Source organism: Notolepis coatsorum (genome assembly GCF_963971535.1).
Source record: "Notolepis coatsorum genome assembly, chromosome: 18".
NCBI lineage: Eukaryota > Metazoa > Chordata > Actinopteri > Aulopiformes > Paralepididae > Notolepis > Notolepis coatsorum.
The window spans coordinates 6725043-6860085 of NC_140182.1; the positions used below are offsets into that span (position 1 = coordinate 6725043).

At 42.9% G+C, this 135043-nt stretch overlaps 1 protein-coding gene across 6 annotated transcripts; it reads left to right on the forward strand.

Annotated features, from left to right (window-relative positions):
- Positions 1-25239: 25239 nt before the first annotated feature.
- On the forward strand, positions 25240-96780 carry LOC311244917 (uncharacterized protein). Of its 6 annotated transcripts, none has more exons than XR_014620722.1 (16): positions 25240-25266; positions 63994-64252; positions 64543-64596; positions 65449-65502; positions 65630-65726; positions 77072-77245; positions 78512-78685; positions 79462-79635; positions 80411-80584; positions 81186-81359; positions 82136-82309; positions 83044-83214; positions 86042-86194; positions 91617-91811; positions 95387-95425; positions 95588-96780. XR_014620722.1 is itself a non-coding variant. In XM_084334612.1 (15 exons), exons 2-14 carry the CDS (start codon positions 64003-64005, stop codon positions 95394-95396), a joined length of 1833 nt encoding a protein of 610 aa, XP_084190738.1. In that variant the 5' UTR covers positions 25240-25266; positions 63994-64002; the 3' UTR covers positions 95397-95425; positions 95588-96780. The 6 variants fall into 6 exon arrangements, 1 of the variants encoding a protein (XP_084190738.1); XR_014620725.1 differs by having other exon boundaries at positions 64546-64596; XR_014620726.1 differs by lacking the exon at positions 25240-25266 and adding an exon at positions 41537-41656.
- Positions 96781-135043: the final 38263 nt, after the last annotated feature.

Here is a 135043-nt window from a genome sequence, read left to right on the forward strand (position 1 = left end):
CGTTTCAGACCAGAATGGAGCTAATCATTACGTAAGTCGAACACTGAATGTATACTAATGTGCAAACATATATTGAAACTTTTAATATTTCTCATATGAAGCACATGAATGTAATAACAAGAGCCGCCGCGCTCGCGCCCCGGACTATAGGCAACAGAGGGGCTTCTTGCTCCGCCAGTTTCTGACACAAATGCGTCAAAATTGATTACTAATGTGAAAGATCGGATTGGGAACGATCGGAATCGGTAGATATTTAAAATCACATGATCGGGATCGGATCGGGAGCAAAAATAGGCGATCGGGACATCCCTAGTTTTAATCAATAAAAAAATGGCCAGCGCGCTCGCATTCACTGGGGGCCTACAAATACATTCGTTCATGGGGCCCAGAATCTGGAGCTACACCCCTGGGTGTGTGTGTGTGTGTGCGTGCGTGTGTGCGTGTGCGTGCGTGTGTGTGTGCGCGCGTGTGTGTGTGTGTGTGTGTGTGTCCAATCACCCTCCCATTGCTGTACCTTTGAGCTTCCCTATAGGATCATGACGTCACTGTGTAGTGCGTGAACGCACATCGGTGCCAAGTGTGGAAACCTTTCACAAACTTATGACCTCTCGCCTTGACTAATTGTAATGTAACTATTTTACGTTGGCGTCAGTCAGGCCTCCCTCTCTCGTTTTGCCGCTAGTTCAGAACGCCGCTGCCCGTCTCCTAACGGGAGCACGTATAAGAAGCGGGAGCACATTTCCCCTCCACTGGCTTCCTGTGCGTTTTAGAATTGATTTGAAGGTTTTACTGTTTGCTTTTAAATGTTTGACCGGCTTGGCACCGGGTTACCTCTCGGACCTGCTGGAACCTTATGTTCCCCCCAAGGTCCCTCAGGTCCTCTGACCAGGTCCTCTGACCAGCTCCTCCTGGCCGATCCAGAGTCCAGGCTGAAGCTTAGGGGGGGATCGTGCTTTCGCTGTGGCCGCCCCAACGCTCTGCAATGAGCTGCCACTCTGCATGTCAGGCAGGCCCCCCACTCTGCAGGTGTTTAAATTACGCCTCGAAACACATTTATTTGCTCCGGCTTTCGGTGTTTAATCCGTTTTTTTAAGAGACCTGCCTTTTTTATGTGACATAATTGTATTTGTTTTTATTGTGTGCTTTTATTCTAGTTGTGACGTGTTTATCTTATGTTGTGGGACTTGTACAGCACTTTGGTCAACTTTGTTGTTGTTAAATGTGCTTTATAAATAAAGTGGATTGGAATTGGATTTCAGTTCGTTCCGACATCGAGTGGAATGGGATCAGCCGCCTCCTCGTCATTTAAACAGGTTATTTATTACCTCGGATGTCAGAATCACCTGCAATGTGTTTCTTTGTTAACTAGCCCGCTGCTGGCGGGACAAAACCTCATAACTCCATTTTTAAATATATATTTTTTTTATATAAATCAACTCCGTAGATCATCCTCCATATGTGTGTGTGGGTTTTACAAAGTTTAAACAATGGGAACGCATTAAACCGATCATCTGTCTAAACCTCCTAACTCTATTCACCCTCAAATCTGTGTTCATTTTTTTCATCTGCTGAAAAGTTGGGTTTTTGGAGTTATGAGGTTTTGTCCCGCCAGCATTATTGGTTGATGTATATTTTCCTCAGATAGCTTGTATATTTGGATATTTTAATACAGGCCTCAATAGAACTGGCACCAAGGTCTGGCACCGAGCAGAGCATAGAACGCTGGCATTCTGACGTGACGTGACGACCCTTCCTTCTTTTATAGGTTCCTTGGTATAGAACGCTGATATTCTGACGTGATGACCCTTCCTTCTTTTATAGGTTCCTTGTTTAAAACCAGGAAGGAGATATGGACTCACACACGAGGACCTCTCACGACAACCACGCAATCCCCTGCGGTCCTTCAGCTCTTCAGCCTCTTTACAACCAGCTACTTCCAGCCCAACTACGCAGATTCATCTTGAAGCCTTGGCTTGGGAACCAACTCAACTGTATCTCCCCGTCCAGCTTTGATTTGCCTTGACCTGTGACATCACCCTATCAAAGATGGAGGCAGTAGCATACAATAAGCTCTGTAGCATTATTGGAGTGATTTCGCCAAGTCATCCTTGTTGAAGGGTGTTCTGAGCGTGAAGTATAGATTTGATTCAGGACAATGTGATGAGATCATTCTGCCCTCTGTATAGCCTATTTGTTCTCCTGGTTATGACTTTCAAATGATATTACATTTCTTCAAAATCTATAATCTTAGTGGGACAATAATTTGACATTTCCCATTTGGCAACACTCTCTCCCTCTCTCACTCTTTTTGTTTTGCTGTGCAGTAGATTATCCAGATAATTCAGGGCTTTAGGCATATGCAACCTTGTTTCCAGTGGTTAGTTGTTCCCTTGGTTAGCATCATCATTGACCTCGCGCCCCGGTCTGAGAAGAAGAGACTTCCTGAGTTCATGCCACACACGTGTAGCAGTTCAAATGGCTTTGTTGAATGTGGTGGGAGTCAGTGTTCCAGGTTTTAATGTCTCATATTCCTTGCCAAACTTTTAAGATTCAGTACAATAAAAATTGTGTTTTTCAGTTTCATTGCTTTTTTTTTGTACAGAATGGATGTCAAAAATGTTCGACTTGTTGTTGTTGTTGTTGTGAAAAGGATGACTAAAGCCCTTTGATCTCCATCCCCCTGTAAATCAACTAAATCGAAACCATTTCAGATATTCAGTCTGCTTCCCTGAAAACATTGCATAATCTGCTCATTTACATTTAGTCGTTGCCAAAGCGACTTACAAATGTTGTACAACAGGAGTGATTCACTCTGAGTGCATAGTAGTATAGACATATTAGCATTGTAGATTGTAGTATAGGCATAGTACTAGAGCTGTCCCCAAAAGCCTGTTTTTGGGATTCGAACCATTGTTTATTTTTTTTAATAATTATTTTTGCATTTTATTGCTTTATTGGACACAGACCGGCAGAGAGGAAGGATGGGAGAAGATATGGGGGGAGGAGACATGCAGCAAAGGTCGCCGGATCCGGGAGTCGAACCCAGGTCGGCCGTGTTGCACTGCAGTGCGTTACGTGGTGCGCCCCCAAAATGTGCTCCTAAATAGGTTTTCTGGTTCAGTACTGTCGAGTCTTGACCTTAGGCACATAGCGCACATTTACGCATTTTAACATAGCGTATATGCGCATATTGCTGCCGTTATTAACGTTACACAGGTCACGCTATGCACGTTTAGCTTGCTATCGTTAAAGGGGAACTATCTTATAAATGGCCTTTTTGAGTGTTTAGCATTGTTTCCTAGCTATGTGAACTTATATTAATATGATCTATGTCTCAAAATTCTCATATTGGTGCATTCTTCCAATTCACCTCTCACAATATTCACCCTCACTGAACTGAGTCGTTTGAAAATGTGCCTATATGTGATGTCATAAAGTCACTGCTGCATGATAATGTGGCTCCTCAGGCACCAGCACCTGCACCCCAGTCCACATCAGCTCAAAACGGCTCGAGATCTTGAGGTAGAAAAATGCTGTTTTTGAGGACTTGATTAGAAATACAAAACAATGAATAAAAAAAAATATATATATTACAGAGGTGTTCCATAGACTCACAGGAATTGTGTAAAAGTGCCCAAATAGTGAAAGAAATAGTCAAATAGTTCCCCTTTAAGATAGCAGGAGCCAGGTTAAGCCAGGAGCCAGCCCTAGCTCCCAAGATCTCGTTGTGACAAGAAATTGCAGAACACATTGCAGAACCCTCTGGCGCGAGGCAGAGATTAGGCCATGTCCACACTAAAACGATTTGTGGTCGTTTTAGGCAAAGTATTTGATCGTTTGCATCATTGTGCCACACGGAACTGCGTTCTGGCAGCCTGAAGACGGTCCTCTTTGATACCACCCTCCAGAGTGCGCAACTGGAGACGCCCCAGGCCATCAGGATGCTCAACGAACAATAACACTATGTAACAACCATCAAATGCACTCACAGCAGCACACACATCCACACGCACACACTCACTTTAAACAAACAACTCACTGCATCACCCACTTTACACACTTTAGAGCACCTAAACACACTTCATATTTATTGGTAAAGAATTTGCACTACAACCCATACCTCATTACACCTTACTGTAAATTGTACCTCATCCAATTTCTGCTTTGCACTATATAGTGTATATTAGTATATTGTATGGTAACTCAGTTACTTCTACTCTGCATTGAACATTGTACATATGTATAAATATATCTATTTTTGTCTAGCACAGTCTCTGGAGCGTAATAGAAAGAAGCATTTTGTATAAAGGTATTCTGTTCTTCTGTATGACAACTAATAAAGAAACTTGAACTTGAAACTTGCGTCACCATATTTACAAGCGATATGCGGCTTCTCCTGAACCGATGATGCGTTGGCCCACCTCTCCCTTACCCCGCATGCGCAAACTCTCAGCCAACATCACAACCACCGTCGACAACAGAGTGACATCTCCCTTAACAGTGTTACAGAGCTTGATCTGGCTTTTACAGCTAAATGTGCTTTTTATGAAAACCCAAGTAGTAGCCAAGCATACTGTTCCATAGCATACCCCTTCAGTTGATCATGACAAATCCTCTCTTACCTTGACGATTAAAAAGCCTCCATAATTTATTAAATAGTATCCCCATGGCATAGTGTTGAGCTGTAGCCAGCTAGCGTTGATGCTATTCAATGCTAACAACATTAGCAAAATAGCTAACCAACTGAGGTAAACGTTAAATACAGACAACGTTTGCTAGTCGAAAGGACTGGACACACACACGGACAAGTTAAACATCAATCAATTAATTTATTACAACACAGGTAGTTTGAGCTGCCTCCGACCGCACCACGGGGCTATTATATTATATACGGCTTTGAGCTCTCTCTCTCTCCTGCCGATTAAAATCCACAGCTCTTCCTCCTCCTCATCACTCATCACAGCCTGTGAAGTTGCACTCGCGCCGCGGTGTGTGTGTGTGTGTCTCTCCTATCCTTGAAAACTAGCATCGGCTCAAAACAAAAGCACAGAACCGGACACACACGTTATCGAAAACAACGATCGACAACACTTCCTCTCGGTTTTCAAAATAAAAGAGCGAAAAACAGGAAAGACATTTATTTTGTAAATTTGTGGCACGCACTTATTATCTTGAGACGTTTTCGTTTTTACGGAAACCTTTTTTTAAATGAAAACGAAACGAAAGCGAAACAGACCAAAATGTTTTTAGTGTGGAAGTTTGTTTTGCCCGCCTTTTGTTTAGCTTGTGCTATCGCCGACAGTCTATTGATAAGGTAAGTAAGTAAGTAACGTTTATTTGTATAGCACTTTTCACAGAGAGAACTCACAAAGTGCTTTACATACAGCAGAAATAAAATATAAAATATAAAAATAAAAAGCAAGAACCATTCAAGTGATAAGAAACAGAACAAAAGCACAATGCATCAAAGAGAAAAAACAATAGACATATTTTATACCTGGAGGAGAAGCTCAAACATTACCCAAAGGCCTGTTTAAACAGTAAGGTTTGTAGCTGATTAAAAAAAAATTCAACAGCCAGCAAGCATGCCCGGTCTTCTGAGAGAATGCACCAAACAGGGGGTGGGGGGGGGGGTCAGATTGTTTAGAGAACATGGCAATCCAAATTGTGGGATTCATAAAGATTCTAAAGGCCTTTGGGGGTGAAGCTCTTATATCATTCTCAACCTGGAGATTATTATGATTGGATAAGGTGATTTCGACACAAACAAAACCACGCTCACTGAAGAGCAGGTCCCCCGCGGGAGAGAGAAGATTATAATGAGAAATTAATGTGAACACATAATGCAAGATACAACTAAACATTGGATTTATGAAAATACTAATTTTCCACAGATTGTTGCACCAGTAAAGAGGGCTTTGCTGACTCCGACGGTTCGCCACTGCATAGTGGAATACCAATTAAGTGCTCAAGTATATTGTATATATATTTCACCTGTACCCTAATGTAGATTACATTGATTTGTATTATTTGATAGGAAGAGAGTTGTCGAAGCAGTCTTGGACTATGGCGATGTAATTTATAGGCATGCTGCCGCCTCCACCCTTTCTGGTCCTGATGGCTGGACGTTAAAAGTATAAGGGGACAAAATAAATCGCGGGGGTTTCCCTCATTTACAGTCACGTTAAAGGATAACTCCACTATTTTGGGAAATTAGCTTATTTAACATCTTCCCTGGAGTTAGACAAGAAGATGCATACCTTTTTTGTCTCTGTGCGTGCATTTTAGCTTTGGGAATAGATGCTCCGTTAGCATAGCTTAGCTTCATCACTGGAAGTGGGGGAGGACAGTAGCCTTACAGTGCCTTACAGTGTATTGCAAGGTCTGACATTGACCAAACTTGATATGCATGACCTTGGTGGGCTCTAGGTCAACTCCTGAAAAGGGGGTCAATGTCAGACTTTGCAATCAAAAGTTAGGGGCGCACTGAAATTATGGCAAGGGTTATTAGCCCCCTAACTTTTGATTGCAAAGTCTGACATTGACCCCCTTTTCAGGAGTTGACCTAGAGCCCACCAAGGTCATGCATATCAAGTTTGGTCAATGTCAGACCTTGCAATACACTGTAAGGCACTGTAAGGCTACTGTCCTGCCTCACTTCCAGTGATGAAGCTAAGCTATGCTAACGGAGCATCTATTCCCAAAGCTAAAATGCACGCACAGAGACAAAAAAGGTATGTATCTTCTTGTCTAACTCCAGGGAAGATGTTAAATAAGCTAATTTCCCAAAATAGTGGAGTTATCCTTTAAGTGTAAATCTCTGTCGTGTGGTAGTGAAAGGGTTAAAAGCCGTTTCCATGGGGTCGTCGGCTTTCTGTTCTACAGGTTTCCAGGAGTGGGCTTTTATCGAGAACCGTCTCGTTTACATCAGGAGCATGCAGGGCCTAATTTACATACAAAATATCCGCCCACTTGGTGCTATCTGGGATCCATCTCTCTTCCAACACTTCCAATCGTCTCCCCCGTGGGAACACCGTGCACTGCACTGCACTTTGCTTTTAGCTAGATTGAGAATTCAAAGTACATGGTTTGAAAGCTACTGTGTTAAGATAAACAGACTGGGGTACACTACCCAGATTGCTGTTCTGGCCAATACCGATATTTACCGATGTCGATATCTCTGTATAGAAAACACTTTTTTATGATAATCAAATAAAGAGCTATTTTCCAAAACGCATTTTTTTTTTTTTTTTTTACTTTTGTAACTTCTTTTCAGAAATTACTGATATTTTTTTTAACTATTTAAGACCAAAACATGTAAATATATATATATCTGCCCTATCTTGATATCGGACCGATACCGATGTGTAGCCAGAATCTCCCATTTTTTTTAGATCAGTCAGCGATGAAAATACTTGCCGGAGCACTTATATACAGTGTCATTATGACTATGTGTGTGGATCCTGGTTCAACAGCGCCCCCAAAAGTTAGAAAATAAAACTACAGACATCACAAAACAAGCTAGTCAGGTTAATACTAAGGCTACCCGCCCAAACCCACCTTGACCCATCACACTTTAGTCAACCAAATAGGGATGTGCCTAGTTCACAGAATCGTGCACAGGGTAGTGCCAGTGTACTTCAACGACTACTTCAACCATATCAGGGACACCCATGCATACCCAACTAGGCGTAGCTGACTTCGTGCCGGTCAGATTCAGGAGTTGTATGGGGAACGAGTCATTTTTATATTCCGCAGCTGTCTTCTGGACCAGTCTGCCCAGTGACCTGAACATTGTAAACAGTGCTGTTAGATTCAAGTCCAGCCTAAAGACATGGCTCAAAAGGGACTATAATTAACCCAGATACTCAGCTAAAAGGCACCCTTACATGTTTTTATGTGTCTCTATTATGTATATGTGATGTTGTGATGTTGTGATGTCATGTCTGTATGATGCATGTCTAAGCATCTCATTCCCCTACCCCCCCCCCCTACAAGGACCACAATGGAAATAAGCTCTGAGCTTTTTTGTGTCCATCCTTGGCAGTATTTTCCTGACTGTGCTTCTGCCAAATTCATTCATTCATTCATTCATTCATTCATTCATTCATTCATTCATTCATTCATTCATTCATTCATTCATTCATTCATTCATTCATTCATTCATTCATTCATTCATTCATTCAACTATGACAAGTCATACTGGCCAGCAGTGTAAGAGTAGGTAAGGGAAATGTACAGATATAGTATCTATAGATATGTAAAAATTATTATATGTACAGACAGATGTGGATATACACGGTAAGAATATACGGTATATACAGCGTTATTGTACATGCTATCATACAGTTTTATGGGTTATATGCAGGTGTATAAGTAGGTATATAGAAGGATTATAATATGCAGGTGTGTGGTATATTCAGACAGATATGGATATATATGCAGTAAATATAAATATATAAATGTACAGTATATACAGCATTATTGTACATCATACAGTTATATGGGTAGGTAGGTGTGACCGATCGTATGTTACTCCTCTGCGTTGTTTTAAATGTCGATTCCCCCGAGTCGAACCCGGGTCGGCCGCGGGCAACAGCATACCAAGAGGTGAATTCACTTCTTGGTAACGTGTCTATGTGTCTTTAAGGGGAAGTGGGTTTAACTCGCAGTACCGCTTACTGCCACAGTCACTTCACAACACGTCCATCGTAACTGGGGTTATTACTCACGGCCCTCCATTACATAGGCTACAGTAGGAGTGTATCTCGAAATACACTGTACATAAAGTGCTGTGTTTTTTTTAAACGTTGCATGAGTTCTTCCCAACGTCCTAGTTAAACTTGATTCCCTCCCCCTCCCCCCCCCCCCCCCACTATTCTGTTCATTCCGGCACCACTGGTAATTAGCACATCATATTTTATTGAGCGGTCGTCTGGTAATCGGAAGGTTTCGATTCCGGCCCGTCCCGGCCAGCGTGTCGAAGTGTCCTTGAGCAAGACACTTAACTGCCTCTTTGAACTGCTGCGGTCAGGCAAGCGATACCGGAGTCTCAAGGCGAGCACAGAAAGACTCAGAAGAAGCTTCTATCCCCAGGCCATCAGGCTGCTAAACGAACAATGAACACCACACAACAACAACCATCAAACGCACATAGCACACACATCCACACGCACACACTCACTTTAAACAAACACACTGTAGCACCCACTCCACACACTTTATAGCACACACCCACTTTAAACAAACACACTGTAGCACCCACTCCCCACACTTTATATTTATTGATGAAGGATTGCACTACAACTCGTACACCTTACTGTAAATTGTACCTAAATTGTACCTCATCCCATGTCTGCTTTGCACTATATAGTATTGTACATTAGTACACTGCATAGTATTGTATATTATATGGTAACTCAGTTACGTCTATTCTGCATCGAACATTGTACATATGTCTATACTGAACACTGTGACCTCATTTTCTACTTCTAAATTACATGCTATACTATGTTATTTGATACTATCTTGTCTAGCACAGTCTCTGGAGCGTAACAGTAAGAAGCATTTTGTATGAAAGTATTCTGTACTTCTGTATGACAACTATTAAAGAAACTTGAAACACAGGTGGTGAAGCAGTTTGGATGAAAGCGCTATGTAAATGCGGTCCATTCGCATTTCCATGATTGCCACATTCCTTTCAAATTAGGGAGAAACAGCCATTACCAAAACACATCACTATAATGACTTTGTAAGGTGTCAAACCAAGTAATGTTTCTTCTTTTATTTTAATTTTTTTTTTGCAATACACACCACACAATCTCAGCATGTTTATGCAAATTGCCTTCATTTTACTTGTAAATTGACCGGTCTCGACCACTTCCTTGGCAGCGGTCGTTCACCGGACTCATAGGAGTAGTAATCACAGGAGGAAATGTATTCTAAGAGGCATGGTCGAGTGCCGCCATTGTTATAATTTTACCGTTACCATTGACACACACACACACACGTCAATCCTAGTGTATTCCATTTAGCGTATGCATTATTTTTTTTTGGTACGCCTTTATGACGCAACTCTGTTTTATGCTTTGCAGCCCTGAGGGAAGCCTTGAAGGATTCTGCCTTCCTCCCCCCCCCCCTCTCTCTTGCGAGCACGGCTCTCTTCGCAAACAACATGCCACCATCGGACGGACCGCCGTAAATAAAAAAAGAAAACCTATGTAGGCAGAATGAATGTTTATTTATTTCTCTCCCTGCGCTAATTACTTATTAGTGGGACACGTACGTTTTCCCTTAAGTGGTTTATACACCCCCCCCCCCCCCCCCTCTCTAAATTAATCACACCAGAGGTTCAAAGCGTTAGAGGAAGTGCTAATGGGACCCACTAACTAACACCACCACTAGTGGTGGGGAGCAGGAGGGATCCAGGGCAGAGAGGAGAGCGGGTCCTCCAGGCTGCTGCAGCTCCAGCCAGGATCAGAGGAGGAGATCGGTTCTCAATTTTATATGTGTACAAGACAATGTGAAAATAAGCCTGTTCAGAGCATATTGTACTCCATTTTATGCTGCTCACCTCTGGTGTAATTATAGCACAGCTAAACATTTTCAAACTGCAGGTAGCATATAATGATGCATTTATAGGATCCTCCTTAATAAGCTCCCAAGACGGACTAGTGCAACAAGCCATTTGTTTGTGACTAGAAATGTCCCCACCTCCCACGCTCTGCTGAGGAACGTGATGTTTAAATGTACGTGTCGACTATTAGAGTCAAAAAACAAGATAATAGGTGCCATTAGTGATTTAAAACGAAGTGATACAAGGTACTCCTCTGATTTGTGGAAACATTGGAACCGATACCTTTATGTATTTTAAAGGGGAACTATCTTATAAATGGCCTTTTTGAGTGTTTAGCATTGTTTCCTAGCTATGTGAACTTACATTAATATGATCTATGTCTCAAAATTCTCATATTGGCGCATTCTTCCAATTCTCCTCTCACAATATTCACCCTCACTGAACTGAGTCATCTGAAAATGTGATGATATGTGATGTCAGAGAGACACCGCTGCATGTTAATGTTGAGATACAAGATGAGCTCCACACAGTGGCTGGACCTGGACCTGGAGCCCAGGCTCAAAACGGCTCCAGATCTTGAGGTAGAAAAATGCTGTTTTTGAGGACTTGATTAGAAATACAAAACAATGAATAAAAAAAATATATATATTACAGAGGTGTTCCATAGACTCACCGGAATTGTGTAAAAGTGCCCAAATAGTGAAAGAAATAGTAAAATAGTTCCCCTTTAATGTATTTGAATCTATGTTGTTGGCCTTGTTTATCTTGTTATTGTATCCTTGTTGTTGTTTTGTATATATGTGTAATATCGCTGCTGGCGGGACAAAACCTCATAACTCCAAAAAAACCCAACTTTTCAGCAGATGAAAAAAAAACCTGAACACAGATTTGAGGGCGAATAGAGTTTACGAGGTTTAGACAGATGATTTGTTTAATGCTTTCCCCATGGTGTGGACTTTGTAAAACCACACACACATGGAGGATGATCTACTGAGTTGATAAAAAAAAATTTTTTTAAATATGGAGTTAGGAGGTTTTGTCCCGCCAGCAGCGATATGGACCTTGAGTCTGAAATAAAGTCTTCATCATCTAGGCAGCTCCAGCCAGGATCAGAGGAGGAGAGGGTCTCCAGGATCAGAGGAGGAGAGGGTCTCCAGGGTCAGAGGAGGGGAGGGTCTCCAGGATCAGAGGAGGGGAGGGTCTGCCGGATCAGAGGAGGAGAGGGTCTCCAGGGTCAGAGGAGGGGAGGGTCTCCAGGATCAGAGGAGGAGAGGGTCTGCCGGATCAGAGGAGGAGAGGGTCTCCAGGGTCAGAGGAGGGGAGGGTCTCCAGGATCAGAGGAGGAGAGGGTCTCCAGGGTCAGAGGAGGAGAGGGTCTCCAGGATCAGAGGAGGGGAGGGTCTCCAGGATCAGAGGAGGAGAGGGTCTGCCGGATCAGAGGAGGGGAGGGTCTCCAGGGTCAGAGGAGGAGAGGGTCTCCAGGGTCAGAGGAGGAGAGGGTCTCCAGGATCAGAGGAGGAGAGGGTCTGCAGGGTCAGAGGAGGAGAGGGTCTCCAGGGTCAGAGGAGGAGAGGGTCTCCAGGGTCAGAGAAGGAGAGGGTCTCCAGGATCAGAGGAGGGGAGGGTCTCCAGGGTCAGAAGAGGAGAGGGTCTCCAGGATCAGAGGAGGAGAGGGTCTCCAGGGTCAGAGGAGGAGAGGGTCTCCAGGGTCAGAGGAGGAGAGGGTCTCCAGGGTCAGAGGAGGAGAGGGTCTCCAGGATCAGAGGAGGAGAGGGTCTGCAGGGTCAGAGGAGGAGAGGGTCTCCAGGGTCAGAGGAGGAGAGGGTCTCCAGGATCAGAGGAGGAGAGGGTCTCCAGGGTCAGAGGAGGGGAGGGTCTCCAGGATCAGAGGAGGAGAGGGTCTCCAGGATCAGAGGAGGAGAGGGTCTGCAGGGTCAGAGGAGGAGAGGGTCTGCAGGGTCAGAGGAGGGGAGGGTCTCCAGGATCAGAGGAGGAGAGGGTCTCCAGGGTCAGAGGAGGGGAGGGTCTCCAGGATCAGAGGAGGAGAGGGTCTGCAGGGTCAGAGGAGGGGAGGGTCTCCAGGGTCAGAGGAGGGGAGGGTCTCCAGGATCAGAGGAGGGGAGGGTCTCCAGGATCAGAGGAGGAGAGGGTCTCCAGGATCAGAGGAGGAGAGGGTCTCCAGGATCAGAGGAGGGGAGGGTCTCCAGGATCAGAGGAGGAGAGGGTCTCCAGGATCAGAGGAGGAGAGGGTCTCCAGGGTCAGAGGAGGAGAGGGTCTCCAGGATCAGAGGAGGGGAGGGTCTCCAGGGTCAGAGGAGGGGAGGGTCTCCAGGGTCAGAGGAGGGGAGGGTCTCCAGGGTCAGAGGAGGGGAGGGTCTCCAGGGTCAGAGGAGGAGAGGGTCTCCAGGGTCAGAGGAGGGGAGGGTCTCCAGGATCAGAGGAGGAGAGGGTCTGCCGGATCAGAGGAGGGGAGGGTCTGCCGGATCAGAGGAGGAGAGGGTCTGCAGGGTCAGAGGAGGGGAGGGTCTCCAGGATCAGAGGAGGAGAGGGTCTCCAGGATCAGAGGAGGGGAGGGTCTCCAGGATCAGAGGAGGAGAGGGTCTCCAGGATCAGAGGAGGAGAGGGTCTGCAGGGTCAGAGGAGGAGAGGGTCTCCAGGATCAGAGGAGGGGAGGGTCTCCAGGGTCAGAGGAGGAGAGGGTCTCCAGGATCAGAGGAGGAGAGGGTCTCCAGGATCAGAGGAGGGGAGGGTCTCCAGGATCAGAGGAGGAGAGGGTCTCCAAAATCAGAGGAGGGGAGGGTCTCCAGGATCAGAGGAGGAGAGGGTCTCCAGGATCAGAGGAGGAGAGGGTCTCCAGGATCAGAGGAGGAGAGGGTCTCCAGGATCAGAGGAGGAGAGGGTCTCCAGGATCAGAGGAGGAGAGGGTCTCCAGGGTCAGAGGAGGAGAGGGTCTCCAGGATCAGAGGAGGAGAGGGTCTGCAGGGTCAGAGGAGGGGAGGGTCTCCAGGATCAGAGGAGGGGAGGGTCTCCAGGATCAGAGGAGGAGAGGGTCTCCAGGGTCAGAGGAGGAGAGGGTCTCCAGGGTCAGAGGAGGAGAGGGTCTGCAGGGTCAGAGGAGGGGAGGGTCTCCAGGGTCAGAGGAGGGGAGGGTCTGCAGGGTCAGAGGAGGGGAGGGTCTCCAGGGTCAGAGGAGGAGAGGGTCTCCAGGATCAGAGGAGGAGAGGGTCTCCAGGATCAGAGGAGGAGAGGGTCTCCAGGATCAGAGGAGGAGAGGGTCTCCAGGGTCAGAGGAGGAGAGGGTCTGCAGGGTCAGAGGAGGGGAGGGTCTCCAGGATCAGAGAAGGGGAGGGTCTCCAGGGTCAGAGGAGGGGAGGGTCTCCAGGGTCAGAGGAGGAGAGGGTCTCCAGGATCAGAGGAGGAGAGGGTCTCCAGGGTCAGAGGAGGAGAGGGTCTCCAGGGTCAGAGGAGGAGAGGGTCTCCAGGGTCAGAGGAGGGGAGGGTCTCCAGGATCAGAGGAGGAGAGGGTCTCCAGGGTCAGAGGAGGAGAGGGTCTCCAGGGTCAGAGGAGGGGAGGGTCTCCAGGATCAGAGGAGGAGAGGGTCTCCAGGGTCAGAGGAGGAGAGGGTCTCCAGGATCAGAGGAGGAGAGGGTCTGCAGGGTCAGAGGAGGAGAGGGTCTCCAGGGTCAGAGGAGGAGAGGGTCTCCAGGATCAGAGGAGGAGAGGGTCTGCCGGATCAGAGGAGGGGAGGGTCTCCAGGATCAGAGGAGGAGAGGGTCTCCAGGATCAGAGGAGGAGAGGGTCTCCAGGATCAGAGGAGGAGAGGGTCTCCAGGGTCAGAGGAGGAGAGGGTCTCCAGGATCAGAGGAGGAGAGGGTCTCCAGGATCAGAGGAGGAGAGGGTCTCCAGGGTCAGAGGAGGAGAGGGTCTCCAGGATCAGAGGAGGGGAGGGTCTCCAGGATCAGAGGAGGAGAGGGTCTCCAGGATCAGAGGAGGAGAGGGTCTCCAGGATCAGAGGAGGAGAGGGTCTGCCGGGTCAGAGGAGGGGAGGGTCTCCAGGATCAGAGGAGGGGAGGGTCTCCAGGGTCAGAGGAGGGGAGGGTCTCCAGGATCAGAGGAGGGGAGGGTCTCCAGGGTCAGAGGAGGGGAGGGTCTCCAGGATCAGAGGAGGGGAGGGTCTCCAGGATCAGAGGAGGGGAGGGTCTCCAGGGTCAGAGGAGGAGAGGGTCTCCAGGGTCAGAGGAGGAGAGGGTCTCCAGGATCAGAGGAGGAGAGGGTCTCCAGGATCAGAGGAGGAGAGGGTCTCCAGGATCAGAGGAGGAGAGGGTCTCCAGGGTCAGAGGAGGGGAGGGTCTGTCGGATCAGAGGAGGAGAGGGTCTCCAGGGTCAGAGGAGGAGAGGGTCTGCAGGGTCAGAGGAGGGGAGGGTCTCCAGGGTCAGAGGAGGGGAGGGTCTCCAGGATCAGAGGAGGAGAGGGTCTCCAGGATCAGAGGAGGAGAGGGTCTCCAGGGTCAGAGGAGGAGAGGGTCTCCAGGATCAGAGGAGGGGAGGGTCTCCAGGGTCAGAGGAGGAGAGGGTCTCCAGGATCAGAGGAGGGGAGGGTCTCCAGGATCAGAGGAGGAGAGGGTCTCCAGGATCAGAGGAGGGGAGGGTCTGCCGGGTCAGAGGAGGGGAGGGTCTCCAGGGTCAGAGGAGGGGAGGGTCTGCCGGGTCAGAGGAGGGGAGGGTCTCCAGGGTCAGAGGAGGGGAGGGTCTCCAGGGAGCTCCAGGATCAGTTTCAAGTTTCAAGTTTCTTTATTAGTTGTCAAACAGAAATACAGAATACTTTGTATGAAATGATTCTTTCTGTTTTGCTCCTGAGAGTGTGCTAGGTCAAATAAAGGTAGTATAAAACAAGTATAATATAAGTATAAAATATAAAGTCAAGTACGTAAGCAAGTGTAAACAAAACAAAAGTGTTCAATATATATATATTAGGGATGTCCGATATTATCGGCCGACCGATATTATCGGCCGATATCGGCAGTAAAATGTGATATCGGAAAATATCGGTATCGGTAAAAAAAAAAAAAAAAACAATAACAATTTTTTTTTTTTTTTTTTTTTTTTTTTAACATTTATTTAACCTTTATTTACCCAGGCAAGCAAGTAAGAACCAATTCTTATTTTATTTATTGTCAAAAGTATGCATGTTGGTTTAAAATGTTCATTTTTACTTTTTTAATGATCATATTTTGCACAGATAATGCTTACATTTAGAAAGCCTTTTGAATGCATCCAGTGAAATTATTAGTTACCTGAAATTATTCCGTTTTTTGGGGGGGAAACCCTGCATATATCGGTATCGGTTGATATCGGTATCGGTATCGGTATCGGAAATTGGAGTTGGACAATATCGGAATATCGGTATCGGTAAAAAAGCCAATATCGAGCATCCCTAATATATATATATACAATGCAGTAGAGAAGGTAATTGAGTTACAACAATATACAATACCGTAAATCCTCAAATATAGGACGGGTCTTCTATTTACCTCAGCTGCAAAGAGCACCAGGCCTTTATTAGAGAGAGCCTTATATAAGAGGCAGGCCTTAATTTAAAAAAATGACACTCATGGACATAATCCCTTCATTTGCAGACTTTTATTGCATTATTATTATTATTATTATTATTATTATTATTATTATTATTATTATTATTATTATTATTATTATTATTATTATTATTATTATTATTATTATTATTATTATTACTCATTCTCATTCTCATTCTCATTCTCATTCTCATTCTCATTATCATTATCATTATTATCATTATCATTATCATTATCATTATTATTATTATTATTATTATTATTATTATTATTATTATTATTATTATTATTATTATTATTATTATTATTATTATTATTATTATTATTATTATTATTATTTTTTTTTTTTTTTTTTTTTTTTTTTTTTCTTTTTTTTTAATACGTACATTGTCTGTCTACATTTATTTAGACTAGCATTGGTATTTAAATATTGAATGCAGTTGAGTAATTGTGGGATTAACGTAATTCACACACTGAAGTTGGAACTGTCTATACTAGGTTGTGCTAACGGTTTAGCGTGTGGTACCTTCTCGACCTCCTCCGTCGAATCGAGTTGTTTACATGCAGTAGCTTTAGCTACTAACGCTGTCATAGCATCATGATCTCTAAAGTGTCAACTGGACAACGCCAGCCTCTCCTGCCAACTGCCATATAGATAGCGAACGTTAACGTTTGCAAACGAAGTCAACGTCATCCAGCTGACACCACATACCTGTATCTAGATATTATGACAACGTTAGCTAGCGGCTAGAGCTAAAGCTAACCAGAGGGAAACGTTAATGTACGGTAGTCAGTGTAGCGGGAGGCAGCACTTGATTTCCATTGGAAAGAGTTTATCTCATTCTATATCACGGCACGAACATTTTTTAAAATACTTTTTTTTTCGACCTTATATTAGAGCCCGGCCTGTGTTTGTCTAAATGCATCAACCCCCCCGCCATTATATGAGGCCCCTCCTTTATCGGAGGTCCCTCCTCTATTTGAGGATTTACGGTATACAATAGCTTAGCTTGTGGTGCTTGTGAGGAGAGAGGTTCTGGATGAATGAATGAATGAAGTTTATTTTTCGGTGTTGTTACAGACAAATCAAACACACCCGTGTGGACTTACCAAAAATTAAAATAATAATAGTAGATAATTGTACATATTCAAGGCAAGCTCACACACAAAATCCAAAATCAAAGGAATAGGCTGAAGCACATGCTTATTTTTGCCTATCCTTTACAAATTCTTAAAAACTAAATATATTTTAATATAAGAAAGAAACACTTAAAATATGATGCAAGATATTTTGAAAGAAAAAACAAATGTTTGATGTTTTACTCAAAACTGTACTCCTGAATTATTTTATCCTTCAATAAGGCTTTTTTAAATCTCCCCTGAGAAGTACACAACTTCAACCCGTCACTATAAGGCTATGCCATAATTCAACTCCCAAAATTGAAACACATCTAGCTTTTACATTAGTTCTTACCTCTTTACATGTTTTAAGAATACACAACTTTCTTAAATTATACTTTCCTTCTCTTGGTTGAAAGAGACATTGAATACAAACTGGTAGGCTTTTACTCTTAGCACGTAAATTTTTTTTCCAAGGGTTTTATGTACACCATATCTACAAATGTGAATGTGCAGGACAACTCCAGCCAGGATCAGAGGAGGATGGGTTCTCCAGGAAGCTCCAGCCAGGATCCACAGGAGATCTTCCTGCCGGTCCAGGAGGAGGAGGTGGTCGGAGATCAAACTACATGCTAATGCGAGGCCAGATGTTTTGACATCATTAGCTCCTAACGTGTTGCCGCCTTTTGACGAGACTTGAAAAATCGAGACAAATTGCCCTCATTACCTACCGTTTCTAATGGTCTATATTGGGGATTACTTCTAAGCTAAGGATTTCAGTGCATTGTGACGGTACATTAATATCATGTGAGGCACATTACTACATATTATAATGAAATTAAAGCCGCATTAACTTCAGATTTTCCTTCAGGCTCCGATGGGACAGGGGGGGACCGTGTATACTCTAAACGCTAAATTATTTGCTTATTCTGTGTAATTGTTCGTGGTTAAGTCCACACAGGCTTATTTCAAATAATAGAGGGGGGGGGGTATCTTTAGTTAATTCAATTTGACTGTATCTCAGGACAACAAAACACAGAAATACATAAACGTATGTTTATGTCGGCCTTGCCGTTTTCAGCCTGCGTGGATAAGATAAGATATTCCTTTACTACTTTTTCCTTTCATGCTTCTAACACCAGTAATGCCTTTCAACTGATGCTATTGCTGACGCTCAAGGTGCTTCCATCTTTTGCTGCATTTAATAAAAAAGTATGATCTCCGACCACCACTATGTGTCGATTAGTCTTAGCTGATAAAAAAAAAGTGTATCCTCATTTATTGTATCTGTATGACATTTCTGATAAACGATGTCTTGTTTTGTTAGCTTTTCATTGCCGTAAATGAGGGTACGCTCAGTGTCTTACGAGTTGAAATGAAGGTTGAATAATAATAATAATGCAGGACCTCTTTAGAGAGAGGTCTTTATTCGGCATGCAACGACAGGAACACACACACACACACACACACACACACACACACACACACACGTCTCTCATGGTCGCCGATGCGATTGAGCTCTGCTCTTAACCCATCCCGTCGTCCTTCCCCCCCCAAGGGCTGCCGGGAGCAGACAGGGCGTCGGCGAGGGTCGCGCCCCCCCGCGACCAATCCAAGTGCTCCTGCCCGTCTTCGTCTAGGACCCGACAGCATGTTTCTCTTATCGGGGCGGGGGGGGGGGGGACCTTGCAACCACGGGGAGAGAACATGCAAACTCCACACAGAAAGGCCGGGGAGATACCCCACCTGGGTTCTTGGCAACGTGGAAAACTGGTCCCCAAGCGGGAATCGAACCCTGGACCTCCTTGCTGTGAGGCGACAGTGTTAACCACCACACCACCGTGCACCGTGCACAAATGCACGTGTCACAGCAGCATGGGGGAGGGGAGGTACTGTACAGGTATGGGCAGGGTAATAGTAGAAAGACATACATATAGGCAATCAAATTTGATCTGAATATAAGGCTGGGAAAAATACCTTTCAGTATTCAGCAGCTTTACAATGGAACCAGCTACCATCTCAGATCAAAGAAATCGTCACGATTAGGCATTTTAAAAGAGCAGTGAAGGGATGCTTGCCTAGCCGGCCAACAATTTTAAACTGAAGCAGTTTATTTTGTATATGTGTTGTTTTATATTGTAGTGTAGGAGTTTTATGTATTTTTTTTTATCTTAAGTGTTTATTGGAATGAAATGTTGTTTGAATGTGTTTTCTGCACCTTGCTGAGCCCTACCTGTGCCGACTATCGCTGTGACAGACGAGGCCCCAATTGGGTTTTAAATCCTGTGTGTATTTTTAACATCTGTTTAAATTAGTTCATTCATTCGTAAAAATATGAGAAAAGAGAAGAAAAAAGAAAGCGTCCCACTTCCTGAGATCATCGAGTCGCGGCTCGACACTCAAAAGACTGCCGATATGCAGCTGTCAAAGACTGACCGTGCTTCAGCACAGCGATGCATTAATCACACATCGTGTGCCACATCGGTGACAGAGAAACAGTGACGTGGCTGAGGCAAGGCCCCCGGCGGGGCAACAGGCCAATGGGCTCATCCCTCCAAATGGCAGGCGATGATAACCCTCTTGTCTTCCGCTCAGAGATCCGCACCCATGGAGGGGGCTGCGGTCGCACGGCTGGATGGGTGTGCTGTGGTTTGTGTGCTTACTGTAGATCGTAGGGGGGGCACACAGGGTCAAAAAGCTATCCAAACAAGCAGATGACACTGGGAGGTTGCTGTGCTTGTGCTGGGATGGATGGATGGATGGGGGGCCGGGGAAATGCACTTGGATTCATGATTAATCCCAACACAGTATCGTCAAAACGCGTAAATGAAGTACTAATTGGCGAAAAGGTACAGACTGTACGTTATGTTATAGCAATATAGTTATTATGTTAAAGTATATATTTACATTTTCTATCTACGCAAGTCCAAAACAAACGACCGGGAGTCAAACTATAACTAATGATTGTCGTCACCCTCCCACCCTGATACAAACACAGCTCTCACCACTAGACCAAGACACCCACCCTGATACAAACACAGCTCTCATCACTAGACTAGGACACCCACCCACCCTGATACAAACACAGCTCTCACCACTAGACTAGGACACCAACCCTGATACAAACAGAGCTCTCACCACTAGACTAGGACACCAACCCTGATACAAACACAGCTCTCACCACTAGACTAAGACACCCACCCTGATACAAACACAGCTCTCACCACTAGACTAAGACACCCACCCTGATACAAACACAGCTCTCACCACTAGACTAAGACACCCACCCTGATACAAACACAGCTCTCACCACTAGACTATACAGTAGGACACCCACCCTGGTACAAACACAGCTCTCACCACTAGACTAGGACACCCACCCACCCTGATACAAACAGAGCTCTCACTACTAGACTAAGACACCCACCCACCCTGATACAAACACAGTTCTCACCACTAGACTAAGACACCCACCCTGATACAAACACAGCTCTCACCACTAGACTAAGACACCCACCCTGATACAAACACAGCTCTCACCACTAGACTAAGACACCCACCCTGGTACAAACACAGCTCTCACCACTAGACCAAGACACCCACCCTGATACAAACACAGTTCTCACCACTAGACTAAGACACCCACCCTGATACAAACACAGTTCTCACCACTAGACTAAGACACCCACCCACCCTGATACAAAAACAGCTCTCACCACTAGACTAAGACACCCACCCTGATAAAAACACAGCTCTCACCACTAGACTTGACACCCACCCACCCTGATACAAACACAGCTCTCACCACTAGACTAAGACACCCACCCTGACACAAACACGGCAATACTACTACTTTAGCCACTGTTTCCACAAGCATAACCAACACTGCTGTCAGGACAACCGGTCTCCCCACACCCAACCTCGCTAAACAATATGGCCATTGCACGTGAAGTAACAATTTATGTTCATATGGCCAATAGATTTGATATTATAGTGTATTTTTGAATAGTTGTTTCGACAGTATTATAGCATTATTCAGAATGGCTAGTTGACCACAGTTTGGCTTGACCTTTGCAGACCTGATTAAGTTGACACACACACACACACCCACACACTGTCTCACCATAGCTGTCAACATTGGGATTTCAAAATACGTACAGGTTTTAGCCACGCCCCTTCTTCTGGCCCCGCCCCCTCAGCCCGCCCCCTCCCACCCGGCCCCGCCCCCTCCCAATGGAGCTGCCTCGTCGCTGCCATCTGCTGGTCAAAACAGGTATTATTTTGTTTTCCTATGTAGAGTGTAAATGCTATAAAAATACAGTAAATTACCTTTTATCAAAATAACCATTAAATAAAGGTTGTAATCTGTAAATGCATTTGATTTTACTGTAATTTGACAGTATTTGGAAACCATAGATGCCAGACATTTAGTTTTCTTGCAGCTTTTTTTCTTACAGTCTACAGTCAGTGAATCCTAAATCTCCACTAGGCAACCACTTATCACTCAGTCCAACAAGGACTGGGTGAACTAGTTGCTACATTAAATTAATCAGATACCTGGTTGAAAGTGAAATGCTGTGAACATCCCTGCATTAAGTGTAAGACAAATTCAGTATAAATTCAGTTTTAGTAGTAGCATTAACATGTTCATATTTATTGAAATCTTACAATTCATACATAAATGTTATGAATTGAAAATGGGGGAAGAAGTCCTCTGGTCTGCATCCCCTTAACAATTGTGTATTGCACATCACTGTAGGCTACATATTAATACGACAACTCAAGAAGAATCAAGAGGTTTATTTGTCACATAGTGAAATGCAGGTGGTCACGCCCGCATTGATTGTGCAAAATGCAAAAAATATAGCTAGCAGGATATGCATGATAAAAAAAGACATGCCATGTTCATGAAAAACTGGATCCCATGTACACTACAATATACAATTGTAACTCTGTATCGAAACTATACAATACCTTCTTCCTTTTAAAGTGACATTTTGTGCACATTACAATAAAAATAGGTAACAAAAGATATGCATGATAAAAAAAGACATGCCATGTTCATGAAAAACTGGATCCTATGTACACTACAATATACAATTGTAACTGTATCTAAACTATACAATACCTCCTTCCTTTAAAGTGATCTGTACTGTACATACATCTGATGTATTGTATATTACTATTGCACTTTACTGTTACATTTGCACTCTGGTTGGATGCCAAATGTCTTCGTTGTACTGTATAATGACAATACATTTTAATCTAATCTAATTAGACTGATACTTCATGCGCGGGGGGCTCTTGCTTCGGCCAGGGACCTGTTGTAGATATACGTTGCAGACTTCGCATTTTTCAACACCTTCTGAGAAGGAGTGTATTTGTCAGCTGGACCAGTGTGATTGATCTTGCATGACAGTAGAGCACAAACAGTACTGTTGTCCAATGCCAGTCTGTTTTCTGTGACAATCTTCTTCACCATACTGAATACCCTTTCAGAGCTGGCATTGCTGTGTGGAATGCATAACAGAGCCTTCATAAGTCTCGCCAGCTCACTGAACTTCAAGTCCTTGCCTAGAAGGCCCCAAAATCTGTCGATTCTGTCTTCTTGGGGGAGCTGCTCGGTCTGGTATAGGGCGAGTTCCTGTGACAGCAGATTCAGATCGAAACTCAACTGAGGGAACAGGGCTCCTAGCCTTTTCACTGTAAAACAAAACCATACAATACATTATACAATACAGTCAAAGTATCTTGCTGTCTTCAACTGGAAATTATAATTCTATTCTAACTGGAAACTGTTGCTAATATCTACCCGTCTTTAAAAAAGGGTTATTACATGGCGTTTTCACATTCGCCAAAATGCTTGATTGTGATTGGTCAATAGCGCTCGGTTGCCCATAGCAGCGGCCAATTATTTCTCGATAACTGACCGCTGGCATGGGCAACGCGCAATAATGACAGCTGATACGGGTAACGGAGCGCTATTGACCAATCACAATCAAGCATTTTGATCGCCACTAGATGGCACCATCTACCAGGCTATGCACAGCTCAATGCATGTTGTGAGGAGCCACAGAAGTTATCTTAAACTATTTCTATACCTGTCATTTGAGTTATGTCAAGCCGCAATGCAGGGTCTAGCACTGCCAGGTCCTTCAGGAGTTGGGAGTCGATTGGAAAGCAGGTGATCATCTTTCGTATAGTTGCTTCATAGAAGGCTCTTACAGTTCTAAAACAAATCATATTCATTAGTGTCATTTCAGGGCACACAACAGACTTCTCAAGTTGAGATCATAACTACAATAATAATATACTCACTGAAAGATTTTCTTCCTGGCTGAGACAGGGATGTCTGCCTGTTTTACATATGGTTGTAACGTCGTCATCACACTCCACAGCTATGGCACCTGTTGAGCAAAAGAGTCCATTGATTAGATTTGATTGTCCTTTATATTAGCAAACAGTATTATTTATAGATCCTTTTCACAGCAGCCATTTAACAGAAGGCAGGGTAAACCTAGGCTAGTAGTATATTGTCTATTCATTAGTAACGTTAGCTGCTAGCTAGTCTGTGGCTAGCAATGAAAGCCACAAAATGGGGGAGGGGAGGGGACCCTCATGTAAACAAGACGAGTCTCTCTGGCCTGCATCCCCTTAACAATTGTGTGTTGAGCTGTACTGTATTGTACCCATTCTGCAATCTGTTAATACAATTATCTGTTAAATAAAGTTTTTCATTCATTATCTTACCTTTGATGAGTTGTGTCATTTTCGTTTTCCCAGCCGAGTACTTCTGAGGAATGTCATAACCTTTGGGAAACATATCTGATATGCTCCGGTTGAACACGTCGCAGAAAGTGAAGGAACTGTTCGTTTGTGCAATAATCATGGCCATTTTAACTTCAGCTCTGGTGACTAGATCAGCCTCTGTTGTATTTCTCGTCACGAACGTAGTCATAACACGGGCATTTGTCATACCTTCTATGCCTCGCTTGTGTTTCGCTGATTTGTCATGCTGACTGACGTCGTGTTTTCCTCCGGTAAAACCGTGAGTGTTGACAGCTATGTGTCTCACCCCCACCTTGGAACCCGTTTTGTTGCAAACCTGATGAACGAAAGAGGCACACAATAGATGCATGTGACACACACACACACACACACACCCACACACTGTCTCTGTCAGAATGCAGGTAGGTGAATTCCAATGGGTGAAGGCAATCACAGAGACAGAGAGTGTTTACTCATGAACAGGTTCGACTTTAATAGTAAGAACACAGAGTAAATTCTAAGAGAGAACAAGTGCTAATAGCACAAGTGGAAAATAAGGTAAATGGGAGCTTATTGGAGGTCCAGAGTAGAACCGTCCGCGTTATCCCCGAACGCAATTAGTGAAGACCTGACAATGGACAAGCAGAAGAGAGGTATGTTACATAGACACCAAATACCAACATTCCACACACACACCCGTGACAGCCAATCAGGAACCACCCCTAAGTGACAGCACTAATTGACAGGGAAATGACAGGTGACAAGCCCAGTGACATATGCCAGGAATGTGGGTGGTCACCGACCGAGGTCGGTGTCCAGAACGTAACAGTCTCACCCCCACCCAGGAACCCTGTTTTGTTGTAGACCTGATGGACGAGAGAGACACACAATAGATGCATGTGACACCCACACACACACACACCCACACACTATCTCACCCCCACCCAGGAGCCAGAATGAATAAATTACCATGTTAATGTCTAGAACGAAAGTCAGCCTTTGTGATCAAATACATGTATTGTCATTATGCTATGTGGACCAGTCGACTCCAGTAGGGGAGAGTGAGGTAAGGAGTGCCAAGGGGGCGGGGCATGTAGTTCCACCCCTGTTATCTATAAAACCATAGAAGAAGTTGGTAATGTGACAACATATTTTTGAAGAGGCATCCATTTCACTCAACCTGCAGAGAAGGGAGACACCTGGCTTGAGAGGTAAGCACATTTATGTTCAAAAAACTGTTTTTTGCCCTCCAAAGTAAAATTTGTATGATCAAGGTTTTTTTATTGCTGTGTTTGAACAATTATAGACAACTTTTAAAACAGTTCACACATGTTTTAGTGCTTTAGTAAGCTACACCATGAGTCTATACAGTTAGCATGATGCTAGCTCAAAACAGCTGGGAGGTGATTTGTGCCAAAGGGCCTGGGTTAAGTTGTGCCAGGTGTTCTGTTTGTTAAGGTTTAGGTTTAGGTTAGGTTTACTTTATTTGTTCAAGGGGGACAGTGTACATTAATAAAACATTTTACAAATGTAAATGCACCCAATTTTAGCCAAAAGGCTCATTTCCATTGGCAGTCCCCCTGCCAGAAGGTACAGGCTAAAATCCTGTGTAAAAAAAGGGTTAGCAATAAAAACAGAATAAAATCAAGATAAATACATTAGAATAAAAACACAACAAAAGCACATAGACATAGTAGGGATACAGGTCACAATACAGTCATGGACACAAGGACAGAGCACATCATGACATATTAAGAGACCCAGACATAGACAGACGCACCATATCCACACACACATATACACATACAGACACCTCAGTGTTGACAGTTCTGATTTTCAATGAGCCATTCCCTAACCCTGCACTTGAATGAATGGTATGATGTGGACACTCTAATTGTTTGAGGAATTGAGTTCCATTGGTGGGATGCTCTGTATGAGAAGACGGCCTGGCCAAATACACTTTTTTTGAAAGGGATTGTACAGTCCCCCCTTGCCGCACCTCTAGTGTTCCTGGTTGAGGCAGACTTGAGGTAAAAAGTGGCACTACTCACCCCCACTCTCCCCTACCAGGTACGGGGGTCGAGAAAGTGTTTAAATACTGAGCAGTCTCGACATTAGGACACACACGACAGAACCAAACTGTCCGTGTCACTGAAAGATTATTTTGTATCCTGTGAATTTGCTGTATTGGGCTGAATGCCCTGCTGAATAAATCAACTGAGAACCTCAAGCCATTGACTTTCAAACCTGTATCCAGCATCTGCTTTCTTGCCTTGAAATTGGTCATTTCATAATTGTTGTTTACAAAGTCACAGCTGATTTGTAACCTCACACGCATTGTGACCTCAATGGAAACACCCACTCAATCACCACCTTACCCTACTGCCCTCCGGGTGCAGCAGGTACAGAGCTCTGGGGAGCCTGTACCTGATCCCACACAGCCATAGCCACCTTGAACAATAGGCCTCACTGAACAGGGCTGAATGTATACCGTTATCCGTCATTGTATGTTGTTACTGGGTGTTGTGGGGTGTAGCTCCAGATTCTGGGCCCCATGAAAGAATGTATTTGTCGGCCCCCAGTGAATGCGAGCACGTGCGCGAGCGGAATTTTTTTTGGCCATTTTTTTATTGATGAAAACGCATAATATGGTTTTTACCTATACATTCGGATCAGCAGTTCAGCACCTGCACTGTTGGTGGGTGAGCCTAGTAAAGGATGTCGCATTGCGTTCATCTTCAATGAATGGACCAATGCAATAGTCTACCAAAGCCCCCCCTCTCTCTCTATATATCTCACACACACACACACACACACACACACACACACACACACACACACACACACACACACACACACACACACACACACACACACACACACACACACACACACACACACTTCAGAAACAAACATAGTATCAATGAGAGCATCAATAATACACCTGAGTGATGTCTAGTAAAAAAAAAAAAAAAAAAAATGGGCCCCCCCCCCAGTGCTGGGCCCTTGGAATCATCCTAAGCTACCCCCCCCCCCCCCCCAGCTACGCCCCTGGACTGTTTGCTACTGATGTATGTACTGTTGTCTGATGAGTACATATCCCCCCCTGGGGATGATAAAGTCTAAGTACAGTTTATTTATACGGATAAACAGAGTTCCTTATTATCAACAATGGCACGCGGCGTAGCCTGTAAGCAGTTTAAAACATGCATAACTTATAATTATAATGTGTATACATCATTAGCGGAGAAACTGGCACATACACATGCATTTTGCATCCGAAGGCACAAGGACACACACAAACAACGCACATCACACACGCCGTCACCGTACACAAAGCCTAATCTAATCATCCAGAAAATGCACATTTTTGCAAACTAAGACACAAAAACGTACAATCCAGTGCACACTGCGCAGGTTATCACCGCGTGAGTCATGCGCGTCAAGGAGAAATGCGAGCGCGTGTCTGATTTTGCCTTTTGTTCGCGGAACAATGTTCTGTAACACGGATGCGCGTGTAGCCATGTTCTCATTTACACTGACGATTATTTTTTTTATCATATTTTTTTTATTATTTTCTCTTTATTTGTTTCTTCTTCATAGAATATTAACCCATTTAGACCTAAAACGCATTTTAATAATGCATTATACAGCCTGCATATAGACACACACATGTGTTTCCCGGTTTCAATGGGTAAAGCATGACACCACAATATACAGTAATAATAATAATAATAATAATAATAATAATAATAATAATAATAATAATAATAATAATAATAATAATAATAATAATAATAATAATAATAATAATAATAATAATAATAATAATAATAATAATAATAATAATAATAATAATAATAATAATAATAATAATAATAATAATAATAATAATAATAATGGGGCGCCAGAGTGGCGCACCACGTAACGCACTGCGGTGCAACACGGCCGTCCTGGGTTTGACTCCCGGACCTGGCGACCTTTGCTGAATGTCCTCCCCCCATATCTTCTACTATCCTTCCTCTCTGCCGGGTCTGTCCAATAAAGCAATAAAATGCCCCAAAAATTATCTTAAAAAACAAATAATAATAATAATAAACAGAACAACATTAGACAATAATGATAATAACAATAGTCAAGTCTATTCAACTAGTCGAGGTCAGCCTTAGCTCAGAGTGCAAATCACTGTCTTTGCAGAGTCGGGGTCTGAATTCTCTCCCAGCACGCCATGCTGTTGCTGTTGTTGTTGTTGTTGTTGTTACTACTGGCACATTCTTCAGCTCAATGAACATTCTTGAATGTGGTTTTTTTTTATTATCTTTTTTATTCGTTGACAGCCCTAACCTTGACAGATGAAAATCTATTCGGTGACGGCACACCACATATCATTTGGTGACAGCACAGCAAACAACCACCAACATTATTCTTGTGATTTGCAAAGGAAATCCACATATTTCCTCATTCCTCTTCTATCCAACTCATGTTCAAAAACTTTTCTCACAGGAAAAGACAAACGCAATTATTTACCGAACTCAAAAAAAGCTTAAAATGTTTTTCTAATTATCTTCACATAGAAATGAAACGGAAAACCCAATTATATCTTAAAAAGTGCTCAAATAAAGTGACAAACCCACGTACCTGTCTGTCATACTAGCTCTGTCGTGGTCAAATAACGAAGGTTATCCTATAACCCTAGTTATATGATTGGCGTAGCTGTCTGCTTCGCCTATGGGGAATACACTCAGCGCCTGTGCACGTTCAATGAAGACTTTTCACATGTACCTTTTTATTTGCCCGACCACGCCCACCTCCAGCCACTCAAAGCCCAGGTGTGCGGTCTACTTCTTCCTTCCGAGTATGAATTTTCGGCGAAACCCAGCCAAGGGTCCTCAGGGCTGCGATTAAAGCAGACAGCTACGCCAATCATATAACTAGGGTTATAGGATAACCTTCGTTATATATCATTGGCTACGCTGTCTCCTTCGCATATCAGACAACGGGCGAAGCAGGGCCGTAGCCCCGACAAATGCACCCCCTGAGGTCCCTTTCACGACTATCAGAAAAACATGGGGTGGGGTCCGACCCCATCGCGCCTCCTAACGAGGAGCGGAGAGAAGGACACCAATCATACACAGTGGGGCGCAGTTACCCCAAAACGCACAAGGTGAGTAGATCTTGCGAAAAACCGCCATCTACCCCACCATGCACCCCGCCAGCCGCCCGGCAGCGGGATGCAGAAGGGGTTCCAGCTCTAAGAGCCACACTTCTCTACAGAGGCGGGGCCCCCGGCCATGGCCGCGAGATAGAACCCCCCCGAAGGATCCGATGAGGACCAAAAAGTCCTCACCCGGATTCATGACAGCGCCCTACCCCCCCCCCCCCCCTCCCCCCCCCCCCAGGGCCACCGTGCTCCCTATCGAACCGAGCGCAGAGAGAGGGAGTGTGCATGTGCTTGACCGACGAGCCACAGAGGGCTGACGGCAAGCCCGCCTCACCCATTCCCAAGCCGGAAGCTCTGAGGCAGCTGCCAGTGAGCCTCCCGGAATGGTGGGGCCTACACCCACACTTAAAAAAAAAAAAAAAAAACTGGATCCGTAACATTGTCCAACCAATCCTCCTGGTTTTCATGTTCAAGCACCGCCGCCGGCGGGCTGTCATCATCGCGGTCTGCCTCAGAGTCAGAGTCATTCGTGTTGGTGTTGGGGCTGGGCTGTGGAGATGCGGCGGGCGTATACGAACAGGTGGCAGCCACTGGTGGTGGTGGGCCGGCTGAACTAGAGGCTGCCGCTGCCTCTTCTCTGTCGCTAGCATCAAGAATAATAACGTTAGCATTCTCGTCCTCTCTGCCCGCGGCGCCTGGCTCAGCCTCTTTAACGTTGCTGCTACTACTAGTGCTAGCCAGGGGGCTATCCTCCTCCTTACGTGACGGGGTGAAAAAAGTTGAGATAGTCGGTATGCTTTGCCAAAGTAACGCGCTCTTTCTGTCCCTTTCCTGTTTAGATTTTAACTTAGCAGCTCCGCTTTCCCACCGTTTAACTTTTTTTATCCATGTTTTTTGAGTCTCATATGATCATACAGTACTACTCGAGTCTTAGCCTACTTGATCAACTTGCAAGTGCAATTCTCGCGGTCAGTGGTCACCTGACCTGACCTGACAGTGACCCCTGGACCTGGACGTCAGTGTCACGTAGACTCAACGTCTCTCACCCCTCATTATCAAACAATCAATCATATTTTTATTTGCAATACAAAATGTTTTATAAAAATAGATAGAGAAGAGATGAGATGATACTAGTAGTCACTATAGATGCTGTGAAAGTAAACGTTGGATGAGGATCTGATTATATATATATTTTATTCGTATTTCTTTTATTTTTTTTACTAGTGTGTAGTAGGGGTGTAACATACTGTACCGCCTCAATGTGGTCCTCCGGTACAGTACAGGCTGTGCACCGAGCGATTGCAACGGTATGGAACCTTTTTTTGCTGAACTTAAATCCCCCCGGCCCTAATATAACGTGCACAACTAACCGGATGTTGTTTGTTCATTCCACGCAGCGCGCAGCTACACTGAACGAGAGCTGTAATTCAGCATAGCATATTAGCCTTAGTATGGCGAGTCAATACTAACTGACAAGCCAGAGCCATGTCATTGTTCAACTTTATTGCGAACGTTATCACGCATTTGAAACGGCATCACCCGAATGTGAATATCACTGTCTGGTACACGGAAGAAACATATCCTATTGCAAACCCAGCTCCCTGTTGCAATCCGTTGCATTCAAGCAGCATCTCGCTATTAATTCACACCGGGCCAAAGCAATAACAAGCGCCATATGTGTCTTTATAGCAGCAGATCTGCGACCATACTCCGTTGTCGAGAACACTGGGTTTAAGCACATGTTAAAAGTAATATAGCCCGCTACCTAGTTCCCTCTCGTCATTAGGGGGACCTAATGTGAAAGACAAACGTCTTTCTCTGGTCTGCATCCCCTTAACAATTGTGTGTATTGAGCCGTACTGTATTGTACACATTCTGCAATCTGTTAAATAAAGTTTTCATTCATTCATTCATTCATTCATTCATTCATTCATTCATTCATTCATTCATTCATTCATTCATTCATTCATTCATTCCGTATTTCAGCCAGCAAGTCAAACCACCAGCTCTGTATAAACTAGGGCTCCCCTTTCATGACTGTGATGCAAGCCCTGCCCCTGTATTCAAGCATCACAGTCATGAAAGGGGTTATGTATAAACAAGCACACGCTACAGTTGTCCACGACTTATCCTCCAAGGCATCTGCTATATAATAATCTTCAGATTTACTTAAGTGTTATTTGTAGGTTACAGCAGTAAGCATTAGTTTGCTCAGTCAATTATGGCTAATTCGTTTTATATTGTTTAATACAGTTAAATAGATAAATAAAAAGCATTTTTTTTTATTGCTGTTTTTACCTCAAACGGAAAACCTCAAACTCTTATGAAGAGGAGAAAAAATATTCAAGATTAGCCACTTGCAGACGGCAGGGTGTGACGTACTGTATATTTTAGTTGATGAAATATTTTAGTTGACTAAATATTTTTGTTGATGAAATATGTTTTCATTTCAGTGTCACAGTATGACATCGATCTCCAAAATACGAGGGGCATCCAATTTTTTTTAAATAAGAGTTAAAAAAAATATATATATATATTTGGGGCCTCTAGTGACAAGGGGCCTCCAAAAAAAATAAAATAAAAGTAAGAAAATAAATAATAATAATTTGGGGCCTCTAGTGACGAGGGGCCTCCAAAAGGCCTCTAGTGACGAGGGGCCTCCAAAAGGCCTCTAGTGACGAGGGGCCTCCAAAAGGCCTTGAGTGACGAGGGGCCTCCAAAATAATAAAAAATAAAAGTAAAAAAAAAAATAATAATAATTTTGGGCCTCTTGTGACGAGGGGCCTCCAAAAGGCCTCTAGTGACGAGGGGCCTCCAAAATAATAAAAAATAAAAGTTAAAAAAATAATAATAATAATTTGGGGCCTCTTGTGACGAGGGGCCTCCAAAAGGCCTCTAGTGACGAGGGGCCTCAAAAAAATATATATTTTAAATTATTTTATTTTATTTTATTATTTTTTTGGAGGCCCCTCGTCACTAGTTAATTCGGCCCTGCCTACAGGTGACCAGTACAGCAGAGCATGGCTGACACCCGGTGGACACTAGGATAAGACCGACCCCGCCCGGCGCGACCAAGGCGAGTCCTGTGTCCCCTAACGCAGCTGTAAAACAGACAGGGGGTGTGCGTCCTGGCTTTAAGTCACAGAGACGCTAGAGCAGGGGTGGGCAATTAACTTTTACAAGGGGCCACATGAGAAACCTGAACTGTGTTGGAGGACCGAACCAATGATAACTTGAACTTAAGTCTGCTCAATATTCATTATCTCCCATAGTAAAAATTTACCGCGGGCCGGACACGGATGCCCAAAGGGCCGGAAGTGGCCCGTGGGCCGTAATTGCCCAGGTCTGCGCTAGAGGGACTGACCGCCCGAGAGCAGCATTCCACTGCCCCCCCCCCCCCCTGTGACCACAGGCCTGCCCCGTCACCCTCTCTTGGGGGTCTCTGGCTGCGTCTAACCAGACAAGCCCTCTCACCGAGCCCCCCAGGGGTTACAGGGACCTACAGGCTGACCAATACCTTAGTACTGTCAGCCCGGGGACGAGGGAAACCTACATAAAAAACCCTCCTTCCCATCTGTACACATAGAAAACGCAGCTTCTATGCTGTTCCGACAGATCCGGGGGCGTGCCCGGTTCCTAACGGCAGTGTTGAAAAACACCCGGAACCCGGGAGCACTGACCTCTAATTACCAATACGTTAGGCCGTAGGGAGGCAGAATAGGCCCACTACCTCCCCACCGTATTGGGCCGGTACCCCACGATAGAGGGAGTCGGCGAAGTCCGCCACGTGAGATGTGACACAGCCAAGTGGCCGAGGTCCCACATCAATGATTGACCAACCAATTGAAAACTACCTTTTCAATCCAACTTAACAGCTTGGAGAACGGGTACTCCACCGCACGCTCAACACACACAGCTGTAAAAGACGATCAGAGATTTGGAACTCAGTCTAAACCCTCTACTCGTCATCCACTCACATACGAGTCGGGGAGAAAAACACAGCACAGTACCACTGTGCGTCTTTCAACGCCATATTCGAATGACAAGCAGGGCCACCCTGTGTGGGCAGACGTCATCCCCCTTTGCAGCAGTAGGGGGGGCTGTCTAACAGGCCATACCGAGGATGGAAACCTTCACCATGCCTCCTCCCAAAATCGACCGATCGGGAGACATGCGTGGCATGGGTCTGAATCACTCCCCCCCGTTCTCACAGAAAACGGGGGCAGACCCTTCAACCGGTCCCCATTACTGGGACCGGAAAATTGACCTATTTCGCCAACAAAATTTAGAATGAAACCGATTTTGTCTGGCCGTCATGGCTGTGACACCTGCTGTATCACAGCAGAGCCAGAAACAGAGCAAGACGAAAAAGGAATCTTGAATAAACAACCCGAACCGGGGAGGTGCGCACGCAACGTCCAATCCCCACCCACCGGCTTTCCCACCCTCTAACACTGCCAATTGTGTTAGTATGACGGCCGGCCAAGCTGGTAGCAACGCAGAGAGCTGGGCTCGATACCAGCATATCCTGCGTTAGTGGGGAGCGCCTTGCCCACTGCGCCACCCAGCCGCACCTGCCAGTTCCCGTTCTTCAAATGAAAAGAATGGAACTCCAAGCACTGCTCGCCATTCTCCGGTCTAAACGCCAGGGGGCAGCGGGTTCAAAGCGCATTTCAATAATAATAGGATGGACGGCCACTGACCAAATCCAACACATCAGACAGTCACTTTTCTCTACTGAAAAAGGACACGCTGATGGAAAAGGCCACATCAGACATGGTAACGGAGGAACCAGTGACGGTATATGGCCTTAACGGCCCCTCATACATTCCCCATCCTCATCAACACGAGTGGGGAATGTGAAGACACTTGCATGGCCCAGCGCGGCACTTCACTCTGTTAACATGGCGCGAGCCAGCATGACATATAGATTGACATGATATCGATTGGAAATCGCATCAACAGATTGCGGAATGCGTACAATGTAGTACGCCTCAACACACACAATTGTTAGGTGGCTGTAGCCCAGGGCAAGGCATAGGGCGGAATCCACAGAGAATGGATTGCGCGAAGCAAATTGCTTCCGTGGAGCCTGCTCTGCGCCTGCGAGCTATCCACAAAAGCACATTGCTCGATGAGATACCAGCGCAGACACGCCCAATATGTGTAGCTTGCGAGCAGTCTGCACTCTGCACTCCTGACAGCACTCTTGGCAGAAATGTCTGTGTCAAAATGTAGCACGCTGTCAAGTTTAGCGCACTGTCCAAAAAAAGAAAAGAAACTAGAAATCAAGATGGAAAGCAGTAAAAAGAAACCTGCATTCAAAACCAACAACGGCAAACGACACATGCCATTCCTTCGAATGTGGAGAGATCTAATTCTCAATTTTAATCTGTATTTAACCTTTATCTATTCGGTGAAGACCAGTTATTCTAATTAAAGAATTTACATTATCTATCTGTCCCACTTTGTCCCACCAAAATCTTACTGTTGTCCTGATTTTGCACTCCTCTATACATTATGAAGTAAACGAAATACAATACAAAATGAACGGAATACTAAAGAAAATAGATCTTATGAGTTATGAACAGTATCTAACTTGTTCGAGAAATATAAAGCCGCGTGCTAATAGCCTTCGCAACGCGTGATTTAGAAATAAGGCTAAGCACTGCACATTCCAAATGCTGGTTCTGAGATGATCAATACAGTAAACATTTATTTCTGATATAGGTGCTGATCAGCAGTAATGCAATGTCATGATTATTATTATTATTATTATTATTATTATTATTATTATTATTATTATTATTATTATTATTATTATTATTATTATTATTATTATTATTATTATTATTATTATTATTATTATTATTATTATTATTATTATTATATTATTATTATTATTATTATTATTATTATTAAATTAAAAGTTAATTAATCATTAATTAATAAGAACTCCTCTCCTTCACTATAATCTAATTATGAAATCAGATATATGCCAGGTTACAACTTAATAAAGAGATTGAATATATATTAAATGGGATAGAAACTAAATTAAATGTATACCATACTGTAACTGAGGGGTACAATTCCCTGACTGTATTGAGAGTATGGTATCATTAAACCACTACTTAGTTATGTACTTTAATTACTGGCCATACAGTACACGGTATATCTGGTGAACACCCACACAAGAATACGGCTTGACAAAGAAAGTTCTATTTAGAGGTATTTATTATTAGAGCAGCAACGATAGGTTACAGATTGAGAATTATGAATGCACTTGTAAGGCGAAGAACACTTAAGTAAGTCAAGAGCGTAAGTCCATGAGCATAGTAAGATGGGTATAACTGACGCCACCTGTAGCATAAGAATTACATAAGGCACACTCGTAGTCAGCTGGAGATACTAAGGGGTTCCCTCCGGTTGTAAGCCAGCAGGGGAGAGGAATGTTCGGGAGCAAAGTCTGGATCAACACGGAATAACGAGGCTCCAGATACAGGAGCCAGTGCAGTAATCCCTTGGTCCGTAGACAAAGCAACAGCTATACTCCAGTATGCACGACAGCATGGATGAAAGCTAGCCAGCCTCTGTGGTCCTAGAGGCGGGCTCGATGGTGCTCCTCACAGGGTAGATCCCACACAGCAGTGGGGTAGACGGTTCTCTGCTCCAGCAGCCACAGTACCAAAGCAATATAATCCAGCCGGAAAAGGCTCTGCATTCGCCGGTGTAGGTTCTCCGGTGTACATATCCAACGGTTCTCGTCTAGGACTCCTCGGATGGCGGCACGAGTTTAGGCCGCCCAGCCTGGATAAGTGCACTAGCTAGAGTACGACGAACCGGTGGTAATGATGGTCACTGTAGAACGGTAGCCGCACGATACACTATAAATAATAGACTATTACTTCACAATAGAATAAGTCGAACTCGACGATACAGCGTTAAACTCTGACACTTTAGCTATCTATTCGCACGCGGTTCTCAAGGCTCTATTTAGGGGCAAAGAGGCCCACTTCACAGCACGTTGTATCGTGGTGAAGGCTTCAACGTTTTGGTCTAAGTGCTGTTGTATCCACCTGCGACGTATTTATATGTAAGGTGAATAATCTAGTGCCAACCTCAGTTCTGTCTCGTATTACTGCGCAAACCTGGACATGTTGAGACATGTCTTGGCGGTGGCTTTGAACTTGCCATTGGGGGTATGGCCGTTGGCGCCTAGGGGTCGCTGTCCAATAGGAGAACGAATATTATGGTCTGGCCTGTACCTAGGTAAAGGGATATTCCGTGTATATATACAAAGAATATACAAGGGATATCAGACGATATACAAATATTATACAATATATCTCAAGTAATAAATATATATATTCGGTTTAATCTGACCCTTTGTAACACATACAATAGAATATAGTGCTTATAATATTTAATATTATATAATTCCGTTTATATCCCATTTAATTGTATTCAATCTCTTTATTAAGTTGTAAAGCCCTGGCCTATATTTGATTTCATAATTTGATTATATTCTAGTAAAGGAGAGGTGTTATTATTAATTAATTATTAATTTTATAATAATAATAATAACTTAGTTTTATATAGCGCCTTTCATAAAACCTAAGGTCGCTTATAGGGGAAGAAATAACAAACATACTGTAGCTAAGGGGCTACACTACCCTGACTGTATTTAAATAATGAGCTTGGCAAATACTAAATGATATATTAACCAATATTAAATGTACACAAAATGGCGGACACTCTTATTAACTGGAGGGGACAGGGGTACCAAGTTGAATTATTACATTTAATGTGTAACATAAAAACATATCATAATAATAGTAACATATCACATTAATATCCTGTGGTCACATTAATATCCTGGGGCTAATCAAATGTACATGCAACCAGTCGGGTAGTCGCTGGATAGGGGGGACCGGGTTCCTATAGTCCAGAACGCTGGTCTTTGGTGTTGGAGTATGTCACTCCACTTCTCCTGGCTTTGGCGATATTACAATACCGTTTTTAACTGGTAATTCACTTCACCAACGTTACCATACAGCCAGTAGCGGCCGGTGTGAACTACATTTGGGTGGGCGCGGGTGGGGGGGGTGAAGGGGGGCAAGCGGACAGCTCACAGCTGACCAAGTGGACAGCTGACGACATAACGTTACCAACGTTAAGTTGAGTTACTACACTAGTACACGTATGATCAATGCAATAATGAACACATATATATATATTTTGTCTTTTTAAACAAGTTACCATTCATTCATTCATCCATTATGCGTCAAATTAACAACAGAGAGAGAGCGAGAGAGAGAGAGAGAGAGAGAGAGAGAGAGAGAGAGAGAGAGAGAGAGAGAGAGAGAGAGCGAGAGAGAGACCGCATTTATTAACTCACTGTTTAGTTGAAACGTGGTCCAGGAGGGCTTGATTGATAAAGTATGTCCACTGTCCCACAGTCCCAGACTGTTGATGTATATCCACTGTCCAGTGCTAACAAGTAGCTTCTTGTTAGCATAACACAACAGTACTGTGATGATGAGCTGTGTCTTTGCCCATTTCCGTGTCGAACAGCCTGCAAACTACCTGTCGTTCTATCGCCCTGCTCTAAGACAAACTCTAACGGTAACCAACTTTGAAAGAGTGCCTAAGCTTAACCGTCGAAAGAACTTGCCGACAAACTCTAACCTTAACCAACTTCGAAGAGTAACTATACAGCTGCAAAGTGCAAACTACCTGGCGAGTTTGCACTTTGAGAAATGCGGCTACGGAAAAGTACTGGCGTCGCCGCGTCGGCCAATCAGAGAGCGTCTCCAAGAAATGCGGCTACGGAAAATACTGGCGTTGGCCAATCAGAGAGCGTCTCCGAGAAATGCGGCTACGGAAAGTATAGACGCTGCTTGCTTAGATGATAATAGATCGCTTTAAAACGCGCCCGGCTTCCATCATAATACATCATATTTCAACGCACAGCGCGTTACGCACTGATTGGCTGCGACGGATACAGCGATGAAACCAGTGCACGCCCACTGTAAGCGCTATTGCGTCTAGCCCGAGAGAAATGCGGCTACGGCTAGCCCGAGAGAAATGCGGCTACGGAAAGTATTCTCTATCAGACAGTCACTTCCTGTTAATGAAAATAATTATTTATATTTGATATATTAACGTTATATTGTGCATTGGAAACACAAACATACTTAAAATGAGTAAATATTATTCATTTTAAACATGTTTATTTTATTTATAGGGCTCTAAAAAAAAATTTAAAAAAATGTCTTCTTCTTCTCTCTTTTAACCAGGGAGGGCGGCGCTCTAGCGCCCCTATTGACCAGCCGCCACTGCATACAGCGTTGTAGCAAAAAACAACCCGCTCCTCTCTCTCTCACTTTTTCTTCCCCAACTAACGGTATCTTTCTCTCCGTTCCAATACGTAACGTGGGTGAGACTGGCTCGCAAACTATAACGGTAACTCATCTCCGTCCCAATACGTGCAGGTGCGCGCTGTATACAGCCACTATAGCGATATATCTCTATTAGATTATGTTTATACAGCATTAAGCCAAAGCCCACAACGTTATATAACGATATTTAAATAAGTACGATGCTCAATATCTTGATTTGATATTGTCGTTCGAGATATTCTATATTCTTTCACGGTCTTACAATTACTGCTGCCATGATCACCTGTTTAGAGGCTCATTTACATAGAAAGGGGAGATTTTCCGCCCATATTACCAATTGCACGGACGCAAAGCCTATGTTACGCATGAGCAACCTAATTTCATTCATTTGAGAGCGAGATGCGCCGGCTTTGCGTTCGAAAACGCGAGCAAAGCCTCTGTGGATTCCGGCCTCAGTTTGGTGTGTCTGTACTTCTTTATTACATTTTTTTTATCTCTCCCGTCCTCCCCAATATGTTTTACTCACAGCTACCACTGACACACACATTGGGGAATATTTTAAAAATATAATAATAATTTGTGCTTCACCAAAAAATTTGGTCAGCAGCCGCCACTGGTGTGTATGCCTGTATGCGCGTGTGTGCGTGTGTACGTGTGTGTATGTCCCAGTGTGTGTAAGCGTGAGTGAGCGATGGGAGAATGGATTGAGTGGGGAGCACAGTGAAAATTGTTCATGAGAGTGACACTGAACGTTCTGTAGATCTGTCGATTGAATGTGAAACCTCATGAAAATAAAAAGATTTAAAACAGAATAAAGAAAATATGTTATTCATCTGAAATAATGAAAACACTTTATTCATCTACAATAATGAGAATATTTTATTCATCTAGAATAATGAATACTTTATTCATCTAGAATAATAAAGACTTTATACATCTAGAATAATGAAGACTTTAGTGCTTGCATTCTTTCATTTATTTGCATTTATCTTAATTTTTCTTTGGACCTTATGGTGTTCTTGTTTTGTTCTTGACTTATTGTTATGTTTTCTTCTTGACTTGTTTAAAGAAGACCTGTACGGCCCATGGGGACATTAACGTGTGTTGTCGGGCCTTATAAATAAATTTGATTTGATTTGATTTGATTTATTCATCTGGAATAATGAAGACTGTATTCATCTAGAATAATGAAGACTTTATTCATCTAGAATAATGAAGACTTTATTCATCTAGAATAATGAAGACTATTCATCTGGAATTGTAGCGGCACCTGCCTGTGTCCGCTTCCTGGTAGACGGGGAGTGATTCCATACGCGCTCCATCCAAAGAATAGTCTCTCCACACATTGAGTTCCGTTATCAGATACCGACGTGGTGATCCGATTTATTTAGAAAATGTAGGTTACATGGGAGAGGTGATTAAAGCGATCCTAAAGCGTCCTATAACCGTGTTTCTAATTGATCAAAGTGTTTCCTAAGATAAAACTATTCTAAAACGTTCCCGAAGCGGTCAGAAAATTATATGCTTTCCCCGTCGGCTACCAACCCACAGCTGATCCCTATCACCCATTTAATGATCTCTGTCGTGCCGTGGCGTGGGCCGACCCACCTGACAGGTTCAGGTGATCCGCCCACAGTACAACAGAGTCCACTGGTGGTTACACAGATAATCATAACATTCCCATAAATCATATCCTTCTATTGGAAATAATAATAACAATAATGATAATAATAATACTAATAATAATAATAATAATAATAATAATAATAATAATAATAATAATAATAATAATAATAATAATAATAATAATAATAATAATAATAATAATAATAATAATAATAATAATCTCTAACAAAAAACACTCATTCGGCCTTTACACCGGCCACTAATTGTGCCTACACAATTACAAAACATGGTCGGGCGAGTGTTCATTACAGCTGGCAATCCTTCTTTGACTCCAGTAGTAGGCAAAGCTTCTCTTCACCCTGACACTTCGTACCAGGCCCTTGTTATCCGGAAAGGTTTCCAGGATCCGTCCAAGCGGCCAGGAATTCCTGGGCGCTGTGTGGTCCACTATGACCCCCAAGTCACCAGGGGCGAAGTTCTCTTTCTGGGTCTGCCACTTGGTGTAAGGGGTTCTAAATCTTTGGGGTCGTTGGACACCGTGGTAAGTGGGCGATCGTTCATAATTGCCTATTTATGTTATCAGCTGTGCCGTGGCAGATTCACCTGTCACGTGAATCACCACAATACAACTGAGAACATTCCTCGTCACAAAATAAAAAATCTTCAAGTTGATCCACAATCCACTTCACTCCAGAGTTTGCCATGGTGGTGCCTTGGAATGACGATGTGAATCAAACACCACTCATGTTCTTTCCACTTTCTTTCTTTCTTTCTTTCTTTCTTTCTTTCTTTCTTTCTTTCTTTCTTTCTTTCTTTCTTTCTTTCTTTCTTTCTTTCTTTCTTTCTTTCTTTCTTTCTTTCTTTCTTTCTTTCTTTCTTTCTTTTTTTCTTTCTTTTGTGATACACCCTGTGATGGGGTATGTACCAGACACAGCCATCTTTCCTTGGTTCTTGAAGAGGTACCTTCTCTGTGGTCTTAGATATTCCATCCTCTTTCCTCTTCGATCTTACAGTCTTCTCTCTGCTCTTAGATCTTCCTGTTTTCTTTTGCAGGCTCATGGCTCGTTGTGTTGCCACCTGTCTGTACTCTGCATGGTACCCTTCATCCGTCCTCTTCTTTTGCAGGTGCATGGCTCGTGTCGCCACCTGTCTGTTGTTGGGGGTCATCACATCTCCTTTTCGAAAGGAGAGTGGCAAGTTATAGTGACCATCTTTTAAGTTTATCGAACTGTTGGTGATGGCTTTGGGTCTTCTTGTCACATCCACCGCGTTGATGTTCAGTGGACCATAGACCGCCCATCCCAAGAGTGACCTTACAGCATATGGTCCGTCATCCTGGCTGTTCACTATCTGCCGAGGCTCCATGGCTCTCGGAGTATTGACTCCAATCAGAAGCTCCACATCTGAGTCAATGTAAGTGATTTGAACATCCTTCAGGTAGGGCCATTTTTTCAGTTCCTCCTGAGTAAGGATGTTTTCTTTTGACACTGGGATTGCTGGTTGAGTGTATAGCGTAGGCAGTGCAATAAATGTGTCATCATTGATGTTGCCTACCTCCAGGGCCCCGTTCCACGTACCTGGATAACTGAGTTAGCCGGATAACTTTAACTGGATAACTGAGTTAGCCGGACTTTCCGGTTCCCCGTACGTGGATTTTCCAAATCACCATGACAACAGATCCAAAAGTTTGAGCCTGGTCGAAAGCAGAGTTTAAGTTCAAGTTAGCCTGAACCATCGCCACGCCCCCGCAAAAAAGTGACAGCCCGTTTCCTGAAACTATTCCCACAGTCTACGATCTGCATTATACCATTCTGAATTACGTTTTTGTGCTCCATTCTTCCAGAGGGGGCTTTTGAAATGTAAAATAGACCCAAAATGCTGATACTAAATTCACTTTGTCCTAAATAATGCACGTTATATATACCGTGGCGCTCGCTCGGTGCGATGTACACATTATGACGTGGTTATTTTAATTGTAACTGGGATTAAGATGTCTGATGAGATGCGCTGTTTGACGGATTTGAGGAATTGAATGAGCCGTTGACGTCACATTAATGAATGAGGATAAAGAAATAAAACTTCATTCAAAATAAGGAATATTCTAAACACGGGTCTCTCGTTCATTAATGTATAAACAATGAATTTATCCCATCTGGCACAGTGGCCCAGCGGTAGTGCTCAAGCCTGCCAACCCAGCGACCGGGGTTCAAAACCCAGTGTTTCCAATATAATTTTCTTGAATATAATATTAATGATTATACGCCAAAGTAGCCTGGTTTTAAGTTAAAATATTATAAATCTACATGCATTGAGGATGTCATTCTTTATATAGCTCTCAACGTGCACCAAATTGAATTATTCCTATATTGCAAAAAGAAGGAAAAGACTAGGGTCTCGAACACCGGTCGTCTGCGTGAAAGTCAAACGAACAACCCGTTAGACCACAGTAGAGATAAGTTAAAGATCGACTATACATCAATCAATGGGTAAGAGAGCCGTATCGTAATTCTGTTTAACAGTTTAACAAATTATTTTCGCTAGCAAGATCTCATTTGATTATTCAATCCAGCAGGCAAGTTTAAAGAAATATAATCTGATTGATTGAGGTAATGAGGGACTTAAAATTAGCCTATAGATAACGCATTTAACTTGTCGGCGAGGCGATTGAGCCGTATTGCAATCTGTCAATAAAGTTTCAAATCAATTAATCAATCAATGCCGTTAGAGAATCAGGATCTCTGCCATCGATACGTGCTGGCTTTTCACCTGAAGCGGCCGCGCGCATTTAGCCTGAGTCGCAAGTCTGGCTTGAGTTAACGAGACTGAATCCACCTTCGAGGAACAGGAAAATCCCGACTTCAAACATCGGGTTAACTGAAGCTGGATAATGACATCTTGATCGACTTAGTTGAACCACGTACGAGGAATGGGGCCCAGGCCTGAGATCTCATATGCTGGGACATGTTTCTCTTGTGCCATTGTCTTAAGGAGAATTGATGTTTTCCGGCCCTTAGCGTTCAGCTTCCTCATGAGGCTCTCTGTGCAAAAGGATGCCGAGCTGCCATGGTCCAAGAAGGCATATGTCGTTACATACCCACTTCCGTCAGCCTGTTTCACCTTCACTGGCACGATTGGTAAAGCACAGTCCTTACCGGCCCCATTATCTTCACCAAGCCTCACCAGAGCACTACCCACAGTCCAATTGACTAATGTTGAAAACATATAATTGAATCAATATTGTTTTGTGGTTGCATTTTAATGATTGAAATGCCAATATCTAATAAATGTTGAATCAACGGATGCTGCTCAACATGCTGTCGTCATTGTCTCATCACCCAGACTGCACTGCACTTGTGCTGCCCCGCCTCCCAGAATGCACCTGTGCGGCAGCTTCCTGGCTGCTACCTCATGTCTCTCTGCATCGGTGAGTACTGCATGGCAATAATGTCGATTATGTTGTATGTTGTATGTTGTATGTATGCTTTCGATTGCAAACGCCAGCCGAGTAGTGCCGTGTTCGTTTTTACATGGTAGAGAATATTATATTAACCGTTATTCATGCCTGCTAGCTGAAGCTAATTTAGCTAGTAGCGTTAGCAGTTAGCTATGATGAATGTTTCTTGATTTTGGTGTTTAGTGATATCCACCTGTTGTATATACTGTTATACATTTTATGTAGGCTAACGCTCTTAAGCGCGGTGAAAATGAGTGCGGCGAAACTATTGAAAGAAGTAATGTAACAAGCGGTAGATACAATGTGCAAGCACTGGAGTCATATTGGGAGTTGGGGCTAACTAGCTTAGCTCTGTGGAAGAGCCGCGGTAAATCTAGGGACGTTAAGGCGGCGAGGTGAGAGATTTGACGAAACACTGTGGAAGATATTGTTGTTAAGAAGCGAGTCGAGTGGTTCGTTGGTGTGATTGTGGCCGTATTAATGGTTATATTTAATGCGGTAATAAGTGTAAGACGATGTTGTTATGGAGAAGCAGTCGCGGGTTGATGACGTCATATTGTGGGACCTAAGAAGGGGAGCATGAGGCTGGCTAGGCTGTTAGCTTGCGTGCGACTGTTTTGTGAGTTTGCGGGCGACATGTGTTATGATTAGAGTTTTGAAAATGATGGTTAGGAAGTATTAGAGGACGCGGTGGATGTCGTGGCATTGTATTAGGACGAAACTGAGTGTTTTGTGATAATAGTTGTACGTTGTCGCGGTGTACATCGGTTGCTGTGCGTTTGCGCTTCTGCGCATGCGCGTTACAACGCGGATCGCTGTTTTTTCTTTTCATTCGCTCTGGGGATGGATAACGGGTGAGGAAATATTTGGCATTGTGTTCAAATGTTTGTATTTGTATATTGATATTGTATGTTTGTGTAACAAGGGGAAGAGATGTGAAATGTATGATGATTAGATTATGGGAGTATGTTGTATGTTGTATGTTGTATGTATGCTTTCGATTGCAAACGCCAGCGGAGTAGTGCCGTGTTCGTTTTTACATGGTAGAGAATATTATATTAACCGTTATTCATGCCTGCTAGCTGAAGCTAATTTAGCTAGTAGCGTTAGCAGTTAGCTATGATGCATGTTTCTTGATTTTGGTGTTTAGTGATATCCACCTGTTGTATATACTGTTATACATTTTATGTAGGCTAACGTCAGTAACGTTTCAAAATGTGGCTTATGATGTATTCTTTAACAGGATACACTGGCACAATCAGTTAGCTTAGCATTGCTGCTACCTTGCTTGCTAAAAAGTCATGGTAAACCGGGCCTGTCTCTCTCCCTCCCTCCCTAATGTGTTTGTGCTTAAAACAGTGAATGATGACCGCATGTTCTCAGAGCATTTTCAGAGCACTGTTAAACTGTTAAATGGTCATTTTAAAACTAATATAAGAAATTAATGTATATAGTGGTATATTTATGAGGGGAAAAAAATATTTGCAACAACTTTTAACATTTATACAGGTAGGTTATTGATAACTAATTCTGCTATGAGTGTCATATTACAGTGACATTCATACAGTATCCTTTGATTTCACATAATTTAATTATTATTTCACAATAAAATACTGTAATCAAAATCCTCTGTAATATCACATCAGATTTTGTAATCTCACAATAACATAGCAATATTTCACATTTAATTATTATTTCACAATAATAGTAATCAAAATCGAAAGGTCCATTTGCATATTATTGGTATCTAGGGACATCTATGGACCTCAGGGAATGTATTCACATTGTCAGAAATATTGTGTCTATTACTAGGCTTGCTTAAATTGTGATGAAACAAATGAGAATATGAATTATGATGTTTCTTTGCATCTTTGACAGTGAATAACACCATGCTAATAATGACCAAACATTAAAAACTGCCACTGATCTCGTTCAGTCCCCTCTTGAGGACATGTGTAAAAAAAAATCGAAGGAAATTAATAAAGGGAAGATGATTAAACCGAAGGTTCTGTAGATGCAGTACTGAATTCTCCCATCCGGACCAATGCAATTTGAAATATTATTATAGAATATGATGCTTATAAATGACCTTATTATAGCCAATTCGCACATTTATATATATATTATCTTTCAAATGCCTGAGTTCAATTTGGATTTAGTATCACCAGGCATGCATAAGAACAGATAATAATCTACTGTAATCTACTGTACTTTTAAATTTTCCCCACAGTGCAACCGTTTTGAAACTAATTTCAGATCTAATTGTTTCTCCCACTTTGGCCTCCTGACAGACACCGATGCCCTTCAAAAGATCCAAGATGCCCTGGGTCAGAGAGGACGGACCATCCTGCAGTTCTGCCAGAAACTGGACAACCCGGAGATCAGGGAAGTTCTGGCCAGATATGATCCAGAGGCTTCGAAGAACACTCCTTATGGTGTACTTCAAGGAGCCTACGGAGAAACTGCTGCTCGGAGTTGATGTAAGTTTTATTTATTTAAATATTAAAATATTTGTAATGCTAAACGAGTGATTACAAACCCTACAAACACTGTGATAGACCCTCTAAACACTGTGATAGACCCGACAAACACTGTAAACACTGTGATAGATCTATCACAGTGTTTAGACGGTCTATCACAGTGTTTAGAGGGTCTATCAGTGTTTAGAGGGTCTATCACAGTGTTTGTAGGGTCTATCACAGTGTTTGTAGGGTCTATTACAGTGTTTAGAGGGTCTATCACACCCTCTAAACACTGATAGACCCTCTAAACACTGGGACAGACCATCTAAACACTGGGACAGACCCTCTAAACACTGTGACAGACCCTCTAAACACTGATAGACCCTCTAAACACTATGATAGACCCTCTAAACACTGTGACAGACCCTCTAAACACTGTATCAGACCGTCTAAACACTGTGACAGACCCTCTAAACACTGATAGACCCTCTAAACACTGATAGACCCTCTAAAGACTGTGATAGACCCTCTAAACACTGATAGACCCTCTAAACACTGACAGACCCTCTAAACACTGTGATAGACCCGACAAACACTGTAAACACTGATAGATCTATCAGTGTTTAGAGGGTCTATCACAGTGTTTAGAGGGTCTATCAGTGTTTAGAGGGTCTATCACAGTGTTTGTAGGGTCTATTACAGTGTTTAGAGGGTCTATCACACCCTCTAAACACTGATAGACCCTCTAAACACTGGGACAGACCCTCTAAACACTGACAGACCCTCTAAACACTGTGATAGACCCGACAAACAATGTGATAGACCCGACAAACACTGTGATAGACCCTCTAAACACTGTGATAGATCTATCACAGTGTTTGTCGGGTCTATCACAGTGTTTGTCGGGTCTATCACAGTGTTTTGAGGGTCTATCACAGTGTTTAGAGGGTCTATCACTGTGTATAGAGGGTCTATCACAGTGTTTGTCGGGTCTATCACAGTGTTTAGAGGGTCTATCACACCCTCTAAACACTGATAGACCCTCTAAACACTGTGACAGACCCTCTAAACACTGTATCAGACCGTCTAAACACTGTGACAGACCCTCTAAACACTGATAGACCCTCTAAACACTGATAGACCCTCTAAAGACTGTGATAGACCCTCTAAACACTGATAGACCCTCTAAACACTGACAGACCCTCTAAACACTGTGATAGACCCGACAAACACTGTAAACACTGATAGATCTATCAGTGTTTAGAGGGTCTATCACAGTGTTTAGAGGGTCTATCAGTGTTTAGAGGGTCTATCACAGTGTTTGTAGGGTCTATTACAGTGTTTAGAGGGTCTATCACACCCTCTAAACACTGATAGACCCTCTAAACACTGGGACAGACCCTCTAAACACTGACAGACCCTCTAAACACTGTGATAGACCCGACTAACACTGTTATAGACCCGACAAACACTGTGATAGGCCCTGTAAACACTGTGATAGATCTATCACAGTGTTTGTCGGGTCTATCACAGTGTTTTGAGGGTCTATCACAGTGTTTAGAGGGTCTATCACAGTGTTTAGAGGGTCTATCACAGTGTTTGTCGGGTCTATCGCAGTGTTTAGAGGGTCTATCAGTGTTTAGAGGGTCTGTCACAGTGTTTAGAGGGTCTATCACAGTGTTTAGAGGGTCTATCACAGTGTTTAGAGGGTCTATCACACCCTCTAAACACTGATAGACCCTCTAAACACTGTGACAGACCCTCTAAACACTGTATCAGACCGTCTAAACACTGTGACAGACCCTCTAAACACTGTGATAGACCCTCTAAACACTGTGATAGACCCGACAAACACTGTGATAGACCCGACAAACACTGTGATAGACCCTCTAAACACTGTGATAGATCTATCACAGTGTTTGTCGGGTCTATCATAGTGTTTTGAGGGTCTATCACAGTGTTTAGAGGGTCTATCACAGTGTTTAGAGGGTATATCTATCACAGTGTTTAGAGGGTCTATCACAGTGTTTGTCGGGTCTATCACAGTCTTTAGAGGGTCTATCAGTGTTTAGAGGGTCTGTCACAGTGTTTAGAGGGTCTAGCAGTGTTTAGAGGGTCTATCACAGTGTTTAGAGGGTCTAGCAGTGTTTGTCGGGTTTATCACAGTGTTTGTCGGGTCTATCACAGTCTTTAGAGGGTCTATCAGTGTTTAGAGGGTCTGTCACATTGTTTAGAGGGTCTAGCAGTGTTTAGAGGGTGTGATAGACCCTCTAAACACTGTGATAGATCTAGAAGTGCATGGATACACATTGTATTGCCTAGATGGTGTCAGGCTAGGCGATTGCTTAATTCTCTTTCCTGTCCAGTCTAACTGGATGCTGACTGTAGCTTGTTACTGTAGACCTACAGAGTGAGTAATTGAGTGATTAAAAAAAATCGCACTCGTGTGAAGTGAGGGCCGGGTGCTCTTATCATCGTACATCATCTCACCCACCTCTCTTCCTCCCTTTTTTATTTTTGTGTCTATCAGCTGCTGCTCGACAGTTTGACCCCAAGCTGACCGACCAGGACTACAGCGAAACTGTCAAGAAGTGGCTTCGTTATGCGCCAGACCGGGAGGGAGGCATCTCAAGGAACCGAAGTGACCCAAACTTAAGTCAAGCGAACCAGAGTCAAACTTAGGGTACCCCAGCACAGCACAGCACACCACACACTGTTTCCCTGGTTCATACAGTACAAGGAATTACCCTGGCATCTACTTGAATGACTTATGCTGCTTCAGCCTGTTCTTGGAACCGAAGTGACCCAAACTTAATTGTCGAGCGAACCAGAGTCAAACTTAGGGTACCCCAGCACAGCACAGCTACCCCAGCACAGCACAGCACACACTGTTTCCCTGGTTCATACAGTACAAGGAATTACCCTGATGGACACTGTTCTTCCATGGACGGCATCTACTTGAATATGCTGCTTCAGCCTGTTCTTGGAACCGAAGTGACCCAAACTTAATTGTCAAGCGAACCAGAGTCAAACTTGGGGTACCCCAGCACACTGTTTCCCTGGTTCATACAGTACAAGGAATTACCCTGGACACTGTTCTTCCATGGATGGCATCTACTTGAATGACTTATGCTTCAGCCTGTTCTTGCAGTGTTTATTTTTTTTATTTTTTATTTTAACCTTTATTTACCCAGGGTAGGTTCGCTGAGCACAGATGCTCTTTTTCAGCTACGCCCTGCTTCACATTCACAGAGTTCCATTCACACCTGGGAGCTGCCCAGGCCTAACAAAATTAATAGTTGGTTTCAGGTTGCCGACCGACCCTGCCGATTTAGGTGCGACCCAATATATTTTATGAGTTTTTAGAAAAAATCATATAAAAAACTTTTTTTTTTTTTTAATAGAGTTTCATAGAAATCTTAGTCAAACATTTAGTATTATGGATATTAACCATGCTGGCAGAGTACATGCATCCATGTTGTTGTGAACATTTTAATTAAATAAAGAAATTCCCTATCCATAGTCGCTGTGGGAAAGAATAAAATAAAAAAATTAAATAAAATAAATTCCCTACCTACCCATGGCCAAACTGACAACCAACCTGAAACCAACTATTAATTTTGTTAGGCCCCAGTACAACCACAGTCTGACACTGTTGGCCACTGAGCAACTCCACTGGAGCAATTGGGGGTTTAGTGCCTTGCTCAAGAGCACTTCAGCGGTTGGTGTTAAGGGTATGGGAGAGAGTTATATGGGAGAGAGTTATAGAAACATTAGGGGTGTAACGGTACACAAAATCCACGGTTCGGTACGTACCTCGGTTTTGAAGACACGGTTCGGTATTATTTTCGGTACAGTGAGGGGGGGGGGGGGGGGGGTAATCCAAAAAAAATTGCTTTTCATTTAGCTATTTATTTAACTGTATTAAACAATATAAAACGAATTGGCCATAATTGACTGAGCAAACTAATGCTTACTGCTGTAACCTACTAATAACACTTAAGTAAATCTGAAGATTATTATATAGCAGATGCCTTGGAGGATAAGTCGTGGACAACTGTAGATCATCTAAGCTCCACTGTGTTTAAATTCAAATCCTATGCCATTGTTTATATTTAACCCTTGTGTCTGAAAACTAAAGTATTATACTCTTATTAGGGGACTAAATTGAAAAACTCCATAAAAAGATTATGTTGAAATAATTTCCCACTTTCTTTTCCATAAATATTTTATTCAACTTCAGCCCTGATCATAACCATTTTTTATATTATTTTTGTAATGAAATACTCCCACTTTTCTGAAAAGAGTTGTTAAATATGACAAAAAAAAGAATATGTGGTGGTTATGATCGGGCTGAAGTGGAATAAACAATTTATGAAGAGTAAAAAAAAAAATACAAGATAATTAAAAGATTATGCCACATATTATGTTGGCTCATCACTGCAAAGTTATCAAACAAATACGAATCTGATCAGACACAAGGGTTAAGTTGTTGTTCCCTTTCTAATTTCCTCAAACATCTAGTCTAGTTAATGTGATCAATATTATTTGACAATTGATGCTTTTTGTTTGACATTTCAGTCAGTAGTGAGCTCATACTTTGAGCTCATAAATTTATAGTTAAAATGATTGCAATCTTGTCTTCGTTGTGCATGAATGCGTGTGCTCACCACACACAATATGTGTGTCACTATTCTGGCAGTGGCTATATTGTTAATGAAAGCCTGTTATAAGGTCTGTTATTTGTTTTTTGTAAAGTTTTAGTCACTGGAAGTTCTGATACCCTAGACATTTTTTTTTTTTTTCATTTTAAAAGCCATGTTGTCATTTTTGTTCACACATTTTTGGAAATATGGTCATATAAGAATTTTATTATTATTTATTTAACAATAGTGTGTTTAACAGCAGGAAAAAATGATGTATACATATCAGCAGCAATATTTTAATGTAAAATGTACATTAATCAGTATTGATTCCTTAACTTTACAAGTTACAAGTAGATGTACAAGTTACAAATGTACAAGTAGAGTACCATGACTTCCGGTTTGACCGCGGAAGAACATGGCTGCTTAACTCGCGAGCTCCCCGACAGCAAAATGACTTAGCCACGGAAAACATTTATTAACAACACCAGGGTACATATTTAATAGGGATGAAAAAAGGGGCTATCACGATACGTATGGCGCACACGATTCCAACTGAAAAGGACGACGGAATGGCAGAGAATGACGAAGTAACGGGAGGAAAAGATGGCGACGATGACTGTGAACAAGAAGCCACGCTGTTGAACATATACAACGAGCTCAAAGACTTCAGAAAAGACAATGAGCGTCAATTTCGGGAGATAAGAAATGACATGAACAAAATGAACGACAGGCTCGATGAAACTGAGGGGAGAATCGGAGAAAATGAAAATGTGCTTGATGCGGCGACGGCTCTAATAAAAAAGCTAATGCAGAGGCAGGCCGACGTGAAGGCTAAACTACTCGACCAGGAGGGCAGGACGAGGAGAGAGAACCTGCGGGTGTATGGTATCCCGGAGGAAAAAGGGGAAAGACATGCATGGATTTCTAGACGGCTTGTTTAAAGATGCCCTCGGTCTGCCTCAGGACATGGACCTTCGTATCGAAAGAGCACACCGGGCACTGGCCCCGAGGCCTAACAACCCACAGCTGAAGCCACGGTCAATCGTGGTTAAGTTTGGGAGTTACAAAATGAAGGAAGAGATAATACGCCGAACATGGCAGAAGAAGAACGTCTCATGTGGCAACGATCGCTTCTATGTCGACCATGACTTCCCCACCGAAATACTGAAGAAGCGAGGAGAATATGCCGAGGCCAAGAGAATAATGAAGGAGAAGAATCTCAAGTTCCAGACACCGTATCCAGCGAAGATGAGGGTATTCTACGAAGATGGCACCCGCCTGTACCAGAGCGCGGCGGAGGCGACGGCGGATATGGCAAAGCGTGGATTCAAGATCACCGTGGTGAACCCGACTACCGACCCGGACCGAGAGGAGATAATGCGGCTGTCTACCTGGCAGACGATGGGAGGAAAACGGGGACCGGGGGACGACATGCAGACGACGGGGACTGAGCGCCCCACACAGCAGGGCAATGGTCATCACGGATACCGGGAGAAACTACAGGGATTCAGACGGGGACAGTCGGAGGCGGACAATTGAGATAAAGTTCATGAAGCGCATGAATACAGATAAGTCACGGGGGCATCGTCATAGAGTAAATAACATCAAAAAATGTCAATATGTATATAGAGGAAAAAAAAAAAAAAAAAAAAAAAAAAAAGACGTGAAATGAAAATAGAGGGCAATGGTTAGAAGAATATAATAAAAGTATGGGAGGGGAAATATCCCAGATGGATACAGGAAAAATATAACGAAATGAACCACAGGCCATCATGGCTATGTCATAGAAGTTACAATGTACCAAGATATATCTGAAAGATATACAAATGTTAATGCTTGGAAACGTTACCGTTTTGTCAAGTTCAGTTGAATTGATCGCACTGTATATAGATTACAGTGTGAGCCATACGTTACGTCAGGGTTTACAAGATAATAGGGGCACAGTTTAGGGCAATCTGCCTCGTGCTGTATGCACTCCTCTGTTAGTCGAGGGGGACCAAGGTGCATGGGTGAGTATCGATTTCACCCTCGGTACGACTGTTCTATCTGGGGTCATATCGAACGTAGCTTGGGTAAATGTGGGGGGGGGGAGTGTATTTATGTTTATATATGTTCTTTTTTATTTCATTGTATGCTATACTACTGTATATATATCTTCACACTCTCAGGCACTAGACTACGTCATGGATTGCACAGGGGAGATGCACTACGAGAAATATGGGGCTGATTAAAATAATATCGTGGAATATAGACGGATGTCATCATCCCATTAAGAGAAAGAAGATATTGACGTTCTTGAAACAAAAAAAGGCAGATATTGCACTAATTCAGGAATCACACCTGGATGAAGAAGAGTCGGCCAAGCTTAAAAGGGATTGGGTGGGACAAATATACTATAGCACGTTCTCTTCTAGGAAGAGGGGGGTGGCAATATTGGTGAGAAAAAACTTAGACCTAAAGGTACACAATAGTTTCTCACATGATGAGGGAAGATGGGTTATACTGGATGCTGAGTTAGAGGGACAGAGGACTACTTTAGCTAATATATATGCGCCCAACGGGTCGTCCTCAGACTTTTTCCATGAGGTATGTGAGGTGATCAGGAAAATAGGGAATAGCAACGTAATCATAGGGGGGGACTTCAACTTGGTTGGAAACACCTTGATAGACAGATCATACCAACCCAAAACCGCTGACAACACAGGGAGACTGGCGGTTGGTGTTCTGATAGAGGAATTGGGTCTAGTGGATGTTTGGAGGGTTATGAACCCACAGGAAAGAGACTACACGTTTTACTCTCACCCACATTCCTCATACTCTAGAATAGATTATTTCCTGATCTCTAGCGCACTTGTAGAACAGGTTGCAAGTACTGGGATAGGGAACATTGTAATATCTGACCATGCTCCGGTTGATTTAGTGATCACATCCATGGAAGAAGGGCAACGATCTCGGAGATGGCGATTCAATAACCTAATGTTAAATGATGAAGGATCGTGTACATACATTAGAACTATATTTAAGGAATTTTGGGAACTTAATGAAGGGTCAATAGATGATAGTGGCATAATGTGGGACACATGTAAAGCTTACATGAGAGGACGACTCATACAATACGGTGCGATACTAAAAAGGGCGGAGAAACAAAAAATGACAATGTTAGATGAGGAAATTAAAATACTTTCGAAACAGCACAGCCAAAGACCAGACCCAGAAACGTGGAGGAACCTAAGCAAATCCAAATACGAATTGAACAACATATATCAAAAGAAGGCTGAATATGCGTTATTTAGGACCAACCAAAAATATTATGAACAAGGGGAGAGAGCGGGTAAAATATTAGCGAATCGGGTTAAACAAATGCATAATCAGAATATTATATCCTCGATTCGTAATAAAGATGACAAGATTATTACAGACAAAAAGGAAATTAATAATGTCTTCAGGTGCTTCTACCAGGACTTATATACCCCACAGAAGGCGGTGGATCAGCTAAAAATGGACGCGTTCTTCGACAAAATCAAATTACCGTCATTATCGAAACAACAGGTAAAATCAATGGAGGGGGGGGTCTCGATAGAAGAAATACACGCGGCAATCAACAGCCTTAAATTGGGTAAAGCACCAGGAGACGACGGGTTTACTCCCGATTTCTACAAACAATTCAGTGATATAATCGCTCCGAGATTATTAAAAGTATATGAGGACTCACTGATAAAGGGGGGATTGCCCACTAGCCTGAGATCTGCCACTATTACATTACTACAGAAAAAGGGCAAAGACCCTCAATGCTGTGGAAGCTATAGACCTATATCCCTGAGCAACTTGGAAGAAAAAGTATTGGCAAAGATACTTGCGAATAGAATAGAAGATGTACTACCAACTTTGGTGCATTCAGATCAAGTGGGCTTTGTGAAGGGGAGAAACTCAGCTGATAATATCCGCAGACTCCTACACATAATGTGGAAGGTAAGGAATGATATAGAACCTACAGTGGCCTTCTCATTGGATGCCGAAAAGGCCTTTGATAAGGTGGAATTTGCATTCTTATTTCACACGCTAGAGCGCTTCGGGTTTGGTCCATCGTTTACTGGGTGGGTAAAACTGTTATACACAAATCCGATGGCATCAGTATTGACCAACGGGATCGTGTCCTCGCCCTTTAACCTAGGGCGGGGGACGAGGCAAGGTTCCCCGCTTTCTCCCCAAATGTTTGCGCTTTTCCTCGAACCACTTGCTATCGCACTGAGGAATAATCAGGACATCAAAGGGATAATAGCGGGGCAGGTAGAACATAAATTATTTTATATGCGGACGATATCTTATTGGTATCCAGCAATCCTCGAACAGCAGTTGGGATCATTGGAAATGTTATCGAGTCCTTCTCCGAAATATCTGGATACACAATCAACTGGAGCAAGTCAGAAGCAATGCCTCTCTCTAAATGCTGTCCCCCTGATATCAGAAGGGGGTGGCAATACAGATGGATGCCGTCAGGATTGATATACCTAGGAATAAAGCTGATCCCAGGTCTGAAAGAGTTGATGCAAGCCAATATTGCCCCTATAATCGAACACATTAGTGCTCTGACCCAGAATTGGGCCAAAATGAATATGTCCCTCCTGGGAAAGATAAACCTAGTGAAAATGATATTAGCTCCCAAATTAAACTATATCCTATATATGTTGCCGCTGACTCTCCCGACCCAGTTACTCAAACAGTATGACAAAGTCATTAATGTATATCTGTGGGGGGGCAAAAGGCCGCTGTTTGGACGGACCAAAATGTATGCAGCAAAGGAAAATGGCGGTTTATCCCTGCCTAAACTAGACTGGTATCACTATGCATTCTCGCTCTCCCAGCTCTCCAAACTGAATCACTCGTCTGAGGAGGCACCTGCTTGGGTCAGGATGGAGGAGGAAATGATATATCCCTCATCTCTGGAATCCTTCCTGACACAATCAGACAGACCTACACCTCTTAAAAACCCTTTGATGGCATTTATCAGGGAAACTTGGAATCAATCGCACAAAATGACTGGTGATAGCCCATACTTAACTACGAGAGCCTCTATATGGTATAATAAGAAACTAAAGATTGGGAAGAAATCAGTCATATGGGACGATTGGGTTAAAAGGGGGATACATGTACTGGGTGATATAGCCGGGGAGGATGGGGTTTTGCCTTTTGAGGATATTAAGGAGGATTTTGATATAGATAATAAAAACGTTTATAAATTCCTACAGATTAGACATTGTATATCATCATCAATAGGAGGACCAAAGTGCGGCCCAATTACTGCAATTCAAGAAATATTCTATAAAGGATGGCGCAGGAAAGGCGGTGCGTCAAGATTTTATGATGTTATAAGAGAATACAATGCACCCAAATTTGCGGGTTTGAGATTGAGCTGGGAGAACGATGTACATGAGGAGATTACTGAGGAAATGTGGGAGAAACTGGTATCCAAATGGAGTAAATTCTCTAGGGAGGCGCAATCACAACTTATTTTTTACAAAGTACTGAACAGAAGCTATTGGACGCCCAGTAAACTGGCCAGACTGAAATTAAGGGACAGTGACATCTGCTGGAGATGTGAGAAGGAGACAGGCACTTTACTGCACATGTTGTACGAATGTGAGAAGGTCCGGAAAATGTGGGATCAAATTGTGATATTCCTAAGTAAGGTCCTGAATGTGAAGATAAATAACGCCCCAATGGCATGTGTTTTGGGTATAGTACCGAAAGGGATTAAGCTGCCTAAATACCGGGGAATGTGGTATAGAATGGCCATGATATCAGGATGTAGAATTGCATTACGACATTGGAAATCACCTGTTGATATTACTTTTAAAGAATGGATGGAACTAATGTTTCGGACAGCATCATATGAAAGGGTGACGTATAGAGTCACAGGGAGAGAGGATATTTTCGCTGAGATATGGGACAGTTTTCTACACCTGACTGAACGACCTGAGGACAAATGATTAAGATGGGAATACAATATTATCAAGGATGAATATGAAAAAGGGGATTTGATCTGATGATACTTGTGCTCTGTGATATATTATGTATATATGTACATATATTTTATGTCCGGAAGGGGTGTCTATGGAATGGTCAATGTCTCTATCACACTCACATGTGCGCAGATATAGCCACATACAAGTATCTAGGATACACATATTCATATGTGTACATAATAGGTTTACACGCACTCATATACACAAGGATAAGGTATACACGTCAGGGGCACACATACATGCACATACTCATGTATAGGAAATAGACATACATACACCTACATATACACATAGTTGAGATATAGGCTTTCACTGACACATAGGGGGATACACAAGTATATAGGAGACACACACATACGTAGCTGAAACGTGGAAAAAAGGAAAAAAGGAAAAAAAAAAAAAAAAAAAAGAAAAGATGCAGCACATACCTGCCCGCAGGTAGATCGGCCTACATGTAACGTATGACGTATATATATATATATATAACAGGGATGTATATGCACAATGTATAGTATGTTTTTTTTTTGTAAGTGTTTTTTTAATTTCCATGTCAGTTATTAATGTGTTTGTATGAGTCTCTTACATGTTTTGTATGTTGCTACAAAAACGAAAAAGGCGAATCTTGGATGTTGGATACTATGCTGTGAAAAGATACACTGTGAATAATGGAAAGATTTGTACAAAAATATCAAAAAAAAAAAAAAAAACAAGTAGAGTACCATTTAGATTATGGTTGAATAAACATTGATGTCTAACATTGATTCAATATAAAATCAACTAAAATGTGCATGTAGATTACCATTTAGATTATGGTTGAATAAACATTGATGTCTAACATTGATTCAATATAAAATCAACTAAAATGTGCATGTAGATTACCATTTAGATCAGGGGTGGGCAATTATTTTTCCCGGGGGGCCGAATGAGCAACTGAAAATATGTTGGGGGGCCGGGCCAAAATTCCAAACTCAATTATGCATAATATACATTTTATTTCTATATAAAAAGCAGTAAATGGCATTGTTTTGACCCCTGGTAAGAGTGTATGTTATTATTTGGCAATTAAAAGGTGAGGTTAGCTTTCAAAAATATAATTTATTCAAATAGAATTTATTTCCAAAATGATAAACAAAATGTGAAACATTAATAACAAAGGGCATTTTGAGTTTCATATACTATTGAAACAAGGATTTTCTTAGCTTTCTAAAGACATCACATCATCTTATAGCAAAAATAAACAAGACATGTCACTGAACTGTGTAAAGAAAAGTGTCCCAGTTTTGTAGCCTTTTTTACTTTACATGCCTATATTAAACATTTAATGTTTTCAGAACTGTGCAAAAAAAAAAAAAAATATATCAAGTGTCCCATTTCACTTGTTATATTTCCACATTTTAGTATTCTTCAGTTCTTTTTTTTTCATTCATCAAAGTCAGGTTGCATGTCTGAGGTGGAGATGCGAAGCACAGCTGCCAGATGTTCATCAGTGAGAGAGGATCTGTACCTGGACTTGGTAAACGTCATGACTGAGAATGTCTGTTCACATATGTAGGTGGATCCAAAGAGAACCAACATCTTCTGAGCATGTCTCCTAAGCGTATACTGTGCGTGTGAACGTTGACATAAAAAAAAAAGTAAAAAAAAAAAAAAAAAAAACATTAATTAATTTTTTTTTTTTTTTTTTTTTTTTTTATCATGTAATCTTTCGCGGGCCGGTCAGAATCATCCCGCGGGCCGGATCCGGCCCGCGGGCCGTACAATGCCCAGGTCTGATTTAGATGATGGTTGAATCAACATTGATATAGTATCAGCTATGGTTGACACCTAACGTTGATTCAACGTTAGGGTCATAGACAACGATCTATATAATTTAGATGTCAGGCTTCAACATAGATTCAATATTTCTGCTGAACCCTATTTCAACGTTGATTCACTCATTTTTTGCTATCTGGGTATTCATCTAGAATAATAAAGACCTTATACATCTAGAATAGTAAATACTTTATTCATCTAGAATAATAAATACCTTATACATCTAGAATAGTAAAGACTTTATTCATCTAGAATAATGAAAGTACTTTATTCATCTAGAACAATGAAAATACTTTATACTTCTACTATAATGTGTTTCTTTTAGACCCATTACATATAAAACAGGTTTAACTATATACTGTAATGTCTTTCTCTATAGACCCATAACATATAAGCCAGGTATTAACTATATAATGTCTTTATAGACCAATAACATATAAGCCAGGTATTAACTATATGTCTTTATAGACCCATAACATATACGCCAGGTATTAACTATATAATGTCTTTCTCTATAGTATAGACCCATAACATATAAGCCAGGTATTAACTATATAATGTATTTTTCTATAGTATAGACCCATAACATATAAGCCAGGTATTAACTATATAATGTCTTTCTCTATAGTATAGACCCATAACATATAAGCCAGGTATTAACTATATAATGTCTTTATAGACCCATAACATATAAGCCAGGTATTAACTATATAATGACTTTATCTATAGTATAGTCCCATATACAGGCCTGTACACTGCGATGATATGATCGCAAATTTCCCCCTAATTTGGTCCGTGCGAGTTTAAAATAATATCTGGGGGCAAGCTTGCGAGTGGTGATTTCAACCCTTCATTCGCATTTCACTCCTAAATTAATCCATACAAATTGTAGTAAAACATTAGCCTACAACCAGGGCTGTACAGTGCAATATAATGTTGCGGTTGTAATTTCATTAGACAGACCAGCGCGGACCTTTAATAACATGCAATTTAATTGACACGAGCAATGAGCTAACGGTAGCTTCTAACCAAGGTTACCATTAGGATTATGCTAAGCTAACTAGCGATCTCTGCTAACCCTGGAAAACGGTCAAAGCGGACTCCACAAGACTAGTTCCATTCGTGAGGAAAGGGGTGGGTTATATTGACAACGCTTGACAACAGAAGTTTAAACATAACTTCATATTTATTGGTTATTCATTTCTGTATATCATTGAATTTCCATCTCCGTGTGTCTCCATCTCTTCCTGTTTACATTCGAGTGTGACGTCATCACCTACGGCAGCTTAGACTATCAAAACGCGAAGGGGGGGGCTGGCTCTCTTGTTCGTTCTCGCCCCCTCTCTCTCTCTCTCTCTCTCTCGCTCTCTCTCTCTCCTCTCTCTCTCTCTCTCTCTCTCTCTCGCTCTCGCTCTCTCGCTCTCTCTCTACATTCAATGATTTAAAGTAGCCAAATGTTACACACAGTATAAATACTAACTGGATAGTTGATGATATAAACATTTAATTTCATTATCTGAAATATTCTAAAATCATTAAGTCTGTGTGATTATTATTTTCTCACAGTAGTGTGTGTGTATATATATATATATATATATATATATATATATATATATATATATATATATATATATATATATATATATATATATATATATATATATATATATATATATATATATATATATATATATATATATATATATATATATATGTGTGTGTGTGTGTGTGTGTTTGGCTAAAGTGGATAGAAAACACAGTACTGTGTAAAAGGCACCCAAGAGTTTTTATATAAATTGTCTTAGATGTAAATAATTTTTTTTATTAGTGTGTCAGTAGACTACTCTTAGTACATTTTCATTAAATTATTTTTTAAAGCATCTTCATGGTTTAATAATGCAAACATATGTTGCAGGGACTTATTATAAGCATCATATTGGCGTGACTGTATACATCAAAGGGTTAAATCAAGCATTTTTAAGTGCTTTAGAGGAAATGTCAAAATATCACGATATCATTTAGAGGCCCTACTATAATGGTAAAATAGTTATTTAAAAATGTGCCCCTAAAAAATATTGTTTGCCCCTAAATTTCTCATTTAGGGGCAAGTGTGCCCCTAGTGAAAAAGCTTAGCGTACAGCCCTGATATACCCACTCCCCTCTGCTCACCAACAACGAAGCAGTGGAGAGGGTCACAGAGTTCAAGTTCCTGGGTCTCAGTGTGAGTGAGACCCTGTCCTGGAGCACCAACATCGCCTCAGTGATCGGGAAAGCTCAGCAACACCTATACTACCTAAGGAAGCTGAAGCAGGCTGGCCTGCCACCAAATCTCCTTGTCAACTTCTATCATTGTGCGGTTGAGAGTGTGCTGACCTACGGTGTGTCTGTGTGGTTCTCCAGCTGCACAAAGGCAGAGCAAGAGGCTCCGCAGAGGGTGGTGAAGGCGGCAGGCAGGATCGTCGGGACTACTCTACCAAACATCACCTCCGTCTTCACCTCCCGCTGCCTCCACCGCTCCAAGTGTATCATCAAGGACCAGTCTCACTCTCACCCAGCACATCACCTCTTTCAGCGCCTTCCCTCAGGGAGGAATTACCGGTCCATAAATGCTATAAGAGCTCAAGATTTACAAACAGCTTTTCCCCCCAAGCAGTCAGACTGCTAAACTCTCATTGACTGTCCCCTCACGTGCACCATGCACTTTACCTGGACTTGATAACTGATAACTATTATGTTTACCGCTCATCGTGCACTTTAAAATATTTCTGTTATCTGTACAGTGTTATGTTATGTGTAGTATGGTTGTACTACTACGGTCATGTGGGAGCTCCCCTGAAATTTTGTTGTATACTTGTGTGCAATGACAATTAAAAGTATTCTTCTATTCTATATTCTTTGTACCGGATCTCCTCTCTGGTAAACAAGAATACCCTGAAGACTCTGGCAGGAGCACTCATTCAAGGGTACTATGACTATGCTTGCACCTCATGGTACCAAAGCACCTCAAAGGCGCTAAAACAAGATTACAAACATCACAAAACAAACTGGTCAGACTACTACTTGACCTTACTCCTAGAACCCACCTCACCCCTGCCCACTTTGACTACCTAGGATGGCTTAGAGTAGACAACAGAGTACAGCAACTTGCAATGGGCCTGGTCTAGAAGATACACTATACGACTAAGGTACCCATGTACATGTCAAAATACTTCCCAAAGGTCAGTGAATACCACAACCACAACACCAGAGGAAGCTCAACAAATCATGTTAAACCCAGATTCGGCTCAAACAAGGGACTAAACACATTTCGCAATTATGCCACATCAATGTGGAACACCCTACCCAAAGCTGTAATTCAAAGCCACATTCAAAACCGCTCTTAAAGAGCACCTACGGGAGGCTGCAATTCGAAACTGGCCACCGTAAATGTCCAAACCCCTCACCCCCACCCCCTCCTGATAGACAGTCTCCTCCCCACTGCATGTATATAATATGAGAATATTATTCTCTCCCCGCCGTATGTATATTTCTCTCCCACCCACCCACACTCTCCAAATGTACAGTCTCCTCCCCACCGTATGTATATTTCTCTCCCACCCACCCACCCCCTCCTAATGTACAGTCCCCTCCCCATCATATGTATATACTCTGTCAGGATCTATGGGTAACAGTACTGTATATTTGAATATTGTATATGTCACAAATGTAACAGTACTAAATACCTGTATGTCCCTATGCCATAAATGTCATGTATGTTGAGTATGACATAAATGTCAATATGAATTGAAAATGGGGGACCCTGATGTAAACAAGACAAACGTCTTTCTCTGGTCTGCATCCCCTTAACAATTGTGTGTATTGAGCCGTACTGTATTGTACCCATTCTGCAATCTGTTAAATAAAGTTTTCATTCATTCATTCATTCATTCATTCATTCATTCATTCATTCATTCATTCATTCATTCATTCATTCATTCATTCATTCATTCATTCATTCATTCATTCATTCATTCATTCATGCTGGATACAAGTTGAAAGTCAATGGCTTCAGGTTCTCAGTCGATTTATTCAGCAGGGCATCAGTGGTAGAATACAGCAAATTCACAGGATACAAGTAATCTCTCAGAATGACACAGACAACTTGGTTCTGTCCAGTGTTCCGTGGTGTCGAGACTGCTCAGTATTTAAACACTTTCTCGACCCCCGTACCTAGTACAGGAGTCGACTAGTCAACATAGCATAATGACAATACATTTATTTGATCACAAAGGCTGACTTTTGTTCTAGACATTAACATGGTAATTCACTCATTATGGCTCCTGTGTGGAGTGTAACCTTGTTCCACCGGTATGTGGGTCTTCAATAGTTTTAGTTTCGTGTATGTGTGTCTAAGTGGGTGTCACCTGTGTCTAGTGTGTGTGTGTGTGTGTGTGTGTTCCTCACTCAATTGTTAATTACATTATAACTGGATTGTGATCAGGTTCTTCTTGGTCAGTCAGTATTGATTGGGGTGAATGCTTCTCAGAGCTCCTGCAATCGACATCTTTGTCTGGCATTCTGTCCATATTGTTTCTTAATAACAATTTGTGCTGTTTACTGTTTAATAACCAAAAATACACTACACCAGGTATTAACTATATAATGTCTTTATCTACTGTATAGACTCATAACATATAAGCCAGGTATTAACTATATAATGTATTTATCTATAGACCCTACTAAGTGTGTCTGACTCTTACCACCACAGACTACAATGTATAACAACGTATATCATGATGTATGAGGTATATCATGCCAGTTATGGTACCTTGTGTATACTGCACCTGTGTATACTGTTTACTATACTTTACTCATAGTATATATTCAGATTCTAATTATTGATTGCCCAATTAATTAATTAAGATTATGCATCTTGGTCATAATTCAAACAAACATGCACACTTCTAATGACTGCATTGTTGATAGAAAATAGCTTTGAAATTGACACAACAAATTAGAATGAATGAAAGAGCTCTTGTGGAATATATCGCCAATACCTCTTAACCTGTTTGTAAACAACACCCCCTCCCTTCCAAACCTCCCCCTTTGTTCACCTGGTACTTAATCGCTCCCCCAACTGGGGAGCGGGATCTTTTTACCTGACTGACGGAGCTGGTCTGTTTAGGTGAGATCTCCAGCCACATTCTCTATTGTTGTAATGATTTGATTGATCTGGTTAATAAACTTTACTAACTGAGTAAGTCATTGGACTCTATTCCTATCTAAATGGTGTTATCCCACACTCTCAATACTGAATTGACTCAGTTTGGGTCTCAAGATGAGAACATTTACAAGCTCTGTTCTGTTTCTCCAGTGATCAACAATGGTAAAACATCAACTCATCATCATTCTGAATGAGTTGAAGGAGGAGCAGCTGGTGGGGTTCAGGTTTTATTTGAACGATGAAGGACATGGCTACATTCCCATCCCAACATGCCGGCTAGAGAACGCTATCAGATACGCTTTGGTGGAGTTGATGGTGGAGAACTATGGTCCTGATGGAGCTCTGAAGACTACAGAGATGATACTGAAGCTGGTTGGCAGGAAAGATCTGGCGGCAGAGCTAAAAACAGGTATTCTTGTCAGCCTGTCTAGATGAGTTCCAGCTGTCTTCTCTGTTCTGTGTAGATGTGTTCCAGCTGTCTTCTCTGTTCTGTGTAGATGTGTTCCAGCTGTCTTCTCTGTTCTGTGTAGATGTGTTCCAGGTGTCTTCTCTGTTCTGTGTAGATGTGTTCCAGCTGTCTTCTCTGTTCTGTGTAGATGTGTTCCAGCTGTCTTCTCTGTTCTGTGTAGATGTGTTCCAGCTGTCTTCTCTGTTCTGTGTAGATGTGTTCTTACTTATTTTGTCTTATTTGTTCTCCAGCAGGCAGGGATGACACAGGATCAACCTCCAAAGCATCTGGACCCATTGAAACTGGTAAATTAAATATTAATTCTAAATGAATTGATCCTGATGTACAGTAGGTGGAGAGACTCTAGTGGTGGGTTTTGATATTTGTAAATGATCTGTATGCTGAATAAAAGTGGCCATTTCTGCCTGATCAGTTTTGCAATAACTTGTCATTTATAAGATAATAGCTATATGTTACAAACAAAAAATATAGTTTGATGGTGGGACATTATTAGCAAGACATTTTATAAATAATTGTCTTCTCTGTTCTGTGTAGATGTGTTCCAGCTGTCTTCTCTGTTCTGTGTAGATGTGTTCCAGCTGTCTTCTCTGTTCTGTGTAGATGTGTTCCAGCTGTCTTCTCTGTTCTGTGTAGATGTGTTCCAGCTGTCCTCTCTGTTCTGTGTAGATGTGTTCCAGTTGTCTTCTCTGTTCTGTCTAGATGTGTTCCAGCTGTCTTCTCTGTTCTGTGTAGATGTGTTCCGGCTGTCTTCTCTGTTCTGTGTAGATGTGTTCCAGCTGTTTTTTCTGTTCTGTGTAGATATGTTCCAGCTGTCGTCTCTGTTCTGTGTAGATGTGTTCCAGCTGTCTTCTCTGTTCTGTGTAGATGTGTTCCAGCTGTCTTCTCTGTTCTGTCTAGATGTGTTCCAGCTGTCTTCTCTGTTCTATGTAGATGTGTTCCAGCTGTCTTCTCTGTTCTGTGTAGATGTGTTCCAGCTGTCTTCTCTGTTCTGTGTAGATGTGTTCCAGCTGTCTTCTCTGTTCTGTGTAGATGTGTTCCAGCTGTCTTCTCTGTTCTGTGTAGATGTGTTCCAGCTGTCTTCTCTGTTCTGTGTAGATGTGTTCTTAGTTACTTATTTTGTCTTATTTGTTCTCCAGCAGTCAGGGATGAGACAGGATCAACTTCCAAAGCATCTGGACCCATTGAAACTGGTAAATTAAATATTAATTCTAAATGAATTGATCCTGATGTACAGTAGGTGGAGAGACTCTAGTGGTGATTGCTTTTTGTAAATGATCTGTCTGCTGAATAAAAGTGGCCATTTCTGCCTGACATCAGAAAATAAACTGGATGTGTTCGACCTGAGGACATATGGTGCATCAGAGGAGGCTCTTCTGGGACGGCTGCCAATGGTCAAAGCCTGCAGTAAAGCTCAGTAAGTATTCTGTCATATTTAGATAATGAATAGTTCTGTCTAGATAATATCTAGATAATTAACAGCTCGGTAAGTGTTCTGTAGTATCTAGATCATTTAGTGTTCTGTCTAGATACTATCTATTCTAGATAATTAGGTGTGCTGTTTAGATAATGTCTAGGTAATATTCCCTTGATTAAATTCTAAAAGAAATTTATGAAAACAATTTTAAATAGCGACCTCTAGGAAAATAGCGACCTCTAGGAAAATAGCCCTGTTTGGTATTGTACTTTGTTTACATTTTTTGTTTTGGTCTAATGTGTGGGTTGGAGTTTAGTAACTTATTATACAGTGAATTTCTCAAGACCTCTTCTCCGGAGGCTGAGGTGTGACCAGTAATATCAACCCCTCCCCCTATCCCCACTCAACTCCATCTATATAGGTAGAACAAGTTTGAAAGGTGTAGCAGGTAGATATACAGGTAGAACAAGGTTAAGAGGTGTAGGAGGTATATATACAGGTAGAACTGCACCCCGACTCTGGAACTCCCTCCCCCAGTCCATCAGAGACTCCCCTACACTCTCCACCTTCAAAGCTCGCCTCAAAACCCACCTGTTCTCCCTTGCCTTCAACCCCCCCACCCTTCAACCCCCCCCTCCAACCTGATTGATGTCTGTCTCTAGTCTTTTTTGTGCTTTCATGCTGTCTCCCCTGTTCCCCCCATGGTCTCATGTTCCTTTTGTTTTTGTTTCTTTGTTGTTTCTTTATTTTTGTTTCTTTGCTTTCGTTTCTTTGTTTGTACTCTTGCTCCCGACTACTGTCAGCAACTTCGGGTTACTGAGAAGCGCTATATAAATTAAATGAATTATTATTATTATTATTATTATTATTATTATTATTATTAGAACAAGGTTAATAGGTGTAGCAGGGAGATGTATTGGATTTATATAATTATAATAATAATAAATACTATTAATTAATTCGCAAATCTCTCCTTTCCGATATAAGGAGCCATTGAATATGTTTGCACACGGTCCTTCATGCCCTCATAAGTAGCTGGCTGGGCATTTCTGTATGCAAATTCGAACTTCTTATGAGGAAACTTACGAGAATGTTAGTGAATTAGGCTGGGTTTTGTTCCTGTGGATTTGTGGGAGTAAATACTAAATTGGGGTTGACTTAGTATGGAGTACTGTATATTTGCACAGGATAGACTTAGGTTAGTTATATATAATATTGTGCCAGTAATAGACCAAGGATAGTGTCCAATTATCTAGCAGTCACAGTCAATGTGTCAACTAAATGTCCCCATTGGAAAGGGTGTAGGCGAAGACTGAGACTATAAACCAGAGGAAACAATTCCGACTTTGCAATAACTGTTTTATTCTGACTCCATGTCCAAACATCCAGTGCTTATAGAAAATGTATGTGCCATTAACACCAGGTGGCCAATTATTCAGTAGCTAGCAGTCAGTTAGTAGCATTTAGTAGCAGTTGGTAGTAGACGATAGAGTTGATTCAGAGTCGATTCAGCAGTAGTCAGTACTTGTCAGTCGATACAGATTATTTACCTATACAAAAGGAAAGGAAATAAACAACATTAGTTACCAACTAGATATACATATGAAAGGATAATTACGAATAAACGGTGCATACAATGCAACGTACCGTTGGCCAGTCTGTTCGCCCACAGGGCTTTTCACCTTACAGGCCTATGGCTAGGGCTGGGCGATATGACCAAAAATGTTATCGCGATAGAATTATAAAATTATTTTCATATAACTCGATATCGATAATTATCGTCGATATAATGTCTGTCAAGTTTAATTAACTTATTATGCCCGGCGCCGATATGCGGGCTGGCTTGTTTTGCTGCTGTGAATGTCTCGAGAGTCGAGTTGATGTCGTCATCAGTCTGCGCACGTTAGCAGTTAGCCAAAGCAAGCAGAGTATCTCATGACAATGTACAAAAAATGACCCTAAAATACTCTGTTCCGCCCAATTCATTGCAACGACGTCCACCGTATACCCCACACTACTATAACAGTTACCCTCAGAATTCAAAACACACACCAACTCGGCAGGTAACCTGTAAAATAGCGCTGTGCAAGCTAATTAGCCATAGCCAGCCTCGTTTCCGAGCGGAGTATCTCATGACAATGTACTAAAAATTACCCTAAAATACTCTGTTCCGCCCAATTCATTGCAACGACGTCCACCGTATACCCCACACTACTATAACAGTTACCCTCAGAATTCAAAACACACACCAACTCGGCAGGTAAACTGTAAAATAGCGCTGTGCAAGCTAATTAGCCATAGCCAGCCTTGTTTACTGACTCCTACCTCCGCGCCTCCTTCCGGGTCTCCTTCCGCTATCGGCCATCTCCTTCACTGATTGGTTGTTAGTGCGTGTGCTCATATCCAAGCTTGAAAAATCGATATTTCGAAACTTTGCGACCACGTTTCATGTTTATTTCGAGGAAATAATTTATCGCGATAGTTATTGTTATCATTTTATCGCCCAGCCCTACCTATGGCTATGTGTGTCTCTTAAATAGTGCGTCACACAGACGCTGATTCAGCCTCACCTGTTCACATCTCAGTCCCCTGGCGTCTCACAGTTGCAGTAAACGCCCACTAGGTGGCACCAGATGATAAATAATACTTGTATAATAAGTGCCACTATAATAATGATAATAATAATAATAATATCTCTGTAGGAAGGGCGCTGGATAATTCTCCACCTCCCACCTAGTATTCTGGCCGTAAGGGCTCAGAAAACTACCCAAACCATACAAATTGTCCTACCCATACAAATGGACTTATATTTAAAGGGAAACAAAAGATACAACTCTCGTTCTATCTACAGTGGTAGCTCAAACGGCGTCCGTGAAATCTACGTAAGTTATGTCGGCAACGGGCGATTCTCGACGTCCTCAGTTGTGCCAGAAACAGGCAATCCACGACGTCCTCAATCGTGCCAGAAACAGGCAATCCTCGGCGTCCTCAATTGCGCCAGAAACAGGCGACTTTCGACGTCCTTCCTTGTGCCAGAAACAGGCGACTTTCGACGTCCTTCATTGTGCCAGAAACAGGCAACTTTCGGCATCCTCAATTGCGCCAGAAACAGGCGACTTTCGACGTCCTTCTTTGTGCCAGAAACAGGCGACTTTCGACGTCCTTCATTGTGCCAGAAACAGGCGACTTTCGGCGTCCTCAATTGCGCCAGAAACAGGCGACTTTCGACGTCCTTCTTTGTGCCAGAAACAGGCGACTTTCGACGTCCTTGATTCGGTCATTGTTCCTCAATTGTGAGAGGGTTTCAGCAATGCCCTCGTGGTTGGCCCTGTGGGCTTCTCCTTCCTGCCCAGCCAGGCATAGTTCATCGGACGTGTTTTGGCGTTCCTTGCCCGTCAATGCATCCCATTTTGCAGGACCGGACCTGCCTGGTGTGGGCTTCCTTCCACTTGAGGCCCCTCTTGAGGTACTTTTGGGCCAGTGTCTTTGGTCTCGCCTCCGTGGCGTTACGCCTCTCACCTTGACCAGACCGGGTCTGCCTGGTGTAGGCTCCTTTCCACTCGGGGTCCCTCTTGGGGCGTTTTTGGACCAATGTCTTTGGTTTGGCTTCTGTGGCGTTACGCCTCCCACCTTGACCAGACTGGGCCTGTCTGGTGTAGGCTCAACGCCATGCGAGGTCCCTTCTGAGGCTTTCTCCCTTCTCAGGAGTGCTGATTTTGAGAACCTGTGGTCATTAGGGAGTGACGCTGGTTGCTTCTTCACTCCGATGGCCATTGTCCCCATGGAGTGCGCAAAGTGGGTCAATGACTGGCGTGCCATCAACTTTACCTCCTCAAAGAGGTCCGGATGCGCACCACTCACAATCTTGCCCAGCGGGCCGTCCCACAGCACCAGATTGCAGACTCTCCCCACTCTTTGTGGGACTAAGCGACCTTCCCGGGTGCTGATGAGCAGGTCGATGGTCTCGATCAAGGCACCCACACAGCCTCCTCCCCTTGTGGTGACATCCACGAGCATCATCAGGACTGGGTATTCTCTTAAGCCACTTTTGTCCACCAGGCTCTTGCCGGCGCACACTTTGGAGGTCGTTTTGTTCGTGAAGGCCTTTTTGAATGCTTCCATTTGGAGCACAAACCCAGCGATGACTTCCTCCTGCTTCTCTGTCAGGCCTTGGGGTCCCCCCATAGCTCTAGGCTCCTCAGTTGCTTCACTCCTCCCTTGCGTCTTAGGGCAGAGGAGGAAATGATGCTCGACAGGGCCGTCCTCTTCCACACACTCTTCCTCATGGCAGAAGAATCTCTCCCTGCACCCGCTGTCAACCCCGTGATAATCGAGACATTTGGCACACATCCCTGCCTTTTTCACCTGGGCTCTCTTCTCCATCAATGGAGCCTTCTTGAAGGCCGGGCAGAAATAAAGTCTTCCTCCATGTGCTTTGTCTCCACACATGGTGCACGGGTCCCTCTGGGACTCCCTCCTGACATCACTTACTGTTGTTCTGGTGAATGACTGTCTTTCACTACCTCTGGGGCGGACCTTCCTACAGGCGATATATGCAGTTTTGGCGCTCCCCTCTATATCTGCAACCATTATTTTTACATTAAAAAAATTCTAAAACGGTCGGTCGGTCTGAGCCTCAGCTTTAGGTGTTCACAGTCAGAACATGCTAGAGCGCTGTGCATTGATGGGTATCGGTCAAGTGTTTATAGAATTGAACGTTGAGGAAAGAAAGACTAACGTTAGAGAACTATGAAGAAAAAAGCCAAAAAATAAATAAAATAAAAAAAATGCAGTGGTGAATCTCGCCTAGGGCGCCAAATGGGCTAGGTCCGCCCCTGCCGCTCAGCCTCTCACGCTGGGTTGGTCTATCGCCAGCGTGGGTGGTTTCGATCTCCAGCTGTGCTAGCCTCTCGAGGATCCTTTCCTGTCCTTTCAGGAATGACAAGAGCCTGTCGAAGTAGCTTCTGGGCGTGACGCCATTTTTGGGGTCACGCTCGTAGGAGATCCACTTCTCTCTCATGCCTATAGGCAGCTTCCTCTCTATGGCGGCGACAGTTAAGTGGTTCTTGATAACATCCTCCATTCCAAGGTCCTTCAGGTCATACAGTGCGGTTTCCACTGCCTGGACCAGGTCTATCATCAGCCTAGGCTTGTTGCTTCGCACAGCAGGCACTTCTTCCAGGTCCTTGAGGATCAGGCTTGCGGTCACGCTCCTGTCCCCAAAGCGGTTGTCTAGGAGCCTGAAGATGTCATCCGCGGTTCTGCAGTGATCCAGCCCAAGCTTCTTCCTCAGTGGCTCTTCCACACTGTCCAGTAGGTGATACAGTTTACACACTGGTAAACCTGAGGGTTCTGCCAGCGCCTGGAGGTCCTCCCAGTTATCCCGCCAGAGCCAATAGGTCCTTCTGTCTCCACAGAATTTGGGTAGATTGATGGCGGCGAGCTTAATCCTAGGTCGGGCCCCCTGGTGGTCTCTGTGGTGAGCGAGACCTTCCTGCGTTGCGCCCTCATCACTTGGTGGCATGGCGCGGTCACCTCGTGACTGAGGCGTGTCAGTGGGGTTGGCATGAATATAGATGGTGACGGATGAACTGAAATGGGGTTCCCTGCCGGGTTGTCTTACCCGTGAGGGTGATTGCCTTCCAACATGATGGAGAGGCCCATTTCCTGCGGTCCCTACTCCATACTGGAGATGGACGGCGTTGGAAGCCTCCCCATGGCTGCCGGGAGGCAAGGGAGGGCTTCCATAAGCGCCCTCTGCTTGACCGCTGTTACACTGGGGAGGTGAATGGGCATGAGCAACCGCACCTTTATCGTCGGCGGACGGGGAGGGGTCAGCTTCAGTGGCATGTTGAGGAGCGTCCCTGGCGATGCCAGGTGGGCTGGTCACGTCGCCATTCCTTTCAACGTTGTGTACCTTTTCCTCCTCTTCATCCTCATCGTCCAGCTCAACGCCGCCCTTTCCTCCAGGCTCTAGGAGGGTCGACCACCTGTCCATTAGTGCTGCTCTTTCCTCGTCTAGGTGCCTGTACCGCTTCCCCAATTCAGCTATGTTGGGAGTTGGAAGAAAGTATCTCCACTCTCTCACCATCTGTTCGAAGGCGTTGAGTCTCCTCTCCAATTTGTTCCCCTCCAACGCTCTTTTGTCTTTGGGTGCCCATTGGGTGCTGAGTCTCTTTGTCTCTTCCAAGGCCTCCTCGAACTCCACTTCAAGCAGTGACGGCTCTGCCACTAGGGGTGCAAGGGCGCCGACCCACCTGCTGTTAAATCACAGAAGAAGAAAATAAAACTTTTTCGTTTTTTGTTTTATAGCCATATAAATAATATTGTTTAAATAAAAATAATATGTTTAAAATGAATAATATTTACTCATTTTAAGTATGTTTGTATTTCCAATGCACAATATAACGTTATTATCTCAAATAAAAAAAACACTCGTTTTCCTGAGCAGGAAGTGACATCACGTTTTTTTTATTTTTTTTATTTTTTCGTATTTCTCGGCCCGGGCTAGACGCGACAGCGCTCTGAGTGCGCGTCACAGTTTGATCGCTGTATCCGTCACAGCCAATCAGTGCATAACGCGTTGTGCGTTGAAATATGACTATTATGTTGGAATCCGGGCGCGATTTGAAGCGGTCTAGCCAGTAGCGTCAAGAATTTCTGTAGCCGCATTTCGCGGAGACGCTCTGTGATTGGCCGACGCTAGTATTTTTTTCCGTAGCAGAATTTCACAGAGACGATCTCTGATTGGCCGAATCCAATTTCTAATGTTCCAATTCTAGCTTATTCCTACGTTGGTTCCTAGGTTGGTCCTAGGTTGTTTGTCTTAGAGCGTGCCGTGACTGCAAGTTCTTTAGACTGTTAAGCTTAGGCACTCTTTCAAAGTTGGTTAAGGTTAGAGTTTGTCTTAGAGCATGGCGATAGAACGCCAGGTAGTTTGCAGTCTGTTCGAGCGGAAATGGACAAAGGAATGAAGTACTTGTGACTGTTGTGTGGTGCTGCTAACAAGCTAACACTTGGCTAACAAGCTATATGGCGGATGCAGTCTGGACACAGTGGACAGTGGTCTGGAATACATCAACAGTGATACACTACTTTATCAAGGCAAGCCCTCCTGCCCTGGACGTGTCAACTAAACAGTGAGTCTCTCTCTCTCTCTCTCTCTCTCTCTCTCTCTCTCTCTCTCTCTCTCTCTCTCTCTCTCTCTCTCTCTCTCTCGCGTTTGGATTGAAAATACGTGGATTATGGCTTGTTCAATATCGTCTATGTTTGAATGAATGAATCAATGAGAACTTTATTAACAGATTGCAGAATGGGTACAATACAGTACGGCTCAATACACACAATTGTTAAGGGGATGCAGACCAGAGAAAGACGTTTGTCTTGTTTACATCAGGGTCCCAGATTTTCGATTCATATCGATAGTTTAATAGCTAGCCTTGGCTCATTTAACAATATGCAAAATATGTGTACAGCCCTGTACTCATACTGAAGTTATTATTGGTATATAATAGGTCTGATTGTGTAACGAATCGATTCCACGTCGCGCTGTGTGTGAGAGAGAGAAGGAGAGAGGGAGAGATATGCCTGTGTTTGGAGACGGGGCGAGTTTTGTTTCTAACTTTTCTATTTATATATTGTGTTTCAAGTTGTGAATTAGAGTCTAGACTATACTTTATTTGACTGGTTGTGTGTTGTTGTAGTAACAGCTGAGCGACTCGTTCATAAGAACCGATTCATTGCCGTGAGCGTGAGTCGAATCGCTCACGTCTTGCCATGAGTCTGTTGCGTGGTACTGTACATGTTTGCAAAATGTTTGGTATAGCGCCCCTAGTGGCGAAGCACCCACCGGCCGCCACTGACTTCAAGGGGGCCTAACTCTGGCTGAACGAAGCGGGACAATACCTCAGAGAAGATCTTCTTCTCCAGTGCCGCTTTCCTCAGCTTGCTCGCGTCTTTCTTCGCTGTGGCGTCGGCTATCAGGGTAGCATGTGCGGCTCCGTCGGCCTCCTCCAATGCTCCAACATAGTCTCCCCTCGTGTCAACGAGCTTAGCAAACTCTACTTGAAGAGCTTTCTTGTCGTTGACCAGCTCCGCTGGCGATGCGGTGTCAACATTGTCAGCTACCTGGTTAGCTCTCCTTGTGAAAGCTGTTTGCGCCGCAGTACGCCTCTTCTTTAGCTCTTCCACATCTACACCCTCCAGCTTGTCCCAGTCAGCCGTTGCCCCAACTGGAGCTCCTTTTGCGGCTGAGTCACTGGTCGCAGGCAGTAGTAAACAATGGGGTCAGATTGCACAGTTGTACAGTTGGCGTGTAGCAGTGTGATTACAATGATACTGCTCCCAGCAGGGGATAATGACGGGGCCGTTTAGTGAGTCACGTAATTTCGCTTCACTCACTTGAAACCTGGTAATGGTCACAATGTGAGTGAACAAGTAGGATAGAGTTGGTGAGCACAGTTACAGCTTTTGGTTAATTCATTAATAGTACAGTTCACGACGTGACAAGCAAATTGAAGACTGTCGGATGAAACATAGTCACTTTAGGTCGGCTCATCAATAGTACCGTTCACGGCGTTTGGAGCAACAATATAATTGCAAAGTTCAACACAGCCAAGGCATAGATGTGTCATTGATAATGTTCACAGTGTTTGGAGCAACAATGTAATTGCTTTGTTCAACACAGCCAAGGCATAGGGTGTCAATGATAATGTTCACAGCGTTTGGAGCAACAACGTAGTTGCTTGGTTCGACACAGCCAAGGCATAGGTGTCAATAACAATATTATTTAGCTAGCATTGGAGGCCAGCAGTGTTAGCATTCTTTGGCTAACAGCGTTAGCATTGACGGCTAGCAGTGTTAGCATTGGTTGGCTAACAGTGTTAACATTGGTTGGCTAGCGGTGTTAGCATTGGTTGGCTAACAGCGTTAGCATTGGTGGCTAGCAGTGTTAGCATTGGTTGGCTAACAGTGTTAACATTGGTTGGCTAATGGCTAGCGTTTAGCATTGGCGGCTAGCAGTGTTAGCATTCTTTGGCTAACAGCGTTAGCATTGGCGGCTAGCAGTGTTAGCATTGGTTGGCTAACAGTGTTAACATTGATTGGCTAATGGCTAGCGTTTAGCATTGACGGCTAGCAGTGTTAGCATTCTTTGGCTAACAGCGTTAGCATTGGTGGCTAGCAGTTAGCATTTGGCATCGGATGGAATTTGGCGACCCCACCACTTCAAGCAACCAACATGTTGGCGGAATACGGCGATTCCAACCCAATAAGCAGTCAACATCAACGTTTCACTTCCCTTGAGCTGACTGCGTCCTCTCCATGTGCCCGTTGTGTGTATCCACTCCGTCCTGGTCCACCTTGACGTTGAGGGGTATCTCACGCGGCATTTCCTTCTGCGTTCTGTCCGTCCCGTCTTGTAGCGGGGCGCGTGCAGTAAATAATTGTCCAATTATCTAGCAGTCACAGTCAATGTGTCAACTAAATGTCCCCATTGGAAAGGGTGTAGGCGAAGACTGAGACTATAAACCAGAGGAAACAATTCCGACTTTGCAATAACTGTTTTATTCGGACTCCATGTCCAAACATCCAGTGCTTATAGAAAATGTATGTGCCATTAACACCAGGTGGCCAATTATTCAGTAGTTAGCCGGTAGCTAGCAGTCAGTTAGTAGCATTTAGTAGCAGTTGGTAGTAGACGATAGAGTCGATTCAGAGTCGATTCAGCAGTAGTCAGTACTTGTCAGTCGATACAGATTATTTACCTATACAAAAGGAAAGGAAATAAACGACATTAGTTAGCAACTAGATATACATATGAAAGGATAATTACGAATAAACGGTGCATACAATGCAACGTACCGTTGGCCAGTCTGTTCGCCCACAGGTCTTTTCACCTTACAGGCCTATGGCTACGTGTGTCTCTTAAATAGTGCATCACACAGACGCTGATTCAGCCTCACCTGTTCACATCTCAGTCCCCTGGCGTCTCACAGTTGCAGTAAACGCCCACTAGGTGGCACCAGATGATAAATAATACTTGTATAATAAGTGCCACTATAATAATGATAATAATAATAATATCTCTGTAGGAAGGGCGCTGGATAATTCTCCAGATAGTATGTTATATTTGTACCAGGCTTAGGTTAGAGGTATACACATTTGAACTGGGGCAGACTTAGAATAGAGTTATGTTCTGTATATTTATACCAAAGCATGACATAGGATAGAGATTTGTAGACCTGGGATAGTATGGAGTTATGCATATTTGTACCAGGGTAGACTTAGGATATAGTGTTAGGACTGTATATTTATACCAAGGTGGGCTGTACATACACACATATTTATATTATTCATTATTCATTGATTATTATTGAGTATTCATATGCTTCACCTAGTCACTCACTCAAGATATTTTAAGAGGAAGCAGCCCTGTGTTTACTTGATCTTATTACTATATATTTTATTTGTATTTAGTTTCTTATTCCCACCTGTACCTCTCCTTTGTCTTATTCTTATTGCTGTTACTGCTTTGACACCTGCATTTCCCTACAGGGGCTAATAAAGGTGCTTCTTGTCTTATTTGAGAGCATCATCAATAACCGGTTTGATGATATTGCGAGTGGATGTACTGGGTCTGTTGCTCAATTTCCCAGTACTACCGACCTATACATGCCATGTACTGGTTCCAGCTGTCACATGGCTTCTGCTTGGTAGTCAGTGTAGTGTGAGGGACAAATACAGCTCCACCTTTATCAGCTGGTCGGATGAGAATGGAGTTGTCCTATAGCTCTTTGTGTGCATGATGTTTTGTTTAAAAAAGGGAATGTTGCATTTGAGTCTGGGAATGTCCTGTTGCATTTGCTTGCTGTATGTGTTTATGGCAGGGCATCTGGTGCTTTGGCCAGAGGTATGAATGGACAGGGGTGGATATGTAATGAAATAAAATACTTGTCGTTGACGGATTTGAAAGATATTAGAGAATTGTGCGTTTCTTAAGTTTCATCCAAACTGGATCAGAACTGTAGAAGCTATGGCTGGTACAGACAGCTTTGTGTAGCATCACCCTTGTGTGTTTATACTAAAATACTTGTCGTTGACTGATTTGAAACATATTTGAGAATTGTTGGCCTACAGGATATGTGCGACATTTCATCCAAACTGGATCAGAACTGTAGGAGCTATGGCTGGTACAGACAGACACACAGACAGGTCACAAATCAGTTGCTCTACTGAGTGTTAGGGTTAGTTTAATGACTACTGACTACTTTTTACCTGTTTAAATAATGAAATATTTCCTGCATGCTGGGTTCATTCTGGTTTCCTTCCCATCCATCTTCATTCAGGCTGAAGGACTGTAAACTCTCAGAGAGATCCTGTGAAGCTCTGGCCTCAGTTCTCAGCTCTACCTCCTCCAGTCTGAGAGAGCTGAACCTGAGTTACAACAACCTGCAGGATTCAGGAGTGAAGCTGCTCTCTGCTGGACTGAAGAGTCCACACTGTACACTGGAGAAACTCTGGTCAGTATTATATTGAGACACATTTTACTCAAAGAAATGTAACAAAATGGGGCGGCTACGTGGCGTAGTGGGCAAGGCGCTCGCCACGAATACTGGAGACGCTGGGCTCGCCTGTTTGAACCCAGCGCTCCACATTGCTTTCAGTTTAGCTGGTCGTCCGCACTAATACACATTGGCCGTATTAGGGGGTGGGAAACTGATGGGTGAGGATCAGGCGTTGTGGACAGCGACTCCTACAGGTTGGTTGGTGCGCCTGCGCAGTACAATCAGGAAGTGTCGGGGGCAGCGTGAGCCTCCCACGCGTTACTCCTCGCCACTGAGAGATCGAGCTGCGCAGGTGAAAAAGATGCGACTGCTGTTACCTCAAGTACCGGAGGGGACTTGTGCTCTGTATGACTTAGTCCACATTGCAGCCGGCTTGTGGGAGGCAAGAAACAGCGTTCGAGACAGGGGAGAGTTGAATTGGATGATACGAAATTGGGATGGGAGAAAATATAGAAAATGGGAGAAAAAGTGGATAAAAAAAAATTAACAAAATGTAGAATTGTAAAAAGAAAATAAATTTATATTTGTATATATGAAATTAAGTTATTTTAAAACCCAAAGCTTATAGGTGTATCAACTACATTACAAGGTTCTCTCTGTCATTTCCATATTGTAAACTGTTGCCAGAGAGCTGATTACCAGAGCTGAGGCTTTGTGTAGCATCACCCTTGTGCGTTTATGTTTACCCTTAATATTGATTTCAATGGACAATGGTGGAAATTAATTAAATTAAAATACTTGTCATTGACTGATTTGAAACATATTTGAGAATTGTTGGCCTACAGTATATGTGCGACATTTCACCCAAACTGGATCAGAACTGTAGGAGCTATGGCTGGTACAGACAGACACACAGACAGAACCACAGACAGGAGTGAAAACAATGCTTCCTCCCACTGTGTGCACTGGTGTAATTAATTCATAATTCACACGACCTCATCTTGTTCTATGGTTGTTAATAAATCCTTCTTAATATTCATGTACTTTCTCATCCTTTGTTTTCCAAGAATTGTTTAAAAAAAAAAAAATAATCATCTTCGTTCTATTTTCTATTTACATAATATATCTTTTCTTTCTGCTGCAGGACAGGAAACTCTGTAAATCAGTTGCTCTACTGAGTGTTAGGGTTAGTTTACTGACTACTTTTTACCTGTTTAAATAATGAAATATTTCCTGCATGCTGGGTTCATTCTGGTTTCCTTCCCATCCATCTTCATTCAGGCTGAGTTGCTGTGAACTCTCAGAGAGATCCTGTGAAGCTCTGGCCTCAGTTCTCAGCTCTACCTCCTCCAGTCTGAGAGAGCTGGACCTGAGTTACAACAAGCTGCAGGATTCAGGAGTGAAGCTGCTCTCTGTTGGACTGAAGAGTCCACACTGTACACTGGAGACTCTCGGGTCAGTATTATATTGAGACACATTTTACTCAAAGAAATGTAACAAAATGTAGAATTGTAAAAAGAAAATAAATGTATATTTTTATGTATGAAATGAAGTGATTTGTAAACCCAAAGCTTATAGGTGTATCAACTACATTACAAGGTTCACTCTGTCATTTCCATATTGTAAACTGTTGCCAGAGAGCTGATTACCAGAGCTGAGGCTTTGTGTAGCATCACCCTTGTGCGTTTATGTTTACCCTTAATATTGATTTCAATGGACAATGGTGGAAATTAATTAAATTAAAATACTTGTCATTGACTGATTTGAAACATATTTGAGAATTGTTGGCCTACAGTATATGTGCGACATTTCACCCAAACTGGATCAGAACTGTAGGAGCTATGGCTGGTACAGACAGACACACAGACAGAACCACAGACAGGAGTGAAAACAATGCTTCCTCCCACTGTGTGCACTGGTGTAATTAATTCATAATTCACACGACCTCATCTTGTTCTATGGTTGTTAATAAATCCTTCTTAATATTCATGTACTTTCTCATCCTTTGTTTTCCAAGAATTGTTTAAAAAAAAAAAAAAAATCATCTTCGTTCTATTTTCTATTTACATAATATATCTTTTCTTTCTGCTGCAGGACAGGAAACTCTGTAAATCAGTTGCTCTACTGAGTGTTAGGGTTAGTTTACTGACTACTTTTTACCTGTTTAAATAATGAAATATTTCCTGCATGCTGGGTTCATTCTGGTTTCCTTCCCATCCATCTTCATTCAGGCTGAGTTGCTGTGAACTCTCAGAGAGATCCTGTGAAGCTCTGGCCTCAGTTCTCAGCTCTACCTCCTCCAGTCTGAGAGAGCTGGACCTGAGTTACAACAAGCTGCAGGATTCAGGAGTGAAGCTGCTCTCTGTTGGACTGAAGAGTCCACACTGTACACTGGAGACTCTCGGGTCAGTATTATATTGAGACACATTTTACTCAAAGAAATGTAACAAAATGTAGAATTGTAAAAAGAAAATAAATGTATATTTTTATGTATGAAATGAAGTGATTTGTAAACCCAAAGCTTATAGGTGTATCAACTACATTACAAGGTTCACTCTGTCATTTCCATATTGTAAACTGTTGCCAGAGAGCTGATTACCAGAGCTGAGGCTTTGTGTAGCATCACCCTTGTGCGTTTATGTTTACCCTTAATATTGATTTCAATGGACAATGGTGGAAATTAATTAAATTAAAATACTTGTCATTGACTGATTTGAAACATATTTGAGAATTGTTGGCCTACAGTATATGTGCGACATTTCACCCAAACTGGATCAGAACTGTAGGAGCTATGGCTGGTACAGACAGACACACAGACAGAACCACAGACAGGAGTGAAAACAATGCTTCCTCCCACTGTGTGCACTGGTGTAATTAATTCATAATTCACACGACCTCATCTTGTTCTATGGTTGTTAATAAATCCTTCTTAATATTCATGTACTTTCTCATCCTTTGTTTTCCAAGAATTGTTTAAAAAAAAATAAAAATCATCTTCGTTCTATTTTCTATTTACATAATATATCTTTTCTTTCTGCTGCAGGACAGGAAACTCTGTAAATCAGTTGCTCTACTGAGTGTTAGGGTTAGTTTACTGACTACTTTTTACCTGTTTAAATAATGAAATATTTCCTGCATGCTGGGTTCATTCTGGTTTCCTTCCCATCCATCTTCATTCAGGCTGAGTTGCTGTGAACTCTCAGAGAGATCCTGTGAAGCTCTGGCCTCAGTTCTCAGCTCTACCTCCTCCAGTCTGAGAGAGCTGGACCTGAGTGAGAACAAGCTGCAGGATTCAGGAGTGGAGCTGCTCTCTGTTGGACTGAAGAGTCCACACTGTAAACTGGAGACTCTCGAGTCAGTATTATATTGAGACACATTTTACTCAAAGAAATTTAACTAAATGGAGCGGCTACGTGGCGTAGTGGGCAAGGCGCTCGCAACGAATACAGGAGACGCTGGGCTCGCCTGTTTGAACCCAGCGCTCCACATTGCTTTCAGTTTAGCTGGTCGTCCGTACTAATACACATTGGCAGTATTAGGGGGTGGGAAACTGATGGGTGGGGATCGGGCGTTGTGGACAGCGACTCCTACAGGTCGGTTGGTGCGCCTGTGCAGTAGAATCAGGAAGTGTCGGGGGCAGCGTGAGCCTCCCACGCGTTACTCCTTGCCACTGAGAGATCGAGCTGCGCAGGTGAAAAGATGCGACTGCTGTTACCTCGAGTATCGGAGGGGACTTGTGCTATGTATGACTTAGTCCACATTACAGCCGGCTTGTGGGAGGCAAGAAACAGCGTTCGAGACAGGGGAGGGTAGAATTGGATGATACGAAATTGGGATGGGAGAAAATATAGAGTGTTAGGGTTAGTTTACTGACTACTTTCTACCTGTTTAAATAATGAAATATTTCCTGCATGCTGGGTTCATTCTGGTTTCCTTCCCATCCATCTTCATTCAGGCTGAACAGCTGTGAACTCTCAGAGAGATCCTGTGAAGCTCTGGCCTCAGTTCTCAGCTCTACCTCCTCCAGTCTGAGAGAGCTGGACCTGAGTTACAACAAGCTGCAGGATTCAGGAGTGAAGCTGCTCTCTGTTGGACTGAAGAGTCCACACTGTACACTGGAGACTCTCGGGTCAGTATTATATTGAGACACATTTTACTCAAAGAAATGTAACAAAATGTAGAATTGTAAAAAGAAAATAAATGTATATTTTTATGTATGAAATGAAGTGATTTGTAAACCCAAAGCTTATAGGTGTATCAACTACATTACAAGGTTCACTCTGTCATTTCCATATTGTAAACTGTTGCCAGAGAGCTGATTACCAGAGCTGAGGCTTTGTGTAGCATCACCCTTGTGCGTTTATGTTTACCCTTAATATTGATTTCAATGGACAATGGTGGAAATTAATTAAATTAAAATACTTGTCATTGACTGATTTGAAACATATTTGAGAATTGTTGGCCTACAGTATATGTGCGACATTTCACCCAAACTGGATCAGAACTGTAGGAGCTATGGCTGGTACAGACAGACACACAGACAGAACCACAGACAGGAGTGAAAACAATGCTTCCTCCCACTGTGTGCACTGGTGTAATTAATTCATAATTCACACGACCTCATCTTGTTCTATGGTTGTTAATAAATCCTTCTTAATATTCATGTACTTTCTCATCCTTTGTTTTCCAAGAATTGTTTAAAAAAAAAAAAAAAATCATCTTCGTTCTATTTTCTATTTACATAATATATCTTTTCTTTCTGCTGCAGGACAGGAAACTCTGTAAATCAGTTGCTCTACTGAGTGTTAGGGTTAGTTTACTGACTACTTTTTACCTGTTTAAATAATGAAATATTTCCTGCATGCTGGGTTCATTCTGGTTTCCTTCCCATCCATCTTCATTCAGGCTGAGTTGCTGTGAACTCTCAGAGAGATCCTGTGAAGCTCTGGCCTCAGTTCTCAGCTCTACCTCCTCCAGTCTGAGAGAGCTGGACCTGAGTGAGAACAAGCTGCAGGATTCAGGAGTGGAGCTGCTCTCTGTTGGACTGAAGAGTCCACACTGTAAACTGGAGACTCTCGAGTCAGTATTATATTGAGACACATTTTACTCAAAGAAATGTAACAAAATGTAGAATTGTAAAAAGAAAATAAATGTATATTTTTATGTATGAAATGAAGTGATTTGTAAACCCAAAGCTTATAGGTGTATCAACTACATTACAAGGTTCACTCTGTCATTTCCATATTGTAAACTGTTGCCAGAGAGCTGATTACCAGAGCTGAGGCTTTGTGTAGCATCACCCTTGTGCGTTTATGTTTACCCTTGATATTGATTTCAATGGACAATGGTGGAAATTAATTAAATTAAAATACTTGTCATTGACTGATTTGAAAAATATTTGAGAATTGTTGGCCTACAGTATATGTGCGACATTTCACCCAAACTGGATCAGAACTATAGGAGCTATGGCTGGTATAGACACACACACAGACAGAACCACAGACAGGAGTGAAAACAATGCTTCCTCCCACTGTGTGCACTGGTGTAATTAATTCATAATTCACACGACCTCATCTTGTTCTATGGTTGTTAATAAATATTTTCTTTTACAAGCCAATTTTTATCTTTATTCTATTTTCTATTTACATTCTATATATTTAATTTCTGCTGCAGGACAGGAACCCTCTATAAGTTGTACTACTGAGTATAGGGTTAGTTTAATGACTACTGACTACTTTTTACCTGTATAAATAATGAAATATTTCCTGCATGCTGGGTTCATTCTGGTTTCCTTCCCATCCATCTTCATTCAGGCTGGAGGACTGTTACCTCTCAGAGAGCTGTGAAGCTCTGGCCTCAGTTCTCAGCTCTACCTCCTCCAGTCTGAGAGAGCTGCACCTGAGTTCCAACGACCTGCAGGATTCAGGAGTGAAGCTGCTCTCTGTTGGACTGAAGAGTCCACACTGTAAACTGGAGACTCTCGAGTCAGTATTATATTGAGACACATTTTACTCAAAGAAATGTAACAACATGTAGAATTGTAAAAAGAAAATAAATGTATATTTGTATATGAAATGAAGTGATTTGTAAACCCAAAGCTTATAGGTGTATCAACTACATTACTGTTATGGTTTGTAACCGACCCCAATCGCACAACACAAGACAGGTATGAGAGTAAGCCAAGAACTGGGCATTTATTGAAACACACAGAAAACGGCACTGTCCCTTTAAGGGAGAACAAAAAATACTGGATAACAAGAATGGGAAAAGGTACAGTGCCTTTAAGAGGCGAGCTGGCTAAGGGGAAGGCTAAGGGAAGGCTAACGGAACAGGGCCGGGGCAAGGGACAAGGCAGGAAACAGGGAGGACTAGGAGGACTGGACAGGGAGGACTAGGAGGACTAGAGAGGGGTAACAGGGACAGAGGCCCGCGGAGGCGGGCTGGGGACAGGGAGGACTAGGAGGACTAGAGTGGGGAAACAGGGACAGAGGCCCGCGGAGGCGGGCTGGGGAGAGGGAGGACAGGAAGGACTAGAGAAAACAGGGTAAGGCCTTGGAACAGGGCGAGGGCTGGAGCTGCATACTGGGACAGAGAAAACAGGGTAAGGCCTTGGAACAGGGCGAGGGCTGGAGCTGCATACTGGGACAGAGAAAACAGGGTAAGGCCTTGGAACAGGGCGAGGGCTGGAGCTGCATACTGGGACAGAGAAAACAGACAAAGCCTGGGATACAAGCATTAATGAATGTTGCTGCTCTGCAGCTTCTCCCGGGATGGTTCGTCTGCGGAAGCAGACGGTGGACGTCAGAACCGCTCTGCAGATCTCTCTCAGCAGATCTCCGAGGGTGGTAAACGGGACCGAGAGGGAGAGAGGGAGCGGGTTAGCTCAGAGTACAGTTGGGAAACAGAGCAGGTGACAGGAGAGGTGACTTGTCCCAAAAACAGAGTAATCCAAGTGACAGAATCTTCGGTGTATATACACACTGTGAGTAACGTCCCAAACACAAATCCACGTGATAGAATCTTCGGTGCAAATAAACACTGTGAGCGAAGTCCCAAATACAAATCCAAATGATAATATCTTCGGTGTGTATACACACAGTGAGCGATGTTAAGGCCAAATATTATCCCAATGAACAATCCAAAAAGCTGATGCTGGGTGAGTGACTGTCTGACAAAAAGCAGGATATCTTCAGTGTCAATAAACACACGAAAAACGAATAGGATCAATGACAGTCATAAAAACTCACCCAGGCGCTGTGCGTAAAGAGAGTAGGATCAAAACGGGGCGAGCGCGTCGCCACGGGGAACGGGATGTCCAAGCGGAGGTCTGAGTGGTGCGCGACTGCTTGGAGTACGCGCCGGTACGAAGGGCGCATCTGGCGCGGAGGTCTGAGTGGTGCGCGACTGCTTGGAGTACGCGCCGGTACGGAGGGCGCATCTGGCGCGGAGGTCTGAGGGGTGCGCGTCTGCTTGGAGTACGCGCCGGTACGGAGGACGCATCTGGAGTGCGTCTGAATGCGCGTCTGGAGTGAAGAGCGCGTCTGCGCGGAAGAGCGCGCCGGCTCGGAGAGACGCATCCTCCCGTAGAGTATTAGGAAGCGATGCGCGTCTGGAGTGAAGAGCGCGTCTGCTGCGCGGAGGTCTGGATGCGCGTCTGCGCGGAAGAGCGCGCCTGGCTCGGAGAGACGCATCCTCCCGTAGAGTATTAGGAAGCGATGCGCGTCTGGAGTGAAGAGCGCGTCTGCTGCGCGGAGGTCTGGATGCGCGTCTGGGCGTCTGCTGCGCGGAGGTCTGAATGCGCGTCTGGGCGTCTGCTGCGCGGAGGTCTGGATGCGCGTCTGGACGTCTGCTGCGCGGAGGTCTGAAGTGGAACACTGGAATACCTCCCATAGAGGATTAGAGAGCGTAGTAACAATGTCTCCATCCAGGCAAACGGCGACAGGTGGCCAAAGCTTGAGTGCATCTCACGCCGGAGATGAAAGCAGCATAACAGACAGAGAACCTCCCGAAGGAGTCTTGGTGATAGAGATATGATACGGAATGATATGGGACGACCCGACAGGAACTGAGGGGAGAGCGAGGTACTTAAAGCCCACAGGGGAACTAATTAGCATGCACCTCAGGTGCGTGAAGGTAATTGATACTTGAAACTAGAAGTGTGTGTTCGGCACAAGACCAAACACATAATGACAGGTAGTCCAAGGGTGTGGCTGCTGAGAGCAAACGAACGCGAGGGTGGGGGCTAGTGAGGTGAGGAGAATGCAATTGATTAACAGAAAACTAAAGGAACAGAGCGAGTAGGCTTAAAGGAACAGAGCGAGTAGGCTTAAAGGAACAGAGCGAGTAGGTGAGCAGCGGACAAAACCTCACAATTACAAGGTCACTCTGTCATTTCCATATTGTAAACTGTTGCCAGAGAGCTGATTACCAGAGCTGAGGCTTTGTGTAGCATCACCCTTGTGCGTTTATGTTTACCCTTAATATTGATTTCATATTTGAGAATTGTTGGCCTACAGTATATGTGCGACATTTCACCCAAACTGGATCAGAACTGTAGGAGCTATGGCTGGTACAGACAGACACACAGACAGAACCACAGACAGGAGTGAAAACAATGCTTCCTCACTGTGTGCACTGGTGTAATTAATTCATAATTCACACAACCTCATCTCGTTCTATGGTTGTTGATAAATCCTTCTTAATATTCATGTACTTAATATTCATGCCACATTTTACAAAATAAAAAAGTAACAAAATGGCTCAATTGTAATATATTTATGTATAGTATTAATAATGCTGAACTCTCTGCAGGCTGGCCGGATGTTCTGTTACTAGGGAAGGCTGTGCTGCTCTAGCCACAGCTCTCGGTTCCAACCCCTCCCACCTGAGAGAGCTGGACCTGCGCCACAATAAACCAGGAGATTCAAGAGTGAAGCTGCTCTCTGTTGGACTGGACAAACTCATGTATGTAAACTGTTGTTATCTCTTGTCTGACCCAGGTACTGTTGTACTGGAGTTCTGGACCAAAACATTGAACAGTGTGGTTTCTAACTTTAAAACGATCATTGGAGGGTGAATAAAAAGTTATTTCCACAGAGCGGAGACTGCTCTGGTCAAATCAAGTGCAAAACAACATTGTCATAATGAATAGTTTATTCTGAATCTAACCTTTTATTGAGTCATGTCAGCAGGCAAGCTAACAAACTACAGTTGGAACGGTTTACCTAAATGAATAAGTTAGGGTTAGCTTTTGTGGCATGTAGGAGTACCTCAATTCTCAATTAAATCAATGAAAATGGAAAACAATAAATTAAGATTGAAATAACTAATGAGAAATTACATAATAATAGTGGGTCTCATTCCCCAATATTTTCCAAAGAGTTCTCTTGGAAGACTTATCTTGGAACCGACTGAGACAGAATCAATGACAAGTTCACTCTGAGTCCCCAACGTGCTGGTAATATGTCTTAAGTGGCTCAAACGTTCGCACCTGTGATATGATCTGATATCTGCGTTGGGGAATGGCACCATGTCTCAAACGCGAAAGCGCGTCCCTGTTCAGGTCATTTGCATACAAAACAACACCTCCAGAGCTCCTTATAATGACGCAGCCGCGTGAAAATGGAATGGCGGAAGCGCTTTGCGAGTCTTGCGACCCATCAAAATTAGATTAGATTAATGTATTGGCATCATATATAGTACAGCCCGTGGTACACCTGCCGCAGCACGCCCGCGCGCGCACACACACACACACGTGCAGTACTGTATATGGATGAATGACTGAAAACCTTAACAGATTGCAGTACGGCTCAATACACACAATTGTTAAGGGGATGCAGACCAGAGAATGCAGACCTAAATCCATTCATGAATGAGACTCATTATATTCAGCCACTAACTACAGGATAATAAGATACATACAGCCTCTAGATCCAGGATGATAAGATACATACAGCCTCTAGATCCAGGATGATAAGATACATACAGCCTCTAGATCCAGGATAATAAGATACATACAGCCTCTAGATCCAGGATGATAAGATACATACAGCCTCTAGATCCAGGATGATAAGATACATACAGCCTCTAGATCCAGGATAATAAGATACATACAGCCTCTAGATCCAGGATGATAAGATACATACAGCCTCTAGATCCAGGATGATAAGATACATACAGCCTCTAGATCCAGGATGATAAGATACATACAGCCTCTAGATCCAGGATGATAAGATACATACAGCCTCTACATCCTGGATGCGTGTATGCCTTCTACAACGCTGTTCGGTTTCCGCGTTGCCGTTTTGCGCTCTGATTGGCCGAGCTTGTGCATGCGCATGAGCCGCAACACGCCCCTCAGCCAGGCAGCAATCCTACTTCCCCTGTTCTAAGATACATTATAGAACAATTACAGTTTTTTTATTATTTTACAGAACAGTTGTGAATTACTTTACAGAACAACAGCAATAAGTATGTCTACTTAAATTTGTATTAGTTTTAGGCACAGTGAATAATAAGAAAGCCCAGAGCAGTACTTTGCTCTTTATACTTTTGTTATGGTTTGACTGTGAGACTTTAGTGCAGAGAGAAAGCACAACTGGACAGGTTTCAAGGGTGTTTAATATCAAAAAGGGAGAGTAGTTAGACAAGCGTGAGGGTTCTCAGACGGTGCGTGGGATGACAGAGTAATAGACTGAGGTTTGAGAATAGCCTGCTGTAATGCATTACTCATAGACTGAGAATTGAAAACAGCCTACTATAATTCATTACTCATAGACTGAGGACTGAAAACAGCCACTGTAATTCATTACTCATAGACTGAGGACTGAAAACAGCCACTGTAATTCATTACTCATAGACTGAGGGTTGAAAACAGCCTACTGTAATTCATTACTCATAGACTGAGGGTTGAGAATAGCCTACTCATAGACTGATGTTTGAGAATAGCCTGCTCATAGACTGGGATGTTTAGTTTTTATAAATGGCAAAATGTCTGTTACCATTTTTACATCAATGTAGTTAAGTAAGAGTAACATATATACTTTCAAATGTTGTGAAGTAAAATATATAATTTATATTTAAAATGTAGCAAAGCAAAAAATTCAAATAAAAGTACTTGGTATTTGTTACTTAACCTGTTACGCCCCATATTATCAGGTAAATAGTGTGTCCCTTACTATGCTTGAGTAAATTGTAATGAACCAAATGAGAATATAATTTTTTTAAATAATTTTTAAAAGATTTTTGACAGTGAATAACACCATGCTAACATTGACCAGACGTGACAAATCCACTGAACTTATTCAGCACCTTCTTGAGATCACGTGTACAAAATATCTACGCAAATTAATGAAGTGCAGATGATTTACAAGGGGTTTTGTAGATACAGTACAGCATTTTGCCATCCAGACCAGGCCACGTGAGCGGATCGGCGCGGCCGAGAAATCCGCTCTTCGCTCTTTAAAGCTTGGTCCGCTCCGCTAATCGATCATGTTGACCCCGCCCCCAAGTCGCTCTCCGCTCGCTCCCCGCTCACCTTGAATCGAGCCCCGCGCCAGATCGCTCGGCAGATTTTTTTTTTTTTTTTTGAGCATGGTGTAAATTAGCTCAAACTACAACAGTCTACACCCCCTGGGCCCCTTAACAATTGTTTGTATTGAGCCGCATTGTAATTGTACCCATTCTGCAATGTTAAATAACGTTGTTTATCCATTCACTAGCTATATTAAGCGATGATAGGCTAGCCGAGCCACAATGCTATGGTCGCTGCCATTAACGTTAGCATGTAAGCTAACGTCAACAACAATGGCGTCGATACGTTTTCTAACAGGAGTGAGTGTGGGCGTCTCTACAGTGACAAAGCCTGAACCGGATATCACAGGTTCACCCTTCTCATTGGTTGAAAATGGCCTTCATGTTTGTACATCGCCATCTGTTGCTTTGGCATTGTACTGCATGTATATTACATCAACAGTGTAGTTAAACCACTGTGAGCGACCTGGAGTGGATTGGAGCGGAGGAGAACTCTCGCTCCGGACGTCGCGCCGACCCATTTTAAAACCCACTCCTCGCTCACGTCAAAACCGCCCGCTCCGCGCCCCGCGCCGCTCATGCTCCGATCCGCTCACATGGCCTGATCCAGACACATGCAATTTGAATATAGAATATAGAATATCAGGCCTATAATTGACCTTATTATGGCCAAGTCATCCATCTATTAATCGGGCCAAATCTCCACTTTCCAATGGCATGCAGAGTTCAATCTGGATTTAGTACCAAAGACCATGAATGAAATCTACTGTAAGTAACGTTTTTTTTAATGACATTTTTTTTGTCTAGACGTTCACAGAAAGGTAAAGAAACAAACTAAGTTCTATTTTATGGCAATAACGTTCAGGTTTGTTCGACCCGTGAGATATAATCGCACAATGACGTCAGAAATGTTCAACAGCTTTGACAGAGGCTGGCGTGAGCTGGGTAGTGTAGTTTTATCAAATGTCGATGCCCTGGGTCTCTTCTCTCTTAGGACTACAACGCTTTCATGACATCTTACTTCCTCGTGTCTAATTCATCCAGTTTCCGCCGGGATGCGCAGATATATTTATAAACTCATATTTAGCGAATAGTGGTGGGACTCGATTAAAAATGTTAATTGAATTAATTCCAGTCTTTATAGTTAATTAATCTAAATTAATGACATTTTAATCGCATATCAATATTTGATGCGAAAAGCTAAAAATTTCAATTCAAATGGATTTTGGTATACGAGTGAATCAATGAATATACATTTTACATACGTTTAAGCAGCAACATCCTGTATTAGCTACTACACAGACCAACAGATCAATGCATTTTTTAACAAAGTGCAGCAATTTTATGAATAATATATATATAGCGCAAAGGACCTTTTGTAAACTCAAGCACTTTCGAGGAAAAGTAAAACGCAGTACTTTCAAGTACATTCCAGAACAGTTGACCATTGAAAAAAAATTAAACTCTTGATTCATCTCAATTTCTCTTATTTTTTCAGTATTCTGTATGAACAAACCAGACTAAGAAAAAAAGTTATTTGCAATATATTATACTTTATACGTATAGCACATGCATGAGTCTGGTCTCCTTTGAAAGGTAGCATTCTTACACAATAAAGAAAAATCATGATGCGATTAAATGCATACATTTTCTTTACTTTTAATTCTTTCTGTAGTTAATTAATCACAATGAATGCGATAAAGTCCCAGCCCTACTAATAACACTTCAAATCATTGGTAAACAAACGTAGTGCTGAAAATATACACTTTGACTGCTGTTTTGATAGAGTTAGGGTCTTTACTATAGGCTACAATTGAAAAAGAAACACAACATTAATTAATACGGACTGTATTGATCTATTTATGAGTGATATTAATTTTTCCAGTACCAGAACACTCGGGCTTAACACTTTGGATGCCAGCCATTTTAGCCATCCTTGTACTCAGTGTGCCACCGCTGTAAAGGATAGGGATTTTCACTGTGCGTCGCGGTGTTTGCAGGGCTATATCTATATTCTATATCAGGGGTGGCCAACCCGCGGCTCGCGAGCCGCATGCGGCTCTTTGCCCGTCAATGTGCGGCTCTTCCATCCATAAATTTTTTTTTTATTAAATGTTTAAATTTTGTTTGTACTTTTTTTTTTTACTTTTTTTTTTTTTTTTTTTCTCATATTGGCGCATTCTTCCAATTCTCCTCTCACAATATTCACCCTCACTGAACTGAGTCATCTGAAAATGTGTATATCTATATCTGTGATGTCAGAGATTTCTCAGCTGCATAATAATGTGGCAGTTGATGTGGCAGTTGGCCCCAGGCCCCAGCCTCAAAACGACTTAAGATCTTGAGGTAGAAAAATGCGGTTTTTGAGTACTACAGAAATACAAAACAAAGCATTTTTTTTTTTTGAAAAAAACCTAGGTGTTCCATAGACTCACAGGAATTGTGTAAAAGTGCCCAAATAGTGAAAGAAATAGTAAAATAGTTCCCCTTTAACATTTTTTAAATAAACATTCTTTTTTTAAAAGGCTAAAAGTGATTTTGTAATTTTGCAACCGTGGGTCTCACAGGGTACTTTTAACCCTGTGAGGCCCAAATAAAAAAGACATTTCAGAGGCCAGAGGGTGAGACCTATAAACACATGAAGTGTGCCGTGACTGAAAAAAAAGGTTGAGAAACGCTGGTATATGGTGTGGCTCTTTGTGGTACCAGTAGTACTTTTTGTGGCTCTTAGTCTCTGACTGGTTGGCCACCCCTGTTCTATATTATAGCTATGGAGACAATACTATGGCTTATTTGACAGTAACTATCACTTGTTCAACATGTGAAAAATAATAAGTCTTTCATGTATATGTAGCAGGGTGGATTATCCCTGCTTCGTGGGAACGGTTGCTGGCAGTCACAAGGTAGCTGGACACAGTAGAGCTCCGTCTGACTGCACCCTCGTCTTTGGGCCTGGAGCGTCGACTGGAGGCTGGTAGTGTGAGTGGATGGGGCCCGGAATTTACCAACCTGGTCTGGTACTCTGGTCTTCCTCCCCTGCAGCAGGGCGGTGAGCAGTACTCCCCAACACGCTCCCACTTCCCCCAATTGCTCCTTAAGCCCTCCCACACCTAGTGACTGAATTGTAAATAAATACCCTGGGTTCCCCCCGCAAGCAGTACCCTCCGTAAATGACCCTAGAAACCTTACAATGAAAAGGGAAAGATGGAATAGGATGGGGTTAATTATGTTAACGTTACCCACACCAAAAGAGTTGTTAAACGGCTCATGGATAGACACGCACACAGAGCTCCCATCTATTTCTTTAATGTTATTTAGACTGGTCAGTTACAATGATTTACTACTAGTGACCAATTGGACTGAAGTCCCAATATAGTACCGTTGGTAACTCCATACCTCATAAACACGTATATTATACACCCACCTCTGGGTTAATATCAGGGATAATATACTTCAATGTGTTTGACTCATCGCCAACGTCTGGGTCTTCACCCTATATAATACCTCCAAAAGGCTTTAATTATACGGCAAGAATAATACCTCTCTATAGCTCCGGAGCATTGATGCTCAATTGTACTCAACCCAAAATGGCGGCCGCACCGCACCACCACCGTCCGGGTGGCAAGATGGCGTCGAACGCTCTCGTCGCGGGTGCTAGCAGGGGAGCCATTAACAGCATACTACTATACCGCACACAGTAACTACTATAACGCGATAACGTTAGACGTTAGTCTCGTTAGCTCCAGACTCTCTTACTCACGCACTATCATGGATACTCCTATGATAACCCGTCGCTCGCTCCGGCAGGGCTCTCTGGGGGTTCTTTAACGGGGCTATTCCAATGCACCTCCCGTCGCAGCTGCGACCGTTCACAGCAACATCCCAAGCAGAAGAGAGCGTCTCCCCTCTTCCGCTTCCCTATATTTCCTTCCATCTCTCTCCGACACTCTCTGCCTGCCACCGCCCCCTGCTGGTCGCCAACTAGTCACACAGGGAAAAGACTGATAGAGTATGGTCCAGTAATCCTGTTCATAATCCATATTCCAGCGATAGAAGAAGGAGGAGCTCGCATCATTGTTCGCGAGAATATCAATGGAAACTAGTCAACATGTCTTTGTGCACAAAGGGGAGATAAAAGGCCAGTCAGCACATCTGGATAATAGGCATATTTTCCAGGTTGCTACATATACGTTTGCGTGTTATACCGTGGTGAATATTGGATAGTTTCTGATCCTGGCTAATTTCTGGTAATTGCGCTATGGAGCGATATGTGAATTTAGCTAAAAGTGCTCACATTGCTCGCCTGTACACGCTACTATTTCCAAATCAAAGGTATATAATAGGTATTATGTCTCATCATGAATTCATGAAAGGGGGGGGGGGTCGTTTTTTTATGCTTTGATCGCCAGTAACGGCATTCGTTTTGAACACCACACACGCTGATTAAAAAGAATATTCCAATTGTCTGATCGCGATTTCCAGTATTGATGTCCATCTGGTCCCGGACATAATTTCGCACAACTTATGGATAGAATGTGCTAGATGCGTTTCGAAGTGGTCGGATGAAGTGATTCACTTGGCTTGGTCTATATTCTCCGCCCGGACCATATACAATGTAACACACAGTGTGAAATAAGGTTTCAAAGTGTGGGCGATACTGCCACCTAGCAGGATGTGGTGGGTATTGCACTTTGGGGATCTCAGAATGATTCCTATGGTAACACAGAGGTCCATGAACCTGTAATGAATAAGAAAATCGAATAAAAGAAAAAACTATGAAAACCCGAGAAATCTCGGGTCTGGCACTCAACCGCTGGTGAGTTAACCAGAGAAATCTGGAGTCTGGCCACCAATGTGTTAAGCGGAAGCGGTTAAGTACAGTACTTGAGTAATAGTTCTTACCTATCAAGGGTGAAAAGTAACTAAGAACATTTACTCAATTATAAACAGACAAATTCTACGAAACTGAAATATCCCTTTAAATAATAATAATAATAATAATAACTTTATTTGTATAGCACTTTTCATACAGAGGTTGCAGTTCAAAGTGCTTCACAACAGTATAAATAATATTTATATAGTGTATATTACTGTATATAGTATTGATATAACATGAAACTAATATATCATTAAAATAACATCAATAAAATGATATATCAATAGAATAACAGATCAATAACATAATAGATCAATCACTAACTAAGTTTCATCCACATGTTTTTATGCAAATAAAGTGTTATCGAATGAAAAACGTATGATGGAAACAGTAAATCTCCATACAATTTCATGAATATCGGCAAAATGTTTTTGCACTCAACCTTACCGGATTTTCTCTTTATCAGTAAAAAGGTTATCCACCATGTGTTTCTGCTTTAAATATTAGAATTAGAACCAACAACTAGAGAAGGAGATGGCGAACAAAGGCTATTATACAAAATCTACCGTTATACATCTCCCATTATACATCTCCATTATGCATCTCCGTTATATATCTCCTGTTATACATCTCTGTTATACATATCATGTTATATATCTCACGTTATACATCTCCGTTATATATATCCCGTTATACATCTCCATTATGCATCTCTGTTATATATCTCCTGTTATATATCTGACGTTATATATCTCCTGTTATACATATCACGTTATACATCTACCGTTATACATCTCCATTATGCATCTCCGTTATACATCTCCTGTTATAGATATCATGTTATATATCTCACGTTATACATCTCCGTTATACATCTCCCATTATACATCTCCATTATGCATCTCATGTTATGCATATTCTGTATTAATCCATATGAATTAGTTCTTGATACACTTTATTATATTTTTTTTTCTACTTTTTCTCCCCATTTTTCTATTTTTCTCCCGTCCCCAATTTTGTATTGTCCAATTCTACCCTCCCCTGTCTCGAATGCTGTTTGGCCATGCCTCCCACAAGCCGGCTGCAATGTGGACGAAGCCTTGCATCACGTGTCCCCTCCGGTACATGAGGAGGCAGCCGTCGCATCTTTTCACCTGCACAGCGCGGTCTCTCAGCGGCGAGAGTCTGCGTGGGAGGGACACGCCGCCCTCGTCGCTTCCTGATTCTACTGCGCAGGCGCACCAACCGACCTGTAGGCGTCGCTGTCCACAACGTCCGATCCCCACCCACCAGCTTCCCACCCCCTAATACTGCCAATTGTATTAGTATGAACGACCAGCCAAGCTGGTAGCAACGGCGAGAGCTGGGCTCGAACCCAGCATCTCCTTGCCCACTGCGCCACCTAGCCACCCAGTTCTTGATAAACTTGATTCCTTTTAATATGTGATTTGGCTAACTGGACAAACATTTGTGTGCACCGTGTGGTTTATTTGCTAATTTTGTGTAAAAATTAAACGCTTAAAATGTAGGAAATATAATCAATGTAACAATATTTTAGCAAAAGTGTGTTTTTACAGCATGTGACATCATTACACACAGGTTTCTATTCACATCAAATTTGTTGGATGGAAACACACTTTCACCGGCATAATTCACATTAATGTTTTTTGCAAACTTCAAATAATTGGCTTTAAATTCAACTGACAAGTGGATGGAAACTTAGCTACTATCTGTTCTTGTTTCTACAGTCTGGACTAAGCTGAAGATTAAATCTGGACCGAGGAAACGTGAGTGAGTGTGTGTGTGTGTGTGTGTGTGTGTGTGTGTGTGTGTGTGTGTGTGTGTGCGTGTGTGTTTAGGTGTGTGTCTGTGTGTGTTTAGGTGTGCGTGTATGTGTGTGTGTTTGTATGGTGATAACTAGTAATGAGGTGTGTGTGTGTCTCCACCAGATTTGTGTCTCCTCTGACAGACGGACACACCTCCACACCTTCTAGAGTCTCCTCTGACAGACGGACACACCTCCACACCTTCTAGAGTCTCCTCTGACAGACGGACACACCTCCACACCTTCTAGAGTCTCCTCTGACAGACGGACACACCTCCACACCTTCTAGAGTCTCCTCTGACAGACGGACACACCTCCACACCTTCTAGAGTCTCCTCTGACAGATGGACACACCTCCACACCTTCTACTGCAGCTTCTCTGAACAGCTCTATCCTGGGTTTAGTGTCTGGTCATCTGGCTCCTCATTGTCTCTGTGTCAGAATGATTTCACTGACCTCTTTGATGTCTAACACACACACACATACATACAAACATATACACACCCACATATGTACATGTATGTAATAACATCCTCTTACATGTTAAATAGATCATTTGATCTTTAAAGGTAACATATTGGTGGAGGGTGTTCTATGTTTAGTTCTGACGGTCAACTTCTCCTTTCCCTGATGAGAGTTGCGGTTTTGGCTGGAACTGTGGCTCATTTGATAAACAGTAAAGGTCGGGGGGACTTGTCTGTCAGGATAGGATTATAATCTGGGGTATTTTATTATTATTACTTATTACTCTTATTTTGAAACGGCTTGTGTTTTGGTAAAGACGGTAATCAGCCTTTGTTGGTCCGTTAGGGTACCAATGAATGTAGTTATAGGTTTCTCGTTTAGTTAAACATTTACATTTTCTTGATTATATGGGTTAGGTGGGACTAGGGATAGCCCCAAATGGGGGAATGTAGTGGAAAATGTGTATATTTGGATGGTGCGAGGGGGTTAAAATCAGATGACAGTAAGGAATGTGTATTCTGGGTTAGGACAAAGTTCCAAGGTCTTCTGCCTGTCCTGCCTGCCCTGGAAAGACAAACATGATAAGGGAGGACAACCAGTCAACATGACGAGACAAACCTGGGGCAATAAAGGTCGCCGAGACCCCTGTGAATGTGGGGTGAGTTTCTGGGAAATTGGGCTTACTGGAAATCGTCATGTTTGTCATTTCGGGGCGGGTCTGGGAGAGATATTACCTGTGTGCTATGAGATGAGAAGGCAGAGTGAATTTCTTGCTTGTGGCATACCGACTGGTAAACCATAAACTATCTTCTTTCAACCTCTTGTTAACTACCTATTCCGAAATAAAGTACCAGTCTGTTAAATTGGAAGACGTCTCCTCGTGTCAGTCCACACGAACCATTCCACAACACATGTCTCTTGTGCTTTGGTAGTGTCATATATGTCTCTTGTCCCCTGTTGAATTAAGGAGAACCACAGGTATTGTGTAAAAAAGGTTGTTTTAGAGTTGATATATAAGTGTAATTTTGTATGGCCATGTTGGATATCTGATTTGCCTTATATCTTTCTTTTCTAATACACAATACACTTTCTCTTACACAAGTCTCCTGAGTCTTCATTAAATATTATCATCAGTGTAATTGCTCCCCCTTATTCTGTAGTCAGAATCTTCTGATTATGGTTAGCCATCATACTTGCAGATACATACAGTAAAGGTGTGCCTAATGAGCCATTGCCAAGCGTATGTATGTACCATTTGGTCTGCAGACAACAGGACAGTAGCCAGCAGTGTAGTAAGACTAGGTACGGGATATGTACAGATATAGTATATAAAGATATGTAAAAGGGATTATATGCAGGTATTTGCAGACAAATCAAATAAAATCCAATGTATTTGTAAGGCCTGACAACACACGTTAATGTCCCCATGGGCCGGACCCGTCTTTTTTAAACAAGTCAAGAAGAAACATCACAATAAATCAAGAACAAAATAAAAAACACCATGAAATCCAAAAGAAAATGTAAAATAAATAAATGCAACACTCCAAGACATACCCCACGCGAAGGTAAGGAAAAACGAACTAAAAACCTAGCAATAGGAAAAAAGCACCACAGGCAACGTGGAGGGGAGAAACCTTAGAAGGGCCGTTCAAGGGGGGATCTCGCTTCTTAGATGTCGGTGATAGTAGTGTTGCTACTGTATAAAACAGGCGAAACAGTTTGTAAGTATGTACATCAGTGGCGTTGTTAGCGCTGGGCTGGATGTTTTTCTCCTAGCCCCGGAGCTAAAAAGAAAAAAACAAAAAAGTATATTAACACTTTGAATGCCCAAACCGAGAATATTCGAATATTAGTTTTTTCTCGTTTTTTTTTTATTAGCGATCTGAATTCATATTGCATCAAGCGAGTCTACCATTGGTAAATCAGCCACCCCAGGCGCTCAGATGTGAAAAAATCACCCCTTATCGTCTCCCAGATGGTAATTCACCCTTTTGGATTGGACTCAATGAAAATGCATAGGGGAAAAAAACCCGGACTCCACATTTTACTTCTCACGCATGTAACTGGTGCCGATCAGCTTCATGCTGGACTCTCAGCACAGCGTGGTTACTGTGTTTTACTGTATACGCGTGGGATCAATAAAAGGATCGATTTTTGGAATGGCTATCAGGAATTGGAATAATCCATTTGGATACCATCTGATCTCAGGTAAGGAATCTATTTTACCAGTCTTAGGATAATCAGACCCGTTTTGACGGAGATATAAGCGTTTCCCATATGTGTCCCCCAGGCTGTTTGACTGTGCGAGCGGTCAGGAACTAGGAGAATCGATTTTCAGCTTGCGGCACGAGCGTGCATGCGTACACATATACTATCGATAATCTAGCGTTTATTTGAAAACGATTCATAAATAGGCCGAAAAATTACAACATTCTAGATTATTTCAGTAAAGGGCGATTATCATAGAATCTCTTCTTTTTTCCGTGAAAACAAGTGCTTTTCAAAATGCTAGAAAACGGAAGTGAACGGATAAAAAAACAATCCGCTTCGACAATGTTGACTGGAAAATGAGTCTTTGATAAGCGACGGGCAGATTAGAAACATAGCCATAATTTAAAACATAGATTAGGCGATATTAACGTTAACATTGAAGTGGATGTGGGCATTCAAGCACTAAATGTGCGCCCCCTGCTGGGCACTGAAAGTGTTAAAAATAAAAAAATTAAATTATATAATTTTCTTTTATTTTCTTTGGATGGCAGCATCCCCATTGTCTGTGCTGAATGTTTGTTAGTGTTTGGTATTTTCTGTTGGTTTTTAGTACTTTTAAACATCCATTTTTAGTAAGTAGTAGTTTTCATTTGATCCTATAATTTTTTCATTCACCGATTTGTGGACTGAAAGGCCTGAAAGGCGCCTTATAAATAAAATGCATTATTATTATTATCATCTAGGAGGGAAAATACACTTTGAATAGTAGGGACTGCATCTCTGCCTGTCCTGGACAGGAAACACTTTGTAACTGTGATCTCCTCTGGCAGTAGTTGGATATTGTAATGTGTGGCGAGGGGTTGCAGCAATTCCACTGAGAGAAACTGGTCTGAGGCTGGATAACATGCATGTACTGTATGCCTCTCATAAGTTGTTCTCCAACTCATGAGAACCTGCTCTCAAGCTCTTGCAGCATTCTGTCGAGGACTGGATAGAACAGTCTCTGTCTCAGCTGATCTCCATGAGGTCTGAGCTTGTGCCACAAGATGACTCAACTACATACTTGTCCATCCTTTTCTGCTTCCTCCTTTGGCTGGTAGTATGTTCCTCAATCCCAAGGCCATTACATATGGCCTTTGTCCTGTCATACATGTCCACTGCCATCTCTGAGGTGCGATAACCTTTGAGTGTGTCCTGCACTGCGCTTTTAAATAGTACAGATAGGTATTGACGATGTGCACTTTAACGCAGCAGCACCTGGAGCCATCCATACCCATGTCCAGTGTCCACTGACAAAGACATGCTCATGATACTGTGATAAACTATAATACGCTTTAATCGAACCCTGGTTCATTTCCTCCGATAGACCGGTTGGTTTGGGGTGGTGTGAAAGCTCATTCACTCTTGCAACGTAACCCTGCTGCGTTTGAAGTGAACACACGTTTCATATGACTTAATTCTGTTTGAACCAGTTACACACTGCTGTGCTTAACCTAAAACACATTTAGCAATTCTACTTCTCAGTGATTAGAGTACTGTAAGTGAAGTACACAGAGAATGTGCAAATATACAATACATTCACCAAACACTACACAAGACCAATGCTGTAGACTGGTGAAAATATAATTTATTTATCTCCATATACCCAAATCAATGATGCAGACTGATGAAAAAAAAACATTTTCTCTCCATATACCCAAATCAATGATGCAGACTGATGAAAATATAAATTGTCTCTCCATATAACCAAATCAGTCAACATTTCAACATGGAGAATCACAAAAAAACATGTCCCAGTTTTCATGCTACTACAGTGTGCATAAATAACACTGTAAGCTCAGCAAATATCAGACAAACATAAAATACTGTATCCAGTCAGGCCATGTGAGCGGATCGGAGCGTGAGCGGCGCGGGGCGCGGTTTTGACGTGAGCGAGGAGTGGGTTTTAAAATGAGTCGGCGCGACATCCGGAGCGAGAGTTCTCCTCCGCTCCAATCCACTCCAGGCCGCTCACAGTGGTTTAACACTGTTGATGTAATATATACATGCAGTACAATGCCAAAGCAACAGATGGCGATGTACAAACATGAAGGCCATTTTCAACCAATGAGAAGGGTTCAGGCTTCGTCACTGTAGAGACGCCCACCATAGATATCTATGACGCCCACACTCACTCCTGTTAGAAAAGGTATCGACGCCATTGTTGTTGACGTTAGCTTACATGCTAACGTTAATGGCAGCGACCATAGCATTGTGGCTCGGCTAGCCTATCATCGCTTAATAGAACTAGTGAATGGATAAACAACGTTATTTAACATTGCAGAATGGCTACAATTACAATGCGGCTCAATACAAACAATTGTTAAGGGGCCCAGGGGGTGTAGACTGTTGTAGTTTGAGCTCATTTACACCATGCTCCAAAAAAGAAAAAGAAAAACTGCCGAGCGATCTGGCGCGGGGAGCGCTCGATTCAAGGTGAGTGGGGAGCGAGCGGAGAGCGACTTGGGGGCGGGGTCAACATGAGCGATTAGCGGAGCGGACCAAGCTTTAAAGAGCGAAGAGCGGATTTCTCGGCCGCGCCGATCCGCTCACGTGGCCTGTATCCAGTCAGGCCATGTGAGCGGATCGGAGCGTGAGCGGCGCGGGGCGCGGAGGGGGCGGTTTTGACGTGAGCGAGGAGTGGGTTTTAAAATGAGTCGGCGCGACGTCCGGAGCGAGAGTTCTCCTCCGCTCCAATCCATTCCAGGCCGCTCACAGTGGTTTAACACTGTTGATGTAATATATACATGCAGTACAATGCCAAAGCAACAGATGGCGATGTACAAACATGAAGGCCATTTTCAACCAATGAGAAGGGTTCAGGCTTCGTCACTGTAGAGACGCCCACCATAGATATCTATGACGCCCACACTCACTCCTGTTAGAAAAGGTATCGACGCCATTGTTGTTGACGTTAGCTTACATGCTAACGTTAATGGCAGCGACCATAGCATTGTGGCTCGGCTAGCCTATCATCGCTTAATAGAACTAGTGAATGGATAAACAACGTTATTTAACATTGCAGAATGGCTACAATTACAATGCGGCTCAATACAAACAATTGTTAAGGGGCCCAGGGGGTGTAGACTGTTGTAGTTTGAGCTCATTTACACCATGCTCCAAAAAAGAAAAACTGCCGAGCGATCTGGCGCGGGGAGCGGGGAGCGCTCGATTCAAGGTGAGTGGGGAGCGAGCGGAGAGCGACTTGGGGGCGGGGTCAACATGAGCGATTAGCGGAGCGGACCAAGCTTTAAAGAGCGAAGAGCGGATTTCTCGGCCGCGCCGATCCGCTCACGTGGCCTGTATCCAGTACAGGTTAAAATTAAAGTAAAACAAAAACAAAAATTTTAAAAATTCAAATAGAGTACAGAAAATACTAGACATTATCTCTTTGCTATAGCTGGATCTGGCAAGATCTCCATGTTGACATGTTGACTGATTTGGGTATATGGAGAGAAAATGTATATTTTCATCAGTTTGGATCATTGGTTGTCTTGTGTAGTGTTTGGTGAATGTATTGTATTTTTTCACATTCTCTGTGTACAGTATTTCACTCTCCTTCCATTTTGGTTGAACTCACCTGCTGCATTTTTATACCTGATTGGTGTATAATTTACCATTTATCTACAATTAAGCAATGGTATGTTTGTGCATCTGATGGCTGTGTTTAACCAATTGGCCCATATGTGTGGTAATTTGACATTCTGTGTCTAATGTAATGCAAGTGTGTTTAGTGTTTTGCAAATCACTGTGTGTATTGTTTTGCAAAAAGTGTGAGGCTGACATTGTGCTTATATGGGTGAAAATCTGGGCCTATGTTTTGCTCCTTGAGTGTAAGGTTTTGATAATTGTGTAATACTTTTGATTTGAGTGTTTATGCAATCGAAGAAAACTGTAAAGACTAGAGATTAACTGTTTATTTATTTTGTACATAGGCTGTGCATATGTTTGTTTGTTTGTTTATTTGTTTGTTTATGTGTATGATTCTTAACTGTGCTTTTATTTTGTTATTTCTGTATATGTGTGTATGTATGTATATGTATATATATTATATATATATATATATATATATGTATGTATGTATGTATGTATATTTGTAGTCCTGTTGGGGCCTCTTGGACCAGATCAATGTTTTATCTGGCTAAATAAAGGTTAAATAAATAAATAAATAAGAAACTGATGGTTTGGTCTGAATTTTCTATGGGGACTGCCCAGATCCCTCTCATGGACCTGGACGCCTGTTGCTTCTTCCCAATCCAACAGTGCAAAAATGCTTCCGCATTCGTCACCGCAGATACCGTAGTGGCGTGCGGTAATGCGCCTTTCATTTTCCTTCGCCCAGCGCCCAGGTGCGTGCACCGGCGGCGGCGTGCTCGCTCAAGTGCGTGCGTGCGACGGCGTGCTCGCGAGGTGCCCGCGCATGCGCATGAGATCCCGCCTTGGTTCGACACGAGCGGAGCTCATTATATCCCAGTAACCGCCCCTTATTCAGTATCCAGAAATATAGCTCAATTGGCAAGACTGCATGGCTGTGGATCCTACGGCTCGTTGCTGGCGAGTTCGATTCCCTTCAATTTATTTTTATTTTTTATTTTTTAACGTGCATTCGGCATTCTTTCGCCGTTTCATTTCGCCGGTTAAGTTTAGGCATTGTTTCGGAGTTGGTTAAGGTTAGGCATTGTTTCGGAGTTGCTTAAGGTTAGAAGGGTTAAGTTTAGGCGCTGTTAAGGAGCTGGTTAAGGTTAGAGTTTGACTTAGATAATGGCAATATTTTTTAACGTGCGTTCATTTCGCCGGTTAAGTTTAGGCATTGTTTCGGAGTTGGTTAAGGTTAGGCATTGTTTCGGAGTTGCTTAAGGTTAGAAGGGTTAAGTTTAGGCGCTGTTAAGGAGCTGGTTAAGGTAAGAGTTTGACTTAGAGAATGGCAATAGACAGCCAGCCGAGGTTTCAAGTGATTCGTTGCAATGTACGCGGAAATGCCATAGCATTTGTCTAAGCGGGCCTGAAAAGAAAGGCGCTTTACCGTAGTGGCGTGCGGTGACGAATGCTTCCGCATTTTTGCACTGTTGGATTGGGAAGAAGCAACACGCAACCTGGACCTCACTTTGAGAACCTCTAATCTAGTTCTTCAGTATTCGTCTCTAATTACTCAAAAATTGCATATTTCTGTGTAAAAAAAAGAAAGAAAATCGCATCCTCCCGGCCATCACCACGGGACGCCCACCACTCCGACTCCGGTCATCACCACAAGACTTCCACTCACAGGGAGACGGGGACAGGCGTTAGACAGGCGTATAACACACGACTTCAAGTGATGTAATGCGTTTATACAATGGCCGAATCCACCCAACCTTATTGCTATACAATAAACACACAGTAATTGAAGCATAATGGAGATTTATTCACAAAACCATACACAGGTTGGTAAGAAAAAAAGTGTCTAGAAGCAGAGGGAGGTGCTACAAAGCATGCCATCTAACAAACTTCATATAAATCCCGCGATTTATTATTGTTTTGACAATGGGTCATGACAAACCAATTACATAATCCAACATATGTGTAACGAACTAATATTACATCGGTCCGCGACCCGATGGTTGGGGACCTCTGCTATAGAGCCACACTCCGTTATGCACAAGTTTACAGACTTTGGGAGCGTGTATATTATTCAATGAGACTGCCAGCCAGCTTTTGCATGACGGAGAAATACAATTTCAATTGTGACGAGAGAAGATCATCTCCCGATTTAACACACACGGTCCCAAAGATATTAATGTTTTGCGGCAAATGTTCACCCTGCAATGGATTTAGGTGCGTCCCATCTCTCCTCTCTCATGTTGTCTGTGCTTCTCTCCTCTCCGACACAGAGACAGAGAGCACTCAGCCAGTGGCCACTCCCCTCAGACGCAAATTTCTGTAGTTTTTCACACAGCGAGGAAAATAATACAGTCCGGGATTTTTATTTTGTTTCACAATGGGTCATGACAAATTAATTACATAATCCATGTGTATGTAACGAACTAACATATTCCAGTTGACTGTATCTTTTTTGGAGGATTCGTTCAAAAGCTATTCATACTTCCATTTGTCTATCTATGGCGGATTCATTCAGACAGAAAAAAAAATCAGTTGTGGGAGGGATCTGGGGTCACGTGGAGTCTGTTATACGAAATAACATCGTCTAACTTAGGGTGTCCTCTTTTGCCCGGACATGTCCTCTTTTCACGCCCTGTCCGGGGCGTCCGGGGGGGGTTTATAAATTCATGGAAATGTCCGGGGTTTCATTGTTTTTAAGTTTCAGTTTCAGTTTCACGGCCCTTTGCGAGCATCTGAAGGCTCGGGACTGCATTTTTCGCCGAACATATCAATTACCGAATTAAAGCGCTATTCGTTGCCGTTCGAATGCCATCTGAATCGCCCAAAATCCGTGCCTCGTTCTCGAGTTACATGCCGATATGTCAGGCGTGCGCCAGATTATCACCCCGGACTCCCGGAGAAGCATGCAGCTGCAGAGCCGCAGAGCCAGCAGCGTTCTCGGGCCGCGCGCTGGCGGCCGCGCTGTGAGGGCCGCTCAGCAGCGCCACCCACCCAATGGCTGAATTGGAGTATTGCACTGTGCGGGCACAGCGGCAAGTTCCGCGCGGGGCCAGACTCGAGGGAGTAAATTAACATACTTTTGCTCACACAATATCTTGAATGAATGCGTTTATTTATTTCGAACATAAATTGAAAATAAATAATAATAAAAAACAAGTAATAAACAGATTAAAAAACAAACAAGCAGGAGTATAGAATGAAGTGTAAACGTATGTATTCCTACCCCCTTGATTGATTGATTGATTGATTGATTGATTGAAAACTTTATTAACAGATTGCAGAATGGGTACAATACAGTACGGCTCAATACACACAATTGTTAAGGGGATGCAGACCATAGAAAGACTTTCGTCTTGTTTACATCAGGGTCCCCCATTTTCAATTCATCATATGACATACATGACATACAGATAGACAGTATTCAATATACCTCACACTCTATTATCTTATGCAACTCATATTCACTCCACAAACTGAAATATACATACATTGTTGAATGAACAGCCTGTTTCTTGAAGTTAGACTCTCCTCTAAATTGGAACCCCCCTCTCTATAACAGAATTTTTGGATGTTACCCGGGAGTGAATTGTTTCGTGCTTTAAACATGATTTGTGCAGTCTTAAATTCAGCCAGGTCCCAGAGTTTCATGGCATGTGATTTAAAAAATAGTGTGTTTGTGTGTTCCAGATATCCTACCTTATTGATAATCAAATCAAAATCAAATGTATTTGTAAGGCCCGACAACACACGTTCATGTCCCTTCAGGCCCATGTCCCTTCAGGCTATGGATTTGCAGTGTGTTCCAGCTTATACAAAAAATATATATATTATTTTGGAATATTGCAACTATACTACACAAAAACATGAGTACACAAGTTCAACTCATGTTCAGCCCTATGTTACTCATTAGCACTAAAAGTGATTTTTCTTTATTGTGTACGAAACTTGAGAATGTTATCTTTCAAAAGAGACCAGGCTTATGCATGTGTTATAAGCATACAGTATAAAGATAAGCTTTGCAAAAAAAGTATGCAGTCCTCAAGTTCAAGTATAAAAAAAGAATGCCCGCTTTTCTGGGTGCATGTTTCCAAGCATATGTTAAAACAATAAAGGCATCTTTGAGTAAACTTCAAGTTTCAAGTTTCAAGTTTCTTTAATAGTTGTCATACAGAAGTACAGAATACTTTTATACAAAATGCTTCTTACTGTTGTGCTCCAGAGACTGTGCAAGACAAGATAAGTATGAAATAAAATAACATAGTAAAATTAGAAGTAAAAAAATGAGGTCACAGTGTTCAGTTTAGACATATGTACAATGTTTGATGCAGAATAGACGTAGTTACCATACAATATACAATACTGTGCAGTGTACTAATATACAATACTATATAGTGCAAGGCAGAAATGGAGAAATGGGACGAGGTGCAATTTAGGTACAATTCACAGTAGGTGTACGAGTTGTAGTGCAAATCCTTTATCAATAAATATGAAGTGTAAGTGTGTTTGTGTGATCTAAAGTGTGGATAGTGGGTGCTGCAGTGTGTTGTTTGTTTGAGTGAGTGTGTGCGTGTGGGTGTGTGTGCTGTGTGCATTTGATGGTTGTTGCATAGTGATTATTGTTCGTTTAGCAGCCTGATGGCCTGGGGATAGAAGCTTCTTCTGAGTCTTTCTGTGCTCGCCTTAAGACTCCGGTATCGCTTGCCTGACCGCAGCAGTTCAAAGAGGCAGTTGTTCGGGTGGCTCGAGTCCTTAATAATTCTCTTAGCCTTCCCCTTGCACCGCTTGTTGTAAATGTTCTGGAGGGTGGGAAGCCCCCCTCCAATTGTGCGTTCGGCTGAACGTGTCACTCTTTGTAGTCTGCTACGGTCTTGTGCAGTGCTATTCCCAAACCAGGAGGTGATGTTGCCGGTCAGGATGCTCTCTATTGTACATGAGTAGAAGTTCCTAAGGATCTTCTGACTGACTTGGAACTTCCTTAGGCGCCTGAGGAAGTAGAGGCGTTGTCGTGCCTTCTTCACAACACTGTCAATGTGTGTGGTCCATGTCAAGACCTCGGATATGTGGGCTCCGAGGTACTTGAAACTGTTCACTCTCTCAACCGGTGCCCCGTCGATGCTGAGGGGGCTGTAGTCCTTGACCCCCGACCTCCTGAAGTCCACAATCATCTCTTTTGTTTTGCTGACGTTCAGGGAGAGGCAGTTCTCCTGACACCACTGTGACAGGTTCTCTACCTCTTCCAGGTAGGCCCTTTCGTCGTTGGCAGAGATCAGGCCCACCACTACTGTGTCATCAGCAAATTTGATGATGGTGTTGTTGTTCCGCTGTGCTACGCAGTCATGTGTGTACAGGGAGTAGAGGAGGGGGCTCAGAACACAGCCCTGGGGGGCCCCTATGTTGAGCGTGATGGATGAGGAGGTGCAGTTGCCGGCTCTTACCACCTGGGGTCTGCCCGTCAGGAAGTCCAAGACCCACTGGCAGAGGTCATAGTTCAAGCCCAGGTCCCTGAGCTTGGCTATGAGTTTGGAGGGGACTATGGTATTGAATGCTGAGCTGTAGTCGATGAACAGCATTCTCACATAGTTCCCCTGCCTCTTGTCCAGGTGTGATGCTGCTGTGTGCAGCACATGGGCTATGGCGTCCTCCGTGGACCTGTTGGGGCGATATGCAAATTGCAGAGGGTCCAGGTTGATGGGGAGGGAGGAACAGATGTAGCCCTTCACTAGCTTCTCAAAGCACTTCATGGCTATGGAGGTGAGGGCTACAGGGCGGTAGTCGTTGAGGCAAGCGGGCGTAGATTTTTTGGGTACAGGGATGATGGTGGACTTCTTCAGACAGGTGGGGATGACAGCCTGTTCCAAGGACAGGTTGAAGATGTCAGTGAATACCGACTCTCTACTCTCTACTCTCTACTTTTAGTAGAGATTCAAGATTCAAGAGGTTTATTCATCACATACAGTACAGTACACAAGACATAGTGAAATGAAGGTGGCCATGCCCGCTTCGATTGTGCAAAGTATCATTAAGTATCTCGAGGCTGGGGCCAGCATGTCCTCTTTTTTGGAAATCAAAATATGGTCACCCTACCTTTCATGTCATGGGGCAACTTCATAATTGAGTGAGAAAACACTTGTTTAAAATACTTTGTTTGATTTGTAACCAGTTGTATAAATGTAAATAAGCACAGCACTGGTGGCAATACAATATTTGAAACGATGCATGTACCTTTCACTCACATGCAAATACTTGAATTAATATGAATGAATAATTTCATGCCATGGGGCAACTTGATAGAGTGATACGATTAATTTAGTTTATTATTAATTTAATTTATTGAGTGATAAAACACTTTAAAATACTTGTACAGCACTACAATGGCTGCTCTGCTTCTGGTCTCCAGTCCAGTGGCCTTGCTGGCTATTGGGCTCTTAGACTAATGTTATTCTTAGAACAATAGACCCGTTACTGATATTGGGAGTTGTGCCTATATAATTTACTATTTCGCTCTGACCTGGTGAATGACCTACAATGGCTAACATGTTTTAAGTTTGTTAATAGTAGACAGCCATTGGGTGAACAATTATTGTTGTAATTAGGAATCTCTTTTGTAATGTCTATCAATATAATTACATTTTTATTTCTGTTTTAATTTTATTTATTCTATTTGATCTCTATTGTCTTGTCATTATTCCAATACGTTTCTGTCCTGTGATGTCTTATGTATTATTATTATTATTATTATTATTATTATTATTATTATTATTATTATTATTATTATTATTATTATTATTATTATTATTATTATTATTATTATTATTATTATTATTATTATTATTATTATTATTATTATTATTATTGTGTTGTTGTGTCTTTCATGTGAAAAAAAAGAGACTTGTACAGCAGTGGTGCCAATCAAATATTTTCTATGAACCCCAATGGCTGAAGAGTTGTCTGATCTGCTATTGGTAAAATAATGTAACCTAATATACTTACCTTTATACCTTACCTGCTACACTTAGGCTACCTGTCTAGATATCCTTTATACTTACCGGTCATACGTAGCTAAAAACTAAATAAAAAAATGCATGTAAAACATTAAAAAAAATGTGGTGCCCCCCATACTAGCTCATGTGTGTTTGCGTGCGTGCATGTGTGTTTGCGTGCGTGTGTGCGTGTGTGTTTGCGTGCGTGCGTCCGTGCATGTGTGTTTGCGTGCGTGCGTGTGTGTTTGCGTGCGTGCGTGTGTGTTTGCGTGCGTGCATGTGTATTTGCGTGCGTGCGTGTGTGTTTGCGTGCGTGCATGTGTGTTTGCGTGCGTGTGTGTGTGTGTGTGTGCGTGCGTGTAAACAACCCTGCGATAGAGTCCTTAAAAGTAGTGAGGGGGCGAATCGGTTTGTCCTCAAAGCCTTTTGAACTCCCGTCGTCGTACTGTAATGCATCTCCTGATATGGCTGCTCTTTGTTGTCCCGCTGAGACACCTATAGTATCACCTTGTCCCGGGAGGACCGTCACGGGAGGAGAGCGAGGGGCGGCGAGGTGGTTGTTGTGAGAAAGAAAGAAAGAAACAGCTCGGGGCAAAGTGACTTTCTACACCGCTCGGTTTTATTGGGATCTTTAAAATTGTGCACCGCAGCGGACCGCCCTCTCGAAGCGCAATAAACAGTCATTTAATGAGACATTGATACTGAGGAGAGACAATCAAAGAGCTAGCCTCCTCCGTTATATTGAGCATGCCACCGGCTCAAAGGTCCCCCCCCCCCCCCCACAAACTACGGGAGGCGAGTGTTTGCAACTTACCATAATTTTCACTTCCAAACTTCCAAACCTCAAGCGTATAGGCAAAGGGGGGTCATCTGCGTCAGAATCATCCCCCGATGACTTACCCCGGCGCTTACCTCGTCAAAACAAGCCCTAATCCCAGCTGTGAGATGCTGCATATCTGTCGAGTATTAAAGCAACACCTGCCGAACATAAGCCTGGGGCGCTGATACATGCGGCATTAATGCTGCCGGCGACGGGAGGAGTGACGCCCACCGCAGGACCGGTGGAGATACATCATGATCCCCAGCTTAGACACACCCACATGCCTCTTCTCTCTATCATCACGCCACGCTTCCCGGGGGGGGGGGGGGGGGGGGGGGGCGACTCCCTGATGGACTGACAGACTGCCTGGCTTTAATGGCTCATCTCCTCTCCCCTCCTCCTCCTCCTCCTCTTCCTCTCCCATCCTCCTCCTCCTCTCCCATCCTCCTCCTCTCCCTCCTCCTCTTCCTCCTCCTCTTCCTCATCCTCCTCCTCTTCCTCCTCCCCCTCCTCCTCTCCCATCCTCCTCCTCCTCCTCCTCCTCCTCCTCCTCTCCCTCCCCCCCTTCCTCATATTCCTCCTCTTCCTCCTCCTCCTCCACCTCCTCCTCTTCATCACTTCACATTGATGAAGGTCTCCTGCAACTTGAAATAATTGACATGCAAGCATCATCTGCTCTGAAGCAGGCACTTGAGAATGAATCCACCACAACATTTTGGATAAAGTGTATTCATGTCAACACATTCCCTAAAATAAAAACGCTGGCAATATCTGTGCTAACAATGTTTGGCTCAACATACACCTGTGAATCCAGTTTCTCTCACATGAATGCCATTAAAACAAGCAACCGTGCCTCCTTGACAAATGAGCATTTGCATCACTGTTTGCGGGTAGCCCTCACTTCCTATGAACCCTCTTTCTCTGCCATTGCCCAGTCAAAGAAGTGCAATCTCTCTCATTAGATGTGTGTATGTAGGCTAGGCCTGTCTGCCCCCCACCTCCCCTGATGTTTGAGAGTTAAGAGTAAACAATAAGTGCTAATAAGATGCTGTGATTTGCTGTTGTTGCACAGACATGAAGCACTTTTTCATAAGCTCAGCTGCACTATAAATGTGTTTTTGTTCAAGTGTTGATGTTAGAATGTTCAGATGCACATCATGCACTTGTTTGTTTTTTTATTTTATTTTTATATTGAAATGTTGAAGAGGAGATGTTGCAGTTGTTGCACAGTCATAAATGAAGCACTTTTTGCAGGAGCTGTTGCAGATGTGGCACATAAATGAAGCACTTTTTTTGAAAAGTATACTACTTTTGCAATGTAGTTAAATAAAAGTTGTGAAAATGTGGTTGCGTGTTGTGTCAAGTGTACATATATTCATAGCACGGGGAGGCGCCGTGGCAGTCCGGCCCCTGGCCCCTTGGGTTTCTGACAATGTGGCCCCCTGAACAATTTTGTTGAATAGCCCTGCTATACTATAACAGGCATCCTTCTATATACCTATTCATACACCTGCATATAACCCATATAGCATATAGATGATAGCATGCACATTAATGCTGTATATACACATATATTTATTCTTACCGTATATAAATATATATTATCTATCCACATCTGTCTATACATACCTACATATTATGGTTTTTACATATCTGTACTGCACGTGGTGTAGTGGTTAACACTGTCGCCTAGAACACGCCCTCTTTTTGACAGGTCGGTTTGAATTTGACAGTGCGCGGAAGCTTTGAGTTTAATAGTGGGATAGTTGGTTAAAGTGAGTATAGAGTAAGTAGTAGAGTGTTATATTGTTTTTTGTATAGTGTAGTTTCCCCCAACGGCTTTTAGCTGTTTGGGGGAAATTGGCGTTTGTCTCGAGGCTCGGACGGGAAATCATGGCAACAAACATTTCGAACGGCGGGCGGATTCCGAGACAGACGGATGAAATGAATGAACGAAAATATGAGTTAAGATTAACAGTTGAGGTGGACATTGAGGGGCCTGATAGAGTCACAATGATGGAGCTTTTTGAGGGCGATAAAGTCGGAGTGTGGGACCGTCATTGGATGTCAATACAAGACGCCCAAGAAGTATGAAGTCATGTTGATGGATGATAAGGTGAAGGAGAATCTTATGGACGGTTTTAAAATCAAGGACAGTAGGATAATGGCAACAGAACTGTCGAACGATGAGGTTTTCGTCTCTTTTTTGGGTCTGCCTTTATACATAACGTACGATGACATTCTCGAGAAACTGAAGCAATGGGGAGTGGCGGCGGTAACGCAGATCAAGAGAAGGACGTGGCCTGGAACGGACATTATAGACGGCACAAGGTTTGTAAAAGTGAAGTTCACTGAGTATGTCAAATCCCTGCCGTATTCGACCCGGTTTGAGACTCAACAGGGGATGGAACATTTTAGAGTGATCCATAATAGGCAGGTGAGAGTTTGTAGGCTGTGTCTTCAGCCTGGTCACGTCCTGAGAGATTGCCCGGACTTTAAATGCCACAAATGTGGCCAGCAAGGACACTATGCTAGAGAGTGTGACACTGAACAAAAGTGCAGGGGGTGTGATGAAAAGTATGCGCAGTGTACATGCACGCCCTGGAAGCGCTGGAACGAGGAGCAGGGTACGAGAGGTGAGACCGGTGGGGCTGCCAAGAAGAGTGGAAACGACGGAGGAGAAGCCACTGAGACGGAGAAAACAGGTGGAGAGGATGAGGGTGAGGCAGAAGCAGATGATGAAGAAGAAGGAGAGGAAGAAGACGAAGGAGACGATGAAGCGGAGGAGGATGAGGAAGAGGAGGAGATCACGCAGACCCCAGATGGAGATCAAGTGGAGACGACGACAGGAAAGAGCGCAGAGCTGAGTGCGCGGAAGAGTGAACAGGAGCGCAAAGAGGCGACAACAGATGACGAGGAGAAGGAGCTGACAGCGCGACAGAGAGAGAGAGAGGACACAGCAGGCCTAAATGAAAAGATAAATGTTTTTGATTCGGGACTGCTGAGGTCACTGAAGTCCATGGAGAGACAGCTGGGATCGGGAGCATCTACAGGCGAAACAAGAGCTACTGGGTCTGGGCCGCGGACCCGGGGAGGCAGCGCTGGAGGGCGAGGAGGCGGCAGAGCACATCTAGAGGCGCGCGGCGAAAGGGACGCGGCAGAGGGAACGTCTACATGCGCGGAGGAGAGGGAGAAGAGGGAAGAGTCTATAGGAGACTCAGAGGGGTTGCCAGGGACCGGGGACGAGGTGGGGGCTACATCAGAGGACTCTGAGGAGATGGACACCAGCCCATCTGCTATCAACCTACTGAAAAGAAAATCAAGAGAGGACAGAGGTGCTAAGGGGAGGTGTATTAAGAAGGTATGATAAGGTATGATATATAGGATAATCAATATATTTTTCGTCATGTGTGCTGCCATCACTGTAACATCGCTTAATGTGAATGGACTGAGGAACAAAACTAAAATTGAGCAGGTGATATCAACTTTTAATACGGATATAGTGATGCTGCAGGAAACGTGGTGGATGGAAATATAATGAATGATGTGAAAAGAAAATGGACTGATGTATTATATGTAAATCATGGTACAGAGCGATCATGTGGTGTAGCAGTATTATTTTAAAAAGGCGTAGTGGAAAATATAAATGTAGTATATGAGGACGCAGAAGGGAGGGTGATTATATTAGAATTTGTGTTGTTTAGATTAGGGAATATATATGCGCCCAATGTAGAGAAAATTATGACCTTTTTTTTTTGAAGGGCTAAAGGTGCACATGAAGGGGAATTGTTTGTTTGTCTGTGACTTTAATACATTGCGAAGTAGGTTAGATACTACGAGCAAGATTTTCAAGTGTGACACAGCTATAAATACACTAACAGAAATAATGTCTGGTGTGGATCTAGTGGATATGTGGAGAGAGGAGAATTCTGGGAAAAGAGGGTTTTAAAGGAAACAAGTGGTGGCGGGCTGTTTAAGGCAAAGCCGGATTGATCTATGTCTGGTTAAACGGGAAATACGGAATTACATTAACAATATAGAAAATAAGTAAATTTTTTTGAGTGACCATGCGGCTGTGTGTTTTGATTTAGGAATAGAAATACAAGGGAGAGGTGGGGGTGTGTGGTGTTTAAATACAAGTGTACTGGGTGAGGAGAAATATCAAAAAAAGATATATGGGTATGTGAAAGCTGAAATGGAAAACCCAATGTTTAATGAAAATGTGGTGGGAACAAGTAAAAATGTATGTAAAAAAGATAAGTATAAGATATACAAAGGCCAGAAATTATAAAAACAAAAGAGAAGAATGGGAATTAAAAGGTTTGCTAGCGGAAGAAAAGGAAAAATTTAAAGAAAATCCAGAACACAGTGCAGAGAAGTATACAGAGCTAGAGGCAAAGTGGGCAGAGAATGAAAGAAGAAAGTGCATGGGAGCAATAATGAGGAGCAAGGCGAAATATGCCCTTGAAGGAGAAAGGAGCACCTCGTTTTTTCTAGGCCTAGAAAAAAGTAAACAGAGAAGGACATACATAAGAGAGCTAGAAAACGAAAAAGGGGAAAAAGTGAATGACTTAGTTGGAATATTGGATACAGTGGAATCTTTTTATAAAAAATTGTACAAGAGTGAAGGAGTGGATATTGAATGTGTAAACAATGTAGTGGAAACTGTGAAAATGAGATTAGATGAAGGGGATAGAGTGATGTGTGATGGTGAAATCACTGAAAAAGAAGTGAGGGAAGCGATTCAGGGCTTGCAGACTAACAAAAGTCCTGGGCTTGATGGTTTGTCAGGAGAATTTTACAGGGCTTTTGTTGGTCTGCTAGCACCTATTTTGTTGAAAGTGTACAGAGAAATAGAGACGAATGGTGAGTGTAATGAAGCAATGACCACTGGCGTCTTGACAATTTTATTTAAAAACAAAGGGTGTAAAACAAAGTTAGAAGGATATAGGCCTATACGTTTGTTGAATTCCGATTATAAGGTGCTTACCAAAATTCTGGCCAACAGGGTCAAGAAAGTAATTGGGAGCATAGTGGCGCCAACCCAGGCCTACAGTGTTCCGGGTAGGGACATCACAGAAACGGTAAGAACGATTAAGGATGTAGTAAATTATGTAAATGATAATAATGATGATTGTGCAGTACTCAGTGTGGACTTTAACAAGGCTTTTGGTCGAGTTGAGCATTTTTCCCTGATCAGGGTCATGGAGGTTTTTGGTTTTGGGGAGAGGATGGTCAACTGGGTACGTGTTTTGTATAAAGATGCAAAAAGCTGTGTGAAATGTAACAGGTGTATTACAGATGTGTTTAGGGTGGAGCGGTCTGTTAGGCAAGGGTGTCCTCTTTCAGCTTTGCTCTATGCGATTTCCGCAGAGCCTATGGCCACATACATAAAAAGTTAAAAGTAAATAATTGGAATAGGAATACCCTACGGGGAGCAGAGTTTGATCCACCAATATGCGGATGACACTACCTTTACGGTGAGAGACATGGAGAGCATAAATAGAATTATGAAGTGCTTAGAGTTATATGGTAAGGCATCTGGAGCCAAAATGTATGTTGATAAGACTGAGTTATTGTGTGTAGGTAAAGTAAAAATGAGTGATTGTGAGGTTCCGCTGAAAAAAGCAGAGGGGCACATAAAGATATTGGGTGTGTGGATAGGAATAGAGGAGAAAGAGGAGAGGGATTTAACGTGGGTAGGTATATTTAATAAGATTAAACAGGTGCTCCAATTTTGGAAGCAACGCACACTAAAATTGAAGGGTAAGGTTGTGGTGATAAATAGCTTATTGATGTCTAAACTGACATATGTGTTAGGTACCTTGGATATGCCAGAGGCAATAGAAAATGAGATTAATAGGGTTGTGGCGGACTTTCTGTGGTGGGGGACGTTTTTTAAAGAGAGCCTAGAGAAGGTATGTAGGTGTGGTGACAATAGCTTATTTATGGGCTTTAAGACTTTAATGATGGAAAATATACCGGAGATGTATAGAGAGATATTACAGGCATGGGCAGAGTACCTGCCCAACATTGTATATGATTGTGTGGGACTGGATATGGTTTTAAATCAGCCAGTATTCCTGAACCCCAGGATATGCCACAATAACAATGTATTGTATAATACAATCTTCCTGAGAGCAGGGATGACACAGATAAAGGATTTTGTATATGAGTATGTGCCAGGTTTTCTCCCGGTGCAGGCCATTTATGACAATGTAATCGAGGTAGATGATGAATATCGTTTTGCAACTGTCGTGTCAAATTTTGAAAAAATTAAAACTGGCTTGTCGAAGGAATGGAGAGAGATAATAGAGAGAGAGTGTGTGGAGAATAGGAGCTGTAGTCTTCCAGAATTAAAGGTAGGAAACGGGGATGAGCAGAAGTGTTTGGAAAGTGTGAGGAGTAAAGATATTTATAGATTTTTTGTAACAAAAGAAAGAAGGGTGCCAGCATCGGAACAGGTGTGGGAGAAAGTGTTTCCGGGGTTGGTGGGAGGATCAATATGGGAAAATGTGAATATAAAGTTGAATAATATCGAATGTGATCATAATGATTTTATGGTAAGGCAGAATAGGGTCTATACAAAAACAGTGTTACATCATATAGATACACAGATAAGTAGAACATGCAATGTGTGCAAATTAAAAGATGAAAGTTTTATGCACATGTTCATTGAGTGTGAAGGCCTGCAGGGCGTCCATGCAGAGCTGAAAGAGGGCATGAGGGCGAGCTGGGGAATAATCAAATATACAGATTGGAAGAGATATTTTTTGTTTGGTGCATTAGATGGAAAGAAGGAGGAGAGAAACCTCATCAATTATGTATTGAGTCATGCCAGGTATGCGGTTGTCTTGAGAAGGTGAATTGCTTTTTCTGAGCAGATAAAGGTGGAAGTATGGCCAATCTTTTTGAATTTAATGAAAAGGGATGTTATGTTGACAGAGAAATTGCTGAGTAAGGAGATATTTAAGAGATGGTTCATTAACAGTGGTAAATGTGTGAAGTTTGGAAAAGGTAAAGTAGAGTTTGGTTTTGGATAGGTTTTTTTTGGGGGTTTTGTTTGGGTGGGATAGGGGAGGTTTTTTGGTTATGCTTGATTTGTTGTATTGGAAATAAGTATATATAACACTGTTTTCTTTGTGGCTTGTTCTATTTTTTGTTGGTTGATTTAGGGAAGCGCAAAAGAAGGGGGTGGGCTATGCCTGGGAAATGTGAGTAAGAAATTTAAATAATATAGTGTGTATATATATATAAAAAATGCATAAAATGTAAACTGATTATTTTTTGATAATAAAAAGATAAAAAAAAAAAAACACTGTCGCCTCACAGCTAGAAGGTCCTGGGTTCGATTCCCGCTTCGGGACCAGGTTTCCGCATTGCCAGGTAGCCAGGTGGGGGATCTCCCGGGCCTTTCCGTGTGGAGTTTGCATGTTCTCCCCGTGCTCGCAAGGGTTTCCGCTCCCGATAAGATAAACCCAATGAAAAAACATGCACAAACAGATTGCTAACGCTGTCGCGTTCCTGACGAAGACGGACAGGAGCATATCCCTTCCTACTCCTACTAGTTACGCTACAGTGTCTTTATACCTGTATCACTGTACATATTAATACTACAACTCTGTACACACATCTGATTAGCATTATTACTCAGTAGTACTCATTTATATATTTTATACCCATTTTAATCATCTGTACATCGTATATTACTGTTGCACTTTACTGTTACTCTGGTTTGATGCCAAACGTGTTGTCGATGTACTGTAGGCTACTTGTGCTGTATGATGACGATACATTTTAATCAAATCTAATCTCTAATCTAAACTGGTGGTTTTCTGTTACATTCATTCCATTACAAGCTCTTTTCAACTGAACAGCGATGGTGATTGATTGATTGATTGATTGATTGATTGATTGATTGATTGCCCACTGGAAGTGCTGCTTGCATTATTGTTGATGACTGCAGTATTGCTGCTTGCAGCGTTCTTGATGACTGCATGTATTGCTGCTTGCAGCGTTCTTGAGGACTGCATGTAGTGCTGCTTGCAGCGTTCTTGATGACTGCAGTATTGCTGCTTGCAGCGTTCTTGATGACTGCATGTATTGCTGCTTGCAGCGTTCTTGATGACTGCATGTAGTGCTGCTTGCAGCGTTCTTGATGACTGCAGTATTGCTGCTTGCAGCATTCTTGATGACTGCAGTATTGCTGCTTGCAGCGTTCTTGATGACTGCAGTATTGCTGCTTGCAGCGTTCTTGATGACTGCAGTATTGCTGCTTGCAGCGTTCTTGAGGACTGCAGTATTGCTGCTTGCAGTGTTCTTGAGGACTGCATGTATTGCTGCTTGCAGCGTTCTTGAGGACTGCATGTATTGCTGCTTGCAGCTTTCTTGATGATTGCATGTATTGCTGCTTGCAGCGTTCTTGATGACTGCATGTATTGCTGCTTGCAGCGTTCTTGATGACTGCATGTATTGCTGCTTGCAGCGTTCTTGATGACTGCATGTATTGCTGCTTGCAGCGTTCTTGATGACTGCAGTATTGCTGCTTGCAGCGTTCTTGATGACTGCATGTATTGCTGCTTGCAGTGTTCTTGATGACTGCAGTATTGCTGCTTGCAGCGTTCTTGATGACTGCAGTATTGCTGCTTGCAGCGTTCTTGAGGACTGCAGTATTGCTGCTTGCAGCGTTCTTGATGACTGCAGTATTGCTGCTTGCAGCGTTCTTGAGGACTGCAGTAGTGCTGCTTGCAGCGTTCTTGATGACTGCAGTAGTGCTGCTTGCAGCGTTCTTGATGACTGCAGTATTGCTGCTTGCAGCGTTCTTGATGACTGCAGTAGTGCTGCTTGCAGCGTTCTTGATGACTGCATGTATTGCTGCTTGCAGCGTTCTTGATGACTGCATGTATTGCTGCTTGCAGCGTTCTTGATGACTGCAGTAGTGCTGCTTGCAGCGTTCTTGAGGACTGCAGTATTGCTGCTTGCAGCGTTCTTGATGACTGCAGTATTGCTGCTTGCAGCGTTCTTGAGGACTGCAGTATTGCTGCTTGCAGTGTTCTTGATGACTGCATGTATTGCTGCTTGCAGCGTTCTTGAGGACTGCATGTATTGCTGCTTGCAGCATTCTTGATGACTCCAGTATTGCTGCTTGCAGCGTTCTTGATGACTGCATGTATTGCTCCTTGCAGCGTTCTTGATGACTGCATGTATTGCTGCTTGCAGTGTTCTTGATGACTGTATGTATTGCTGCTTGCAGCGTTCTTGATGACTGCATGTATTGCTGCTTGCAGCGTTCTTGATGACTGCAGTATTGCTGCTTGCAGCGTTCTTGATGACTGCATGTATTGCTGCTTGCAGCGTTCTTGATGACTGCAGTATTGCTGCTTGCAGCGTTCTTGATGACTGCATGTATTGCTGCTTGCTGCGTTCTTGATGACTGCATGTATTGCTGCTTGCAGCGTTCTTGATGACTGCAGTATTGCTGCTTGCAGCGTTCTTGAGGACTGCAGTATTGCTGCTTGCAGCGTTCTTGATGACTGCAGTATTGCTGCTTGCAGCGTTCTTGATGACTACATGTATTGCTGCTTGCAGCATTCTTGAGGACTGCAGTATTGCTGCTTGCAGCGTTCTTGATGACTGCAGTAGTGCTGCTTGCAGCGTTCTTGATGACTGCAGTAGTGCTGCTTGCAGCGTTCTTGATGACTGCATGTATTGCTGCTTGCAGCATTCTTGAGGACTGCAGTATTGCTGCTTGCAGCGTTCTTGAGGACTGCAGTATTGCTGCTTGCAGCGTTCTTGATGACTGTATGTATTGCTGCTTGCAGCGTTCTTGATGACTGCAGTAGTGCTGCTTGCAGCGTTCTTGATGACTGCAGTATTGCTGCTTGCAGCGCTCTTGATGACTGCAGTAGTGCTGCTTGCAGCGTTCTTGATGACTGCATGTATTGCTGCTTGCAGCGTTCTTGATGACTGCAGTAGTGCTGCTTGCAGCGTTCTTGATGACTGCAGTATTGCTGCTTGCAGCGCTCTTGATGACTGCAGTAGTGCTGCTTGCAGCGTTCTTGATGACTGCATGTATTGCTGCTTGCAGCGTTCTTGATGACTGCAGTAGTGCTGCTTGCAGCGTTCTTGATGACTGCATGTATTGCTGCTTGCAGCGTTCTTGATGACTGCAGTAGTGCTGCTTGCAGCGTTCTTGATGACTGCATGTATTGCTGCTTGCAGCGTTCTTGATGACTGCAGTAGTGCTGCTTGCAGCGTTCTTGATGACTGTATGTATTGCTGCTTGCAGCGTTCTTGATGACTGTATGTATTGCTGCTTGCAGCGTTCTTGAGGACTGCAGTAGTGCTGCTTGCAGTGTTCTTGATGACTGCAGTATTGCTGCTTGCGGGCCGCGAATACAATCAACTTCACATTCAATGCGGCATCTCCTTGCGCCCTCAGCGATACACCCACAAAGTGAAAAGTCGATCGGGTGAACGGTTCTCGAGATATGCGAAGGACAAACAGGAGCATTATGGCTATTTATATTTAGACTTGTGATACTGCTATTTTATTTATTTAACCAGGTAAGTCATTAAGAAGAAATTATTATTTACAAAGGCGACCTGGCAAAAGGCACAGGAGCCAGGAGGTAAAAGAAATACAAGATACAGAACAAAATAAGAACAAGTTAAAACATAGTAAAGACAAACAGCTAAACAAAACAAGACAACAGCAGGCAGGCAGATAATAGGAGCTAGTTTAGGAGCAGTCGCAAGTGTCAGTATAAATGTCCACGATAGTATCCTTTGAAAGCTGATTTGGAGATGAAATTGTCCAGTTTTAAAGCTTTTTGTAAATCGTCCGCGTGCTCGGCAAACTGAAATGACGATTGACCAATTACTGGGTGTGTTTTGGGGATTCTCAATGGGATGAGATTTGTAGAATGGGTGACAGATAGTAGACAGCAAGTGCAAATTTCAACAAACTACACCGCCGCCTATTGGCCAATTGGCACCACGTTTAGTGATTGATCACTCAGACATCATTATGTCGAATGTGGTTGCAATAGCACAAAGTGTTTTTTTTGGCTTGGTCCAGAAATGGCCTGTGGCCTACAAGTTTTGTGACGATTGTACAATATTTGTAGGAGGAGTGAAAATAGTGACACTGTGGTGGAACCATAATAATCAAATGGTAAATGGCTGCATTTATGGAGCGGCTTTTATCCAAAGCGCTTCACATTTTTACCCGTTCACTCAGACATTCACTCACCGACGGCGGAGGCGGCCATGCAAGGTGCCAACCTGCTCATCGGGGGCAATTAGGGGTTAAGTGTCTTGCTCAAGGAATCGAACTGGGAACCTCCGGATTTTCCAGACGACTGCTCTACCTCCCGAGCCACTGTCGCCCCTGTAATCAATTATGCATGTAACCAGATCTTGATGGTTGATACAACTGTATTAGTAAGGCAATGTAAGTAAGGCATGATACAACTGTATTCGTTCTTTGAGAATAGCGCCACCATGAGGCCAGAGCTTTCCATAACATCATTCAAATCCCAACTCAAACCCCACCTGTTCAACTCGCTGTAACTGTACCCTGTTTACTTTTACTCACAGTATATATTCATATGACTATTTTTCTGCACCTTTGTTTACACTTTCTATTTTGTCATATTTTTCTATTCAGAGTTAATTATATTGTTGACACTGTTAATTTTTTAAATATTTGTATATTCAGATTTAATTGTATTGCCTATATTTCTGTCTTTCTACTATTACCCTGCCCATACCTGCACCCCCCCCCCCTCCCCCATGCTGCTATGACGTCCCAAAAGTCCCCCAAGGGGATCAATAAAGGAATATCTTATCTTATCCTATTAGGAATCAATTACAATGGCCATCAATGAGCTATGGCAGAGGGGTCTGTGGTCAGGTGGCCACCTGATATTGACTACTTTCCCCAAACACGGTATATCTGGAATAAGGTTCACGGGGGACAATCCCCTGGGTCCTCAATACACGCTCTCAGCATGAAGTCGATAGGATGAACAGTTCTGGAGACAGGGGAGATAGGGGAGACGGAGGCCACAGACACACAGACATTCCTTCCTTTATAGTTAGATAAATCAATATTATCAATTTGGTTTAGGGTACACAGTCGCTCCGCTTATAAAATAAGAATGTCTCTGTACTTTCCTGAGAATATTGTGATCAATATTGTGATCACTATTGTGATCAATATTCTCAATGACAAGGACACAGTGTCATAGATCAACATGTCTCATCGGAAACATAAGTAAAGTACTAATCGACCACAGGGAAAAAAGGTACATAATGTACGTTATGTTATAGCCATAATATAATATATTTACATTTTGTATCTGCGACCATGAGTGTGCTCTTCACTGAACCTACCCTGATACAAACACAGCAATACTATAATGCTTGTTTGTTGTTAACGTTTAACAGTTATGGTTAAGAAAGAAAGTTAAGGGTAAGGTAACAGTGTGGTTAAGATTAGGGTCATGGTTTGGGCGAGGCTAACAGAAAAGTGTGTCTTGGTGTCTTGAGGTAAAGACACTTGCCTCCCATGTGAGCAGGTGAACTCAAATGTTTTCTGAAAATGTTAAAGTCAATATATGACTTATTTGTAATAGGTACACATTGTACATTTTCATAAATATGTCAATATAATACTTATGGCTATAATATAACATACAATATGTACCTTTTTCCTGTGGTCGATCAGTACGTTATTTACATCTTTTAAAAAGTGAGATGGGGCTGCATAGAGGCAAAGCATTCTCGCAGAATTTAACCGGTTTTACACAAAGCTCTAAAACAGTAGGTTTTCAAATAGTTTCCCGAACATCTGTTGCTTCTATATCCACTGATAAGTGAGTGTGATGAATCATATCTGAGTGTAAACTGACCTTACCACACTTCAATAGCAGATCCTGATGGCTTGGATTGAGCTAGTTTTACTCACCCCCTGCTTTCATGAAGAAGAAGGTTCCTTGTAGAGATAGTGCTTGAGAACTCCTTAATTTCATTCAGATGCAACCCTCTTCAAAGAAATGCAAAGAAAAGAAAAGAAAAGAAAGAAATACAATACAATACTGTGCAGCATTTCTTGTCGTGTCTTATTATCTTTTTGAACTGTAAACTTACAAACGTCTCTCAAATCCCATGTGCTCTCCTGTGTTGAACAGACACGTTGCATTGTTGTACTGACCTTCTCCACAAACCTCTTGGAGCAGATGTGTAGTTCCTTTCAAACAATACTTTCAATTCCACTCTTTATCAACTGAGAAAACTAAATGGGATGAAATTAAAGTGAAATAAGGCATAGGGCCGCCGCCCCCTCTCTGACGATTAGTCGGTCGGTTTGGTCAACCAACCGACTAACTTTCTTAGTCAATTAGTGATCATGCTGTTGTTTTACCCCACGCTAATGAGTTGTTTCCTGAGCGATTACGAACGCATCTCCCCTAAAACAGTGGTCTATTTATACGATTGCGTGTGGGAAACACAATTCTACAGATTTGTTGAACAAATCAAGCCCTGTGACTGATTAGTCAACTAAGAATGTGGGTGACAGTGGCTCGGGGGGTAGAGCAGCCGTCTAGTAATCCGGAGGTTCCCGGTTCGATTCCCGCTCCTCCCGGGCAGCGTGTCGAAGTGTACTTGAGCAAGACACTTAACCCCCTAATTGCTCCCGATGAGCAGGTCGGCACCTTGCATGGTCGCCTCCGCCGTCGGTGTGTGAGTGAATGGGTAAAAATGTGAGGAACAAATTGTAAAGCGCTTTGAATAAAACAACTATATAAATGCGCCATTGACCATTTAAGAATGTATTTAAGGCGGTCGGATGGCGTAGCGGAGATTGCGCTCGTCACCAATGCATACTAACTCGTTTGGCTGGGTTAGGGGGAGGGAAGTCGAGGGTGCTAATCTGGCGTTGTGGACAGCGACGCCCACAGGTCAGGTCTGGGCACCTGCTCAGCGAAAGGCAGGAAGTGGTGAACGCAGCGTGACCTCCCACGTGTTACACTTCACCAATGAGAGTCCTCGCTGCCAGGTGAAAAAAAGAGCCACTGGCTGTCTCCGCATGTGTCGGAGGAAGCATGTGGTAGACTTCAGGGCTCCCTTGTACCGACCAGTATAGGAGGAACATGCGCACAACAACCAGGTAGGGGAGGGGGGAATTGGCATGACGACAAAAATTGGGATGGGGAGAAAAAAAGAGAAAAATCGGAGAAAGAGAGGATACAAAAAAATATATAAATAAATAAATGCACCATTTGCCATTTAAGAATGTATTTAGTCAAGGACTATAGCCTCTAATGACGATGCTCTCTGCAGCGGGGGTGGTCTGTGGAACACATTCCTCCACTGGCACTGGATGAAGCATCAGCTAATGCTGATACTGTACGAACACACTGAGAGTAGTAGCCTTGCCAAGGCAGATATTTACATGACACACAAGGCTGTAGGTCCCCTAAGCTTTGGGTCTGGGTCATCTGTCTCCATTTGTTTATATTTGCACTAATGAGGTTCTCTGGCTATGTGTTTGTGCTTTTACCCTCGTGGCCAAGTGTTTTCACCGCAAAAGCCAAAATGTTATTACTTTTTTGAATCGTTTGTTATAGTCTTTGTCTCCACCTGTTCTGCCGTTAGGGGTTAGGGGTTAGGGGTTAGGGTCGGCAATTAAGGGTTAAGTGTCTTGCTCAAGGACACTTCGACACGCTGCCCGGGAGGGAGCGGGAACCGAACCGGGAACCTCCGGATTACCAGACGACTGCTCTATACGCCCCGAGCCACCGTCGCCCCCGTAATCAATTATGCATCATGTGACCAGATCTTGATGGTTGATACAACTGTATTAGTAAGGCATTGTAAGTAAGGCATGATACGACAGTATTAGTTGTTTGAGAATAGCGCCACCATAAGCTACTCATCTTTTGGAACTAGATCTCGTGGTGTAGCTATAGTCGTGAAACGAAATCTGAATATTAAATTATTGGACGTATGGTCTGATACAGCCGGCCGAATAACCATTGCTAAAATAGACTGCAGTAACAGGAAAATCACTTTGGTAGCAGCTTATGCCCCTAATCTGTACGACGCTAACTTCTACGATACACTCACTAGAGCAATGCTTGATCTCCCTGAGTATTCATTTATAACTGTAGCGGATTTTAATGCCATATGGGAGCCCTCGATGGATAAATCTAACCCCACCACTTCCAATGAACAGAAACAGACCTCTAATGCATTACAGGCATGGGCCAAGGATACAAGCGTAAATGATCTGTGGCGATTACTCAACCCTACGGCCCGTGAGTACTCTTTTTTCTCAGGTAGACACAAGACATTTTCCAGAATAGATTATGTTTTTGCATCACCTCCTAGACTATTTGATAGCTTTGACGTGGAAATGGGACCTAGTGCACTATCAGATCATAGCTATTTACTCCTAAAGGGCTCATTTAGTAGATTGACATCCCGTGCCCCAAGATGGCGTTTTAACTCAACACTGCTGAAAAACACTGAATTCATGACACAATTCAAAGATGAACTAAATAAATTCCTGCAGGTTAATGCGGTGTCGGTACTAGACCCCAGAATGTTATGGATGTCGGTAAAGGGTTTTATCAACGAAAACACTACGGTCTTTGCCTCCAATCTCCGCAAGAAACGACATTCCAAATTGGTAGAGCTGGAAGCGCATCATTCGTCATTGTTCTCCGCTTTACAACGCAACTACTCGTTTCAATTGGAGTCTCGAATTAAAGTGTTAAAAAAGAGATTAACTCCATCTTAAAACAACATTCTGAATTTCAAATACGCAGTACAAGACAGCATTATTATTTTCATGGCTCTAAACCGAGTCACCTACTAGCTATGAGGATACGATCCAATGCACAATTTTCTGATATCCCTGCTATTAATGACCAACAAGGACTTGTTACAGACCCCAAAAAAATCAACGAGACTTTTAGAGCGTTTTACTCCAACCTATACCAATCAGAAGTGGATTTTGATCATAATAAAATGGATACATTTCTGGATCAAATTAACCTACCTAAACTTTCAGGGGAAGACGCTAAACAGTTAGATGCACCTATTACAATAGAGGAACTTAGGGAGGCTATATCTGAATTACAAAGTGGTAAGGCTCCTGGATGGGATGGTATTCCACCAGAACTGTACCTCTCATGTTGGGATGTAATTGGACCCCTATTACTTGATATGATTTTATACTCAATTAAAAAGGGGAACTTCCCCAGGGACGACAATATGGCACTCATATCTGTCCTCCTTAAAAAGGACAAAGACCCCAACGAATGCGGTAGCTATAGACCCTTAAGCCTCCTCGGAACCGATCTCAAGCTGTATGCTAAGGTACTAGCCATCAGACTTAAAAGCATATGACATCTTTAGTTCATCCTGATCAGACAGGCTTCATAAGAGGCCATCTGATCACGGATAATATTAGACGGATACTGCATGTGATAGACGCCAGTAAGGATACCGTACCTCCTATAGCTGTATTATCCTTGGATGCGATGAAGGCTTTTGATAGATTGGAATGGTCTTATTTATGGGCAGTACTTGGAAGGATGGGGTTAGGAGATGGATTCATTAATATGATCAAAGTACTATACAAAGATCCTTCGGCCATGATTATAACGAGGTAAATTCACCTCCCCACACTTCCCTGTATCGCATTCGTCCAGACAGGGTTGTCCTCTTAGTCCCGGACTATTTGCTCTATCCCTAGAGCCTTTGGCACAATATATAAGGCAATCCCAATCCATAGAGCCGATCTCAATTACGGGCACAAAGCATCATATTAGTTTATATGCGGACGATGTAATATTGTTCATACAAAACCCTACCACCTCAATGCCTCATCTGCTCAAACTAATAGATGATTTTGGCAATCTATCTGGATTTAAGATAAACTGGCCAAAATCGGCATTCCTTCCACTTAATGTCACTGCGAAGGCTACCTCCCTCCCAGAAAATATACTAATGGTAGAACACTTTAGATGTCTTGGAGTTGAAATATTCCCCACTATATGCCAAACGGTGAAGTATAATTATACCGGAATCCTAGATAGAATCACAAATGATTTCGACAGATGGTCAAAACTAAAAAACTCAGTATAGGCCCGAGCGTCAATAGTTAAGATGGATGTCTTACCAAGAATCAACTTCTTCAGTTCAATGTTGCCGTTACCCCCCCCCCCCCCCCCCCTCCTGTTAGTTACTGGAAAAAATTACACTCGCATATAAATTTATTTGGAACAACAAACCTCCACGAATAAAAAGATCCACAGCACATAGAAATAAAGCCGACAGTGGTTTAGCATTTCCAGACTTCTACTACTATTTTAAAGCGTTCTCTTTAAGACCACTGATCACCTGGTTTGACTCTCAAACAGCTGTATCCTGGAGACCATTAGAGGAGAATATAGTGGCACCACATAGACTACAGGATATAGTATACACCAACTTATCTATTAAGCAATGCAACTTGAAATTTGGCCCTCTTATTACTAGGGTTGGGCACCGAAAACCGGTTCTAATTAGGAACCGGTTCCTAACTTCCGGTTCTGGAACCGGAAGTAACATACCTGCATTTCGATTATAAAAAAAAAAAAAAAGTTTACTTTGTTAATTAATACCCTAGTTACAGTACAGCAACCAAATTAAACTGTATCAAGTCAACTGAAAATGTGAATAGTATGAAAAAAATGTAAAATTTTCAAAAAAAAAGAAAATTCTCCTGCGAAATAAGCTGTGACCTGCACCTCAAAGAATCGGAAGGGAGAATCGTTCAGAACAGGAATCGATATGGAGAATCGGAATCGGAACCGGAATCGTTCAAATCCAAACGATGCCCAACCCTACTTATTACACATGTGATCTGGATATGGCGTGACACACAGAAAAAATTTACTAACCAATATAAATGGCATAGTCATTCTCCCATATTTAATAACAATTTACTCCTTATTGGAAAACAACCTATCAGATTTACCAAATGGGAAAAGAAGGGCATACATACATTAGGGGATATTTTCAACAAACAGGGTTTCTGTAGCTATCGAGATATACATAACAAATTTAACCTCACCTGCTCTACTTATTATTTCTATCTACAATTAAGAGCTGCTTTGAAGGCTCATGGAGTTCCTTTAAAGAGTCCACTTGAGCACCACAGATATCACAAATTCTTTTATGAAAAGGAGACATCGAGAGGCTTCGTCTCTGACTTTTATCGTCACTTACTTACGTCTTCGTATGAAGTCCTTCCCCTAGACTCAGTTTGGAGGAAGGATATACCAGACTTGGAAGTGGATTTTGATTGGTATGAAGTCTGGGCAAACGTTCGGCTGTCGTCACGCAACCCGGATCATCAACAGATTAATCTTAATTTTATTCATAGGACTTACTTGACTCCTAGACGATTGTACCTTATGGGGCTTAAACAGGACTCTCGATGCTCATTGTGTTTAAAGGGTGAGATCGGTACATTTATGCATATGTATTGAGAATGTCCCCCTGTTAAGATATTCTGGGAAGAAGTAACCACACAATTATCAGAACTTTTGTTTCTTTTTTTTTAAAGATTTATTTTTTGCGTTTTATCGCTTTATTACTACTGGGCAGTCCAGTAGGGAGAGACAGAGGAGGAATGGGAGACAGAGTGGGGGGAAGACATTCGGGAAATAACGACAGATTCGGGAATCGAACCTGGGTCGCCCGTGTCGCGGCTGAGCAAGCTATGTGGTTCGCCACTGGGGCGCCAGAACTTTTGTTTCTGACCATACCTGTACTGCCTTCGGTATTGTTGCTGAATGATGTCTCTCAGTTATCACACTCAGTACATGTTAAGAGGCTAATCTTGTCCGGTCTTACGGCTGCCAAAAAGCTAATAGCATCACGCTGGATTCAACCGGATAAAATGTGCCTGAAGGTATGGATTCTTACCTATCTAGATGTGATTTATTTAGAGATATCTACCGCACGAATTCTAGGTGTCAATGAAGCCAACATAGCAATTTGGTCAGATATGGTGGAGAAGATAAAGCACAACATTTGAATTTGTAATCCTTGGTGTTAAAAGAAATGGTGGTTACTGTCCAAGGGGGGTCATGAGGGGGGGGGGGGGGTGGGGGGAAGGAGAAAGGAAGGGTGCAGAAGAGCTAGCAAGCGCATTTGTATGTATTATAGTGTATCGTAATTATTATGTATATGTATATCCTTTAATCTACATTTATTTTGATTTAAATACTGGACTATCATAGTCCTATGATTTATTGTGGATTTTTACTTTTAATGTTTGTGTCTAGTTTTATGTCATGACAAAAAATTGAAAATAAAAAATTTGTTCAAAAAAAAAAGAGAATAGCGCCACCATGAGGCCAGAGCTTTCCATAACATCATTCAAATCCCAACTCAAACCCCACCTGTTCAAAACTGGCATACTTACTGTAACTGTACTCTGTGTTAGTTGAAGGCCTCGCCTGCACCACGTGTATACTGTTTACTTTTACTCAAGTTCAAGTTTCAAGTTCAAGTTTCTTTATTAGCTGTCATACAGAAGTACAGAATACTTTTATATAAAATGCTTCTTTCTGTTTTGCTCCAGAGATTGTGCTAGATAAAAATAGACAAGTATAAAATAAGTATAGTAAGTATAAAATAGAAGTCAAGTACGTAGACAGAAGTGTTCAATATATACATATATACAATGTACAATGCAGAGTAGAAAGTAACTGAGTTACAATACAATATATTATACAGTATACTATACAGTACAATGCAGAAGTGGGATGAGGTACAATTTAGGTACAATTTACAGTAAGGTGTTATGAGGTATGGGTTGTAGTGCAAATTCTTTACCAATAAATATAAAGTGTGTTTAGTTGTTCTAAAGTGGGTAAAGTGGGTGCTGCAGTGAGTTGTTTGTTTAAAGTGAGTGTGTGTGCGTGTGGATGTGTGTGCTGTGTATTTGATGGTTGTTACATAGTGTTATTGTCATTAAGCATTCTGATGGCCTGAGCATAGAAGCTTCTTCTGAGTCTCTCTGTGCTTGCCATGAGACTCTGGTATCGCTTGCCTGACCACAGCAGTTCAAAGAGGCAGTTGTTTGGGTGGCTGGAGTCTTTGATTATTTTCTTAGCCTTACCCATGCACCGCTTGTTGTAAATGCCTTGGAGAGTGGGAAGCCCCCCTCCAATTGTGCGTTCGGCTGAACGTGTCACTCTTTGTAGTCTGCTACGGTCTTGTGCAGTGCTGTTCCACAACCAGGAGGTGATATTGCCAGTCAGGATGCTCTCTATTGTGCATGAGTAGAAGTTCTTAAGGATCTTCTGACTGACTTGGAACTTCCTTAGGCGCCTGAGGAAGTAGAGGCGTTGCCGTGCCTTCTTCACAACACTGTCAATGTGTGTGGTCCATGTCAAGTCCTCGGATATGTGGACTCCGAGGTACTTGAAACTGTTCACTCTCTCAACCGGTGCCCCTTCGATGCTGAGGGGGCTGTAGTCCCTGACCCCTGACCTCCTGAAGTCCACAATCATCTCTTTTGTTTGGCTGACGTTCAGGGAGAGGCAGTTCTCCTGACACCACTGCGACAGATTCTTTACCTCTTCCAAGTAGGTCCTCTCGTCGTTGGCAGAGATCAGGCCCACCACTACTGTGTCGTCAGCAAATTTGATGATTGTGTTGTTGTTCAACTGTGCCACACAGTCGTGTGTGTACAGCGAGTAGAGGAGGGGACTCAGAACACAGCCCTGCGGGGCCCCTATGTTGATCGTGATGGATGAGGAGGTGCAGTTGCCTGCTCTCACCACCTGTGGTCTCCCCGTCAGGAAGTCCAAGACCCACTGGCAGAGGTCATAGTTCAAGCCCAGGTCCCTGAGCTTGGCTATGAGCTTGGAGGGGACTATGGTATTGAATGCTGAGCTGTAGTCGATGAACAGCATTCTCACATAGTTTCCCTGCCTCTTGTCCAGGTGTGATGCTGCTGTGTGCAGCACATGGGCTATGGCGTCCTCCGTGGACCTGTTGGTGTGAGGATTGGTTCGTTCCCCGCCACACTCCTTTAAGTTACTGTGTTGATTGGTGCATTCCCCGCCACACGCTTCTGGAGCGATTACCAATTTCATCACGCACCTGTCATAGTTTATGATTAGCGCTCCAGAGGCTTCATATACTGGGACCTCCTTTCAATCGATGTCGGGTCGTTTTGAATACTACTGCTTCTGCCTGCTTTCCCCTCGTTGTTGTGCCTCAGTCTACTTTCCCTCCAGGACATCTTTGGATTGCCGCTGGTGAATACCTTGATCCTCCGTTTGGAGCTGCGCCTAATTGCCCGCTTTACACGTTTGCGCTTTGGTGAGTTGGAACCAAACCCTTTTTGGATTATCTGTTTTTGTGTGTTTGGATAACACTGAAGAGTATCGTTTTTGTTTACACTGGACTCAGCTAAATTGTGTGTTTTGGATAAACACTGAAGAGTATCGTTTTTGTTTGCACTGGACTCAGCTAAATTGTGTGTTTTGGATAAACACTGAAGAGTATCGTTTTTGTTTGCACTGGACTCAGTTAAATTGTGTGTTTTGGATAAACACTGAAGAAGTATCATTTTGTTTTCGTTCTGGACTCAGCTAAGGGGGACTGAACTACACTGCCTCTGTGAACTATTGGACTGTTGTTGATCTCTCTCTCTCTCTCCGTTTCCACTCCGAGTTGAAGCTGGGAGTATCTGCAGAGCCGCAACGGCGTCAACGCCGATTCCCCACCTCTAACACAGAGAGGATCTGCAGAGCCGCAGATAACTCTGCCGACGGCAGTCTCCTTTTTTTGTTGTTCAGAATTGTTACTTGACTCTTTTTGACTCTGTAAATAAATACGCCCTAGTGTTTGGCTAACTCTGAACTACCTGTCTGTGCCGTGCTGTTGAGGTCGGTTTCAAACCCTAACAGTTGGGGCGGTATGCAAATTGCAGGGGGTCCAGGTTGATGGGGAGGGAGGAACAGATGTAGCCCTTCACTAGCTTCTCAAAGCACTTCATGGCTATGGAGGTGAGAGCTACAGGGCGGTAGTCGTTGAGGCAAGCAGGCGTAGATTTTTTAGGTACAGGGATAATGGTGGACTTCTTCAGACAGGTAGGGATGACAGCCTGTTCCAAGGACAGGTTAAATATGTCAGTGAATACCGGGGCCAGTTGGTCGGCACAGACTTTTAGGACGCGGCCGGGGATGCCGTCCGGTCCTGCTGCCTTTCTGATATTCACTGTATATATTCAGATGACTATTTCTCTGCACCTTTGTTTACACTTTCTATTTTTGTCATATTTTTATGACAAAAATTAAATAACTTTTTTTTAATTGTTTCTTATAGTCTTTGTCTCTACCTGGTTCCGCCGCCCCTGCGCCGTCTGAGTGTGACACGAACTCAACAAGGTGTGAACAAAATGTGTAATTGACACGCCTGGCAGAGCGTGATTTCACTTGTTGTCAAGGGGATTGACATGTATTAAATTTAGCTAACAACGAGTGGCGGGGGAATTACGGCGAACCGAGATGGGAAAGAGAAGGGAAAGAAAAGGAAAGTAAAGTAAACATCAGAGGAGATGAGTTTGTTTTGCTCGTTCGTTTCCTGACCTAAAGAGGCACTTCACCCACGGAAAACGCTGATTTATTTCTGCACGTCGTCTCGTGCGTGTTCAAAAAAAAAAGTCTAAACGGATTTACACACGTTCATTTGGAGGTGAGAATTACCTCAGGGTTGTGAGTTCCCAAAACAGTAATACAGACGCAGAAGATAGAAGAATGAACAAGGCGATTCTTTATTTACCTGTACAATTGTTTATCAAGGTGTTAAACTCTGCAACAGAGGGGAGCACCTCAAGCTTTAGGACTGTTGGAGTTCATTCCATGAGCTAGGGGGGCATCATAGCAAAATGGCTGATTTACCCTGTGCAGAGCAAACTGGACCTTAAGGGCCATTAGAACGGCATTCGAACCTACCACTACAGCTTCACTGTTATCTGCTATACCTGAAAGCAACCTAATCTATTTGTAATATTTTGCTGTTTATGCCAATAAAACTGTGTTAAGAAAAATATAGTGTGTGTCTATTGTGGGGCGGCGTGGCTCAGGGGTAGAGCGGGTCGCCCAATGATCGAAGGGTTGGTGGTTCGAATCCCGCTCAAGCCCATGTCCATCCCACTGCCGTTGTGTCCTTGGGCAAGACACTTAACCTACTTGCCTCGTATGAATGCGTATGCATGTGAATGAATGTTGGTGGTGGTCGGAGGGGCCGTAGGCGATGATTATTCGCCACGCTTCCGGGAGTCTGCCTCAGGGCAGCTCTGGCTGCAATTGTAGCTTACCACCACCGGTATGACTGTGTATGAACGAATAATGGACTCTGTGAAGCACTCTGAGTCAGAGAAGAGCGCTATATAAATCCAATCCATTATTATTATTATTATTATTATTATTATAATCTCAAGGGGAGATTTGATTAGAGCGACTTCAATTCAACATCCAACAACACAACGCAGAGTCCAATCCTGAAGGAATACGTAACATTTATTCTTTTAAAGTCATCGAAATTTAACAGGCAGGAGGGGCCACCTAGTCACCCGCCCACCCTAGTGTAGCACTGTATAGAATAGAATAGAATTACTTTATTGATACCTAGGGAAATTCAGCAACACAGATCGCTCACAATAAACATGTAGGTAGTCAAAAATCTAAAATAAGAATAAGAATACAGTCAAAAATATAAAATATACAGCCGAAAATATACAGTAAACAGTAAAATGTAGATGTAATTACAGTACAGGAAGATATGCAAGAATTTATACTGTGCTCAGTGAGGCAGTGAGCCTTCCTTGTTGTACAAAACGTGTAAGTCGCTTTGGATAAAAGCGTCAGCTAAATGACAAAATGTAAATGTATACAGTCTGATGGGCTGTCGGTATTTGATTTGATTTGATTTTTTATTTGTCTCGAACATAAAAAAAATAACATAAAACAAGTTTAAAAAAATATATACTAAAAAGGTAAATAGTCAAAGACTATTTCCATACAATAAGTGTTCGAGAAGGAACAGGGGAAGTAAAAAAACGTATCAAGCCAGGGGAACTATACAAAGGAACACACACAAGGGGACTAAAAATACTACCTGATATAAACGTACCTACTGTATGCTAAAAACACAACAAAGGGGGGGGGGGGGGGGGGGGTACAAGCATGGGGTAGCAGTGCACTAGAGAGGGGATAAGTGGGGAAATAAAACTTGGCCGCTGATCAGGGTCAGCAGACACTATACTGCTGACTTTCAGGGGGAAGTGAGGTGTGGTGTAACAGCAAGTGACGTCTGTTGGGAAAAATGCCAAAAATGATGGGAGGAGTATAAACACTAGATGCCTCACCCGCGCTGCTGACCAACGTTGCCACACGGCGGCCATCTTGCGTGGGTGGTGCACGCCCACTCATAACGTGCATGTCTATGGTGCATGTACTATTGAAATAACCATAGCTTGCTCAATTTTCAACCGTTTGGTTTGTTAAAAACGTCAGAGATGTAGTCATCATACTGCATACTTATAATGGACTTTCATATAAAAAAAAATAAAAATAAAAATAAAATAATTATTCTTCCAAGCAAGAATCATAGCCACGTTAATAACGTTTGTAATAAACCAAACCGTTTGTAAATCCGTCAGGATTTTTCTTTGTGCAGATCATCACCTTAACCGTTTCCCGGCCAACCACGGAGATGTCCGTGTTTCGGATCCAACGGTTGAGGACCAACCACGGACGTGTCCGTCGCAAGGTTGTTTTGGCTTTTATTCCATTGTAATAACCTACTCGATGTCACCGAGCGGCACTGCAGAAGTACCCTACTCTTTGAATTCGAAAAAGTGCATTACCGGCCAGATCCTCTTAGGGCCGCTATCTCGATAATGCAGTGTTCCCTGTGGCAGAAGTTGTCTTGTTTTTTCTGGATATCCAATGTAGTTTTCTGCTAACCTGAAGCTATGCCTGTAGCCTGTTACACGGAATACGTTTTGGGACCCGGATTTCAGTGTGCAGTAAAGGAATATATGATCAGCCAATGGACATATCCATCTACCAGATGGCGATCGATAACTGGGAAATCCTTTCGGGGATCCAACCGGCCCACGGTAAGATCTTTTTCACGTAAATTACATGCTGATCAGGCCTTGTTATGATAGCCATCCACCACGATCAGCGAATGTGGCTACTGAGGCTAACGCGGTTATTGGTAATCAATAATCAGAAACGACGTCCCCCGCCCCCCCCTCTTTCATGCATTCATGGTGGACCATCATATCGATCATAATGCAGTTTGATTTTTAACTCTAGCTTCTGTATAGCCGAAATGCCATTGGATTTAACGTTACTAGCTTAGCGCCCTGTAT

Bases quoted from the DNA above. Each gene is read 5' to 3' on its own strand.
- LOC311244917 (XM_084334612.1), top strand. From the start codon at position 64,003: ATGGTAAAACATCAACTCATCATCATTCTGAATGAGTTGAAGGAGGAG. The intron at 78,686-79,461 runs GTCAGTATTATA...ATCTTCATTCAG, and splicing joins TGTACACTGGAGACTCTCGG to GCTGAGTTGCTGTGAACTCT. The intron at 80,585-81,185 runs GTCAGTATTATA...ATCTTCATTCAG, and splicing joins TGTAAACTGGAGACTCTCGA to GCTGAACAGCTGTGAACTCT.